General features: G+C 44.4%; 1 protein-coding gene across 3 annotated transcripts; it reads right to left on the bottom strand.

Moving 5' to 3' along the window:
• Positions 1-34590: 34590 nt before the first annotated feature.
• LOC137141684 (lethal(3)malignant brain tumor-like protein 3) lies at positions 34591-109235 on the bottom strand. 3 transcript variants are annotated; one of them, XM_067530731.1, is made up of 21 exons: positions 109206-109235; positions 104978-105053; positions 84952-85069; positions 83624-83795; positions 81658-81715; positions 80383-80471; positions 79381-79485; positions 77822-77957; positions 77250-77341; positions 75990-76141; positions 74263-74339; positions 72878-72963; positions 66309-66419; positions 57394-57508; positions 57198-57297; positions 55496-55657; positions 53112-53246; positions 52627-52688; positions 48056-48222; positions 43011-43073; positions 34591-39122 (listed from the first exon to the last, which is right to left on the bottom strand). In XM_067530731.1, exons 3-21 carry the CDS (start codon positions 85011-85013, stop codon positions 38994-38996), a joined length of 2073 nt encoding a protein of 690 aa, XP_067386832.1. In that variant the 5' UTR covers positions 85014-85069; positions 104978-105053; positions 109206-109235; the 3' UTR covers positions 34591-38993. The 3 variants fall into 3 exon arrangements, with proteins under 3 accessions (XP_067386832.1, XP_067386831.1, XP_067386833.1); XM_067530730.1 differs by lacking the exon at positions 109206-109235 and adding an exon at positions 89053-89221 and having other exon boundaries at positions 104978-105258; XM_067530732.1 differs by lacking the exons at positions 104978-105053; positions 109206-109235 and adding an exon at positions 93566-93704.
• Positions 109236-109755: the final 520 nt, after the last annotated feature.

The raw sequence follows: 109755 nt of genomic DNA, 5'->3' as shown, positions 1-109755 counted from the left end.
GCACGCCATCCTGTTGTATGCTAGAGGGGACATCTGCCAATTTGTTTATGGCAGTCCAGTAGATAGGGCAGGGGTGAGATGTCAGGACCCCTGGGTTCTTTTCCCAGTTCTGGGATGGAAGTGAAAGAGTCAGGACTCCTGGCTTCTCTTCCTAGCCCTTCCATCAACTTGCTGCATGGCCTAGTGCAAATCACTTCATTTCTCTCACATTACCTCCCTCCTGGGGATGTTGCAAGGCTTAATTAAAGTGATGTCTGGAAAGCACTTTGGAGGTCCTTGAACGAGAAACCCTAGGGAAGGGCAACGGGTTATTATTGCACATTTCAAATTGCTAGCTACACCCTTGAATCAGAGAGCTGCATCCCGAGCCCTCTGCAAGGAGGAAAGTTAGCAAAGAAATACTTCCCATGGATTCCTTGTTCCAGATCTGGCCTTTAGCACCACATTAAAGCCCCCTTCACTAGCACCTGAGCCTGGCTCCCTGCTGCATGCACCAGGGAAAAAATTCTTTAAAGAAAGCTATTTGATTTATATTCAGGGTCTATACACAGGCCAGTCCTCCTTCCCTTGTGGCTAGCAATAGATCAGAAGCTGGATTTTTCAGCGGTGCTGAGCTCCTGCTGCTTCTATTGTCTGGTTTGGGAGTTGGTCATCCTCTGATTTACCTCAGTGTGAGCGAGCAGACGCCAGCAGTGTGAACGTTTCTGGTCCACAACAGCCCAGTTCAGGACTGTCATTCTACTGAACCAACAGCAGAGGAGATTATTTATTAGATGCACATTTGATGCTATAAAAAGTTCCCCACTAGGATGTTAGCCCAGGTTCCATCCTTCCTGCTTTGCAAATAAACATCACCTTGATACTTGCTGTACACAATACTCAGCATGGTCCAGATGTAAGAGCAGAGGGATGAGAAGCAGAAGATCTCCACTCCAGTTGCAGCTGTGCCACTGCCTTGCTGTGTGATCTTGTGCCGCCTCTCCATGCCTCAGTTTCCCCATCCGCTGAATAGGTTTTCCTACATCCCAGATGCTACGGAGGGGCAAAGCATTAGCATTATTATACTCCCTGCTCCTCAGCACCTTGTTCTGGGACTCAGGCATCCAGACAGACTAGAAGGAGGTGCGTGGGGAGGGAAGAGCTACATGGTGATTGAACACAGCCAAGCCCTTATTTCACAGAGAAGGAATGTTGTTATGGGGACGTGGGGATGACTCACGCTGGAGAACACACAGCTGTCGGAGCCTGCTTTTGCGCAGGCTCTCCAAGGCAGCAGACCCTTCCTCCATAGGAGGAGATGGGAGCGAAGCCTCTGGAAATCAGCACGCTTGGGTGCCAGCATCAGGCCAGGCAGAGGCCTCTGGCAGTCTGCATTGGACAGCAGTGGCATATGCTGCTTCCTTGCACCAGATCTCCGTGCGGGGGTGGTGTCCCCGCAGAAGGGACCTGAACCGGCACCCTTGCGCATCTCACTAAGCCACACTGCCCTTCCTTCTGGGCTTGTCAGGCAATTAAAGGGCACGTTCTGGGGTGGATTACGAGCCACTTCCCTGCTCCATAGGGTCGGAGGGATCCCCTGCAAAGAAGGAGGCCTGGGGTCTCAGCCAGATACCCATCACTTGCAAAGCGCACTGAAGAATGGGTGGGGAACTGATGTGGTTAGGGGTACCTGTGGGAGGCAGGTCCGGGGAGAGGGTGGTCAGAAGGGGATGAGGGATGTTTTGGATGCAAGGGCGGGTTGGTCCATTGCAGTTCAGTTTTGGGGGGAGAGGGATGCGGCTGCCCATGGGAGGAAATGGGAGGTGAGGAGTATGACGAGCGCATGCAACCTGACCAGGGCCTGTGCTGATGCCTATGGCCACAGCTGTGCCTGACAGTAGCATCAGGCTCCTGCTAGGAAAGGAACCCACCGGTACGTCTATTCTGCACACTGAACCCAGGCTCTGACTCAGGTGTGAGCCCCCGCCCCCTTTCTGCTCACACACCCATCAGACTGGCTTGGGGCAGCAAGCACACAGGACCCAGATCCTGCGAGGGGGGATGGATCAGAGCCTAAGTCCCATTGTGACTTGGGCCCGAGTCCTGCCACTTTGCAGTGAAGACGCAGCGCACGCCACAGACCCTAGTGGGAAGGTCTGTGCTGCACAGCGTGGATGGGTTAGTATGGACCTGAGAGTTCTCAGGGGAGGAAGTTAGCTATTATCATCCCTACAAACAGGGAAACTGAGGTACAGAGAGGTGACACCACTTGGTTACGGTCACACTGTGAGTCCATGGCAGAGGAAGAAATAGTCCTGAGAGTCATTTGTGAATTGCAATGTCCTAGAGTAACCCAGGCCTGTGTCCGCAGGTTTCTCAGATTTGGGAGGGGACCTGAACAACTCATGGCTGGGGAGGGAATCAACTTGGGCTTTTACTGCTGTGTAAACTGCAAGACACACACGAACACTACTAGCCTAGTAGGAGTTAAAGTTTATACAGCAGGAACACTTACGAAAATCTAGCTTTATTTAAGTACCTATATAGGAACTGAGCCCTTGAGAACAAAGCCCCCACCTAAACTGTCCAAATTCCAACTGGGTCATTGCGGTTTTATTTGGAAACTGGACTCAAGTTGTTACGTAGTGCTGCTCTAGATTGTTGGGCAGCTGCCACGTTCCGCCCCAGAGGCGGCACCATTTCAGTGGTTAAGAGACACAACCTTTTTATAACTAGTTAGAATTTTGACTGAGTGATTGCACTGAGATCTCTTCGGATGACAGTTATGTAAATGAAAGATCACTATCTTTATATGTCACTGGAAAAGTAATTATAGCTAGTTTTTCAATAAGGTCTTGGAAACGGCCTGAGAACTTGAAGTCCCAAAATATTAACAGTCTCCATTTACAGGCAAACATACATTTTTGGTAGGTTGGTTAGACTTTTATTAATTTACAAGGATAAACTCCAATCAGCAGAACTCATTCATTTCTAAAATGCTGAGCTAAATGACACTGAACTTTGGAAACGGAGCTCTTCCATAGAAAGAGAGCCTTATTTTGCAAATCCTTACTTACATTGTGTATGAGTCTCTCCTGCCTTATGACTTGGGGCATAATTTAAACCTTTGGAAAGAGGGTGTAAAATGAAACCAATTTGATTTGCAAGGCAGTGGAAAATCAGATCCATAAAGTGATACTTACTCATGGGGGTAAGCCCGTTGATTTCAAAGTATTGTTCAAGATAAGGGTTGAAAAATTAAGACCTCAATACAATCAGTTTAAAGGAACCTTAGAGCCAGAACTGAGCTCCATAAAACAAGGTTTTATACATGCAAAGGTTAACAGAAATATATCTGCAGGAGTTCAATAAAATGCTCAGTAGAGACTATTACCAAAAATTTACCCTGCTGCATTTGCAATAAAAACACTGCAGCATCCTGCTAACCTAAGAGAACAGGAAGTTGAAACAGACTGTAAATCAAAGTGCAGTTGACAAGCTAAGTGAAACGCCAGTAAGCATAGTGAAAAGTGCTTCAGTATTTAAAATACTCAGACCTGATCTACACTACAGTTAGGTCACCATGCATCTTACGTCGACCTAACTCTGTAAGTGTCTAGACTTTAAAAGGTAGCTCCCATCAATGTAACTCGCCCACTACATCGACTTGATAACCCCACTTCTGTGAGATGCATCGCGCAGAGGTCGATGGAGTTTGGTCAACGCTCTGTCAGTGTAGGCACCATGTGACTCACATCGACTGTTGCTGCCTTTCAGACACTGTCCCACGATGCCCTGCACTGGCAGTTAAATCAATGCAAGCGCTCCTGGTGAGGATGCACATCGCCGACACCAAGAGCGGCGTGCGGACGTGCAAAAGCGATTTAATTACTGCGGTGGCTATCCGTCAACATCATTTAGATCGACTTGATTCGGTAGTGTAGACTTGCCCCCAGATGATTAGCAGGAGGAGGAGGAAGTCTGTTTTCAAGCAGGTTTTTGTTTCACACAGTGTCTCTTTAAAGCAGAGGACATACAGTACGTTCCTAATTGAATATACAGCTGGCGGGTAGAGGGAAGAGCCAGAGTTCAACCCCACTGAGCACCTTCAGCTCCTTCACCCCTGACAGCCTGTGATAGGGATTAATAGCCCACTTGCAAGGAACCGGGAATGTCAAACAAGGCGGGTTTGCATTGGCTGGACACATCTGGCTCTGTGGGCTCTGCCTGGCAGGGCCAGCAGTGACTGAGAGCTCCCTTTGCTTGGTCATGCAGGGGATCACAGCTCTTCAGGCCAGCAGAGGCAGCATTCTCAACCCTTCACGCTATCCAGTTAAACCTCCCCACTCTATGCCAACCTTCCGGGGGGGGGACGACACGACACGTGTGATGGGGCTGTAGCACCCAGTTGCATCTGTCTTACCTTGGCCAGGATTCTGGGTCAGCCTACTGTGGTGTCTTTGGGCACGTCGACACTGCACTAAAACACCCGGGCCTGGCCCGTGTCAGCTGGTATGGGCTCTTGGGGCTATAAAATCGCTGTGCAGACATTCGAGCTCAGGAGGGAGCCTGAACTTCTACCCTGCAATTTTATAGCCCCACAGCCCAAGCCTGGCATGGACCAGCTGCAGGTATTTTATTGCATGTAGACGAACTCTTTGAGAAGGGATTAACAAGGGGGAAAATGTGAGGGGAAATGCCAAAGTAGCTGCCCTAAAAAACACCCAAAAAAAAAGCCAGCATAATTAGGGTCCTGGTAGATGTTCTCCAGGCTTTTATATTAAAATAGTGCCTAGAGATCCAAATGGGATCAGACCCCATTGTACTGGGTACTCCACCCACAGAATGAAAGCCAGTCGCTGCCTTGGAGCGGGTCTAAAGTTCTCCAGCAGAACGGCTTTTCCAGTGAAAATCCAAACATTTTGCAGGAATGGATCGAGTTAGTGGAAGTTTCATGAGAAATAAACAAAACGTTTTGCTTTGACTTTTAATTATACAAAAATGTAAAAGTTGGTTTTTATATGATATCGTAGACACTGAAACAAGAAAGTCAAAACACAATATTTCATTTTGGGAACAATTCCCAGATTGACTTTTCTTTCTGCTTCAGAACGAAACTAAATTTAGAAATTTTGGAATTTCTGGTGGGAGACAAATTTCATTTTTTGACCAGCTCCAACCTTCCCCAAAGAGCTGAGCAGACAGAGCAGCCAAAGAGCGGAAGGGGGGAACAAAAGCACGGTGATGAGGGGAAACAATGTGCCCAAGGTCATACATCAGATTGTGGCTGCTCTAAGAACAGAGCCCAGATCTCCTGAGACCCAGTCCAGTGCCTTCGCCCCTAGGCCAGGCCACACTTCCTAGTGTTCACGCACAGGTGATGCGGCAATTTGTCTTTCTTCATACATTTTTCACAAAATAAGCACTCCATATCTGACCTATCGGGCCTCATCCTCAAAGGAAACCTGCACAACACCTTCAAAAACTGAGCCTGGGAGTTTAAATTCTTAACTTTGCTAGACCCTAAAAATCAGGGGCTGAATCGAGACGTTAGATTTATGGCTTATTATAATGACCAGTAACGCACTTACAACACCCCCCAGATGTCCCCCCTTTCCTTTCCTCCCTATGACTGGAGGGGTGTTAATGGGCCACTTCACCTTGAATGGTCCCTTGAAATGTGTTAACTACATGCTAAACAATCTGTTCCATCTTGTATTTAGCAGTGACAGGCTGAGTGGGTTTCCCAGACCCGAAGAAGAGCTCTGTGCAGCTCGAAAGCTTCTCTCTCTCACCAACAGATGTTGGTCCAATAAAAGATATTACCTCACCTACCTTGACCCTTGTTAGTGTCAGATGATGGGAATCCTGTCCTTCTCTGCTAGCCCACAGCTCAGTCTGATGATTTATGCTGGTTATATAAGGGTAACTTTATTAGTGCCTTACTGTGCTGAAGTCACAAACCCATTAAGATGAGGAGGTTTCCTGGGGTTGTGTAATATAAATTAGAAATTCCCACAAGGAAAACAGCAGTAAGCAGAGAGAAAGCCAGCGTGGAGATCCTTGACTGACAGCTGCTTGGCTGATGGCAGATGGCAGAGTAATCACTGCGGCGGAGTCACGGAAGGGGGAAAGATAGAATATAACGGAGGAGGAGAAGAAGGGACAGTAACAACTCAGCCAGAGCCTTAATCAATAGAACATACTCCCATCCCACTCCTGGCCTGATGGAGCCGGAGAACCCCATCCTGAGAGGAGCTGGCACAGGCCGGCAGTTCATAGAAAGTCCAGCACTGAACTGTTTGAGCACACTGATCAGCTGGCGTCTGCTCAAACTTCAGGAAACATCGAGTTCACCCTGAGTATGCAGAGAGCCTTAAGGTGTATTAGGCTCGCCATCCTCATACCAACCTGCATGCTCCCATTTGCAGAGCCCTGCCACCTCCCGTAACACGAGACCTAGAGTTCCACTGCAAAGCCAGGAGTCGAGGGCATCTTGTAGGGCTGGGCACATCTGTTGGTGGATGCTTTTGCAGGATGGGATGAAGGGCGGAGGAGGGTGGAGACTTTGTTGGGTTTTGCAGGGAGCCCCCTGAGTGACACTGGGGCCAAGGCGTTCTCTGTTGTTTCCAAGGCTGATAAGTCTGTTTTATAAGCCTAGAATAAAGTGCATTAAATGTACTTTTTGTGCACAGGTTTTTAATTTAAATCTTGAAAAGCAGCTGAAAGTTGCCATGAAGTCTCTTGCTACATGAGCCAGAGCCAGATGCTGCATACGCAGCCGCAGCAGCTTTGCAACATTCACGTGTACAGCTGTGCTAACATACCTCAGCCTCCTTGCTATTCCACCCATGGCCTCTTCCTAAGCAGACCCATAACTCTATCCGGAGAGAGAAGCTGGGTGAGGTGATATCCTTTACTGGCCCAACTTCTCTTGGTGAAAGAGACCAGCTTTTGAGCTACCCAGAGCTCTGGCTAGCTGCTAGAGACAGGCACGGTGCACACCAGCATTCTGCAAGTTCCCCCACGCATGTCCTTCCGCATACCCAACAACTCAGCATATCACAGCACCTCTCTCAAGGAGACAGTCCACTAAAAATCAGGGCCAGAGGCCAGACTGCCCAGCAGAAAGGGACCTACAATTCTGGGATCTGAATTCATACTGAACAAAGCGGTGATTGAAAGAGAAGCAGAAAGATGTTTGTGACAGTAAATCTAGGGCTGGTCAAAGAAAAAGGGGGAAAAAAAGGTATTTTTGGTACAAAAATTTGTTGACCAAAATTAACATTTTTTGCTTGTTGAAAAATACTTTGTTGTTTTTTTTTGGTTTTTTTTTTTTTTTGGGGGGGGGGGGGGAGGTTGTTTTTGGTTTTTTTAGGAAAAGGTTCGTGTCTGTTTGAACTGAAATGTTTGGTTTCATTGTGGTTCTCCCCCTTTTCCTCTGGCACTCCCAGAAAAGGGGAACCACAAACGTGTGATTTGAAATGATACATTTTCATTTTGATGTGTTGGGGATGGCAGAGAAGGATCAATGAATTTTTCTTTTAATGAAAATCAGGCCCAGTCTATTAAGCATGTTTATTTCAGTAGGGCTTAAGAGCAACATTGTGCTAGGTGCTGTACAGAGGAGTAGGTGGTCTTGGCCCCACAGAACTTACAGTATAAAGCTGCAGCAAAGAAACACCCCAGTCACTGGGGCAGGGGAAGAAGAAATCAGGGCTCCTGGGATCCATATCCAGCTCTGCTACTGACTCATGGTGTGCCCTGGGCAAGTCACTTTACTTCAGTGAGCTAGATTCTGATTTAACTTATGCTGGTGTAAACCCACTATGGCTCTATTAGCCAAAGTCAAGGGGAGTGTAGAATGCTCAGCATCTTGCAGATTTTTCCATTAACATTATGCACCCGCATCATGGACCCGGATGTCATTGCGCTAGGCGCTGTACAAACACTGAGCAAAAAGGCAGTCCCTGCCCCAGAGAGCTTGCAGTCCAAGTAACGTTTGCATTTGAGGAAGCTTAGAGTGCTTTACAGAGTGCTACTGAAGTAAAAAATATTTATATCATTGGGGTAAATTCTGATCTCAGCTACCTGGGAGGAAACCCATAGACCTGTGTGTGTGTGTGAAATTTAATTTGACACTGAGTATAGGAATCTAAGTGCCACCAACACACTTAGGCCTGCTCTACACCTAAAACTTAGATCCAGCTAGCTACGTCACTCAGGGCTGTGAAAAAATTGACCTAACCTCCAGCTTAGGATTTTTCTGTTGACCTAGCTTCCCGTCTCTCGGTGAGATGGATGTACTACATTGATGCACAAACTACTTCCTTCAGCGTAGGAAGCATCTACACGACAGTGGCACAGCTGAAGCATCATGGCTGTGCCGCTGTAGGATACATCTACCAAGAGTCCCTAACCTGCCGCGGGCCTATTTGCCATTATACAGTGCAGATAAAGTCCCCCCTTTGGTTGACAGAGGATAGAGCAGAAAGCATACAAAAGATGCATTATTAATGAGCCAGATAACTGAGTCGCGCATTTTCCAGACACTAAAATATTTAATTCTTTTTTTGCTACCAGTCTATTATTTATCTGTAGATAAATTTTTCTGCTGGGTAAATAAAACAGCAAAATGTCACCAGGCTCTCACGTTGGAATGAAAATCAGCACAGTAAGGTTTACCCTTAACAATCTTTGAACGTCTATTTGTTTTGCTATTTTCTATGTGCAAGATTTTCCAGGGAGCCACATGAAAGTGGAGGAGGATGTAGCTATGCTGCTTTAGTCCCTAAAGGGTTAAATAATGAAATCCCCTAATGGAACATTTTACTGGTATAAGAAAGATGTATGGGGTAGCGGTCTGAGCACAGACCTAGGAGGTCAGGAGTTCTAATCTTGGCTCTGATGCCACCACCTCTATGACCCCATCTCTATAGCATCTCAGTACCTCACAAACATTAATCATAGTATTTCCCTACCTGAGATATTATTATCCCCACTATACAGACTGGGAACTGCGGCACGGAGAGGCTAGGTGATCTGCCTGAGGTCACACAGGAAAGAAGATGAGAATAAATTCAAACCCAAGAATCTTTTTAATTCGGGGACGTGGGGGCGGATCCCTGGATTCAAACTCATCCCTGTGGATTCACTTGTTGGTGAGAGTCAATGGCCCCATTCCCATCAATAATCAAATTCCCACTGACTTCATTGGGAGCAGGTTTGTCATAACCAGACCCAGAACTGAGCCCTGCGGGACCCCACTCGATGGCCTCTCCAGCTGGCCTATGAACCACTGAGAACTACTCTCTGGGAACAGTTTTCCAACCAGTTTTGCACCCACCTTAGAGTAGCTCCATCTAGGTTGTATTTCCCTAGTTTGTTTATGAGACGGTCATGCGAGACAGCATCAAAAGCCTTACGCTGTGTCTACACTAGCACGTCTGTCAGTTAAACTTATGTCAGTCGGGGTTGTGAAAAACACACCCCCCCCCGACTGACATAAGTTTAACTGACAGAAACGCTGGTGTGGACAGCGCTATCTCGGTGGGAGACACTCTCCCATCAACATAGCTGGGGTGGAGCGGCAAGTAGGATTTGGCTGGAATAGCTCATGCCCCCTCCAAGGTCTCCCATTCACCCCTCTCTCTTATTGCAGTTCATAGCAGTACTCAACGTATTGACACCACCATTCAGAGAAAAGGATAGAACTCAGGAGTCCCAACTCCCAGCCCCCCTGTCTAACCGCTAGCCCCCCTGTCCCCTCCCAGAGCCAGGGATAGAACCCAGGAGTCCCACCCAAGTCCCAGCTGCCTGCTCTGACCACAAGATGGATTATCATATTTTATACCCTCCTAATCTCACCCTATTTCATGGAACAGGCCACAGGCCATTTTCTGCTTTCACATCAGCATAAATCTGGAGCTATTCCCCAACTTTAGTGGCCTCGTTGTGGCTTTGCCCCAGCGTAACCAAGAGCAGAGTTTGGCCTCCCTTGAGTAAGCTGCACATTACCTACAACTAGGCTTGGCCAAATCCAATTGATGTGCAGAAGCTCGTATAATAGCAATGTTTATTTTTAAGCCTTTTTTTAGATTTGTCTATTTACATTTTCACAGTTGCACAAAATGATGATGGGTCAGACAATAAATATCTAGGGCCAGCGTTGCCACGTGTTTTATACACACTAAAGTGGGACTCTAAGAAATTTTCAAGCAACATTTCTTACTTTGCTATGTACAGACAGGCAATTCCCATGGATGGAAATATTTTTTTGTTAGTTTGTGCGTACGGTGAAATCAGCGTTTACTGATGTTTACCCGTAAAAATCTACAAGCAAACAAAGGGACCCTCCTTCCATGGTGACTGAGGCCTTTTTTCTAGCCACATTGGCCCAGAGCAGATGCCACTGGGAGGCAGGAATAAATCCTTGTTAGTGCACTTCAGTTAAGTGGAGACAGCTGGTTCAGAAGAGTTACACAGCAGGCTGCTTCCCTATCAGTACATGCTGCTGTTTTCTCAGATTAAGTCTCTGTGTCCAGCAGAGCTATAGCCACGGACCGTCCCTGCTAGCACCAAGCTTTTGTGACAAGCCAGAGGGGAGCCAGCCCCGCTGGTGCACCTGCCGTGCAATGGGATCAGCATCATTCTGTGCTGAACAGGATGCTACTCACAGTGGAATTGCTCTTCCTTCTAGCCCACACAGACTTGCTGCTCCCTTCTGATTAGTCGAAGTGCATTTAGTATTATTGCAGTGTGACAGCTCTGGCAACTGGAGCCCTCTCCCCACATCACAGGCAGCAGCAGAACAAATGTTGCCAATACACTACCCTGCTGGCATGCCAAAGTCCTGACCCGCGGGGGCGAAAAGGGAGTTCAGATTCCATAACCAGGTTAGTCCTTACAGGCAGCGTGGTCTAGAGTCCACAGAGTACTGGCCTGAGGCTCAGGAGACCTGGGTTTGAGTCCCAGCTCTGACGCTAGCCTGCTGAGTGAACTCGCTGCCTCAGTTTCCCCCTCTATAAACTGGGGATAACAATACGGACCTGATTTGTGACGTGCTGTGATTGGCCTCTCTGCTGAGACAGCCAACAAAGGACAAGTTAGAGCTAACAGTCATAGGGATTTTGTGCCAGGGACACCTGTCCTGCTAGGAACAGAGCTTGAAGCAACGGGCGCACACACATCAACTGGTAATGACTTCTACTCACTGCTGCTCTGGGCTAGACTGGCAGAGGGATTCTCGAGGTGAAGGGCTCTGCATCTTATAACCTGTCACCCCATCCCCCTTCTTACGGTCAGTTCTTGACAGAGGGACCAACGCAGGGAACTGCTTTCTGTACAAATCAGTTTTCTAGAATGCATCTACTGTCGTGTGATTTACAGGGGTAGACAGCGCTCATCCCCATATTACACACAGAGGAATAGAGGCACAGGTAGAGTTAAATAACTTGTCTGTGGTCTATTGAAACCAGTGATAAAATTTAGTGTTGCTTTAAATTTCAGGGGGTTTTCCTGCTCCTCCCTGCAGACTCACGGGCTCTGCAGGGAAACGGGTGAGCTGGGCAAGGAGCAATCAGGCGCAGCCAGCTGGCTGTGTGTAAGGTGGGGTGAGCTGTGCCTCGATTTTAGCTCTGCCTGCTTTACCTCTCTCTGTTTTTGGGGTTCTTGGGCATTGTTGTTCTGAATTCTAAGAAACAGCAGTGTTAGGCTGCAACCTTCCAGCAAGAGTATTTATCTACTTCTTTGTGCCTATTCCATGAACATATCATCCAAAGACGGGAACCTGTCATGGGGTCCACTCACCCCTGAGGCACCTCCTCCTGGCAGCTCTGGAGATTAGCTCCATCCCCATCTGACACACCTGCTCTGCCACTTGTTCATGCCCTGCCCCCTCTCCCTCCCTGCAACCCAGGGTACTCTTTCTTGGGGGCTTGGCCCTCCAGGCAGGTCACTGTGCATTTTCCCCTTCCAGGGATAATAAAAGTCTCTCCTTCTAAAATGGCAGTCTTCTCCCTCATTGCCTTGATTGCACCACTTCCCCAGTGGCAGGTAGAAGAACCTGGGCCTGCCCTCTGCTCCAGGTTCCAGCACAGGGACCCTCTACGCAGAGCCAGTCATCTGCTTTCTCCCGCTCCCTGTTGCTCTTTCCCTAGACTCCTTGCTACAGCTCTTAGCTTCCCAAGCTACCAGCTCAAACAAGCTCCTCCCAGAGAATAACTGTAGATTAAACACCGCAGCCCCAAACACATCTTCTCCTCTCCCAGGGAAGATTGTCACTACAGCCCCTTTCTGCTGCCAGCTTCCTGGCTTTATACCAGCCCCACCTGTTCCTTCTCAGCTGGGTTCCACCATCAGTCAGCCTTTCAATCCCTGGCTTTCCCACACCTGCAGTCTTTCAGGTTAATTAATCTAGTTTAACCTGTTCTACCTTATGTGGGGCAACCACCTCACCACAGAACTGAATCCAGATATCCTGCATGGCCAGTCAGTGGGGCCATGTCACTACCCCTAGTTTCTTGGTGAAGTTCTTCAACGTACAGGATTTTAAAGTCTCGCTCCTGATGGTGTTGTATGTATAAAAGGAAGTTAAAACTCAGGAGGTCCTGTTTGGCAGTGTAGTACAGTGGCTGGAGTTCAAACATGCTAGTCAGGAGAACTGGGTTTTATGCACTTCCTAGGTGACCTGAAGCAGGTCTGAGACTGTGAAATAGAGATGTTTCCCTATCTTTGTGAAGTGCTTTGAGATCCAAGGGTTAAAAAACTCCAGATAAGAGCTAGGTATGGTTAATTAGGTCTTTTACTTACTATGTAACTATAACATGCAAGATTCTGCACTGGACATAATAGATCAGCCAATAGTGTTACAGCAGTGATGGACCTTCAGGTAAAATCCGCCCAACACAGTTAGATCCCATATCACACCAACTGGCAGTATTAGATCCACGATCCCAGTTATTAGACATTTAACTTCCTAGGTTATTTGGCCCCATTTCACCCATTTAATGGGCGTAAATTCAAAGGTAACGAAGGAAAATAATGTGTATGTGTCCTTTTATTGCTTATTTATAATGAAGGGATGCTTTCTCTCTACTGTCCCCCCAGAAAGATTTCCCTTGCTGTGTTTCTTTTAGCTTTAGAAATGCCATGCCTATCATGATATTTTCCCTGGGTTTGCTGGGAGGCCTCCAAGCTGTAGAGTGTGAGCTCTCTCAAAGCCTTAATTGAAAGGACCAGTGAATCTTCAAAGAGCTTTTCTCCCAAGATCTCTACACAGGTGTCACCTAGATCCACCAGACCACAAGTACAACATTTGGAATAGAAAATTGCTTCCCCTCTCAGTTAGGAGAGTGTCTCTTGTATCTCCAGTCATCCAGAGAGATTTCCAGCAAGAACGGGGAAGACAAGATCTGAATATGTAAAAAAATGAAAAAATATCTAGACTTTTTTGGAAAGGGAGAGGGAGAAACCTTTCAGGGTTTTGTTTATACTTCAGAAAGTCAGCTGGGGGGCGGAGGGAGAAAGCACCAGCCTGTTGTTCCAGATAACGATTTTTCTGAACCTTGTAGCTACCTAACTCACAGCACCCCTCGCCGTGCAGAACTTCCTTCACACCTAGCATACCCTCCACTCCAGCTGGGCTCTGGTTTCCGATACCGAGCACTCCAGAGAGCATGCTGACGATACTACGTGAACGGGCAGGTCGGCTCCATGCACAGTCTGCTCTGGCGCTATGGAGCATTCCCAGCGTAGCTATAATTATTTCAAAGACAGAGGAAAGAAGGGGGAAAAAACGCCAGCTGCCTAACGGGGCGGCGGGGGGGACGGGGTGTGGCTTTTGCAGAAGAGATCAGCAGAGCTGTAGGAGGGGGAAGTGGTGCACAGGGAACGTTCTGTTCATTTCTCAGCCGGGCTCTGGCACAAGCGATGGTGGAGCCGCGGTTTGATGGAAAGTTGCCAGTGGCCTGTGCTGGAAGCCTGTTAACATTTTCCATGATGCAGGTGGGGCGGGAGGTGGGGGGGATAGCTGGAGGGGGGGTGGGGAGAGGGGTTGATCTGGTACCAAGCTGAATCAAGGGTTGTTTTTTGTCTTCAGAGCCCCTTTAAGCAGCTGAGGAAGGAGAGCTGTGAATGCCGCAAGCAGCAGGTGGGAAAGTTGAAACCCAGGCCCTTAAAGAAGCAGCCCTGCTGGCTGGGTGCAGCTGCCCATCATCACGGCTTCCCCCTGTCCTCCCATTAAGCAGGATAGAGCAGAGCATCTGGAGTCACTCACTGACCGGCCCATAGCAGGGGGCAGCCGGGCCGCTAGACCCTCGTTCCAAATCTCCCTCAGGTCCCGGAGACTAGCCCAGGTCAGCAATGGAAGCCCAAAGCCTGGGTCTTGGAGGGGACAGCAAGAAGGAACAGGGAATAGCCATGGGGAGGAGAAACCCCCCAAGGCAGAGAGGCCAAGCTGTGTTCATGAAATCTGCCCAGGGCTCAGCCCCATCTTCTTAAAGGGCCACAACCCCACTCCGTCTCCTCCTCCTCCTCCTCCTCCCCTCTCTCCCTCTGACACATCCCTCACCCACCTTTCTCTGGGTGCCTCTTCCTTCTCCCAGGCACTGTCTGCCCCAGCCTTCGTCCACTACGCCCTTTGGCCCACACCCTTTTAACCAGCCCCTTGAGATGCCCCCAAGTTGTCAGGGTCCCACTAAGAACATGGCCTGTGGTTCCTAGCCCCACTAGTGCTGACCAGTGTTGTGGCCTGAGGGAGCACAGCATGGCCTGATACCTAGCACCTGCCGTGCCATCCTAATACAACCAACCCTACAAACCCAGTTCATTGAACATCAGCAAGAGCTGCTGCCTCTCCTTCCATGTAGGTATCTATGGGGGGGAGGTGAGGGAGCGAGCAAAGGAGGGTTTGTGTGAAATCAAGGAGGGACATTCAGCACCCACTGCAGACTGGAAAGGTGCAAGCTCCTCCCAGCCAGCTCATCTCCAGCCCCCTCATCTCCAGCCCATCATCGCCACCTCTCGCTATCTGGAGACCGATGAAATTGCAAGTGTGAAAAATCAGGACAGGGGGGTAATAGGTGCCTATATAAGACAAAGCCCCAAATATTGGGACTGTCCCTATAAAATCAGGACATCTGGTCATCCTAGTCTCACAGGATTTGGTGTTTTTCTTAAACTCCCAGCTCCTGGATTCAAGTGATTAAATGAGAATCTCAGCTTCCATTTAAAAAAAAAAAAAAGTGAATGTCTAGCTCTTGTGGTTGCAGAGAGAAGCTTGAGGATGAGATCCAAGTGGCCCCTAATGGCACAAAAACTGGAAAGAAAATAAAGAGACATGCTCACCTGCCATTTTTTAAGTCAGTCGCATGATTTTTAAATGCTTGGGGCTGGCAGTGCTGCAGTCCTAGCCTGCAGCCCCCCCCACTATTCCAATCCTAGGCCTCACACACTTGGGTGGAGGAGAAGAGCTATCCACTGGGCCACTTGAACATTAAAGTCCTCTGCTTCTATGCCTGTAGCTTCCCCTTAGCATGGCCTGCAGGCAGCCACTTGTTTCCCCCATTGCAATGACCAGCTTTCCCCTATTAACCTCTAACGTATGTGGCTTTAATTCTTCACTTCCAATCCAAGAAAGGAGCTCCATGACACACCAACCCAGCTACATCCAGGGATTCTGGATTTCTCTAACTCTCCTATGGACTCAGAAATTGCTTTAGTCTCAGACAAAGTAGAGATGCCCTGGCTAATGCACCAGTTTATTTTCTACCAGTGGAGGCAATGGCTTTTCATAGGGTTACCAACCCACCCCACTCCTCTGAGACAATGTACTTTGGTCTCAGCTGAAACACCTTTAGTAGATAGTATGTAGCATTTTTATTGTATCCTCTTAAAAAAATAGTTAAGATGCTCAGATTCACAGATGGCATGGTGCAGGAAAAAAAATTCCCACAATCTGTCTTAAGCAGGTGGTGTGTTTTGAATAAAGTACCTTTAAAACAGGTTTCCACACAGCTTGAGTTCCAGCTTTTTCTCCTTTGTTTACCAGACAGAACACCTTGCCGGGAACTCTGTACAGCAACATCTGAATAATATACTGCAAATAAACATTTTACAGCAGCCTACAGCAAGATTCTTGTTCCATATTGCATTCTCTGCAAGTTCCACCAAGCCAGCAGGTAGACACACAGACCTGGATGGACTGGGGAACCTTGCTTTGTTCCAGAGACACACCTTGTCACACTGTCTGGGTTGGCACACAACTGAGTGCTTATCTCAGGGCAGGCTGTCAAAAACAGGGCAGACATCCCAACTGGTGGTGTGTTCTATAATTAGGTTTCACCGAGCCAGTAAGAAATGTGAACTTCTGGATCACTATAACAGTCTAACCATGGGATCACAGACAGTCCCTTTAGACTCTCCAGTCTATCTTGCCACCCAGAAACTGGATTTACTGATAAATGGTCACTTATAAAAGCAAAAAAAAAAAAAAAAAAAGAAAGGAAGAAAGAAAGAAAAACCCCACCACACCATATTGAGGTTGCTTCTAGTCACTTATGCCAGATCAATTGGTACTGTAGATCTTACACCAACAATGCTTGTAGCCAATCCTGTAATAAAACTACCTAAAGATTTATGAACTAGGAAAAAGAAATGAGTTATTTACTGGTTAAAGCAAGCAAACATACACACACCACCGAGTTACTATCTAAATCCTAAGCATGACAGAGACCCTGTCTACACTTACCTCCGAGATTCGGCGGCCGTCAACGGGAGTTATGCAAAGTACGCAAAAAACTTGCGTAACTCCCGTCGACTTCTCTGCTTCTCTTCTGTGTGCCATCTTCACTGCACTGTGCCAACAGGAACCGTGTTCCCATCGACGCAGTGCTACGCCACTTGTGAAGGTGGTCTTAGTACGTCGATTTCTGGATCGACTGAGCGGGTCTTCACTGACCACTCAGTCAATCCAGAGAAATTGATCTGACGGCGGCGACTTTGCTGCCGTCAGTGTAGCCATAGCCAGAGTTGTAGTGATCTGTCTATGCAAAGTGTCTTTCAGAGCAGACCCAGGAGGCAGCCCCTAGGGATCTCTGGTTTCAGTTTAGAGTCTCTGGCCCTTCAGAGTTCAAACAGCCAAGAAGTAGCAGTTTCTTCTAGTCAGGGATTTTTGTTCCCTTCCCCCAGAGTTCAAGATGATGGGACGTCTCCTCTTCATGGGTGGGGGAGAGCGATTAACAAAGTCTTTGGTCTTCTGATGTTCCACGGTGACTTGTCTGGTGCCTATGGGCCTTCTTTGGTTGGCCAGGAGATGACAACTCCTGTGGCAAACTAATATTTCCACACTGGGTAATGCTTCTCTGACTGTGGGGTTTTCCAGTTTCAGCAAACACATGTTGCCTTACAACATGGGATATAGATATTACAAGTGAGATTAATGCAGGCAGCAACATACAAGCATCTCTACAATCGAAACAAGAAATACATTTTTATAAGACTAATACCTATTTTGAGCAAAACTAGCATACAGGTGACCTGGTCTGGTTGCCAGCTACATGGTTGTCAGTTCTCAGCTAATTCCTGCAGCCTGGGCAAGGGCTGGCACCTGGCCTGCCGGCATCACACACCTGGTGGTCAACAAGAAACCACAGCAACTAAGCTTAAAAGGAACTTAGGGGAGCCCTGGGCAACTGGAGTTGTCGACTCAAAGAGGAACAATCAGACGCTTCTGTCTGCGGAGGAGGAGGCAGCAGCGGATCTATAAGTCCTGGATGGGGTGAACTCCAAAGAGGGAGAGGAATTGCTCAGAGTGGCTCAGTCAGATGGGTGTAATTAAAAGGAACGGGAAGAAACTGAACTAAGGACTAGGTCAGACTGGCATCAGGAAAAGCCATCCTGACAAGTGAGAGCTATTGGACTGAACTGTCCATTGACCTTCAATGGAAAATGGTGGAAACGTCAGCCTTGGAGGCATTAAAACCAGCTGGACAAAGCACTGCAGTGCACTCCTCTGTACGGGCTGAGGCAGGGATGCTCTTTTCCTCCTAACTTCTCTGAGGATGACAACAGGGAAATGAGCAGGGAGAGGCAAAACCAGAGAACCTTTCCACTCAAGCATTTCGGCCCACAAGGAATGATTCATCCCACTTCCACACACTTACGTTACCATCCTGCTTTCTCTTCTCTAGCGATATCATGTTCCGTTGTCTGCACAGAGACTGCTCCCACCCTGCTGCAGATGTCCCCAGGCAGAGAGGATCAGGCTAGTAATGATTATGCGGCCATCGTTCTTCCCTACAGCCTGACTTGATTATCTGGAGCTCCCCCACCAAAATATAAAGGAATTGTTGATTGCCAAGACCACCTCGTCTGTTATTTGTTGCTCTTGTCTGCTTTTCTGGCATTTTCAGGACGTTATGGGCACACTCCATTATGTATCATTAAGAAGATGGAATTTTTGAATAACCACATGGAAATTTAAAAAAAAAATGCAATCCTCTCCTCACTTAGCAAAGGCCTGATAATGAAATTGACAGACTGGAGCCTGCCCAGGTAAAACTGCCAGTGTGATAGGACTCCCGGGACCAGTGATCAGCTTGTGATAGGGCCTGATTCTGCCAGCCTGGTCATAAATAGCCCTTATTCAGGCTTACTCACATGCCTGAGATTTGCTGGGATCCGGCCTTCGATTTCCCTTCATGAGCTTTACTCACAGCAGCAGCAGCCCCAGTTAAGACAACACAACATGAGCGAGGGGAGTGCAATGTGGCCCTCTCGTGTGTGTCACACTGTGTGTTTCAACCTTTATGCTAATCATCGGCAGCCCTCTCAGAGTGCATTAGCGTGACTTACTTCCACCACCGCCTGTGTTTGTTCTCACACTCTAGCCGGTACTGACTCATTCCCCACAGTTGCTGGGAATATGATATCCATGTAATCACAGAGACAGTCGGTGATAAGCAGATGATTAATGACCCAGAGAAGACCAGTAACATGGCACCAAGACTGTAAATCACTCCACTAGCCTCCCCCCCCCCCACACACACGTGCTCTGGGGCCTGTAGAAATTTGTTTTTAGAAAGCTCTAGTTTAAAAGGTGTATTTAAAAATACAAAACAGAATTTTACAAATAGAATCTATTTAAAATTGATGAGTGCAATGGACAAAGTCAGCCCTACGCTAGGCCTTTTGCATACTTCCTCCCTCCCCCCACACAATTCTCCTCCCATTTAGCACTATAGAAAGGACAGAGTGATCCTGATCACTAACATCTGTTCCCCAACCCCCTGGGTCCCATCCATGTTGGGACTGATGCAAAAAGCAGCATGAACACTTATATCTGTTTAGATCAGGCTTATTGCAGTTTAGCTTAATTAGGAACAGAGTTATACTGCACATTTCTGCTCTTACATGAAATAGGAGAGTCCTCCCAGGGGTTTACATCAGCTTTACTACACCAGTGCAAGTTTGGGGGTAGACAAGGCCTCAAAGGCTTCCTTTATTGCCTTAGCGTGAGATAGCTGCATAGCTTAATGCCTCGGCAAACCTCAAGTGTCTATACTAGACTTCTCCCCGCTTAGAATTTTCAACCGGAGCAACTCCACTGATGCTAGCCATGGCTGGTCTACAGTCATGCGCCAACCAATGCTGTGTGAATCACCATCATCTAACTCTGCTCGCAGATCTGGGCGATGCGGCAGTGAGAAGGCGGACAGAACATTGTCTGCATTAGCACTTCGTTGCTACCTCCAATGGAGCATTTTAGAAGGGCGAGAGAAAAGAGTGTCCAGTGCGGATAATGCCAATTGGGGCTGGAAGACGCCAATGGGTGTCCCCTGTACAATGGACATATCTTGTCTATTTCACTCTCCCTACATCGCCAGCTAATCCGTGGAAGTTGCATTTCAGACATACATTTCAAGCAGGTTGCACACACAGGTCAGATGTTGCGGAGTACGGGACAATTTATTCATATATTTCACAGTTAATGGGAATACAGGGGGGGAAGTTAGTCACTTTTCCAGTATATTTCACTTTCCTCATGACAAAGTCCTGCTTGGACAAATTCTGAGTGAACATCACCGAGTGTCTGTGTATTCCCACACGCGCAAACACTTTGTGGCTTAACCCCCTGTTGTTACATTGCCACCCCTTGTTTTCCCTCCTCATGCCAGATCATAATGTTGCAGCCACTCTGCGGTGGGGAAACTGAAGCAGTTTCCAGCGCTGAATAACGGCGACTTTGTCCCAGTTAGCTCAGTTCAACCCTTCTGGGGTTCTGTGTCCACCCACCCTCTGGGTTCAGCTCTCAGTCCCCCCCCTTTCCCTCTGGTGAGGCACCCACTGCCATGGCCTCACCAAACCAGCATTGACAGGCCCCGGGTACCTCTAGCTAATCCCGGGTCAGGCCTACCTTCCTGCCAGGTGGGGAGGGTCCAACAGGCTGCAATCTCACTCCGGTCCTGGCTCTCTCCCAGCAAGAGCCACTGGACTGCCCTCCTTCCTTCCCAGCCAGCCCCCTCCTATTGAGGTCTGGGGTGTGGGCAGGCATAAGCCCACCCACAGCTGAAGGCCCCTCACCCCAGCCTAAGGGGAGGAGCTACTGAGCCCAGAACTCACCTCAAATAATTAGAGGAGGACAGATAAAAAAAACCAAGAACGGGCATGGAGGGTCACAGGGTCATAAGTAGGGAACCGGAGTGGGACACTGAGCAGAAAACCCTGAACGGCCCCCACTGCTCCTCAAAGGTGTCTAGGGAGCCAGCGGACAGCAGCCCAGAGGAACTCTGCTCAGAGCAAGATCAAATGGAGGCCCAGCCAGCCCCCAGCTGTAACCCTTCCTTCAGGCCTGCCCCACTACAGATGTAGGGTGGGGAGCTGATTGAGGTCTCAGCAGTCTGTTAACCCTTACTAGGTCCACGTCGGGTTTGTAAATCCCACCTCGCTCACCCCTGGAGAAGTACCTTGCCTATTCCACGCAAATCAGAGGTTCCACGGACTCGGACATCTCGTCCCATGTGGCAGTAATTACTCTACTGTTTGCAAAGGCTGGACTAATCAGTACCAAATGCCCTAGTTTGTGCATAATGAACCACATATGCTGAACCTAATGAGCTGGCTTGCCAGTCAAACCTGCCTTTTCCTACAGAGAACACCAGCATGGAGACAAACCCAACACAAACGCAGTCTCGGAGTTTGCCTTGAAGGGACCATAAAACACAGGAACAGATGATACAAGAATTCCAGAGGTGCGGGAATTTTCTGGACTGACATTGATTTATAAATAGCTCCGGCCATTAGGGAATAGGACCAAGGTAGAAGTGCTAACTACATACAAGGCCCGGTTCTGCCATTCTTATCCATGCACAGCTCCTTGCATCCTCAACCAAGGGCAAAAATCTGACCCTCAGTCCACTCCCAGCAGGAGTCAGCATCCCACACCCCTAAAGAGGAGCAATCCAGCACGAAAGGGAGGGGGAAGAGAATGGATTTTCATCGTGCAGTCCGCGGAGATGCTACCACACAGCTCCCATTACTGAACAAGCCATTTAATTCACAGCTGCTTGCCTGGGAGATTTCAGATTTTCAGGATCCGAATGTGCTGGATATTTAGTTCCTTAACAACAACAACAAAAACACTAAAATCCAAACCTCCCTCACCTGTTCCAAAGAATGTTAGCTATAAATCCATAATCCCTCGAAGGGGCTGATGATGCTGTGGTAATGGGGGCACACACGCATGCAAGAGAATTGGACTTTTGGAGTCTTCATAAGCAGTGTAATTGTAAGTAGATCCAGCAGCCCCTGTAGAATGAAAGTTAGCTGGCACTTTCCATCACATGACCCTGTTTTCAGTTCATGGTAATTCATTCCGGAAGGATGGGCAGAGGCAAAGGGTGGGATTTTCAAAAAGACCTAAGCAGGCAAGGTGCCTAACTCCCATAGAAACCAATGGGAGTTAGGAACCTAAATACCTTTGTGGCTCTGGGCCTATGTGCCTAACTTACTTAGAGCTGGGGGTGGTGGCATTGGCTCAACAAGAGTGAAGAGGGGTGATGAGGAGTTAGGATGGGCAGGGTATAAAACAAGTTCATATGAACAACAAGGCCCTGGACGAGCGCTGAGTAACGGAACAAAGCTGGAAACCATCAACATTTGCTGCAGCTCAGCCATGGCCCCTGCCTCGCTTCACAGAAGCAATCTGATCTGTGCGAACGATGGAGACTTTCGCTACTGGGGGATCAAGTGTTTGCCTTGGGGCATGTCTCCACTTCAAACGTTACAGCAGCACAAGTGCAGCCCGTCAATGCAGATGCTACCTCCACCAACGGGAGAGGTTCTTCTGTCGACGTAGGTAATCCATCTCCCTCAGAGACGGTAGCTAGATCCACGGAAGAATTCTCCTGTTGACGTAGTGCTGTCTACAGCAGGGGCGAGGTCGGTATAGCGACGTCTCTCAGGGGTGTGGATTTCACCCCCTGAGAGATGTAGCTATACCGATGTAAAACTGCAGTGTAGGCCGGGCCTGAGTGGATCAGATTGCAGGATAGGAGCCCATAATAGCAATAAAATAATTTTTAAAAAAGGGTTAAAAAGCAGCAGTCAGCAATAATACACCCGGCTGGCTCGGATGCGTTCATTTAAGGAAACTGACACTACTTTCCAGGGCCAGTTTTCAATGATATGGTGGCGTACGGAAAATCCCTGTAATATAATTATGTCCGCATTGTACTGTTATGGAAAAAGCTGTAATGCGATTATGCATGCAGGGCATTCTTACAGAAACGAGTGTAACAAAAGCGCACACTGCCCCGCAGCTAGTTTGGCCTCCTTCCCGTCCGGTCGGTCGTTTGTTGGCAGGTGCTCTGGTATTTTTTGTTTTTTGTTCTGTTCTCTTGTTTTCCTTTTTTTTCTTCATGTTTCGGGGTAAACGCGATGAGAGGGGAGGCAGGAGCGCCAAGGGCTAAGGAACAGCACTGGAAGTCAGGATGTCTGCCTTCTGGTCCCAGCTCTTTCTCTGGGTGAGCTTTGGCAAGTCATGTCTCAGCTCTGGGCCTCAGTTTCCTCCTCTGTAAAATGGGGATAATGATCCTTCTCTTGCAGAGGGCTAGGTAATGAAGCTAGGTTAACCAAGGGTTGCAAAGTGCTCGGAAATTGAGAAAAGGAACGTACTATAGAATGGCAAATGTGTGTGGGAGGGGCAGACCTGTAGCTAGTGCTAAGAAAACCCTGTAGTGCCCCCTCCCAACCAAAAGATGCAAGCAGCTGCAGTCCTATTGGCCACCCAGGGTATATCTACACAGCAACTAGATACCCGTGGCTGGCCCATGCCGTGGGGCTCGGCCTGCAGGGCTGTTTCATTGCTGTGTGGACGTCTGGGATCAGGCTGGAGCCTGGCATTAAGAGATGGGAGAGTCCCAGAGCTGTCCGAACCCAGATATCTACACAGCAATGAAACAGCTCCACGAGCCCGTCGGCTGGCCCAGACCAGCTGCAGGAGTCTAGACATACCCCAGCGTCCAGGCCCTTCAGCGTTCGTCTCCATTGCAGCTGGGAGCGACCCTCCCAGCCTGGATACACAGACTCGCCCTGGCTCGAAAAATAGCAGTGCGGATGTGGCTGCTCCAGTGGAGACTTGGACTAGCCCCCAGCTAAAGCCCACCCAACCCGTTAGGCGTGAGCTCAGATGACTAACCTGAGTCTCTGCCACACCACAAACACCCACAGCGCTAGTTTTAGCGCACGGGCGCGAGCCCCGCTAGCATGAGTCTGTCCAGCTGCCGTGGGAACGTGCCCTTAACCTTCCAACTGTCCTGCAGGATGGATTGGGTAGAACTGAGGCGTGCTGGTTTTTATGAAAGCAGGAGACTTTCTCGTCCAGCAGGACAGGGAGACGGTGCGGCCAGAGCTGGACTCCGCACCCACTGCAGGAGGGGTGCAAGGACCATGCGAGGGCAGGGTTGCCATGCACATAACCACACAACCTGTGCCCTCTGGTGCTCCCCCACAGTTCCTATAGTGGAAGTCGAAGGGCTGGGACATTCTGGGAATTTAGGATGGTGGACTGATGCTGTCTGCCCTGCACTGCAGTCACACAGGAATTGGCAGGTCAGATCAGTCCAATAGTCCAGTTAGTTTAGCCTCCCCAAGTGGGAAGTACTTTCTGCGCAGGGGAACTTTCTTTTCAATCTCTTATCCCTGGAAGCAGGAACATTTATAGCCCCTCCACACTTTCCTTTGCTTGCTTTTTAACCCAGTGGGCATCCTCATTATCCCTCCAAATGTCCAGTCCTTTTTTCGAATCCTGCTGAGCTGTTGGCCTCAGGCTTTCTTGTGGCAGTGAGTTCCAGAGGCTAGCCCTGCATTGTATAAAATAGCATTGCCTTTTCTCAGTTTTAAAGTTTGCAGCCTTTCAATGTCACTGAATAAACAGCAGCCCCCAAACTACCTTTCTATCCCGTTAGAGAGGCAAGGTGGGTGAAGTAACATCTTTTATTGGACCTACTTCTGTTGGTGAGAGAAACAAGCTTTCAAGCTACAGAGGACTCTTCCTCAGGTCTGGGAAATGTATTCAGTGTGTCACAGCTAATACAAGGTGGAACACATTGTTTAACATAGATGGTTAACACATTTCAAGGGACCATTCAAGGTGAAGTGGCCTGTTAACATCTCTCCAGTCATTGGGGGGAAGGCGGGAGCTGGGGAGAAGTTTTAAGTGGATTATAGATTATTGTAAGAAATCATATCCCATTCACTATTTCACATACCTTTATCATATTGCCTCTTATCCGTCTCCTCTCTAAACAATTCCAATCTTTTCCATCTCTGCCCTGGAAATCTCTTTAGGCCTTTGATCATTTTCAGATTCATAATCTCCCTCAATAATTTTTCTTAAGATATTTATGCTTTGTTCCTTGTTGATTTCCATGTCCTCTGAATATTGCATGTGCTATTATTCCCTAAGGAGCGATGCTCAACCGAAAGCTGAGTCTTTGCAAGCCTTTCTGGAACTGCTAAAAAGTACCGCTTCTCTTCACTGGCATTATTATATCTATGCAATTACCATGGATAAGATTTTTGGGCACACTTAAGTATTATCAACACGGTTATTAGCTGAAAATAGCCACGGACTAAATGTTGGCTGTAAATGCATCTCCAAGGGTGGCAATTAGAAAACAAAAGTGGAATATTTCCTTTTGAATGTGGCACATTGTCAGAGAGTCGACAGATTTCCAAGGCCATAGCTCTGAAGTGGTCTGATGACATGGGCTGAGATGCGTGCGATTCATTCCCATCGCCCCTTGGTCTATTGGGCAGAGGCATAATTTAGCAAGTGGGGTAGCCCTTGAGCAAAAAACTGCTTCCAGTCCCTGGTTTGCTACAGAGACCCTGGAAGAGATTATTATTGTTCATGCATACAGGGCCACAAACACGTATGAAATGCAAGGCCAGATTCTGATCCCAGTTACACCACTGTAAATCCAGAGCGATACATAGGCTATAAGATCAGAAGGGACCATTATGATCATCTAGTCTGACCTCCTGGACAACGCAGGCCACAGAACGTCACCACACACTCCTGTAATAGACCCCGAACCGAAGACTGAGTTATTGAAGTCCTCAAGTAATGACTTAAAGACTTCAAGATACAGAGAAGGCACCAACAAGTGACCCACGCCCCATGCTGCAGAGGAAGGCGAAAACGCCCCCAGGGCCTATGCCAATTTGTCCTGGGGGAAAACTCCTTCCCAACCCCAAATATGTGATCAGCTAAACCCAGAGCATGTGGGCAAGACTCACCAGCCAGACACCCAGAAAGAAATCTCTGCAGTAACTCAGAACCCGCCCCAGCTAGCATCCCAACACAGGCCATTGGGCATATTTACCGCTAGTAGTCAAAGATCAGTCAATTGCCAAATTAGACTGTCACATCATACCATCCCCTCCACAGACTTATCAAGCCGAGTCTTGAAGCCAGCTAGGTTTCTTGCCCCCACTGCTCGCCTTGAAAGAAACCTTCGTCTAATTTCAAGTCTAAACTTCCTGGTGCCAGACTGACAGTTCACCTTTCAGTGTGACTTCAGTGGAGGGACATTAGTGAAAACGAGATCGGAATCTGATTCCAGTCGAAGAAGGTGACCAGACAAGTTGTTCTTACAGACCCAAAGGGGAGATGATCCAAGAAGCCCCTCCTAGTCCTATCAGAGAAGTAGCTCTCACGTGTGCACATGCAGCATGGGGAACAATAGAAGCTCTGACAAGAAAGAAATCCAGACAAAAATCCCCCCCTTCCACTGTATTCTGGGTGTGTGTTTTATCCAGGACGGCCATGGCTAGAGCTGGGACAGGACACGGAGGGCAGGGATCTGAGGCAGCACCGAGCAGTCTCTCTCTCAGGTGGGTGGCTGGTTCCCGCTCACACGCTCAGGGTCTGACTGATCGCCGTGCGTGGGGTGGGGAAGGAATTTCCCCCCAGCTCAGAGTGGCAGGGACCTCCGGGGCTTTTCGCCTTCCTCAGCAGCACGGGGGTGTGGTCACTTGTCACGGGTCAGCTGGGTATTTTTCCCCGTAATCCTTTCCCTGCCACTGCGGGGGCCTCAGGAACTGAGGAACCTCCATCCCCCCTGTGCTCTGCCTGGGGCATCTAATAGTCGAGTCTCCTGTGGGCTGCAATACTTCGGTCTCATTTCGGTTGCTGGGTTTAGTGTGTGGGGGCTGGGTGGTGTTGGTGGCCTGTGATATACAGGAGATCAAACTGGATGATCTGGTGGGCCCTTCTAGCCTTAAACTCTTATCACCCTTGGACTGTAAAATGGGCATCACAGCCAGGGCTGGATTAAGGAAATCCAGGCCCCTCGTCACGCCATGACACAGGGCCCCGGTGGCCCCCATTCTGTGGTGTCAGGGAGCTCGGGAAGGGCAGGGAGAAGCAGGAGCAGCAGCATAGAGCCCGATCACATCCCACTTTAGGAGCGTGGCTGGCAGCAGGGTTCCCCCAGTACTTACCCTAGCCACTGGGGTGGATCTGGGATGAGTGGCCTGCATCCACTGCAGCCTCCTCTGGCCACACACAGAGCCCTCTGCTGGAGTGGTGTTGGCCGGGCGTGTGGGAGTGTGGGAGTTATTGCCGTAACGCAATGCAGGGGGCATTCACACACCTCACAGCTCTTCTTATAGGCTCTCTGCAGACTCCGGCAGCTATCACTGCTTTGGTCTCACTTGGGCCACGGGTTAAGCTTTTCTTTGCAACTATCAGGGCTAGAAACTGACTTTTGTTAAGAAAAACCGAAATCCTACAGTCAGATGTAATCACGACGACGTCAGGAGCTGGCGTCCTAGGCCTGGGACTATGATAGCTGTACTTTATCCACCCTTAAGCCTGACATCTTGTTTGTTGTTGAGTTTAATGTAACTTGAATTTAAACAAACATACCCAAGAATGGTCTTTAGGGCTCTAGAATAGCTTCAGTAAGATCTTGGTTGGAAACGATCACTTTTTGCAATATTGACGGATCAACTCTGCTTTCCGCTCCCAGCCCTGGTTACATAACGTTCATGTAACTTTTATAAGAGAAAATATAAAATTGACTATGCATAAAAAATGACTCACTGGGAAACTGATCACACTGAACTGAAATATATTTTGACCCACAGCCAAACGCCTTCGTTTATTTGAAGTGTAAATTATTCCTTTCTCTAATGCCCGGTTCACTGGGCCTTCAAAGCCATTTACTTTTAATGGGTCTCCACTCAGAAAGTTTTACAAAGTATTGGGGGGGGGGAGGGAGGGTGGAAACACAAAGCATTTGGGAGGAACATGAAATCCTCTTTTAGTCCATTTATAGATGCAAGGTTTCTAATCCCCACACCCCCACCTCCTGTGCGTTGCCGGGGGGCATTTCTCAGAGCTGTTTTCTCTGGTGAGTCCTTTTTAGAATGTCGTAACAGCTTCAGACAAAGAACGTGTGCTATTAACGTGTGCTTTCCCCTTCACCCTAACCTCACATCCAGGCAGCGTTTGTCCTTATGTTCCAGCCTGAAATCTTTAATTAGATGGGCAGGTTTATACAGCAATAGCACAACCCTTGGCCTCAGTGTGATGGTTCTTGGCGTATTCAGGACTGGGAATGACCTGGTTACCCCTTCCTCTAGTGAGAGGCAGTCTTGTGTGTGGTAACTGGATGTCAGCTCTCAACCACCACCAGTCACTTACTTTGCCTTGTAGGTGGATGAGAGGCGCTCCCTACTCCCCCAGTGCCTTGTGATATCCAGCCCCTGACACTGGCTACTTGGTTTCTTTTAAGGATAATAAAACCTAGACCCAGACTTCACAGGTGTTTGAAATCTAAATCCTGCTCTCAAGCAGGGTCTGAGCCCAAGTCCTAGGCCAGTCAATTCTTACTCTCTTATGGGAGAGAGATCAAACACAGAAAAGCACAAACATTCTTACCTTGGCTTATGGAAGCATGGGAATATTTTGAAGGTTATGAAGATCCTGATAACTTTCATATCAGAGCACAATTATAAGTTCTGTCCCCAAATACTTCAGGGAAAATAAACAGTTAAACAAGGTTTTAGAGAACACACAACCGGTACGCCGAAAGCAACGCTTGAACTTAGTTTCAGGACAGGTCACGTGAAAGATACAAATGAGACACTTTTACGTAGAAGATAGTCAAATACTCATAAATAACTCGGGCGATTTATGGTCTAGATAATACTTCATCGTGCCAGAAGTGCAGGGGACTGCACTAGAAAATCTCTCCAGCTGCCCTCCAGTCCTATGATTCGATGATTTCTAAGGCGTTGATCGCTGTGATTTCTCAGTGCTCTGCAATTTACACATTGACTCCCTGAAGTGTCTCTCTCTCTTGGAAACAGCTAGAGATATTCCAAAAATAAATGTGCCTATTTCCGAAAGGGAGGGGGGAAAAAATCTCGTTTACATTAACAGTGCCTGGGTGGGGATCGAGTGAATAAAGCAGAGAAGAGAATGTATCATACAAAAAGTTCAAGTCAGACTTAGACTGAACCCTTAGGCTATCCCCAGTGGTAATTATATAGGAATAAAACTATTAGAGGATGTTACACATGAGGATCTAAGGTTGTAGAAATTGCATATGCTATTTCCCAAATAGCACAGTGAAGTCATGCTATGACACTCTTCACTCACACGCCTTCTAGGGTATTAAAAAGTCCAAAGATAAAAGAAAACCAAGAACTCAAAGCAGAGCCACCCAATCAGTCTGGATTTCCAAGGGTCCAGTCCAGCAAGATCCCATCCAGCAAGAGGCTCATCCGACCAGCAAGCTGCCTGAGTCTCTTTGCTGCAACCAGGCCTCTCTCATGGCAGGAGAAGCAGAGTTCTGCACTGCTTCCTGGCCAGCCCCTAACTCATCAGGGCCTTCGTCTTTTAACTCCCCTCTCCAGACCTGGTATCTGCTGCAGGTGTAGGAAGGCAGGTGGGGAGCTAATTGGGTCCACAGGCCCTCATTCACCACCTCCTGTCAGTCCCAGAAGACACATCCAGGACTAACTGAACCAGAGAGTCCAAACTCCTCTTTGAAGAATGAGTCCCTCCACGTCAGGCTTGACTCACCTTGGCAAAGCAGCGTGGGGAAGCTTGCACCGCACCTGCCTGTCTCTGGAGGGGCAGAAGAACTCATGCTCTGTAGCTGCACAGCACTTGGCTCCAGCAATGAATTCCTTATCGAAAGAAAAAGAGAGGGGCAGATTCTTGGCTGGTGTAAACCGACTTTACTAGAGTGATGCAGGCTTGGAGTCTTACAACTTAGACCCCCCTCCCGAACTGAAATAAGAACTTTTGTTTACACTGAGTGCATTGTTTCCCTGTTCTAACCACTGGACGCTGCCCTTTTAGCGGTTGCAATACGTAAGTACCAAATCTGTGGATTTTTTATAACGTTATTTAAGAAGGTTTAACAGGTTTACAAATCATTGTTTTAAATACCCAGGTCAGCACATCACAGGAACCAGGCAGAACAAAACAGAGAAGGGAAAAGAGAAGATTGATTGTTTCCACCAAGAATGGCCTGAAACTAGCCAAGAACATCGAGACGTCTAATACCGAAGTGAAGGCAGAAAAAGGAGGACGCAACCAGCAAAGCGGGCAAGGATCCATCCTGTACCAATTCAAAGGCTGGAGCAAAGGAGACACACTGTAACAGCTGTGCGCTACTGCTACCGAAATGCGAGGCTCAGCCGCCATCATGTGTCTTGGAGACTGACGTATTACTCACCAGTTCGGCAGAGTCCATCCAAGTCCGGCCAGGTTCCACAAAAATCTCACACTCCAAGAGCATGTTTCCAGGTAAGAGCAGCACCCCGACTCTTTCTGCACACGACTCGTTTACTCCGAATTCCGGCTGGGAGTATTCAGCTCATGTCCCCACTCCCTGCTGTTCCAGTGAGTAGAGCGGGTTTCATTCTGTCTATAGGTAGATTCCTGTAAAGAAGGAAAAGACGGTTACTTACCTTGTAACTGTTGTTCTTCGAGATGTGTTGCTCATGTCCATTGCACTGTAGGTGTGCGCGCGCCTCGTCCACGGTTACCGGAAAATCTTTCCCCTTAGCAGATCCCGTAGGCCCGGCTCCGGCACCCCCTGGAGCCCCACGCACATGCTGCGGTATATGAGGCGCTGCCGGCTCGACGCCCCCTCATTTAGTTCTTGCTGTCAACTCCAACAGTGGGGGCGGGGTGCAGGTCATGGAATGGACATGAGCAACACATCTGGAAGAACAACAGTTACAAGGTGAGTAACCGTCTTTTCTGCTTCGAGTGCTTGCTCACATCCATTCCATTGCAGGTGACTTGCAAGCAGTACCTTGGAGGCGGGTTCGGAGTTCATGGGTTGGTTGACTGTAACATGAATCTGGCCTACCCTCCTCTAAGACCATGGAGAAGTCCTGGGCCTGATCCGGAAGTATGGCCTCCCCAAAATGCTTGAGAGAGTCCCACAAGTGATAATTATACCAATGCGGCATTGGAGGCTGGCAGTAGAATAAATTTTTCTCCCAAACAAGTCTAGTTTCTTGCTATCCTTGTTTTTGGGAATTGAGCCAGGCTGACCCTGCCTGTCTCTCTCATTTGCCGCCTCCACCACTAGGGAGCTCGGCACAGGGCAGGTGAACACGTATTCGAACCCTTTCATGGGAATGTAATACTTTCTCTTCGCCCTCTCCGTCAGGGGCAAGGAGGATGGAGTTTGCCAGACACCCTTGGCCAGCTTTAGGACTCCTGTGTGCACTGGCAGGGCGACCCGGGACAGTGCTGCTGCTGCCACTACATTAAACAGGTCGTCCATCTGCTCCTGCAGCTCTTCTGCCTCCAGCCCAGGTTGGAGACCACCCTTTTTAGAAGCTCCTGGTGCGCTTGGAAGTCGACCAGAGGAGTCAATGGGCCTGCCACCAATGCCTAATCTGGGAAGGAAGAAGACGACTGACCCGGTGCTGGAGGGGCCGGCGCTTCTGCTGAGTGTAGGGGAGGCTCTGCAGATGTACCCTCCATAGGGTCCGACTCCTCCTGTGACTCGGAGTCACGGGCCTCTGCCGGCGGTGCTGGGGGCCAACTGCTTCCCTGACGAGACCAGGGAGTAGGGTCCTGAGACCACCTGTAACCCCCAGGGGCTCCAGCATTGCCATTGGGGTGGCCCTTGGCCCTGATGCCACCCTGGAGGGGGCGGGTAGGGACCTTGCCTTTATCCTTCAGGTCGGAGCCACTGGGTCCTTCCCTTCCTGGAATGGCTGGACCCTCCTGCCAGAGACCAGCATCACCCAGAGCTCAACCGTCTCCCCGTACTATGATACTGAGGGGCGGGGGAGCAGTATCTGTGCCCCTTATCCCAGCGCTTACCTGACCAACGTCTCGCTGCCAGGGAGTACAAGTTCGGTGATGGGCGTCATCGTCGCCTGGACTGACTCTGTGAGGAGGACAGCCCGCGGTACAAGGAGGAGCAGGAGCGGCATCTAGGCAACTGGGAGCCTCTCAGTACTGAAGCCCGTTGTTGACGGGGGTCTTCTCTAGGTGAGCACCGCAATGCCGGCGACCGGGTTCTGCGCTGCCCATGCACGGGTGAACTCATTGGTGCTGGTGACCTAAAACGGTGCCTGGCCCCAGACAGGGAGCGTCTGCTTGATATCGAGTGGGACCTGCGTTGACTCATCAATGCTGCTGCCCTCGGTGCCGGCGATCCTGAGTGATGCTTCAGGCTGTCTGGACTCCTGCGGTACCGGTGATCCGCCCCCGGAAACTGCCTCAGTGCCAGGGAACGTGCTCCAGGGGATTGGCCTCTGGGCGGGATCGATCTCCTTCACGGCGACCCATTTGGCAGAGAAGTACCTTGGGGGTCCGGTGAGGTGTGCGGCCACTGGGGGGTCCCACTGGGGGTTTTCCCCCTGATGCGGGCACTTTACCCCTTGCCCTTTCCATCCAGGCCGAGAAGGTGTGTGGGACGGGCAGGGTCAACAAGTCGGCCACCTCCTGAAGCGCCTCTGGCATTGACGGCACCGGAAGGCGTAGTGGTCTCCTTCTGCACTCCGGAGATGGGGGACACGCTGCAGAAGGGTTCACAGTCCCGGGAGAAACCTGCTGCTGTGGGGGTTGCACTGGCTCTGAGCTGCCCGGCAGCTTGACCCCAAGTCCTTAGATATCTTCCATGTGGGGGAGTGGTCATCTGCCGACCACTGTGTTCTGGGCCTCTTCCTTGGTGAAAAGGAAGCCTGGTGTCGCGATGAAGCCGATGAGCCTCCCCACGGCACTTGAAGCAGTATTCGTGGGGGTCGCTAATCGGGAAGGCCTTCACGCAGGATTTACAAGGCTTAAAGCCCGGAGACAGTGGCATGTCCCGATGCCGGTGGAGGTCCCTAACGGGACGACCTTATCAACTGCAACAACAGTAACTAAGATCTAAACAACTACACAACAAGAACTTATCAAACAAAAGGCTGCAGCTAGGAGGCACTCAGCGAAGCAAGCAAGAACGCAATTCCAATAACTGTCAGTGACGGAAAGAGGGGACTGAGGGGGCATAGGGCCGGCAGAGCCTCATATATCACGGCGTGTGCGCGAGGCTCCCGAGGGCGCCAGAGCCGGCCCTATGGGATCTGCTAAGGGGAAAGGTTTTTCGGTAACCATGCATGGGGCGTGCACATACAATGGAATGGACATGAGCAAGCACTTGAAGAAGTTAACTCCAGGCCCCTAGAAATGCAGGCTAGCGGGAAGTAATCTGCGTACTATTTTCTCTCATAACCTGGCAGTGTCACTCTTTTCATGCAACCTACTATTTGACAGCAGGGTCAGCTAAGGGCAGCCAAAGCTAAGCATAAATACTGCACCGCTTGACAGAAGACAGGGGATAGGCAAAGTGTCCAAAACGTTTTTTTAGTCAGACACAGGAGGATTGGCTACCACTGAATTAGCTGTGATCTGAAAAGTAGTGAGGAAGTATGGTGCTGGACATGAAGTTCAAAAGAGCAGTAATCTTATAGATGAAAAGATAACTAGATGATATTGCATATGGGCCATATCACCCACACTGCTGTTTCATCTTCAGCTTAAAACAAGGGGACTCCTCACGCACTGGGACTGTGATTCAAACACTGCCAGAGTGGTATACAGCATCCTTACTGTAAGTGAAAATCAGGCCTAGATTGATTAGTGATCAACCTACGTTAAAATCCAACACCAAGCTTCTTTCATTTAGCAGGCACAAAATAAGCTACATGGACACATCTTCAACTCCCCTTTTGATAGGTGTAACTTTAAGTGACTTTCCTTTGGGATCATCTTGGCACCTGGGCTACATCAAAGCATCAGGTACAAGAATCGATCTGGATGGGTGGAACTAATTGTTGGTCTGCTAATTTGGGATGAAAGTGACCACCACCACGCTGCATAATGTTTGCAACATATCAAAAGAAGAGAACTTTAAACTGAACAGGAACAAATGCCAAGCTGGGGGCTGCCTGAAATTAGTTGTGTGAGACACATAAGAAGTGACAGGAGTCCAACCAAACCTGCAAAAAGCAGACACACTTGTACAAACAGAAAGATCCTCAGAAGAAGAGGCCTTACACAGATTCATGCTCATGTTAACGTCATCCCTAATTTGTTACAAGTTTTACGTACTTCAATCACAATGCTTCTTGAGTATATTGCAGAATAGCAGTGTGATGACTGGCAAGAAAACAAACTTTAGGGGTTAAAAATGTATTCACAAGAGCAAAAATACTGAAATGTTCTGAGATAAAGAGCCTAAAATCTCAGATGACACAAATTCCCATTTGTGTGCAAGCTGTCCTGTGTGAAGATCACCTGGAGTACTAATACATAACAGAACTACACTCAGTTCGGAAGCAAAAATGCTGGAAATTGTCTTTGGCTGTATGCAGTGTTATGGATATGTTTATGAGCTCAAAAAAGGGAGAAAGCAACAGTAATTTCTCCAATCAGCAGATACTGACCTTTATCACCCGCCCCCAGTTCATATGGCTGGAGCTAAGAAATAAAGCCCACTTTCTTACCAACCAACACCCATGTGTGTCAGACCCTTATTACAGTAAACTCAGCAAGAATCAGTCACACTGAAAAAAGTATTATATTAATTTTATTCACATTTCCAGAAGAAAGAATCAGTGGTAGTTCAATGTCCAGCATGGGGAAGCTAGAATAAAAGGTACAAGTATTAAATAGAAAACAACTTTCAAACATTAAAATGAAAACCTTACTGTGAATTTCCCCATTTTGCATGTATTTCCAGTCCAAGTAATAGAAGTCTGAAAATAAACTTGCTCATCATACGATGTCAAAAAAATGTAAAGCTTTCGGTGGTATCATTCCCTTAGCAGAGCATGAAAGTAGCATGCAGGAAATCTTTTACAGCTGAACTAGCTTATCCCCGGGGCTGAAATCTTTTTCTTTGGTTGTACAATTTTGCTATCAGTGGTGCCGAATGCCTCTGTTCAGCTCTAATGCGATTCATTACCCAGAGCAGAAATTTGCTACCATGACACAAGAATGTTCACTTGTGATGGCAGAGAAATTTGAAAACAAGACTCCCTGCTTAGAGAGATAAAAAGAAAAGACCTGAACATTTTGGATTGCTAAAAAGGTGACGGGAATGCAACATATTGTACAAATATAAGATAAATAATTTAGAACTTTTACTTTCCAATTGCTTTGTTGATCCATCTGTAAAAGTTGTCATGTTTTTTATTGCTGTGTTGATGAGAAGTAACAGATTTATCCTTTGATTTTTTTTAAATGGATGTTTTAAGACTGAAATTCAGTCATGCTGACAGATGGAGGTTTTTTTGCTGATGTTTAGTGGTCCGATCATGAAATCCTCCAAACCAAATGACAAGAGCTAAAATATTTTCCTGTCCACTTAAAAAAAACCCCTTAAAGCGCAGGTTTCAAACTCACAAACAAATGTAATTCAAACACGTGCTTTCGGGCCTCCTGCTTTCAGACACAAACATTGATGAGCATTTACAAAAGTGGCAGCCGTTATTCCTAAAACACGTCTACATTGCAGCTGGAAGTGTGTTTCCCAGCTTGGGTAGATAGACACGCACTAACTCTGCTTGAGCCAGCATGCCAAAAACAACAGTGGAGCTGCGGGTTCAACAGGCGACGATGAAGGCTGACCACCCAAGTTCGTGGCTGGGGGTCGGGGTGGGTTTGCGCTCAGGTGCCTACCCCAAGCTGCCATTGCTATTTTTAGCATGCTAACTTGAGCAGAGCTAGTGCATGTCCATCTACCTGAGCTGGGAAGAACGCTCCCAATTGTAGTGTAGACGCATCCTCCATGTTTTACTGTTTTAGCTTTCCAGTGAAATTTTTGGAAATGTGATGGCAAAAAGATTTCAAATCTTGCAGAGTTATTGTACAGCTGTTTGCTTTTGTTAAAAATAGAGAAGTAGAAGGAATAGAACTAATAATAGATGCACATGTTCTTGTTTACTTTCTGAAGAAAATTACCAGATTAGAAAAAAAAGCACAAGAAGCACATTCCTCCTCCTTCCATCCCTAAATGGTTCTCTTCCTTCTTGCTGGCTGGAAGCTACCGTTATTGTTTTGCTTGAATAAACTCCAGGCAAGTACAAATTCTCTTCTTTGATGCAGCTGGCTAGGAAGCCCCTAAATTAAAGATCTCACTTCGGTCTGAATAATTTCAATGACTGCAATCCTCATTACTTGTTTCACCAATGTTCGTTCGTTCTTTTTTAAAGTTGTTTTTTTTTTTTAAACCAGAGGCAAGCAGCTGTCCCCACTGAGGGTCTCAAGGGAAGGAAGGAAAACAGGAAACTCAGTAGGACCTGCTTATTGGGAACAGGGACATAGTGAAACACTTCACTCACATAGCACAATTCATCAGACAATTTCAAAGCACTTTACATAGATGGGTAAGCTGTATCCTGGTTTTACAGATTCTGGTGAGGCACAGTGATAAAGTGACTTGCTTAAGATCACACAAAGAAGTCAGTGGAAGAGCCAGGACCTGAACCCAGGAGTCCTGCCTAACATTCCTTCACTCTAATCACTAAATAATTCTGCCTCAACTAGAATGTGCATGAGATGTGCTACTTGTGATTCCAATTATAGGGACCCTTTGCTTACAGTGAAGTTCATCATAAAATTAAAAGCTTCATCATAAAAAGGAATCCACTGTATTTTAAGTCACCTCCAGCACCTCTTTCTATAGTACTAGTATACTCAGAATAGGATACTAAAATTGGTCTCTTTGGTGATTATCCCGTTATCACACTGGAAATGTACTTCTTTTATAAAGTGCATATCTGACCCAGCACCATAAAGCTGCATTAAATTACTAAACTCTACTGCAGTGGTCTATGCAGTGCATCATCTGTTATTTAATATTTCAGATTAATCATATAGACTCCCAACCACCACGCACTTACAGTAACTCTTCGGTGTGGAAGGCTTAAACTCCTTAACTCCTTATACAAAAATAGAAAGCTGGGAGACATATTGCTCCATAAATTAATCCTATACTGAACAGATTCAGCAGCCTGGATTCTGCTCTATTTACAATTTTAAAGGACTTTTTACTTTATGAAGGTTACAGAGACCTTTCTATAAGAAGCTGAAAGGTAAAGTTGGAACATGATGTGGAGGGGGTGTAGCTGGAAGACCAACAGTTGCCCTTACATTTGTGTCACACAGTTGCATACAAAGCGTTTAAACAGAGGTTGGGTAATTCATACCTTAGCTGCTGCGGTGGGTATGGGATAGGACTAAGGCAGTGACACTGGTGATATAGACTCTAAGTACAATAGCTGAGGGGTCTTGGCAGTGTCTGAGGCGGTTCATATCTTCCCACCATGTAACACCCTGGGAAATTCATCCAGCATTGATCTTGACTAGTGGTGCCCCCCCACTGAGGTCACCCAACCCCAGCACTGCTACAACATTCAGAAGCGCTCACTGCCTCACATACACCAAGGCTTGAGTCGTGCCAAAGCCCTAATGGCCTTATATGAAGTGGGATAGTACGAAGACAGATACTACCCACGCTCACGAGGAGCCCTCTGAAACCCCCCTTCTCCCACATGAACACAAAATCCCCAAGCAACTACCACCTAAGTGACTAGGTTGGCCAGGGATGAAGCCATGATCTGCAATGGTCCAAGGCATGTGAGGATACAGAACAGAGCCCCAGGGGTTTGAAGAAGTGATCACTTCCCCCAGGTTCTGCTATATTGAAAGGAGTTCTCAGTCTATTAATAATTGTGTGTAATGGTCACATATTGGACATCACACTAGGGTCCTTTAAAAACTAAAGCAAATGTTTTTAGGGGGTCCTGTTCACACCGGGAGAACCATGCTAGCTACAATTGGGTTTAAACGTGACTGTAACTAGTATGGTGCTGCTCTTAAGGTGGAGAGGGTCTCAGTGAGACCACCAAATTCATGAATACTTTTTAGCATGTCATTTCTCAGTAAGATCTCCATGGTATAGAGATGATAATGGCCCTAACTATCCCTCATGGGAAGGGAGAAGCTAGAATCATTTTTCTAAATATCTTTAGCATGGTCACTTCTTCAGTAGAGCTCTCAGCCCAAACACTGGCCTGTCTTAAAATAGAGCTTCTTCCAGTCACTGGCCTATCTTAGAACAGAGCTTCTTCCAGTCACTGGCCTATCTTAGAACAGAGCTCTCCCCACTTGCCTTTATCAAATCTGTTGGAATGAAGTCTTCTAAACTCCACATTTAGAAAATCTGGAGCATGTCCTATTAACCTTGTGGTCTGAATGGGAAACCTTTGCTACTTTGTTGCCAAAAATAATGTAAACCATCACTGTGATAGAGCTGTTTTGACCCCTCAATACTGCAGTTCTGTTGGTTTGCAGGCATGTCATGAGCTGAGAGTATTTAACAGTCAAGAAGATGATGATGAACTGGGGGATTTTAAAACCAGCCTGGAAAAGATCAGCAGTTGATTCCTAGTGATGAGGAATTCAAGTGCATGGCTTTGAAGTGCAACCTTTGTAATCCCACGCCCCCCCTCAAGTTTTATACATACAGAATATATCAAACACGCTGGTGATCATTCAGACCCTCTTTCAGGCACTGTCATTAGAACAGTCATTTTGCTTATAGGACTTTGCTTGAGATAGTAGCTCCTCTAATAATATCACCCTGGATTCCCCTTATAATGGGAGGTTTCTTCTAGATCTTAAAAAGAGATCAATATACCAAAATCAAATTAAAATGAGAAAATATAAGCATCTCCTCTTCCTGGAAGTGACATCACCCCAATCCCAGGCTGTGGCAGGATTTTTACATCTTCGATATCCTTTCAACAGGTTTCACTTTAAGTCAGTCTGAAACATGATCAGGCCCCTGCCTTACAAGTGTTGCAGTCAGCCTATTCAGCACTTTGTAAAGCAGGCAAGCAGGCACTGAGCTCTCAGTTGCTGATGTGTTCCTCTTTGTCCCCTCTCGGCCTGTATCAGAGGGATCCTCTCAGTCTTCTTCTGCGGATTTGAACATGAGGATGGCATTGTAGATTTTTAGTGCAGGACCCAGCTTAATGCTCAGTATTTTAACTATGTCCGCCTGGTTCAGGAGTAGGAAGGCTTCACCATCTATCTGCTGTAGGATGGAGAAACAGTACGAAATGAGGATTACTGCCAGGAAACTTGCATGATTCCCTCCCAACCTCCTGGCTTTCAATTAACATAAAAAATAATGTATTAAGTGCTGATGAAAGAAAGTAGAATGACAGGCCTGAACTCCTGTACTTACACACTGATAATATCCTGTTATGACAGTGGGTTATAACCATTGAGAACTACATTGTGGCCTAAGGATTCCTTCTATTTTAAAATTCAGATGCAATCAAGGATCCTACAAACTAGTCAGAAAGTGAAATCATACACCCAGGATGCTGAAAAATCCTTAAAAATCATAGAAAGCAAATCTCCAGTAGGATGTTATTCAAAAACCATGCCAGTCATGGGCTGGAGTAATAAAATATTCTGCTATTTAATACAGAGCTTCTTGGAGTCCTGTTAAAACTGTTCAGGGCAAAATTTAAAGGTGAAGGATCTTTGACCTGCAGATCTGCATGAATGCTTTGGTCACAGATGCAGAAATCTTATAGCTGAGAAAGTTATCTGTGCTTTAAAAGTGTGATTTTTTTTCAGAACTACAATTCTGCCCATAAATATGGAGTCTCCATTTAACCAGAAAACAAAATAGATTAATGAAAATCAGTTTCAATGGCACGAAATGAGATTGTTTAGTTTAGGAAGGAGGGATGAGAGAGGTGTATAAAATAATGAATGGTCTGGAGAAAATAAAGCCTCTGCTCTTATTTACCCGCCTTCATAATACAAGTGCAAGGGAACATCCAATTAAACTGAAAGGAGACAAATTTAAAACTGATTAAGGTTTTGTTTTTACAAAATACATATTTAAGCTGTGGAACTCACTGCCACCAGGTATCACTGAACTTCAGAACCTTAGCCATTAAAAAAAAATGGGGGGAATAGCCATTTACATGAATTAACAAGAACATCCACCGTTACCCTAAAGAGGATAAAGTTATAACTCACATAAACCCCTAGAGCTTCAGGGCATAAGCCAAACGTTAACTGGCAGAGGCAAGAAATACATTGCCGTTATAGGCAGGTGTAACAAGGGGTGTCGAGTCAGTATCATTCAACATCCTGTCACTCTAATACCCCTCGACTGGGTATTTGGAAGACAGGTGTAACAAGGGGTGTCGAGTCAGTATCATTCAACATCCTGTCACTCTAATACCCCTCGACTGGGTATTTGGAAGACAGGTGTAACAAGGGGTGTCGAGTCAGTATCATTCAACATCCTGTCACTCTAATACCCCTCGACTGGGTATTTGGAAGACAGGTAGTTGACAGAGGCTGTCAATTAACTGAGTAGAGCTACAGCTGAAGAGCTAATTGAATGGGAAGCAACCCCAGGAGGTGGGACTATATAAACTGGCAGGAAGGAAGTGCTAGAGGGGAGGGAGTCTGAAGGAAGGCACGACTGGTTGTTGCTAGTACTGTTCCCTTCCCTAGGAGCAAGTAGGGAAGCTGGCTATGGAATGTAAATAGATGTAAATAACACTACAGGCTATAGCCTGCTGAAAGAATATAATAAAGCACGGTGGTAGTGAAGGAAACCTGGAGTGGTTGTGGTGTGTGCGTAAGGCCTGAAAGGACTCTCCAGGAGACCACTCCATGCCAGCAAGTTACTCCATAAATGTCCATTATAGGGACCTGCAGCATCTGGCACTGGCCAATGTCAAAAATAGGGCAGTGGACTAGAAATGGCACATTTCTGATCCAGGATAACAATTCTTACATTCCTATGCTCTTTTCTAACTGGAAATCTATTGGATTTTAACAGTGGGCTGAAGAGAGTGGCTCTGTCTAATTACACTGGACACTCATGTGGACAAGGCAAAGAACTGGGAGCCAGATCTTATTTCTATTCCCTTCTGTATTCATCAAAACACTGTGCGATCTTGTACAAGTCACTTAACCTTTCTGTGCCTCAGTATCTGCAACTGTAACATGGGGGGATCACAGAACTTAATTCATAAATGTTTATAAATTGCTCCGATACAGTAATCCTGTGATGAATACATAAGAAATGCCTAGAAATAAAAAGAGAGATGCTTAAATAAAATGGATTTAAAAGAAAAAATGTACTGCAAAGCAGTCTTATATTTCAGTATGATTTTTTGAGTCTGATACAATTATTACTGCTTCACATGGATCCCTCTATTTTCTAAGTCATTTTATTTTAGAGGGACCTTTCCTGAACTAGTCCCAGAAACAAATATTATGTCAATGCCTGTGGTATACTAAGTGTCTCTTTGTTCCATCCTGTTTGGCTTCTTTCTAAAATTTTGTGCACAATTTGTTCTCTTTAGTGCTAAGGTAACACAATAAGAAAATAAAACATCAACTCCTTCTCTTCCCCAAAATCTGCACTGGATTTATTTACCCTAAAACACAGTGCAGTTACAGGCCTGATTACAGCTATTCTACTGGAGTTCAGCAGTTCTGTCACTCACACCTTAATTCTCGCCAAATACCGGCTAAAGATCAGCACATTATTTTAAAAGGGTTTTAATTCCAACATGCCAATGTAGTTTGAATTCAAGCCTGAAAATACAGGCACCCCTTCATGCCAGGGATAGGGAATGGTGCTTAGCAGAGTTAGCTCTGGACTGCGGGAGGCAAGAAGTTCAATAGGAATTGGCTACACTGCAGATGAAGTGAACTCTAACTGCAAGATATACAAAGTTTGAATGGTGGATTTATTAGTAGATTTACCAGTAGAATTTCAGGTATCCAAATCTCTCTTTTCTGAATACGTTATCATCAGAAATCGGGATATTTCCCTTATGCTCAGTTACACTGAAAAGTCCCCTATTTATCTAGGTAAATTCTACATCCTCCACTCTATTCAGTTAAACAGTGTTCCACTGTATTATTACTAATGTACAATACATTTTGCAAGCCTCAAATTGTTTTACAGAATGAAAGCTATATACAAATATAAAAAATTATGAGCATGACTTCCATTTGCCTGCCACTGAAATGCAGCCATCTCTGGGCTGTAATCATTTATGTGTTTCTGGATTTATTAAAAGCATGTCCATTACAATGAGCACTATGTACTATTACTTATTCAGAACCCAAGAACGTGCTAAGTGCCTCACAGAACATACAGTCCCTACCCTCAAGAACTTACAATTGAAATAGACAACACTCTGATGGTGCAAAGGGGGGGGGCATGAATAAGCAAGCTGATCAAAGGGATGCTAAATATACCTTGAGTTGTACCTGGAAATGTAACTGGAAGCCAGTAGAGTAGAGAGAGCAAAGGTGTAATATGATTCAGTGGAGAAAGTTTGCTAAGTAAGCAGACAGCCATGTTCTGCACTTTTGAGTGGTCTTAAAAGGCCAGGTAGAGTGCGGTGCAGTAATCCAATTTGGGAGGTGACAAAAGCAGGGAAAACTGTGGCAAGGTTTGCATCCAAGAGGAAAAGCTACAACCTCCTAAACAACTGTAGATTCAAAAAAAGTATCCGCAGTTGCTGCTGCCTAGGGATCCAGGAGCAGCCAACGATCCCTAAGAAAATTCCAGGTTGCCAACCTCACTGCCAAAAGCAGGCATATCCCATCGCTGGAAGGAGCAGATGAGATCTTCAATGCAGCATTCCAACATGGTTGCTTACACTACATGATAGTCCAAGACAGGGTCTGAAGAATAACCTATGCAAGTTTAAATTCACCCTCCAGTTTTAAAGCTTTCCTCCTGTTGGAATTTGGCTAGGATGCTGCAGCTCCCCAGAAGTGCCAGAGACTCTTTAATGACCAGAAATCATAGCTTAGCGAGGCACTAGGCATCATGACTCCAAATCAATAGAAATGCAAGAGCACGTAACTGGCATTAGAACCTCCAGTGCTACAGGACAACACTTAATCAGACTTTACTTACCTCTTCCCTGAACACCGAAGCTTGTTCCTTACAGCCAGGTAAACGCTGGACAAAGTTAGCCACCTAAAATAAATAGTGGAAATGCTACAGTTAACACAGAGAAATTAATGAAACACCATCAACTTAAAAATCATATTTCCATCTGAAAACTCTCTCCCTATTATAGTTACAAGTGATGTCTAAAGTGCCTATAACTGAAAGAGGATTGCAAAAGTGTCTGTTTTTTTCTTCAGTTTGTCTCCTCTTTCCATCTGACAGCACTATGTGCATGGTCAATTCCCCCGTCTCCCATATATAGTCAGCCAGTTTCTCCCTTGCTGAAAAAGCCTTTACAAAACATATACATTATTTGTAAGGATTTTCAAAATCAATCAATAAATCAGGAGGTATAATTTAGAGGGTGCTCTGTCAGAAAACAGAACTTTTGGAAATTGAGATAATTTAAATGAGCTGACATTGTCCCTTTAAGAGGCAAGATTTAGACCACCAAATATGTAAAGCATGCCTGATGAAGGGGAACAACAGTGTACAAATATGTTAAAAGTGGAATTACTGAGGAGAGAAAGGAATTGCCATTTAATTATGGTGAAGCAAGGGAGTATAACTAGGACCAATGGAATTAAATGAGGGAAAGTTAATTTTACTTTGAATAGCAGGAAAAACTTTCTAATGATGTGATGTGTTCCACTGTGGAATAATCTCCCCCGGGATGTGGTGAAAGCCCCAAGAGTTAGGTTATTTAAAACTGGACTATATAGTGCACTGGATGAAGGGGTAGAGAGAAGAAGAAATAGACTAGATGACTTAATGTGTGTCTTTTCAGTCTCTAACTTCCATGGTTCATGAAAGATTTGTATATCGAGGCATAATCTGTTCAAACATCTCTTACTAATTGGATGCTTCCTAGAGGGAATGGCTCTATTTCATAAGGCATGTTCACTTGAGTCAGTATAGATGTGACATTTCTCCAACCAATACGAATGGATGAACAGTTTAAAGGGACACTGTCAGATACTATTTCCTCTCTTTTCTTTTTAACTCCTGATTGCCTAACTCCATTCTATCCTAAAAAGCATGGATACAAAATGCCTTCTCCTACTGATCCTACCATTTCTGAATTAGCAAATATGAATTCTTTCTTCTCGCTCCCATGAAACTATACAAAAACAGAGCAAACAGGATTCCTTCTGTTTACCGTCTTATCCATATGTTAGTACTGCAGAAGTCAGAACAACCCTGGCACGGGTCTGATCCTGGGAGGTGCTGAACACAGAAGACTTCTATTGATTTCATTGTAAGTGCAGGTGCCCAGCACCATTCAAGATCAGGCCCAGAGTTTAACTACTATTGTCAGCCCAGTAGGGAGAGCTCTGTTTAGAGGATCCACAAAAAATGGTAACTTTATACAGGGAGGAAATTTGGGTTTTCTGAATGGTGAGATGTGAATCCAGCAGCCTAGGCTGTTTGCAGAGGTAATCTCTCCTAGGTTTCCCCTATGGAAAAGTCCTGTAGAATTTAAACAAAAATGAAGACCTGTCTACAGGTTTCTGAATTGTCTTATAGAATTTAATAGAGAATTTTCTCCTACATCTTATGTAACAGAGTGATCTGTCTCTTTTAAAGGGCAGTGCAGCCCAGAGCCAGCCAGCCCTGTTCCAGGATATGGGCCCTTTAAGGAAACAGGGGTTTAAGGGACTAGCAGACAAACTGGAAACAGGAGCTAGGGTTAATCAAGTGGCTATCCTTGAACATAATAAAAGTCAACTGTTAGGTGATTTTCAGAAGGCAGAGAACAACGGAGCAGCTCCCTGGGATGGGAACCAGATCCTGGATACTGGTGGGCTAGGGAAGCCTGCCTGAATCACAGCACAGGCCAAGAAAGAGGGCTGTAGAGTCCTTGAATGAAGGGGAAGGACTTGTGAGTCCAGGGACTAGAGAAGTAGGAGATCTGTGTTAACGATTCTGCAGAGAGGCTGGGGGCTGCAGTCGGATGTAATTGGGAGGGGAAGGAGCTGGAACAAGTTGAACGGGAAGGCAAATGGAGGAAGACTGGTCCAAAGAGGAACATATACTACAAAATTTGACAATTTAGTCTCTAAAAGAGGGAAGGTTACTTTAAATGCTCTGGGCTGTGAAGGGTTATTTGGGAGAACCAGGAGGGAACAGGATGTCTGCAGTGCCACATCATGCCATGAGGGAGTGTGCTCTGAGACCCCCCTAGAATACACTAATAGTAATAGGAGGTCCAAAGGTTCTTATTGTCTAAGATCTACGCCTGATCATGCATTCCCACACCATCCACATATGGAGAGGGAACCTCCTCATAGGATCTCTCCACCTCCATGAGGAAGAAGGGCTCAGGTGCTTCATGGCAACATCCTCCCGCCCCTCTCTCCCCCGGTTCAGCAGAGAGTTCTCTGTGCTGTCTGGGGGCTGCATGGGAGTAGGGAGTGGAATCAGAGAAGGTCAGAAGGAGCAATGGTGCAAGGCCAAGAATGAGGCTGAGGGGAAGTTACAGTGCCCGGGACCCAGTGGGGGCTGCCAGGGACCAGAGTTGGTTCGAAGATACAGGACTTGTACATGGATACCTCTGTCCTCCTGCAGATCTCCAGGGATCTTCAAATTTGTGGATAGGCTCTATGGCTTTTCCAGTGGGAATATAAACCCCAACCTGCCCTTCCAAGTGCATGCTGTGTGGCAATCTCTGTGAGGACATGATCAGAGAGATGCCCATAGGAAAAGTCTCCCTCCCCAGTGTGCAGAGCCACAGATGGAAACAGGAGATCTGATCCATAGGTTTTAGAGTCATTTCTAGAGAACGTCCTCAATATCATGAAATTCTACAGGGCTTCTTCCATAAGGGTTGCAATGAGGTCTTAGATTTGAGCTAGGATATTGAAGTCTGCATAAACCTGGCATCTTTAACTACCCCTTTCCTCTGATGGATACTCCCTCTAGCATAGATCTCTCTATTATTATACCTAGTAACAATTTTGAAGGTAGCGGGAGGCTGGAGTCTAAGCTAGTATGCAGCATCCCTGTAATAACATACCAAAGTAGGATTGACAAGGCCATGTGAAAATATGCAAATAGGAACTGGTATTAACAAGAGCTTTATAATCCCCATGCAATTTGCACAAGGGCAATCTCCCCCAGCCTCCTGTATTAACATCTCATGCGGGATTAACTAATGAGCAATTCAGACTCTGTCACATTATTTATATACCCCGGAGACTCAACCCGCCCCCCCCCCAAAACCTAACTACTCTTTGAAAACATGACAGGAAGCTTTCAATAAAAAACAAAGTACAGCGCTTTCTGAGTGGACAGTATTATTGACAGCAAAGCCTTTACTTGGGGGGTCTCAGATTGCTACTGGTCTTTCATTTCAGCTGCTCTCAGACATTAGCGATTCAAATAAATGAGTTTTTCTTTAATGTAGGTTTTGTAAATTAAACAGATCGTTAGTTTCAGATTAAAGGAGAATTTTAGGATGCAGTAGCACCCATATTAGATCAGTTTAATGGACCCCTTGGGTCAGAGTTCACAGGTACCAACCACTGACCAACAATCACCTGGCAGGAAGGTGTTACAAGTCAGGGTTCCAAGAGACCACTTGTTAGTGCCCACTAACGCCTAGGAAATCCTGCTGTTTTTACCTTCTTCGCAGGCCTACATTATATTGTACATCCTGTTTCTCCAAGTGCTCCTTCCATGGACCTCTCATTGACTCCATGGGGAATTCTGGATGAGGGGGGCTTGGAAGATTGGATACTTTTACTGATATTTAGGACAAAATCTGATATGCCCTGTTGTAACAATTAAGACCTAATAGGCCCACTTTAATTGTTAGCCTAACTGGTGAAAAGTGGGTTAATGATCATGACTTATCACAATGATCTGTCATATAAAAAACTGGAAAACTGACCTGGAAGTTTTCTCAGCTCTGAAAAGCAGGGAGCAGGGATGGTGAATATAGAGATTTTTCTCCTGAAAGTTGGTTGTGAATTGAATTCAAACAAGTTTTCACAAAATCAAAAGAGAGCCCCTGAGTTTTAAAGAGTCAGACTAAATAATCCCTCACTATTGCTCAGGTTACAGTCTCTTGTGATGTCATAATTTCTCTAGTCTCTGGTCTGATGATGAATCATCCAGCATAAATAGAGAAGTTGAAATCTGATTTTCGTAGTGTAAAAGGCAGGAAGGAAAAATAATTTTTCTGAAAAATCTGTGAAGCCTCTCTATGGACCATAAAAAAGCAAAAAAGGTCACAGACTTTTCTTTGCAAGACCTTTTCACCTCAGAACCCTCTACATTACCACAGGTTTTCTCCTGCACAAGTGTGCCAACAATCATGCTCCAGAAGTCAAACCACTGCCACTTCTGAGCTGGTGCTGCAGTTCTAATCAATGCCCAAGGCTTACAGGCAAAGAGAGCTACTCAGCAAACAGCAGACACGCTTTATCAGAGTCCACCTAATTGCAGGGGACACATCTTATTTACAAGCACTGCATCTCGTGAGCAGGACTGCAAAAATGCATCTCTGATAGCATGACTACTGCCTCTCGGAAATCATGTCATATTGAGGCCAGTTGGTTCTGCATGTGAGACAGGCAGGGAAAGGAAGGAAGAAAGAATCCAAGCGCACACAGCACAATTTTACTATTCTCTGCAATGTAAAGTGAGTCAGCAGCAGAGTCGGGGAGGAAAAGACCACAGGAAGCCAGTGTCTACTGTCAGCATTTTGTTTCAGGCCCAAGGACAAAAATGGTCAGGAATAGGTGGCTGGAAAAAGATCCATAATCAGGCAAATACCATATGGTTTGACACTAGGGGTTAATGCAGAATTTTTTCAGGGACTCAGGATAAAAACTTTTGACTGAGTCAGTTATTTCCCTGCATGAGCCATCACTGCAAAGCAAACAGAGAAACCATTGCCTACAGAAGGGAGGGAAAAAAGATGTCTTCCAATCAGCACTACAGAAAAAGGGAGCAACCAGAGATTCCGTCAAGCAGAACAAGCAGATGCACAGCAAGTGACTCACCTCTTCCACAGTCCATTTGGCCACGCTCCTGGCAGTGAGGCCTGAGACCTCCGGCAGCAACCTGCAGTGCTGCTCCCAGCAGAGATGGAGGCGGTGGGTCGGGCTGGAGGACAGGGAGGGCATGAAGACAGACTGATGGAGGGCCTGCTGCAGATTGAATTCTGTGTCTGGAAGCAGAAACAAGAGGAGTCAGAGTCAGCAGTCAGTCCGCAACTCGAAGCAATGCCCCCCCAAAAAACCAACCAAAAAAGGTGTTTGTGTGGTCACACTCTGAAAGGGGGGGAAAGGTGGGACAGGAGCGCAGAGTGCTATTCCATCGCACACTGCACTCTGAGCATACCCCCAAAGAAGGGAAGGAAAAAACCCAAAACAAGGTTGCCAGGCTGGCGACGTGATCGTTAGCTGTTTCTAGGGAAAATGACGTCCTGCTGCTAACACAGACTATGTTTGCAGCTTTTATTGACAAGGTGGAGGAGTTCTGGTAACAGCATCTTTGGCTGGAAATAAATGGCACCATTCCAGTTCACAGCCCGTAACCGGCTTGCTAACAGTGCTACGCATGCCAGCTGATGGCCTGGACCGACTCCCTCCCCCGCAAGACATTTCAAAGCCAGTAATGCTCTAGGTTACCTCCAGACACCAATATTGCTCTTCATTTGTCAAATGAGTGAGGCTTTAATAAAAAAAAAAAATCAAAACACTCTCCCACCCCCACCAAATGAGCTCACTTGATAAGTGCAGAGTCATGGTCCTAAAGGGATTTGTCTGGTTATACAGGGAACTGAAGCAAAGGATGAAAATAACATAACACAAATTCCTCTGGGTTATAATGGTTAATGTTTATTGTCCCCTCTCCTCCCCCGCAAATTCAAAGGGGAGGCATTTCTAAACATTGGAATACTTCATGTAAGATTATGCTCAAGGTTAATGGTGCCACCATGTGGCAACAACGAGGAATTATGATTTGCTTCTTTATTGGAAAAAATAAAAGCATATAGCAAAGATATAGTATTCTTCCTTGCCATCCCGCCAGTGCCACTGAAATGTGCTGGGACTTGCAGACTTTATCCACAGAAGAGATGCTGGTTCCCCTGCATTGCCCCAGCAATATGCCTCACCCCTATTCTGAAGGGCCACCCATAGGGGTGAGAAGGAATTGCATGCTCCATGGGCCATTTAGTTACAATACTGGAATTTCTATTGAGACTACCAATTGGTGCTCACTCTGGTGCTAGCTGGTGATGTTCCTCTAGAAAATGGGCTGAGGACATGCCTACACTGCAGTCAGAAGGAGGCATACCCAAGCTAGTTTTGATCTAGCTAACTCCAATAACCATAATAGTGAAACTGGGCAGCACCAGCAGCAGCACAGCTAGCCATGCGCATCCTAGCACAGAGCTATACAGCTGCAGGTTACCCAGGGAATTTGTCCTTGGGGGGTTATAAGAATAGGTTAGACAAACACCTGTCAGGGTTGATCTAGGTATATTTAATCTGGCCTCATTGTGCAGGATGGACTAGATGATCTCTTGAGGGCCTTTCCAGCCCTACATTTCCATGATTCTATGAAATCCGCTGGGGGGAGGGAGACTGGGGAAAGAAAATAAAATCACTAATGCTGGAACACCGGAAAAAAAGCTCCAGTGGAAAAAAAAAAAGTTGCAAAAAAGAAAAGGCAAGTTTCCGAGACCTGCAGTCTCCTCATCAGACCATGGGAAAACAGCACAAGAGGTAAAACTTAGTTCAGCAGAGTGTCAATGCACTCTTCCTTATTAGGTACAGAAATCAAAAGGGGAAAGACAAAAATAAAGTCAGGTCGGGCAGTGATTAGAATCTCTCTCCACATATGAGTAAATACTGAAAGTCAAAAAACATCCCACAAGACAGAATATTCTACAGGAAGCAACCATCCCAAAACGTGAAACAGAAGCTGGTTTGTGTCCTTTTTGGGGTGTGAAGAGGGAAAACTATAAATAGTCACAACTATCTCTCCCCTCCAGGGACTGTGTGATAACTTCCAAAAAGAATCATAATGAAAGCACTATATCTTGGATTATGTTACAACGGTATAGGGCAAAGTAGAGGATAGATTTAGGTGGAGATCCAGCTTCTGGCCACAACAGGTTTATCCCTCCTGCCCCACCTTCATCTTTAACTGCCATGCCTGTAAGATACATGTTCTATGTCAGGCTATATACATTTTAAAAAGCTGACAAAGGAAAATTACCTATGCTGAGAAATTTACGAACGCCTCCTCACTCAACTGCTCGTAAAAGATTTACGAGTGGAGTATGGAAGTTCCTCAAATTTATTCACAATACTTTATTTTACTGACATCATTTTCCTGTTTGGTCACCATTTCTTTTGCTGTTGTTCCATCATTGTTATTTCATACAGCCTGTTCGGGCACCTTCTTGTCTCTTCTTTTCTTCAGTCCCCTCCATTCCTCTAGGCTGGGTGGTTTTACCTCAGTATGTGCCAGTGTTAATCCTTTATACAGTACCTTTTCATTTACCTTTGGGGCAGGGGAGGGTTAAGTGTGTGTGTGTGTATGTGTGTGTCTGAGAAGTCTACGCGTGTATGTGAAGTGTTATAAATACCACTGAGGGAAAACTAGGAGTAATCAAAATTAAGGATTCTGTATTTTAAGTGAACACGGTGGGAAAAATTCCCAACTTTGGTGATGGAAGTTATTTCACATTTAAAAATGAAGTAGTGGAAGCCTCTCTGATGGATGAGAAGCCGTTAATCTATGAATACTGATACGCAGTAATGGGATGAATATTGTAAGTGACTTGATCAATGAGGTAATGTTCCTGTATCACGGATGGGTTATTCGACTGTCCTGTATGAATGTGTTGATCTAATTTAATAGGGGGCTGTGGGGAGAGCAAACAGAAAAGCCATCATAGATCTTGATAAGCAACCTCAAGCACACACTTGGAAGACACTGGGGCAAACTATTAGTGTCAGGGACCTTGTATTCTGTCTTTAACACATTGCAAGCCTTATTTTGGCCAAAGCTAGGAGTGTGGAGATCAAAAGAACACTAAACAGTTACAACAAAAACAAAACAAAAAAAAACCTTTTCAGGAGAATGGGAGGGGTTACTTGTCAGCAGCTCAAAAACAGGGAGAGAAGCTGACAGAGACAGCTGCTCTGAGAAAGGGCCTACAGGGAGCTGATCCTACCTAGGTCATCATGAGGAAGATGGGTAGATAGGGTATCAGACGTGTACAGTCTGTTGTATTGTTTTTAAGATAGGCTGTCTCTGAGAGGCTTTTGTTCTAAATAAACAGTACTTTGCTTAAAGGAGGCTGTCTGGTCACCATATTAACCAGTGTTATTGCTCTTTGTGGGAAGAAAACACCAGAGTCCGAGCCGAAGTCAGATATGGTTAATACACAGGGCACTGCAACCCAAGGCCTGGTGTGACAGTGAGAGAGTCGTGTGATTCCACTTGAGCCAGTCCGAGAAAGGATGCACTAGACAAGACCAAGACAGGTACCAGGTGCAGTTTGCCTAGTGACTGTGACAGCCCCATTACTTCTAAGTCAGATAGGACAAAGCCCTGGCTAATACATGATCAGGCATAGCAAGTCAATGCATGACAGTAAATAACTTAAGAGCACTTTCCATCTCTGATTTCTATGATTCTGTCTAACCTGAGCATAACTGGAACAGATGGATCTTCTCTAGAAGGCCAAAGCTGCTGCAATGAGCACCAGGTAAAATAAGAAAAAGCAAGGCATCTGCCCCAGCTTGGGCCAGTTTAGCTATTTTTGATTGCAGACTTACTACAGTGTTAAATCCTGCTAAAAGCTAGGTCTGCTTGGCTATCTGAACTGGCTTTTTATAGTAAATCTGAAAGTTAAACATGCAGTTTGCGGAAGTACAACCAATAAGAACCTTTTTCTTTAAAAACTGACCCACTACGTGCCCCAGGAAAAACTCCACATTCCTCCCCTCCCCACGCCCCCTGCCCTGTTGTGGCCTCTCTCTTTCATTTTCTGAATACCAGAAGAATTTTAAAAGCCTAAAAAAAATCATCAGGAGTGATTCAAAACTGCTCCCATGTGATGGCTGCTTGATGGGCTCCACCGTCTAGTGGACTGTTGTTTACCTTAAAGGCACCATGACAGTCATGAGTGCTAACTGGTCTGTCTCAGCAAAAAGGGCAAGGAGTGAATGTGGAATGAAACCCCCTCACCCTTAGAAGCAGGTTTCTCCATAAAAGGGGTGAGGGTCCATCAGTAGGTATCAGAGGTCAGGCCAGCTTGCCTTCCTGCTTCCTAGGGGGTAGTTCTTTTGTGAAGAAGAGACTTACTCTCTAGAGCATTAAATCTGATACCTATAAGAGCCCTTAATATTCGCTTTAATTAATTGGGGTGAGGTGAGGGGGGAGTTTTGGGCTATAGCACACATAGGGTAATTGATTTCAGTCTGCAGCAAAAATGCAGCATTCACCAGAGTGAGGTACTAAAGACTCAAAAGCTGTGAGGAACCAAATGGTCTGATGGCTCCTTTACCTAAAACACACACACACACACACACACACACACACAACCAACCTTTTCCATCGTATTCCTGCTTCACTAGCTGGAGATTTCTATAGGTATGCGAGCACCCAACGCTGAAAGCATAAATCAGTTATGTAAAGATAATGAAACATAAACAATAGAGACAATTGCTTTTCTGCAAAGAGTGTTAATGAGATTTTTAAAAGAACCAAGAACTTCACTCCTTATAACTGGCAATAACATCCCCTATTTCTCCCTCCACCCATCACCAGACATCTCTCATGAGTAAATGTCATGTGCTAACTTCATGGCAGGAAAGGCCAACTTGGATCCATAGCAGACAAAGGAAAGAAATCCTCCCCCAAAGGAGGGGAAATTTAAATTGGACCTCACTATCCCATTATACAAACTGCAAACCTCCAGACAAACTGACTGCTTCATAAAGCAACTGCTTCCCTTTTCCATTTCAGATACAGCTGCTGTTGTGGGAAACGTACCCGCTGGTGCACGGAAACATGCTGTGAAGTCTCACTTACTTTTTTGGCTTGGGGTTGGTATCTGCAGATGACTCCTCTTCCATCCAATCCTTTTCTTGACTGTTTTCAGACTGCTCTGACAGACTGTGGACACTGCTTCGACCTGATCTTTCGCTATCCTGGATGGAAGATTTTCTAGAGACAATAAGTGAAGCTAATTAACTCACACATTCCACTCCTCTTCCCAAAGACAAGGAGCACTAACCTATGCTAGATATTGTTTGACTTGTAAGTGAAAATAACTCCTAAGCACCATCTAGTGGTTCAAACTTTACACTCCCACCCAATGGTTAATGATGCACAGCTCTTTACATTTTAGTGCTGATGCAGAGAGATGATGTGAAAGAAATCAGTCCACACTAGCCCAGGCTCGGATCTCAGCAACAGTAAGGGATCACGGAAGCATTAGTTTTGGTGCATCAAGAGCGTTAAGATTTTTAAACCTTGATACGTTTGGATAATATTTAAATGAATTTTTATGACTAAGTTTGGTGCATAAACTGAGCTGCAGCAGATGTTCAAGGTAAGGGAGAAGCAGTGGGGTACTGTAAGATTTGCACTAAGAAACTCAAACCTCAATCTAGAAGGAAATTTAGTGTTCACAACAACAATATATTACATTTCTATACCGCCTATCGTCCCACAAGGATCCCCCAGCTTTGTACCGTCTTTTTATGTACAGCACCATTGAAACGTAGCCGCCTCTAGCAATGAGGCTGGCAACTGGGGCAGTGTTTCCAATTTAGTCAGTTGGAAATTTGAATTGAAATTGAAACATCAATACACACTTTAAAAGCATACACAGTATATGATAAAATACTTGTACCTGAAAAAGCATAATAGATTTGAAAAGTATGAACAAAGACTAGCTTCCTCACATCGCTGTTGTTTTTTATGACAACGTTGGCGCATTCATTTTGCTGACGTTGGCCAACCTAATAACTTCAAATTATGATTTGTAAGCAAGGTCTGAATGAGCTCTCCCCTGACAGCTAGTGATAAGCTGGGTAGGTGGAGGGGAAAGGCTCCAGAACCAGACTGTATTTACATGAACACTCCTACTCTGCTGAGGTATTCAGCAGACAGAGCCGTGTTGCCTAAGTGATCAGTTTTGGCTAGTTTTGAGTTACAAATCACTGGTGCTTCAGAGGGAATGAACAGAACAGGCAATCATCAAGTGATCCATCGCCTGTTGTCCACTCCCAACTTCTGGCGAACAGAGGTTAGGAGCACTCAGAGTAGGATTTTGCATCCCTGCCCATCCTGGCTAATAGCCATTGATGGACCTATCCTCTATGAACTTATCTAGTTCTTTTTTGAACCCTGTTATAGTTTTGGCCTTCACAACATCCCCTGGCAAAAAATTCCACAGGTTGACTGTGCGTTGTGTGAAGAAGTACTTCCTTTTCTGTGTTTTAAACCTGCTGCCTATTAATTTCATTAATTCCATTGCGGAATGCTGCAGGGGTTTAACAGCACACAGCAACCTTGCTTGAGAGTTTCAGGACAGGAAGTAAAGAAAAAGCTTCTATCCAGTTGAACGAGCAAGGAAAATATTTATGGAAATAAAATAAAATGTAATTTCCTTGCTGGCATTTGACCAGGGCAAGAGAATAAAGGAGGAAAGAAACCTATTTAGAGCATGTAAGGACAGTGTAAATGCATTGTTCTATATTGGGATTGTGCAGGGGGTTAATGGTACTATGAAGGCACCTCCTTCACCTCACTGGGCTCAGCATTTCCCCCTTTGATGGTGGAGGCCTGGAGTAAATCAGTCTCACCGCAGAAAGCTTTTATTGCTCACTCTGGTTTTTATTCTTTAATATTTACAAGGTGGGCCTCAGGGTAGGCCCAGTGAGTATTTTTCAACCAAACTAAAAGATACAAGTTCATAACACAAAAAGGGAATCTCTTTCCCTGCCTCCTCTCTGGGGTGTTCTTGTTATGTTGGCCGCCGGGTGCCAGCCCCTTCTCAAACAATCCATTAGCGGGCTTGCTTCCCCTACGGGGAGGAGAGCAGCCTTCCATCCAGAAGCCTTTTCTCAATGCTGCAGTTTGTCTCCTCTCTCTCTCCTCACTCTCTCTTTCACCAGAAAAAGGGTTTTTTTTAAAGGTCACATGCAGCCCTTAATTGGACTCAGGTGTCTCTAGTTGACCTGAGGTAACTTCTTCTCAGCTCATGGGCAAAAGGGCCTTTACCACTCTAGGAATGATATATCTGCTTTTCACCACTGGATGGTGGCTTCCGCTCTGAATTCATCACAGGTATAAAGAGCAGAGATGAATACAGTGCTGTAACTGCTATCCTTTCAGTCTTGTGGGATAATGCAGACACAGTGTATCAGCACAGGTCTGGTCCATAACAACAATAAAGCCAGCCTCACCTGGACTGTGGAGAATCCTGTGGTTCTATGAACGGAGCAGGAGTCTCCTGTCTCTTGGATTTCTGGACACTACTGCTAGGTGAAGGCCTCTCCCCGCTCAGGCGATCCTGCAATGAGCTTTCTCTGTTGAGGTTAACTTCGGAATATGGGCAGCCAACTAACCTGTGTTGAAAACAAAGACATTCTATTACAACCCTTATTAGATCCTCTAGCCCTACCATGCCCACCCTCCCCAAATCAGGGATGCATGCACCAACAAGTGCAAGAGAGTGCAGCAATTTGGGGGAATAGAGTGAAGGGAGGCATGTGGGCAGGAGATCCCTGAGAAGTTCACAATCTGCTTATCAGCTGCATGCCAGACATGTTCAATGAGCAGTATGGATGTGGTAGGGGGCATGGAAGAGAGAAGGCAGACAAGAGGAGGACCTGCCAAGAAGGCTCTGCTCTGAGTTGCACAGATGACTTCAGTGGGTTGACACCAGTGTAAATGAGAGCAGAATCTGGACCAGAGTAAAGGTCAGTGATGGACAATTGAACAACAAGGAGCGTATTGAGGAAGGATTTGAAAGAGGACAGTGAGGCTGCATGGTGCACAAGGTCAAGATAGGGTGTTCCAGGCACAGAGTAGCACAAAACCAGGCATCAAATATCTTATGGGTGGAGGAGACAAAGGGAGCATCAAGGTGTCTAAGAAGGTATCGAGGTAAGCTGATCTGGCAAGCAAAGTGAAACTGCAATGTCCAAAGTTCAAAAGAGTGAATTTCCTAACAAGAAAAATGATGAGTGAAAATGCAGAGTAAGCCCTCCATTGACAGTCCCTCTCCATTATGGGGTAAGCCTACTCTACTGCTCTATTGGGAACAGCTTTATGAGTACTAATGAATTAAGGCTCAAAACTTTCCTGGGACCTAGATATTATTAACACAGCCTTAGAGACAGAGAAACTAAGCTACAAAATGCCAGTTGCAGAGCCAAGATTAGAAACCAAGATCACATGATTCCCAGTGCTGGGCTCTACCTACTAGACAACACCGACTCGTTAACAATAGCTTTTCTACATTAGCTCCTTGCCTGTTCAGAAATTCATATGAAACTAAAACAGTATTTGGACCTCTATTGCACATTCCATCTGAGAATTTCAGAGCACTTTACACTAAATAAAAGCTAAGTATTATCATTATAAACAATAAGTATCTAATCCTTGCAACCCTTATGTGAGGTAGGCAAGTATGACCCCATTTTACAGAGGGAGAAAACTAAGACAACAGAGAGTTTGACTTCTCCAAGCTCCCACAGGAAGTCAGTAGCAGAGCAAGGAATAGGAGGCCTAGTTCTCCTGACAGTTATACTTTAACAGCTACACCATGCTCCCTTTCCCTTAAAACTAAGAGGAATAACATTAATGATAGTGGATGGTAGAAATCAAAGAGAATTAATAATGAGGCAGAAATCTGGATACTTGTAACACTGAAATACGATCTAGTTTCTGATACCAATAGTACAAGCTGAACTAATAGCCAAGCAGCCTATTTAGACACAAGAGGGAGCTGCAACTAAAGAAATGACAGTATCTACAGAATAACAAGACCCATGCAGTGAAAGTGGATACAGTTGTACTGTTACCATGGACAACAAAAGTCAGGCAGCTAAAACCCTTGTGCGGAGCTTTGAAAATGATCCCTTACAGTCCAGGTGCACGTACGTATAATGTGTTCCATATCGGGGTCCCCTAACATGGCCAATACCCTGGCAGCCGGGGGTAGGGCACCCCTGCCCTGCTACTCCCATCATATCAGCAGCACCTAGTAATGAAAATAGTTAAACAATATATTTTTTGCACTTGAAGATTAAACAAGAGAAGAAAAATGTAATGTAATGGCATGACGTCATCCCCTCACCTAGCGGGAGCTGCAGGGTGTGCCCGGTTTTTGCACACCAGCCCACAGGGTGAATGTCAGGACTGTCTGTGTCGACCCAGAAATCATAGCTGTGATCCCAACCATCAAAATGTATCTAAAAGGGAAGCCAAACAAGTACAGACCACACCAGCAGAGAGGGAGAGAGTTGGGGTTAGGACTCAGCTTTCATTTTAGCCTCTCCCCCTGCTCTGTTTTAACTTGCTCAATTTTTCATAAAAATTTCCTTTGGAGTGGAAACTTTCCATGCTGTATGTCACACGCAATCCTTCCTCTGACCTGCTCAATGTAACTACTGTTTTCCTGACCCCTGCATCTGCAGTTACAAAGTACAAGATTCTGGTGACACAGTCAAATCTCAAGGCCCACAACAAAGAACAGGCTACATGACTATTTAGTTAGACTCTTATCTTTGGGCTTAATATTTGAAAGCTGAATTGCTTATTTAATTAGCTTGCATTCTAGGAATCCAAAAATGTTGTTATGGAAAATGAGTTAGTACAGTTTTTGTACTGAATAACTAGAACTTTTTGTTTGCAACACTGGTGTAGCTATGTTGGTCCCAGGATGTTAGAGAGACAAGGTGGGTGAGGTAATATCCTTTATTGGGCCAACTTCCGTTGGTGAAAGAGACAAGCTTTCCAGCTACACAGAGCTCTTCTTCAGGTGTGGGAAAGGTACTCAGAGGGCTTGTCCATGCTTACAGCGCTGCAGCCGTGCAGCTGCCCCAATGAAGACACTACCTATACCAAAGTGAGAGCTTCTCCCAGCAACGTAGGTACTCCAGCTCAGTCAGAGGCTGTAGCTATGTCAATAGGAGAAGCCCTTGTAGAGCGCTATCTACAAGAGGGGTAGGAGGGTTAGGCCAGTGTAACTATGGCCTGGTCTATACTAGAGAGTTTTGTTGACAAAACAGGGCTGGTGTACACACTACAATCACCTCTACGCCGACAAAACTGCCGTTTTTTTCAACAAAATAAAACCACCTCAACAAGAGGTGTAGCGCTTTTGTCGGCAGAGCCAGGGCAATGCAGTGTCAGTGTAGACACTGCGTCCCTTAGAGTGGTGGAGGGGCTGTCATACTTTCATGCTGGAGTGGTGAAATTGAAAAGAAAGTGGCTGGGAGCGGGGCCCTGACTGCTGCAAGCCCAGGAGGACTGGTTCTCGGCTCCAGGCTATGAGCTGGGACTGGGCAAGCCACGGCGGCTGCCTCCCGGCTCTCAACTGCAAGGCAAGGCACAGGTGGTTGCCCCCCAGCTCCCAGCTGAAAGACAGGACCTGGCGGAATGAGGGCGGCCAGGTGGCTCCCAGATGAGACCGGGGAGGGGAGAAGTCTCCGCAAACTGCCACAGCTCCCAGCTGGGTGCGGAGAGCAGGGGGGTAACCCACAGGGAGCCAGGAAGCCTGTGGGCTCCTGGCAGGGAGCTGAGAGACGGGGCTCCCCACACTGCCCCTTAGGTGGGTGGAAGTGCTCCTGCTGAGGATATACTCCAACAATCAGAGCCCAGTGTGGACATCAGCCACTGCTGTGATTATAGCGGTGGCTGAACGTCAACATAACATACGTCAACAAATTTTTCTTGAGCAGACAAGGCCTCTGTCGCTCAGGGGTGTGGGCTTTCCACACCCCTGAGTGCCGTAGTTATACTGACATATGCTGGTAGTATTGACCAACCCAGAGTGTCACAGCTAAATACAAGGTGGAACAGATTGTTTAGGATAAGTAGCTATCACATATTCTAAGAGACCATTGACGGTGAAATAGCCAATTAAGACCACTTCAGTCATAGGACAAAAAAAGGGGGTTAGTGGGTTACAGATTGTTGTAATAAGGCATAAATCCACTGTTTTTACTAAGGGCTTGTCTATACTACAAGGTTAAGTCGACAAAAGGCGGCTTACATCAACTTAACTACGGAGTTGTACATACTGCAATGCTCCTCCCGACGGTTTAACTCTCCTGCTACACCAACATAATAAAACCACTTCGACGAAAGGCGTAAAGCTTAGGGAACATAGTTAGAGCGATGCCGTGTCAGTGTACACACTGTGTTGCTTGTGTTGCCCTAAGTGAGCTCCAGGAGGTGTCCCACAATGTCCATCGTGACCGTTCTGGTCACCAGTTTGAACTCCACTGCCCTTCAGTCAGGTACACAGGCACGCGCCACTCCGCTTTTAAGGGCATGGGAAATTGCTCTTCCTGTTTGTTCGGTGTGGAGAGCTCACCTAGCATCTGCCCAGCTGACCATGTCAGCTTCCCACAGCAAATGCGCTCCTGTCTGGAGTACACTGGAGGTGGTGGATCTGCTTGGTCTGTGGGGAGAGGAGGCTGTGCGGTCACAGCTCTGCTCAAGCCACAGGTGCTTTGATACCTACAGGCGGATTGCTCGTAGCATGGAAGAGAAGGGGTATGATAGGGACACTCAGCAGTGCTGTGCAAAGATCAAGGAGCTGAGGCAGACATACCAGAAGGCAAGGGAGGCCAACAGTCGCTCTGGTGCATCTCAAAACACATGCCACTTCTTCAAGGAGCTGTATGCCATCCTTGGTAGCAATCCCACCTCCACCGCCAAGAGCTCCATGGATACTTTAGGGGGGCTGAAGACAGTGGCCAGCAGAGTGAACCCTGAGGACGAAGTGGTGGACGAGGAAGTGGAGTGGAGGAGGATGGGGGACAGGCAACGGGGCTATCTGGTGGCGTGGAGACCCAGGACCTCTTTCTAACTCCAGAGGGGTCTAGCCAGTCCCAGCACTCCAGCTCGGGTGTGCCTGATGCAGGAGGGGCAAGCTCCAGTAAGTACTCATTGTGCTTCAATGCTGCAGGGAGACATGAGGTAGCGCTCTGCTTTTTTTAAAATCAGAGTAGAAGAGGGATTGAAAGAACCAACACAAGTACAGTTTATATCTGCTTCTCATTGCGCAGGCAGAGGGGGCCCTGCGGAAAAGTTTTTTCATGCACAGTGGGATGTCCTGAGAATCCTCCATAGAGATCTCTAGGAAACTTTCCTGGAGGTACCCTGTATTCCTCTGCCGAAGGTTTCTTGGGAGGGCTGCCTTGATTCTTCCCCCACAGTAGGAAGCTTCGGCGTGCCAATTGGCAATTAGTTCTGCAGGCACCATAGCAGCACATAAGCGAATAGCATACAGGTCCAGTCTGCAGCCGCACACATGCAGGAACTGCACCCCTTGCATCCTCGTTTACCCTGAGGAGCAAGGTATCTGCTGCTATTATCCCTGCCTATGGAAAACAGTGCCACTATTCAGAATAGTAGCCCATGGCGCTTGTAGTAATACACCTCTGAACTCTCCCCCACCTTTTGTTCCATATTGCCCCCCGCCCCACACTCCGGGCCGAACTCACCAAGGCTGGGGCTCCTGCCATACTGTGTGCCTACCAAGGGAAAGTGAGAAAGTTGTTTCTAACTTGTTTGGATCAAGGCTGTGAGTGCACTCACAATAGTGCCTCTGTCTATTGTTTCTTTAGCTTCTGCAGGTGTGCCCTTGTGCTTCTCCTCCTGCACAATGGCTGAGGAAGACATGTTCCGGGAGATTACTGCAATCCTTGGGTGCTTCAAATTGCAAGCCGAGAGCATGGAGAAAAGCTATCAATGAAAAACAGCGAATGGATAGTCAGGGTAGAAAACAGGGGCAGGAGCCGATGTTACAGCTGCTCAAGGACCACAGAGACATGCTGAGGTCCCTGACTGAACTTCAGACGTAACACATCCCTGCTCGCTTCCCACTGCAGCCTATATAGAAAGGCCTTTCATGCCCTCCCCACACTCCCCGCACACATTCCTTGCATGTTCCCATGCACTCCACCCAGAGGAAGATGTTTCACAATGACAGCTGGACAAACACCCCGCTGTGAAAGCCTCACTGGAAAATGTGCTTTTGATTTCCCTGTTCTTTGCAAAAGATAGAAATGTTTGCATCAGTGTTTAATAAAAATGTGCTTATTGAAAGAGAACGCATTTTTATTTGTCTCCTACATACTGTGATTGCTGCTAAAATTCAGAGACAGTGCCAATAGGTGCATTTGCATTGTAAAATTACCACACACACAACAATCATTACAAGATTCATAATATGGTGCAAGAAAACAATGCCTGGCTCAATGCATGACACAAATCCACATTACTGGAGCTCATTGTCAAAATGCTCCTTCAAAACCTCTCTGATTGAAACAGCTTCCCGCTGAGCCCCTCTAACAGCTCAAAAGCAGAAGCCAGACGATCTACCTCAACACTCCACCCCTGTGGAAACTTTCCCCCCTTACCTTCACAAATGTTATGCGGAGCACAGCAGGCTGCTAAGACCATGGGAATATTTTCCTCACTGAGGTCTCACCTGCCATCAAAGGTACATTCAACAATCATTCTGCATCTGCTAAGCCTGTTGAAGTGCTTCTTGATGCAGTCAAATTTGCCAGTATAAGACTTCATGAGCCACAGGAGCAAGGGGGGTAGGATGGGTCTCCACGAATCACTACTGGCATTTCCACATACCCAATGGGAATCTTCTGGTCTGGAAAGAAAGTCCTGTTTGCAGCTTCCTGTACAGGCCGGTGTTCCTGAAGACGTGTGCATCATGCACCTTCCTTGACCACCCTGTGTCGATGTCGGTGAAATGATCCTGGTGATCCACCAGCGCCTACAATACCAGAGTAAAGTAGCCCTTTCTGTTGATGTACTCTTTCGAAAGGTGGTCTGGGGCCAAAATGGGGATATGCGTGCCATCTGTCGCCCCGTCGCAGTTAGAGATCCCATTGCCACAAAACCATCCACTATTTCACGCACATTGCCAGAGTCACAGTTCTTAAATAGCAGGAGGCAATGAATGGCCGTGCACACTTGCATCACTGCAACCCCCACAGTGGACTTCCCCACTCCAAACTGCTTTGCAACTGATTGGTAGCCGTCCGGCATTGCCAGCTTCCACACAGCGATCACCACTCACTTCTCCACCATTAGGGCAGCTCTCGTTTTGGTGTCCTTGCGCCGGAGGGCAGGGTTCCAGGAAAGTGGCTTTGCGCATCTGAAAGTTCTGCAGCCGCTGCTAGTCATCCCATACCTGCAGAATGATGTGATCCCACCACTCAGTGCTTGTTTCTCACACCCAGTACCAACTGTCCACCATGTGCAGCTGCTCTGTGAATGCCAACAGCGATCTTGAATTGTTTCTATCCCTGGCACACAGCAGGGCGGACACTATGGTGTCATCATCAGATTAGCAGCTCATGAAATCATAGAATATTAGGGTTGGAAGGGACTCAGGAGGTCACCGATCCCCTGCTCAAAGCAGGACCAACCCCAACTAAATCTCAGCCAGAACTTTATCAAGTTGGGCCTTAAAAACCTCTAAGGATTGAGATTCCACTACCTCTGTAGCTGCAGCAGTCCGGGAGCCAGCAAACAGAGCTGTAAACAGGGGAGTTTCGGTGGGAGTTCTGTTGGAGAAGGGAGGAGTCAAGCCCCTGGCCCTTAGGGGCAGTGAGTGAGTTTTGTGGGAGTTGTGCGTTCTTGTCTTGTTTTGCTTGTTTATTTCCACCCAGTTTGCAAGAGCTGGTACTGAGGCTTGGTCTACACTTACCTTGGCGATTCGGCAGCAGTCGACAGGAGTTACGCAAAGTACGCAAATAACCTGCGTAACTCCCGTCGACTTCTGAGCTTCTCTTCTGCGCGCCGTCTTCACTGCACTGTGCCGACAGGAACCATGTTCCCGTCGACGCAGCGCTACGCCACTTGCGGGGGTGGATTAATAACATCGATTTCTGGATCGACTGAGCAAGTCTTCATTGACCGCTCAGTCGATCCAGATAAGTAGATCTGACGGTGCCGACTTTGCTGCCGTCAGTGTAGACATAGCCTGAGTGATGTACTGAGAGCAGCTGAGCCTAATTACAGGGTGGGGCTTCCCTAAATATGGGGCCTATAAAGGTAGCCATTCAAGCAGACAGCGGCACAGCTGCCAGCCAACAGACTATAAACAGAGGAGTCTGAGTGGGAGTTTGCAAAGGGAGTTTGGGGAGGGAGTGTGTGGTGTGGTGTGGTGTGGTGTGGTTTGCTCGTTGGGGGTTTATTTTGGAGGCATGTTTTTTTCTCTGACTGACAGGACATAGCTGAGGAAGCTATGCCAGATACAGAGACAGCAGTGGTAGTGACCCAAGCAGTGAAAGAGACAATGAAGATGACTGGATGTGGGAGCTGTGGGATGTACATGATCCTGGAGGGGGTACCACAAAAGAACTTTGTTTGTATGGAGTGCCTCCTGACAGAGCTGAGGGAAGAGAAGATCTGGGGCTTGGAGATGCAGGTGGAAACTCTGGTTGAGTTTAGAAGAGGATTTGAGAAGATGATGGAGCAAAGACACGAGGAGGCTGAAGGGAACAGCGCAGACTTGCAGATGGAAGGAGGACCAAAGAACTTTGAGGGGAGACTGCTGGGTGAGGAAAGTGGCCAGTGGAAGCATGTGACTATGAGAACCAGGGAGAGGAAAATACAGGCTAGTGAAGGAGAAATAGAGCTCAAGAACAGGTTTGTGGAGTTGGAAAATGAAGAAGGGGCACAGCAAGTGGTAACTGAAGGTGGGAGGGCAAGGAAGAAGAGAAGAGCAGCTAGTTCTGTACAAAGAGTGTAACCCCCAGGTCCTTTTCTGCAGAACTGCTGCCTAGCCAGTTGGTCCCCAGTCTGTAGCAGTGCATGGAATTCTTCTTCCCTAAGTGCAGGACTCTGCACTTGTCCTTGTTGATACTGGACTGCAGGATCAGTCACGCTGTATTCATAACACTCATCACAATACTGGAGATCAGTGCAGGATCCATGCTTTCAGACAGAGATGGTGGGCACGCTGTTCACAGGGACTGTTGAAAAGCAGCATGAAACATAATAGGAAGCCCATGGAATGATGGGACGGAGAAAACTGCATCATGGGACAGTGAGCCTGCCCACATGAGGCACTGAGAACCCTTCCCAGAACACCCAATGTCAGATGGTGGCGAGTTGCACAGGGGGTAGCAACCCATGATGCACTGCTCTCCCTGTCAATGCAAGAGCACCTACTGTGGACGTGCTCTGCTATCACAAGGAGCGTTGTGTAGACATGCAATAGTGGTTTCATTACAGCGGCGGATGAATGTCGACATAACTTAACTCGACAACTTTGTAGTGTAGCCATGATTTTTAGTGTCTAGCAAAATTATGACTTTAAGCTCCCAGGCTCATCTTTTGAAGGAGTTGTGCAGGTTTCCTTTGAGGATGAGGATGGAGAGGTCAGTTATGAAGGTATCGTTCTGTGAAAAGTGTTCACCACCAGGTTCGTTTTTCTGTGTGAGGTTATATGCTTGTCTGGTTTCACACCCACACTTGTGATTGGGGCATTTAGTGCACGGAGTGAGATACTCCACATGCTGTGATAGGCATGTGTAGGATCCATAAGATCTTGAAAGGTGCATTCTGAAGGGTACTGATCACCACAGCAGTGGAGCTACGTCTGCAGGTTTGTATCTGCTCTTATGACAGGGACTGGTGCCGCTCCGAGTTGGTGCGTGCTTGTCTATGGGGAGCTTGCTTCTGATGATGAGCTTGGTGAGGTTGGGGGGTTGTCACCCTATCACCTGCGGGTGAACACTTTTCACAAAGTGATCATTCTATGTCTGACATACCAGTCCTCCGCACAACGCTTTCAAAGGGTAACACTAAGGGCTTGTCGACATTCGCACTTATGCCGGCAAAACTTTTGTCACTCAAGGATGTGGAAAGAACACTTCGCTGAGCGACATAAGTTTTGCCGGCATAAGCATGAGTGTAGACAAGCCCTAAAAAATCGTAGACTGAATAGAGACACTAGATTTATGGCTTATTACAACGTCGCTGACAAACCGACTAATAACCACCCACACAGCTGCCTTTTCTTCCCATGGCCCCTGATGACTAGAAAGGTGTTAACAGGCCACTTCACCTCGTGTAGTCCCTTGAAATATGTGTTAACTACTTATGCTAAGCAATCTGTTCCACCTTGTATTTAGCTGTGACATTCAGATTACCTTTCCCAGACCTGAAGAAGAGCCCTGTGTAAGCTTGAAAGCTTGTCTCTTTCACCAACAGAAGTTGGTCCAATAAACGATTTTGCCATCTAACAGTAGTTTGGTGGTCTAGATGATGTACGCTGATGTTCTTAATAGTTTCCAGTGGACATGTGGCCACAACGCTAATTACAGCATTATAACTGGTAAGACTTGATTTTCGTTAGTGATCTCAGAGGAGAGCCCAAGAGTTGAATGGGTCATAGATAGAACTCCACTCTCATTCTAGTGGTGGTCCCACCATGTCAGTATGGAGGCACATTACTAGGGAGCTCCCATTGCTGCTGCCTCTGTTTTGTAGATCAACATTCAGTGTCTATGACTGTCAGACCAGCACCTTTCACCAGCAATAGTTACATGAAAATCAAAAGACAAATTAAAATGCATTTATGTGCTGATTACATATTAGTGAGTGGAGCCACTCATCACATAAACCTTGTCTTATCTTGACTGTGGGTTTCCCTTTGCAGTTCACCCTTAAGGTGAGCTCACCAGTTGCGGATGAACTTCTCGTTAGTAGTCTATCAGTGCTCCATTCATTCACATACATCATGAAGAAATTGCTCAAGGAAAGGCAAAACCATTTCAGCAAATGTCATGACAACAGTGAGTGGTAACAACACAACTCACACGGGACAAGAGTGAAACACCATTTCAAGACTGGACCAGTTTGCTTTCCAGATCCATTATTTGTAAGGTGTTCCTGCTTGTTGTCATTTTCATATCAAGGAGGAGCCAATCTCAGCACATTCTGTACCTCAAATCATCTGTATTCCTTGACAGAGGGGCACTGTGTTTTGCTTGAAAGGCATACCTTGATACGGTGGTCCTCTTTCTCAGCTATTGTTGCCACTCTTATTAACATGGGATTTCTCCTGTCCACAGCCTCTAGCTTCGTGTTAACTTGGAACCCATGGTCTGGACGCTGTAAGAGAAGATTGCAAGTGGAATTGCGAAAAGTCCATCATTTCGAGTCATATACTACTAGCTATCTTTTCTGGATAAATAGGTACGTTCCTCCACATACCACCCTTTCTAACTTTGGGGCCCACTCCTGTAAAAGCACTGACTACTTTTGAGACCAAATTCAGGATTTCCTGATGGACTATGTTGGCAATTTGCTAGCAGCCAAAGATACAAATGGGGGTAATCTGAGCAACACAGAGGAGGCTTTCACACTCCATGCTGGGGGCAGATTTTATCTCCCTCTTAAAAGAAAAAAAAAATTAGAATTCACGGGAAAACCTTGACACCATAGATTTAAAGATGCATGACTATTAACCACCCTATGTCTGCATGCAGAACTCCACTTGAGATCCAAGGCATGATCCAACTGCCTCTTCGGGTATTTTAAGAGGGACACTGGACAGCTAACCAAAATATCACTGAGTTAAACACAGCTTAGGAGGGTAGTGACTGAAAGACACCATCATTTGACAGCTCTTTTCCATAATTTATATGATGTGATTTGGCAGATCTCATTTCAGTCACTTGTGGACATGTGTTCACATCACGTAAACCCCCATCACAATTGGCAACAAATGGTCCTAGTGCTGGTACTCTCAGCACAGGCCATGAATGTAATGGGCATGGCAACCCTGCTACCACTTCATCCTAGATATAGTCCCTCCATCTCAGGGCTGAAGTACACTGTGTGAAGCATGGAGGAAGATGGCCCTGCTGCTACCAGTACTGTGCCTTTTCTGTCGATAAACAGAGAAAGTATCCCAGGCTGTCAATCTGGCACCTTTTACCAGCAAGAAAAATCACTTCACATCTTGAAGATTTCTGGGTAATGTATCCTCCTTGGCTTTAGGACACAGCAATCTCTAGTTAACCCTTTGAATACCACACAAAGTCACATCCTCTCACCACAGCAATTGGAGGCAGACCAGATCTTTGCTCTGACACTGGGCTTAGAATTGCACCTCAGGAAGAACGTTCCAGAATGATAGTTTCCAAAGCAGAAAAATATTACCTGTAAGAAACATTTAGAAGTGCTATACAATTCAAACCATTTGCAGCAGAGACCTGATATGACATTTAGGGATTTCCTGGAGGAATACCCTATTCCCTTTCAAACTATTTAACAAGCAAACTACAGCCAGAAAAAAAAACCTGGACATAATGCAATCCTTCAAGGGAGGGAGAAACTGCTTGACATGGAGAGTCCTTGAATGAAAATTCACAGGTAAGACAAAATTTTCCCTTTCTCTGCCCCCTTCATGTCAGACAGTCTTCACAGTAGGATGTGGAAAACAGTAAATCATCTCTATGGTGGGAGGAAGGAGTCAACTTATCCATGTAGAATTGAAAAGGAACTTAAGGGCTACTGGGGCATCCTGTCCTGAAACACCCTTCTACAGTACTGAACCAGCAGCGGTGAGGAAGCTGACTCTACAGTATTTGAGAAAGTGTTTGAGAATGACAGGCCTCCTCAGTAGACGTGTGTGATCTCTTCACCCACAAAAATCACTGCTCTTTTCACAGACAGCTCTTTTCACAGTAACAAGGGGCGTTGTGTCTGAGGCTTTGAATGCCTCTGCTACATTTATTCCTCTGTAGCTCCTGTTCGCACCTAACTTATGCATTTCAACTTCCTTAGGATGTCCTTCAAGCAGAAGGGCAACATGCATTTCCTATTGTATGAGGTAGACTTTGGTAACTTTGCAGATGCAGAGCTGGTTAGTTCACAGAGCTGCCATGTTTGATAGAGTGTGTAACTGGGCTTTCATTGACAGCAAGCTCCAAAACCCCCTTGGACCAAGAGGTAGCAAATAGACAAGATACCTTCAGTGAGAAAAGTAAGAGGCCTACCAGCTCTGAAGCTGAGAGGTAGCTTTATTAGGACTTGTAGCCCACAGATCAAGATCACGGTAGGGTCTGCACATTGCAAGAGAACTGATATGAGTAGTGGTCCTCAGATGTGAGTTATGTGACTGCGATGAGATTATCATGGGTTTCTTACAGTGTAATATGCCTGCAGTCACTGACTTGTCTTTCCAAAAAATGTTAGTCTTGAGCCCCATGGTATGGTCACCTTGTAAAACCAAGAGTGTCCTTTGCTTTAGCTGACTATGCCCTGACGAGTCCCTTGTAACCCCAACATCTAACCCTCAAATGACACAGACATGATTCATGAATTTCCTCCAAGGTAGGAGGATGTTTATCATCTTCTTAGAATGACTGAGTATAGGTCCTTCTTCTCATCTTCCCAGTTGATGATGGGTTAGGCAGCATTGGATCTTAATTGATTCAGGATAAACCCCTGTTGAAGAGTGTGTGTGTGTGTTTATATATATAGTTTGAGAGGAGGTTCCATTTACATCTAACTCAGGTCTGAGACCTGAAAGTGGGTATAATCACAATCTTTTTTACAATCTTTACTTTCAGTGGCTGAAGGGGTAAGGCATAAGGGAGGTCTTTCAGCACACTTTTGGTATAAGACGATCACAGCCTTTGCTTCTGAGTGTGTCTTCCTCATGTAGCACCTTTTTTGGTTTTCCCAGTGGACTTGGATGCAAACAGGTTCATCAACAGGCTTCCCACCTGGCTGTGATGCACCACGAGACTGCATTCTCTCAGTTCTGAGTATGTCTTGCTGTGCTGACTTACCTTGACTTTCCTTCTTGGCACAGAACCCTGAGGAAAAGAGAGAGCGCTTCTGCCCAGGACATGAACTAAGTTACTTCTCTAAGCAATGCTGAAGGTTTTCTGCATTCTTAGCAGTTATATACACACCAGGTTTCTGTAGAATCATCTGCTGGAAATGAACGAGTATCTGATGGCCCAAAGCATGAGACAGGTTATACTCCAGGACTCCTCCTTGGGCCACATCACTCCCTCATGTCATATAGGAGTCCAGATGTGTTCCCACTGCATGAGATCTTGTCTCTGTACTGAGGATCAGCTTCTCCGGACCCAACAGGAGGTAGCTGCTAAATATAAAGAATAAATTCACCTAGAAAGCAATTACATGAATTTGAAGAAATTTGGACCATGTTTTTAGATAATTTTTCTAGAGCATTTGGATAAAAAATGTGGAGATGGCTCAAAGAATGCCAGTCCTCCATTCCTTCTACCCCCTCCTCTTTTTCCTTTCCCCTTCTCCCTATTCATGTATGTTTTCTCCTGTTTTATTACTGTTATTTCCTCCTAACAGGTTATCTCTATGTAGTAGCCTGGTTTTGTATTGTCTGGTCTTGCAGCCTTGACAAGTTGTAACATTGCATAATTCCACTGGAGATCCCGTAAAGCATGTGGTATTTGAAACATATATGAGCTGCAGGTCATTTACAGTTTATACATTTCATTGTCTGGTTCTTTATGGAAATCAATACAAAATTAATCATATGAAGTCATCAAGAGATGCTAGTACTGGATCTGGACTAAGATCTTTATATACTCATTTGCTGCAATTGCTGGCTGGAAGCAAAGCAAGAATTGTGCCAGATATTCACTCATGAATCTTACTAGCCCAGGAGCTGAGTCAGAGATTTTATCTTAAGAGATGTTTGCTAATGTTGGACAAATCAGACACTATCTTCTTCCACCTCTCTTCTGAAATAAAGAAGGTCTTGGACAATACCTTATATGCTAGAGTTTTATAAGGGTTGTAAATGGCTCTTACACTTGTTTGCTCGAAGCCATGCTTCTGAAGGCTTTTGGCAATGGCTGCTGGGTCCTGCATATCATGACGAGAAGGTCATTAGACATATACTCCTTTCATTTGAAGGGTGGGATGATATTGGCATTCGTGAATACCTGTGTAGAAGTTACAAGTCCAAAATGAAGTACTCTGCATTGAGATGCTACTTCAGCTTCTGCTGCAACAGTATCTCTGGGTGACGCTCCCCAATTATATCTTCAGTAGATCTGCAGGAGTATTATTTTCATATTCTGAAACTTTCGGAAGACAATGACATAATGATGGATTTCAGTATTTCCACCTGGAACATGGATCTCCTGATAGATTTGTTGAGAGAATTGAGATCTAAAGTGGACTGTAGGCCATTGTTTCTCTTTGAATCACAAAGAATCTTGCACCCTTTCCCAAATATCTGTCTCTCCATGGAACTGGTTCTCTTGTTCCAATGCGTAGGTGATGGACTATTGCACCATTCGTCTTCTGATGCTGGGAGTCTTTTTATAGTGTTGTTTTATTTTAATTTACTTTGTGGAAAGGAGGAACTTGTCCCTGGGACAACGAGTGACTTCTATTGAATATTCTTCTCTGATTGCCTCAAGCATCCATTTCCTGAGGTGACTCACTGCCTGATGAGGGTCCGCCTTGAAGCACCCCTCATAGAAGGGGTGGGGGATGGCGGCTCAGACTTGAGAAATCCAAAAACAGGTGAAGCTTTTGGGACTGGATGGTTTGGAATCCTAGCCTTGGTCTTCCAACAGCAATGGCCTCCTCCTCAAGTGTAATAGGATAAGATAGTTTGAAGGTTCTCTCACTGGAAAGAGGGAGGGATTTATTCCCTTGTCTAAAGCCACAGTGACTGCTTTGCTTCTATGCTCCCCAAAGAGTTCACCAAGAAAATATTCCAAGTGAAGCCACAGTTACCTGTGGGAAACGTCTTTGGAAGTTTGGCATGGACAGCAAACTTTAGCTAGTTGAAGCATCAATGCTGAAAAAGCTGACAGGGAAATCTAGTTTTAAGTAGATTTTATTTAATGGTTTTTCTGGGATTTTTTTTTGCCCACTCACAATGACTCCCCAGATGAGTACAGACCTCCACAATAGGACTTCAGCCAGTAACCTCAGGGCTGAGACAGCTTTATCCAAGTTTAGTCTGAGTGATGATCTTATTCTCGTCTGTGTGTTTGGGAGAAATATTCCCTTGGCTGGTATGATTATGCCCATTACTAAGGAGGCTGCAGCAAGCTTAATTTTAGGTAGAGTAATGAAGACCTTTTAATCATTAGTTACAAGTAAATCTTGACAATGAATTCCCACTTCACTGTCATCATACCCTCATAAACCAGGCAAAGAAGAATTACATAGCTCCTGTTCAACCCTGCTAGGTTTTCTAAGGATTTTTTTTTGGTGTTTCGTTTTCTAACAACATAAGCACCTGTGAAGTTAGTCCCCCACTCATGCTTAATCCTGAAAAGCTTAGCTGAAAGTCCGGGGTATCTCACTTATAGCCCTAACTTTACAGCTTTCTCCTCTTAGGAGGCTCTAAGTGAGAGATTCTCTTGTTGGAGGTTCCAAGATCTTGTGCTGTTCCATTATGAACTGCCCCAAACCCTGAGGGGGGGAGAGGGGCAGAGTGAAAGCGAGGGTGCATCGCTAGGGAGAGTCAAAGGACAGTCTGGTGGCATGCCTCCTGAGGGAAAATTACTAGTCGCCACTCCCTCCTTTGGGACCCCTGGAGACTGGAAGGGGAGAGGAAGTAGGTCCATTTCTCATGGAAGAGGATCACTTCACCCCATGCTCCCTGCTGCTGGGTACAGGCTGAGTGAGCACTGACCACACAGTACAAGGCGTGAGCTGGAGACTGGCTCATTGATATCAGAAAGGTCACAGCAGCTGAACTCTTTCATGGCAGCTCAGCTCCTGCAGGCAGAACAGCTTGTGCGGAGGGTGGAACCTTTGTGGTCTTCTCAACCATCTGAGCATGGAGCTTGCTTACAGGCCGGCTGGGAATAGAGGTTTCCTCCTCTGCGTTGTTGCTGTGCGATTTCACCTTCCCCCCGAGTTTCAGGAGACTCCAGGGAATGTTTCCTCCTCTGTAAGCAGTGGGATGGGGTCCCATGCCTACGTAACAGGTGTGAGGGAAGGGGGACTTTGGGGGGGAAAAACCCAAAGCTTACTTCTGATTCCATGCCAATGATTCTGGCCTGCTGTCAATGAAAGGAGCTTTCATGTGGCCTGCTTGACAGCCTCAGCATGGACCTTTCCCACTCACTGGTTGGGAGCTTCACCTTGGTCCCAGGAACTGCCTGAGGAGAGTGCTGGGAGATTGCTGTCTGTATCTGCTATTTCTGTGGTTGAAGGGAGGTGCTGCTCTTCACACCCTCCTCACAAAGACAAAAGATTTTTTAAGTTTAGCAGTTTTGAGGAGAAAAACCTCAAAGCCAGTGTAGAAACTGAGAGCCATTCAGTTAAAGATCTTTTAAAAATTGTGTAAAAGCTCCTGTGGAAAGGGAGCCTTGGAGTCTGCCATGTCTGTCGCTTGGAGGCAGAGACTTCTGGAGAATGCCTCCTGTGGGGCCATCCTAAATCCAGGTTCAGAGCAAAGATCTGGTCTGCCTCAGTTGCATGGAAGTGTGGGGGAACTTCCCGCCCTGTGAAGATGTCGGACATGGATGGGACTGAGAATGGTACAATCCATAGTAATATTCTGACCCAGTGAGACACAAAACTTCACCAACCAGTTTAAATGCTCTTGCTGGGGCTGCCTGGGAACTGGTTTCTTCCAAATATTTCTCCCAAGAGAACCTTTTGGAATCCTTGTTCCCTGGAAAAGATGAAGGACTATCTTAAGAGTGAAATTAAAAAAAAACAAAACCCAATCAATTATAAACCACCACCACAGAAGAGCAACTATGTAATACAAAGCTATTTTGTGAATTTAGCACTCACAAAAGATGGCAGATTGACATCCTTGCAGAATTAGGCCATCTGTTTATTCACACAAAAGATTTACAATACAGGCAGTAGCAGCGCAAGTTTCCAGCACACAATGAGTTTCAACCCAGAGCAGGAGAAATGAGGGTAGTTCATTTCTTTATTGCTCAATCAATTCTTGGTCTCTTGAGTAAGTTGCCAAATAGAGCCAGTCATGGGTTTTTGTGATGTGAACTGAGATCACCCAATTAATTTCCTATATTGAAGGCTTCTGAACAGCTATCAGATGGTAGAGACTTTCCATCACTTCCTACCTATCCACAGGCTGAATACAAATTAGTAGCCTGAAGGTGAAAGGCTACATATCTCCCATTACCATCATCTCAGGAAGTTAAACTTACTTCCCGTATTTCAACAACAGTGCGATGTGCTCTTCTTAGCAGCACACTGCAAACTACATTTTAAAAAACTGTTCTATATTTTTTTTTCTATCGCTGCTATTTATCACCATCTTGGTCTGAATTTGTGGGTCTCAGTGTTGTTCCCTTTGGACAGTTGTGCACATCACAAAAATCACACAACGATTTCAGCAGAGAAATCAAGAATTGAATAGAGACTAGCCTTCCACTGTGGAGGAAGCTCATACTGCCACTGACGCTGCTAAACCTGCTAAGCAAATAAAGAACAAACTTTGTGTTCCAGGGCTGTCAATCCAGCACCAGGTGGACCTGATTTTAAAAGTTGCCAAAGCCTGAAAACAACACTGATTTCCCTGCAGATTTTGTCCTTTCCCTTTGCTAATATCTCAGTTCCAATATAGAAGAAAGAGACAGGGCTCCAGCCCCTCTTTCCTTCTCCTTCCCAGGAATTCCGCACCCCCATCTTCGAGGACATGAGACTGATCCTCTTTTCTCTAGCTCATTTTAAAATAAATACTTCATCTGCCTCAAAAGGCTCACCCAAAAATATTAAATTCAATTCCAAAATTACCAAATCCTGATTCACTGGTTTGAGAGAGCTATAGAAATCAAAGATAGCTGCACTTCAGTGTGTGTGTTAACAATAACCCTGTTCAGCCAATAAAAGAAAAGGTACCGAACAGAATTCGTAACTTGCAGATTTATAATTATGCAGGAGATAGAGCTTGCTTCTGACTGAAACAAGAAATACAATCTTGCGTTTGACATACCAGGTGGTGTTGTCAGCGGGGTTCCAGTTTCTTGGCAGTAACCCACAGGACGAATATATGGGCTGCTAGCATCACACCTGGATCAAAAGAAAAGAATTAGCTCCGATCAACTTCAATGTTAGAAGAAACACAGCAGATCAAATCCCATCTGATGTTTCTTTGCTGGGGCAGCACAGGCTTTTAGCGTGTGTGATCATGATGTACAGCACAAGTGTTTCCTGGTTGGAATTCATAAAAGCTACATTTTCAGGAACTGACATTCAAGTTGCCCTAGCAAGACAGGGGAATACTAAAGAGGCAAAGTATGTGTGTGTAGCTAATGCATATTTTCTAAGCACTATTCTTTGAAAACTGAGCCCACTGTATTAGTCTGGGCATAGATTTTCAAAACTAAAACACAAAGCAAACAATGTAAAAACACATACCATAAAAGCCTACTAAAAAAATAAAAGCTATTGGGGGTTGTGGGAAGATGATTCAAAGACTTCAGCTTAGAACTGTATACAGCTTTCACTGATTGAACTTGAAGCCAAGTGGAACTTGCCTGGCTTCTGATTTCGTTACAAAGCTAAAACTTGGCCCAAGCCCTTGAATCTCTTGAGAGAACATGGGCCAGGTTTTGAGAAAGCCCTTTCCTTCCTTTGGGTTCTGGAGAAGGGACTGATGGTTTCACTCCAAACCAGGCAAAACAATGCTGTTTCAGCTACGTTTTGCTTTGAAAGCTTTTTATTTGTATTCTAAGTTTCTTTAAATCTGAAACTCAAAATGAAATGTGGAGCAAATGTAAAACCTTGCAGACTAAGACAGCAATGGAACCAGTTCTAAAGACCTGCAAACTGAAACACCCAAGCTGGACACAGCTATCTGTGGGAAGGAAAACTAACGACCAATTAGCACCGTACAAACAAGCAAGTGCCTCTTTGCCTTTCTGGAATGAGAAACAACTGGGAAAAGAGTGTAATAATACTGGAACAACCACCACACACAGAGCTGATGGGTGTGAATCTAAATGCCTTGTATTGCTTTCACAGACCAACAGCTAAGTTTTTAAAAATTAAACTAAAGACTGGACGCTCTTCTATAGTGTGGGTTGGGATATGTGAAATGGAGAGGAAAGGTGTTTCCTTTACAACTATTCAACATGGTCTCATGGTTAGCTGGGACCAGGGCTCAGGAGACCGTCACATGAAATGCAGCATGAAATATTCAGCGTCTGAAAAGCACCCTGAGACTCTCAGATGAAAAGCGCAATAAAAGAGCAGACCATAATTTTCAAAAAATGAGTTCACAAAGTTAGGCTCCTACGTAAGAGCCTGATCCAAATCCACAGAATTGAAGGAAAGACTTTCACTGACTTCAATATGTTTTGGATCAGGCACTAAGTACATAGTTTCTTAAATAAGTGGCCTGACTATCAAAAGCGCTGAGCATCACAGAAGCCAGTGAGACATGGGTCTCCATCCAAGAGAGGTGATAGCTGAAAGCCAGAAACCTTTAAGATGGTGCCCCTAAGGAACCACAAAGAGGGCAATACAGGTGCAGTTATCCCAAAACTGTGACAAGGCCATTTATTTAGGAGCCTGAAAATGGATTTAGGAGCCCCAAAGCACACGCATTTAAAAATCTTAGCAGCTAAGTATTAGAGATCATGTACTTTATAGCAAGATGATACAAGGGGGGAAAAATCACAGTATATGCAGATACAGTTTGGAAATAGTTTTCTTTACCAATAGTCATAACTCTCGTCCCAGTTGTCAAAATGAATTAGCAGCCGGTTATCCAACATATCAGTGATGGTTGCCACACACATCAAAGATGGATTCTTTTTGTCCACTGCTTCTAGTTTCATTCCCACCCGAAAACCAGATGGTGTGACAGGCTAGGGATAGGATAGAGGGAAAAGGTATGTCACGCTCTATGCCAGGTCATTTAAATAACTGTTCTGAACCTATTTGATTCAGGTTATTTAAACAAAATACTATAGTAGAAGAAAACAATATCATACTGTAACTACTTGCTTGTCAGAACATCTGTCAGGAGGGTTAAAGCTCAGATTTCCACGTGATCTGGCAACAATGCCTATGATTTCTAACAAAGGCTTGGTGAAACCTGAATATTGCTTATGTTACACCAAAACCAGCAGTTCAGAGACAGAGGACCCTTCTCGTGATGAACTGAGGATGGATACTAGCGTTGCAAGCCTTGCCATATGAATGGAGGAGAAATCAAAGTGGCATGTTACAGTCTCTAGGGTATACAGGTGGATCAATCCAAAAAGCAAAGCTAGAATTACACGCTAAGGCCCCGATCCCACAAATTCTCCACCTTTTTGCAATATCAGGGTAAGAATACTTTGACTGGGCTGAAAGAACCCAGGCAGACCACCTGACTAACTCAGAATGGGAGAAAAAACAACGGTGGGTGAAGACAGAAAAATGCCAAAGATATATGTAAGCTTGAAAGCTTGTTTCTTTCACCAACAGAAGTTGGTGCAATAAAAGTTATTACCTCACCCACCTTGTTTCTCTAATATCCTGGGACCAACATATATGCATATGGATGAACACCTGCGTGCACATGGTACGGTGCTGGATAAACAGGAACTTAACTATGAGATTCTTAGAGTAGGGGGAAGTATCACAAACATTTTGAAGCTGAGCCCAAGCAAAATAGAGTATTACAATTTATTTAACTAATTCTGCTATAAATCAGCAGAAAAATGATCAAGGAGGAGAGGAAATATACAGCCTCTGCCTGGTTAGTGAATGAGTTTGGGGAAGAAGAAGTAAGAAAGTTACTCTGGGTTTCACATCCTACAAATTGCTGTGGGAAAAGGCTCTCATCTAACTTCACAAATTCCTTAGTGTTACAGCATCTGTCCTGAGCATATAAAAAGAACATGTTTATATTCTGGCCAAAGTTTCAGGCGGTGCGTTCTTAACATCAGTCGTATTTTAAAAGACATGGTGCCCCATGCCACCACTTACTGTGCTGAGTGTCTTGAAAAGATTTTTTGGGGCTGCTTGAGTTTTGCAATTCTTCAAATACAAAGCCCAATTAAATTCCCCTTCCTTGTAACCTAGAAAAAGAGATAAGAGATTGTTTTACATTGTTCCTGCTATATTCAGATTGGGTTTTTCAGAAAAGAAATATCCTGGGGAGGATTTGAACTTTGCATGATACCTGCCCTTGTACAATCTTCAAGAGTTATGCATTTCAGTTAACACATTACTCCCGCTTACTGCTCTGTCTAATCATTAATCTGAAACTTCAAATGTTTTTAGGAAATGAAATGTAAGAAAGAAAGAGTGAGTTGTGAACAAAGAGATTAATTGATTTGCATGCTCACTTAATAAAGTGTTTCTAATTACTTTGACTAACAATCTCAAGCACTGGGAATATTAGAAAGAAATGGCTTTGCTCTTCTGGCAATTATGTCTACCAACTTCAAATCATTCAAAGTGGGTTTGACGTGAAACAAACCATGGGCACTAAGGGCAGCCAGTTCATAGCAAAATTTATTGCTTATCGTACATGTTTCTTTTATTTCTCCACATACCTTTAGGAGGCAGCAGCTTGTGACCTGTCTTTTCACACCAGCCAACTGGGTGGATATCTGGGGAGTCAGCATTAACCCAGAAGTCATAGTACTCAGAATAACCATCAAAATGTAACCGCATCCTGTACCCCTGCACCTACAAGCACAAAAGGTTTCATTATCTTAAAGGGACACTGACAAGTTATATAAAAATACTTTTTTAAAAAGCTATGAACTTTCTTTTCTTTGGGACTGTAAAACTGAAAGGAACTTTAAAAAACTAATTTACTTTTCAAAATTCAGTTTTACTGTTCCATTTATTCTGTTTGCTTATTTTTCCATTACCCTCAATTTGGACAATGGAAAATCAGACTTGTCAGTTTCATTTTCTTGTTCTCATGCTGTAGTCCTACATTCCAATATTTTGGGTTGCAAATATTGCAGAGGAACTGCAAAGGGTACAACTGAACCCAACCCAGTTTTTCAATGATTTAAAAAGACACTATGAAAACATTTCTCTTCACATTGGTTTTACCAACTCTTCAGGCCCAGTTTTGAAATCCTTGCCCATTTCAATCCACTGGGATTGACTGGGGTACTATGGTGGGGAAGCCTGCTTGGGTCCCCAGCAGACCACAATCTGGGGCTACATCTCTTCTGGCTCTCACCAAATTCTTCCCCTGCTTGTGATATGCAAGAGTTTCTTCAAACAAACAAGAAAAAGGTTCTTTCCCTCTCCCTCCCTGGGGCCCAGGAGAATCAAAGGGGGGAACAAAAAGGTGTTCAGTCTCTTAGTCACCCCTTTGGGGCTCTGCTTACCTGCTGGCTTTAGTTTCCTTGGTCAGGGCTAAGGTCCACCTTAAGACCCTCTCTTTTTGGTAACCCCACGCAGCACTTGGTCCATACAGTCTCACAGGTAGCAGGGTCCCCTACTATCTTCCTCTTCACTGATCTATCCCTGTAGTCAGCTGTCTCTGAGGCACAGCAGTCTTCCCCCGAATTGCCAGCCCTTCATGTGGCAGGCTTTTCCCTTTTCAGCTTCCTCCCTCACCAGGCAGAGCAAGCCTTGCCGGTGTGTCTGTGTTGGCTTAGTTTATCCATTGTTATCTTGTCCATTGTAAGTGGTTCTCTGGCTGTTCCCCTTTATTTTAGCTAGTACAGACATTCTGTTTCCAGTCTGCTGATCCATTTACCTCCCTAATCCTGTGTCCCAAGAAATGAGGCCTCACCCATGTCTAATTACTCATGTGAGGCCAGGCCTACAGTCCAGTTAGTACTGGCTGAGTCCAGAGAAGCTCATTAGCTTCCTATCTACTAAGGTGAGGGTGTGCACACCTACAGGTACTCACTTGAGTGAGAATTACTTACGTAATAGCTGAAGGATATGATCCTTAATTTAGATACTTGATTATGTTCCTTTAGCTTTCAGCTCAGACTTCTTCCAACCCTTACATTATTTTAACTTTGGTTTATCTTATTTTTTTAAACCAATCTAAATTATTATTTCATTAACAACACCTCTTCGACTTCAGATCTTGTTATCTAATGAAAAGGAAATCAAATCCAGGAAGAACAATTACCTCAGCAATGGTGAGGACACAAAATAAAGATGGGTGTTCAGGATCCAGGCCCTCTAACTTCATTCCAACTTTAAATCCATTCTTGCTTTGTGGGAAGGATTGATACTGTGGGGAAATCAATGTTGGAGAAAAAAATTGTTCTTCACTTTTAGAGACACAACCTATTGCAGAATAGTCATCAGAAGCACTAAAGATTTCTGGTTTTCAGTTTAGGAAAAGCTATCATCACTAGAAATCACTTCAGTGTTACCCTTGCAGTAGTTTTGAATTGTTTCCCATGTGTGGATGCAGATGCCCTTAGTTGTTCCCTGTTCTGTATCTTTTTTAAAATGAGAGGTCAGATCGAATAATCAAGCACAGTTACATGCATGATCACGTGTCAGTAATGTATCTGCAGATGACATTTTAAACACTCACTGTCAAAGTATCTGATTTTTTTAAGAAACTATGGACCTTTCAAACAGAGGACAGTGGACCTCTGATTTTATGAACACTGATCTTGAGAGGTTGCACGACTTGTTCAGTCTGCAGCTGTGGGGTTCTATTTTTGACTTGCTGCTTGATCTTGGGAAAGCCACTTAACACCTCTCTGTATCTCAGTTTTCCCATCTATAAAGTGAAAGTGGGGAGAACAGTGCTTGCTCCCTTTGCAAAGGCCTGTGAGATCTATAAATGAAGAGTGCTTTAAGTACAAAATATGATTATTGCTATGCAGCAAGTCAGCACTACAGCTGGAAGTAGAACATAGGAGGTCTTGACAAGCCCCCACTCCCTCTAACCACTAGAACACACTGCCTTCATAGAAGATGCACATATATAGTTTTACAACAATTATGGTTCTGGAAGTCAACGTTTTTTATGCTATCTGCTTATAGCAACCCAAGCACTACTTGCAACTAGTGATGTCCGGGCAGTCTCCAATTCTGGCACCAAGAGGTTAATAATTCGGTGATGCTGCATCAGAATTATCAAAGCAGAGAAAGCATCCAAGGGGCTGCCAACCTCTTTGAACAGTTTAAGGGGAGCAGCTGGCATCTGTTCCTCTTCCAAGTAAGATACCCAGTTCCACACAGTCTTCTTTCCAGGAACAACTGAATAATCAAAAACAGAACAAGATAAAGTTTATCTCATGGAGGACAGAGTGCTGAATGGAGAGAAGCCATCTCTTCCCTTTTCTTCCACTCACTGAAAGGCCACTACCATCACTGGGAGCAGATCCAGATGGTACCTCAGCCCTCTGTGAATGCTTAAATAATAGTAGATGACAAGAGCCTCGGAGAAGCTCAAAGCTCCATCAGAGAGCCAAACACATCCAGTGCCTGGTATCCCCATTGCTTTTAATTGCTGGTGAACTAAACTAAGAAGCAGTGCTACCTATTTCTGGAGGAAAATACAAATCCTAGGCAATATTTTGACTATCTATTTTTCATTAGAAAAATTATGTTAAATTATATTCATTGTGGCACACAGACTGTTGGCAAGATGCCAGCAGAGTGCTGGTGCTGCAAACACTGGACAGCCATAGAACAGGAACTTAAAAATGAGCAAAACAATTTCTCCACCCAATATCTCAGAGCATGGATAAGGGGTGGGGCTCAAACTAAAAACAGCGCAGGAAAAGCACACAACAGCAGCTGAAAATAAACTCAAGGCAAATGAAAAATCAAACAAACAAACTTTTGTTTAACAATATATATAAGTATTTACTGGAGACGGGACTATTAGTGCATGCATAGCAAATATGATCACAGTGCAGGTGTCTGGATTCAATCTAGCAGAACCACACTAACAAAAAAGAAAAAGTTACATTTTAAATGGATATTAAAAATTACCCCAAATCATCTATAACTATCTCCCACCCAAGTATATAATAAATCTCAAACCCATCACCTCCAAAGTTTGTAAACAATTCCCTATCTATTTACATTACATCTTCTCTTTAAAATTTCCTGTGTACTAGTGTGATCCAAAGCTCACTGAAATAAATGGGAAAAGACTCCTATTGACTTCAATGGGCTTTGATCAGGACCACTCTTTCTAGGTTCTTATATTATGCCCAACATGGAGGTGATAGCCTGTAATATTCCATCTGATACATTGCAGAAGGTTGATATACAAAAAGTGGAATATGTGCCTAAGAAATGGTAACTATTACACTGAATGTGTAATGGGTTCCATTGACCTTGTTTTTTCTGTTTACTATTATCCATTTTGTAACAGCTGGTAAAGTTTGTAGACAATAAAAAAAAAAAAAAAGAGGTCATGAGCTCAGCTCACCTGGTTTTAGTGGTTTAGTATTTCTGCGGCTTCTCATATTATTTGATTTAGTCTTCTCCTAGACACAGATATGATTTAAAAAAAAAAAAGTTTAGCCATATTGTTGTCTCCCCCCTGACTGGTCATTTCACAATGCAGATAAAGATGTAACATGTAACTAACAGAAATATTGACTGCCATCATTTCTCCTTTAACCAAACTTGTGAAGGCATTACAGCAACAGTACGATCTCTTTTATATATATATATATATATATATATATATATATACACATATACATATATACACACACACATATATATACACATATATACATATATATATATATATATACACATATATACACACAGCCTAAAGGATCCCAGAGTGCTTTACAAATTGTTTCCATCAAAGATCATTTAAATAAATCACCATGGTATAGCAGAGGATTGAAATCTCCATTGTAGTGCATTGTATTCATTGTCTGACTGCAGGATTTGCAGCAATAAGCAACATTTTTGCTATGGTACATGTTATATTCAAACACATTTGTGTCCTTGTATGCTAGTGTGTGGATACACAGAAAGGATATTTCCACTGAAGGAAATGGAAGTTTCAAGTAACTGCTGTCCTAAAAGACACCTCTAGAAACTATATTTTGTCTTTAAACATCACAGATCTGTCTGACAGTTTTTAAAATACAAAGAAGAAATGCTAAAACATCATGTTAGTTCACCCAGAGTTGTCACTTCTAGAAGTAAACCAAGAAAGGAAAAACCTGAAAAGCAGAACCAAAACATGCCCCATGACCCTTTAAAAGTTTGTTTTGGTTTTTTTGAATGGGGGTAGGGGAAGACAAAGAAAGAAAGACAGAAAGAAAGTTTTGACATCTTGCATACAACACCACAGAAAAAAGCTGAACAATGGGATGAATTAAACTGTATGCAACATTAGAAATTTCAGCCTGTCTCACCAGTAACTGCTCCAGCTGAGCTCAGTGTTATAAAACAAGCAAAGCACATGAATACAAATTAAAATACTCTAACTTGGGAGCCTGCATATCAAGTAGCAGAGTATGGACCTTTCAAACAAAGGACAATAGACCTCTGCTTTTATTACACTGATCTTGTGAACCGCTTCTATCCCTTGATCAGAAGGTACATGACTATGTACCTGAACAGCAAGCAGAGGTCATGGACACTCAGAGCACGGGTGTATCAACTGCATGCTCTGGTTAAAGTGCCTTCGTATCAGACAAGTCATGCCTCGGAAATTGCTTTGCATTGGTTTGAAGGACAAAAAGAAAACAATGCAATGCAACTTCTAGGTTGAAAAGGCAGAGAGATTTGGTGGTAAAGAGGAGATGCAATTTTCTCAAGCAAAGAAAAATCAGCAATTTATTTCACCAGTGACTACCTTTATTTATTTTTATACAGCAATTTATTTCACCAGTGACATTACAGTTTTTTCTACACTGTTGGGATATTTCTGTTCTCCCACTATTAGTCTCTAGATATTTTAATGTACAGAAAGGTCTGCAGACACACATGCATTGGATTTGCTAACACTGAACTGAAGTTCCATTGTCTGTTTCAAATGTTGATAGTATAGTTTTCTGTACTGTGACTTTAGATCGTACTCTTAGGTACAGGGACCTTGTCTTGTATGTATTTATACTAAAAGACTCTGTACCTCTCTGGGACTAGATATATAAATTATAGGTATGGACCAATTATAGCATAAAAGCTCAACTGCGACCTCATGTCAATTTTTCACCAACATAACTCCATTGATTTCAGTGAAGAGATTCTTGATTTACATCGGGGTAATGAGGTCAGACACAGTCCTAAAGATTCATGGAGCCCATCTGTGTACATAGAATACATCCCTTTGATTTGATTTTCTTTGTATATTGACATTTGATCTAAAGAAGTAATGTTGTTTTTTATAATTCCATTCAAATAAAGTGCACACCGATCTCATTTACCTCATCATCATCTACATTCTCATCCTCATTCTCAGATTCCAAAAGAAGTTTCCTCTTTCTTCGGAGTCGCTTGAGGGGTCTGTCAGCTTCATTAACCTGGCAGCCAATACTGACATTAAGGTTTCTGCTGCTTATTCTGTTTCTGCAATCAGCTGAGATGTCTTTAGAGTCACTGTGAACAAACACAATTTAAAATAAAAAACCCTTTTGATAACCAGTGTAGGGATTGTGTGTTTCTCTGGCAAGGGGAAAGGGCTTGGGCTGAACACATAAGAAGTGAATTTAATATTTGTGGGAAGAGCCAGATTTTCTATCTATCTTAGGTACACTTATATGTAGGCTTAGAAGGATTAGATTTGTATCAGTAAATGTCTGCAAATACTGATTTCACTGTACACATACAAATCAACTAAGATTTTTCCTTTGATAATAATCTAAGTTGACAGACAGGCGAAGTAAAAAAAATGCTGCTTGAAACCTTATTAGAGTTTTCTTTAAGGATGTTTACTACATTTATTTTGATATGTGATGCTGACTATTTGTGTTTTCATGGTTATAAAGCTTTAACTTTTTAAATCTCAGCATCTACTGTCATAAAATTATTATCTGACATCCTTCCATAATTTTGTACAATTGTGAAAATTTAAATAGCTAAAAATATAACAAAATGCCTAAAAATAAACATTGATATCACCTGTTAAAATTATTTTTTTTTAAATCAAATTCTGCCAAGCCTATTTATATGGTCCTGTCACACCAATATCTGATCACCCACAATCCTTAATGTATTTACCCTCACAACACCACTGTAAGGTAGGAAAGTGCTGTTATATCTGTCTTACAGCTGGGGCACTGAGGCATAAGGGTTAAGTGACTTGCCCAAGGTCACACAGGAAGTCTGTGGCAGAGGAGGGAGATGACCTGGGTCTCCCAAATCTCAGCCTAATACCCTAATCAACGGAACATTCTTCATGGAAATTCCAGATTGACAGGTCTGTAAGCTTAAATCCTGCATTTATCTCCTGAACAGATACAGCACATACAGTAGCAATGCAGCCTGACTTGAACAGTTGGCGCTAATTGGCCCCCTTGCTGGTAATCTTGGCAGAGAGGCCAAAGTCTAAGGTCCAGGAAAGCAAACTCTCTTCTCTTCTTTATAGTTGATACCCCCAGGACAGGACTAGGGTGATCAGTGGGGCTTTGCACAGCTGCTGCCAATGCTGTGCTGATACCTGCTCTGTTGATTTCATTGCTGTCATTGCAACACCTTTCACAGATGCTAAATTCTCTTTAAACATTAAACAGAAAAACGATGTGAGGTTTCTTACCTGTCTTTATGCTGCTGAGAGCAAGTTCTAGTACAGAACTTCCCATTCTCCAAGCAGTCCATTTGCCTGCAATTTTCACAGGCTGGGATGTCAGAATTAGGCACGTTGTCTTTGGGCTCTGCAGAAGGGGGAGAAGGACAATGATTAAAGAAAAATGTAAAAACTTTGTCACCTCTCATCCAAAGAGCTCTCCCAAAGCCCTTTACAAACTTTCATTAACTAAGCCTTACGCCCCCTGTGAGGGAGGCAATTATCATCTCTTGTCTGGTATTTGAAGAGTGTGCCCTGTCATTAAAACCCAAACCACTCATATCTAAAGAAGTTGTGATATTTTAATTGTAGGGAAACTCATGCTCCTCTGTAAAGGTGTCAAAGAAGAATTTAATCTCAAGGCTCTAACCAGGGTCCAGTTAGAAGACATATTTTTTTTGTGCCTCTATATCTTCAGAGACAAGTGAAAAGGTACCTTTGTTTGAAAACAAAGTCAAACGTGTCTTTTTTGGGGGTGCCTGTAACACGAGAATGTAAAGTCAGTCTTTACGTATATTTCATACTGCCTAAAAACTGCTATTAGGAGGCCTCTGGGAAAGCCTTGTCAAAGGCACCCCATTAAAAGTATCTGAAAATCTCTCTATATAAATGGTTGTGCGCTAGTAAGGAAAATGCATGAGTTAAATACAAAAAAACGGACCTAAATATATGATGAAAGTGATGATCCCAATATAACAATTTTACAGCCTGCCCTCGTTTAGGTTGTTCCTAATGTAAGTTAAATGCTGGTCTAATATCACATTAAAAAACACAAGTCCAAATTTTCAAAACTTAGCACCAAAGTAATGCACAATTTGTTCATATGTAACTAAGTAATTTAGAGTACAAATTATGCACTTGGGCATACATGTGGGCCGGGTGCAATGTACTATACCTAATATAAGTGTAGCTGCATGTTTTGTGTACACAACTGACTGTTTCGACACAATTTTGCTGAAAACGTAGCCACCAACACTAAAAAAGCCAATTGTCAAGTAATCTGTCCAGTTTCATTTCTTCCCTGGCCCCCATTCACCAATGCTTGTAATATCCTTGTGAAAGAGCAAAAAATATGGTTTACATCTGACGCCTCAGATAGGCCAATACAGATGTCAGATGGATTTGGTTGGAGTTAGGCAAAGAGACAGCTCATTTGTACTACATTCTAAGCCTTTTCCATCTGCCCTTGAGGACTTGCTGATTCCAGACATGGGAAAGGCAAGTAAGGAAGAACACTTACATAAAAGGTTATGCCTGCAGAGCTCTGCTCTGTTGGAAATCACGCTGTTGGGGGAGTGTTGTTTGGTTAAAGAGGAGCAAAGGCTGTCTTAGTGCTAAGTTATCATCCAAGGCCAGATTCTTAGCTTGATGGAAAAACACATCCTAGACTCTCTGTGACAGGGAGAAGATGCACCCCCCAATAAGGCCAGGATGGGTATAACTGAATGTATGGTCTTCCATTTCTCTTGATCTTATTAGGTATCTTGCTACCAGAAGAACTGGTAAAAGAACATGTCAGAGTTTCCACACAGTGCTGGAGAGGGTGTGTCTTGCAAACATGGATTTCTCTGAGTCCTGAGCAAAACGACTGGCAGCTGCTTGTTCAGGCAAGTAACAAGAACACATCCATTGCTCTGAGATTGTCTGGGAGGGTTCACGTGGTCTGACTAATCTTATTTCCTCTAAACTAGGCAAGGAGAAAGTAAAATGGTTAAAACTTGCTTCCCTGATTCTCTGTGCAAATCTGAACCAGGCTGTAATCTGCCAGAGTCCCACGGTTCTTTGGAACAGTAAAGGAATGCCTGCGTTGTTGAAGAGCACTGGGGTATTGAAGCTCAGATACCCTGAGTTTTTACTCAAAAGTACAGACCCAGTCCCAAGCTCAGGAAGTTGCACGTGTGACCTGTGAGTCCCTTACTGCTTTGAGCGTCCTCTGGACTACAGACAAGAGAAATCCTATACACACACGTCCACCAGAGCCGACAAGGGAACTCTGTGGCTCCTGTCTCCACCGAGAACTCTAAGACTACTGTGGAATCCTCATGTGAAGCATGCCATGATAACTCCCAATATCACAGCAAAAGAGAGCATATCCTGGAAGGCTGGTCCAAGCAAGCATCTGTCTTCTTGTGACAGAATATTTTAGCAACGTGAGATAAGGAGGTGGCTGATAAATAACTTCCCAGTAGGCCCTTGCTCTAGGCCAGCTGTCCAATTGTCCTCATGAACCCGAGAGGCAACACCAGAGTTGCTAAGGACTGCTCCCAAGCCTTGAGAGAGACATAGATTAGACAAAGAGCCAAAATGGTGAAGAGATGTACTGCAAGTTTGCATAGGCTGCCTTTTGAGAGAATAGGCACCAAGTCACCAAATCACTGAAGAAACCCATAGCAACGAGCTGACGCAAGGTACCCCCAGATATGGAGATCTCTGCAGATGCTGCCACTGTAGCCTGGTGCCACAGGAGTTGCCACATATTTTGGGTATTTCATGACCCAATAAGCAAGTCCTTCTTTCCTAGGAAAAAAACTAACTGGGCAGACCCCAATGCTCTTGGGAGGTTTCAGGAATTGACATGGCTGCAGCAGCAACTGACACAGCCATAGCAGGGCCAAAGTACTGAGGTACCAGACTGCAGCAGCATCCAAGCTCCCCTCCAGGTACCTGCATTCTAAGCTATCCAAGGTGTTTATGCTCAGGGCTGAGCAGAGCCTGCTTGCTAAAGCAGTAAAAGCTGGAGTGCAATGAGATGTGTGCATGCTGAGGCTCTGGTGCACCAGGGCCGGAGAAGGTGGCTAACACTGTGGAAGTTCCTGTGTCATGGGGTGCCAATGTTCTCTGAGGCACACCAAGGTGCTGAGTCACCCCACAGCACTGCAGCGCTCTGTGACTCTGAGGTGTGCTTGTGTACCATGCTGTTCCTCGGTGACATGCCTTGAGCTGCTCAAAGGTGCTAATGCAAAAGCTGCTCCCTAGCACCAAGGAAGGCAGGGCCTGCCACAGGACTTTGTGCCAGAAGCCCTAATCCCCAGTCTTCAGCTAACAAGGGTCTCTCATCATCACTTTTTCAGGATCCCAAGGCATGTCCAGGAAGCGACTGGATGTGGTGATCGAGTCTCAAACTGCCTCTAAACAACGAGAGCAGAAGGAAGCCACACTACTGGATTTAGCAAGCCCAATGCACACCACCGGGGCCTGGGAACAAGACACAAGCCTAGACCCAAAAGGGCAGCTGCATTGGTTAGAACTGCTGAGCAGCAGCTCCTAGGGAAGGGACAGGTCTGAAAGGAACTGCCTAGAATGTTCCTGGTGCCTGAGGTACCTTTTGCTCAGTAGAGCCTCAGGGATCCAAAATTCTTGAGCTAAGGGTTGTTTCCACATGATTCATGCTAGAGACGCAAGTTCCAAGAGTGAGTATCCTGCACAGATAATGGGCCAGATCTTGGCCATGCTGTACAAGAGAGAATTGGCACAAGGCAAACACAAAGCCAGCTCAGCTGGCAACTCTGAGGATTTCCCCTGCACAGGGAATCCTTGGCTGGCACAGTGCTATGACATCAACTCCTGCTCCTCCCCGATATAAGGGAAAGGAGTCACAGCAGAAGGGCCAAGACACTCCAGTGATCCCCATCTGCAAGAACGGTCTCCCGAGGCTGTTGCAACTGAGCACAAATTAGAGCACCGTGCCCTGCTATGAGTGGGTGCTTGTCAAAGATCTAGTCCACTGTCTTTAGAAAATAATACTTACCCTCCTTTATAAAGTGCTTTGATATCTTCAGATGAAGGATGCTAGATAAGAGCTAAGTATTATTATGATTATATGGGAACTAAATTCATTCAAAATACTTCTTTAAAATATGTATATGTGTGTATATATATATACATATATATATATATATATATATATATATATATATATATTGGAAAACATACAGTGATTCACTATAAAGATCACCACTCAACAGCTCATGGCCATCAAGCACTGTATTGCTACAGGAAGCACTTTTTAAAACATGTCCAATTCCAGTGTCCTGTTAAGCTGTGTATTTGGTCCCTTGGCACAAAGCTCACCTTCAGAATTAGTGCCGGAGGCAGCAGTGGTGTTGGTAGCAGCTGGAGTGGAAGCACCAGGGTTAAGGCCAGCTATGCTGGTATTTATTGCTGGAGCCGAGAGAGATTTTATGGCATCTGCTTCTACTTCAGTAATGATTTCTAGTGTTCCAAACTCACTTAAACGGAACTGCAGGTAACAAAAGAGAGCAGCTAAAGAAGACAAGCAAACTAAACAGCAGCAGACAGGCTTGAAAGGGGGAATGGTAGTGCATGAGATTCAATACACAAGCAGAGACGGGACAAAAAGCACGACTGGCAAGAGAAATTGCTTTCCGTGCAACATAGTGTCACAAAAAAAATCTTATTTTACCAGGAAATGCCTGTTCAGTGGTGGTCTCATAAAAAAGCTATTGATCTGCTTCAGTGTTAATACAGAAAAGCTATGTTTATTCTTGTATGCCTCAGATTTTTTCTCTTTATGTAATTTAAACCTACGGCATTTCTAGCACACAGACTGCAGTGATTTACAATCTGTGCCCTTTGAAAGGGGGCAGCAACTTGACCAAAATCCCTGTTCTGAGTTTTCAGGGTTAGCCTATGATGAATAAGTGGACAATAATGTAGTTACCAAACAGTAGCAACCCACCTAAAAATCTTCTAGCAAGCAGGAATCCATCCAACTGTTAAGAAAAGGTTACTTACCAGTAACTGCAGTTCTTTGGAGAGTGCTACGCACACCTGTAGGATGCGCCGCCTCTGCCTTCCATTAACACATCCCCACACCCTACCATGCCTCTGAGTTTTGGGAACCTTCCATAAATGCAGTATTAGCTGAGATTGCACACGTGGTCCTTCAAAGCATTAAAGATTTGGAGTTAGAATTGTAAGGGGCCATGCAGTTCTCAACCCCATCAGTCCCTTCTATTAAACTCAGAGTCCTATGGGAAATGACCTTCACAGGAAGAGGAGAAGATGGAAGAAATGTGGGAATATGCAGAGGCAACATTACTGAATAACTACAGTTACTGGGAGATAACGTCTCTTTCTTCTTTCTTCAGGATGGCCTCTGCAAAATCCCACTTGTAGAAGTCTAACAAACAGCACAAATCCTTCACTGGAATGTGGTACGGACCCAAGGGTGGACCAGAGAGTCTGGCTCTGACAGCGCTGCCTCTTCTGGACAGACTGGAGATGAATGTGACTGTCCTTTCAAGCTTAAGGTGTAAAGGTCCAGCATGCACAACAACAATTCAGGGATCAGCTCTCCCTGAGGAACAGATAACAGTAGGTATATGCTTATGACTCTCAGAAGCTGGAGGAAAACAATGGATACTACTTAAAACACAGTCTCTCTGGGCCTTTAAATCCTGGATTGGATACAAACCCAGAACCAAAATTGAGTCAGTCTGGAAATCTAAACTGTATAACAGCTCACGAATGACCTAAAATCTGTCTGAACTATCCAGGACTATAACAAGCTAACAGGAGATCTGGGTAAAAAGTGAACAAACAAGAAAATCCCTCCAGACTCAGAGCGAAGGTGTCTATACTCACAGCTAGTCATGGAAAAGGAAGGAGCTGAGGCAGCTGGGAACCACATGCATTCTTACAAACTTGGCTTCAAATGGTGCCCTGGCGGGGTGCTTGCTTGGCCCAAGCTGACACTGCTTCTCTAGCAAGCTCCTGCACAGCGCCAGTAAGTGCAGCCTACAAGGGGCTGCATGCAAAGGTCCCCACAAGGAAGAATGATTTTCTTTTGATCTGGGAATTAAATATAAAATGAAAACTAGCTGTCATTTCCTCCATCTCAGTATCCTCCTCAATGTGAAGGTGGCTACCTCGAAACAAGAGAAATAAGCTACCACGGGTCACTCATGCTAGCAGAGTCTGCAGCAGAGTTTTTATTCACACTAGCTTATTGGCTTTATATCCCTCCTCAACTCAACTCCCACCCCACCAAACCCAGTTCACAAAAGCACTAGGTCTGATCTCTAAGGCCCACTGACAGAAGCATCGTCTTCCTCCTCTCCTTCACCCTCACTGTCCACATTATCGCAAACTCAGTTCCACCCAGAGCTTATAAAAGTTCCCTAAAACCTTCTCCCCACTCATTCGGGTTGCAGTCTGTATTCCTCACAGCTTCAAAGATGCTGCATCAGAAGAAACATATTTTGGTCTCTGAATCCCAAAATAACTGACAGTATTACTTTTATTTCAATTAGAGCAAAGATAACCCACCCCAAACAAATGGTAATTATATACATGGGATTCTGACTGGCTTTTCTATAGGAGTCTTTACATCAGTTTAATGAAGGAACTGCCTCCTTCCTGAAATGGTGGAAGAACAGCTATAGAATGGATGGCAGATACTACACGTATTACAAGTTGAGGGTTCCTCAGAAATGCATATAATAGTAACAGATCCGTACTGAGAACAAAAGGTCACAACGTGGAGCCTCACCAGAGACTGATATGCCACTAAGCAACAGAGCTAACTACTGAAGGGAGGATGGATATTAAAGGACCAGATTTTTGAAGATGATAAGATATAAGAACCTTTTACATATAAAATCATCAACTCGAATCCAGCCCAAATCAGTACTGACAGAAGGTTGTTACCATCTGATGGCTTACCTGACAGCACATGAGTTTCCAGCGGACAAGCACTCATATCAGAAAAACCACAACAACAACTGGCATCTTTGCTGGAAGTCTCTGAAGACTGAATGAGCCCATGGAGTTGAGCTCCACTCTCACTCCTAAAGGTGGTTCCTTTGGATCCCGGACAAGGTACATTAGTGTATAGAAAGGCTCATTCTGCTACTGTGTGCACTGTACCTGTTCTCTAGTGAAAGTGACGATTTCAATCTGCAGGGCTGCCAATACAGCATATTTACTAACACTAAATTCACATGACAATTTTATACAAATTGTCCTTGATAAGAGACAAAAAGTAGAAATTACAAAAAACTTAATTGTGCTGTTTTCCCCTTCAAATGCAAAAATTCTGACATATACAAGGGAGGGGGGAAAAAGAGGCAAAAAATAAAAGGGAATTGGACAGTGAAAACAAAAAAAAAAAAACCCAGTTATTTTGCATCATAATACTGAGATGCACACCTGCAAGGTTAATTAATAACAAACAACTTGGATATTTGTACCACACTCAGTCACTGTGGTACTCGAGGCCTAATCTTTATATTTCATAATCTTGCATTTATATGGTTCTGAATAAGTCTCATCACGCTTTGTAGACACTACACTGTTATTCCAGATTCAGTTAAATACAGCCATCACTGGGGAGAAATATAACTCTTAAATAGAGAACCCAGCAATGTTTCACAAGAGTTTTTCTTTTAGGAAGTGAAGAATAAGGACTTCAAATGAAAGTACAGGGAAGAAGTTAGGCATTAGAAAGTAATTATCCAAACTGCAATTTGGACAAATCCCCAGGACTCCTAGGAACTCCATGAACTTGATTCTGTGCTCTTCAGGTTTTATGTCAGCATATAGCTCCCATTGATTTCAGGTCTATATATTGGTCAAAATACTTCAGACATATAGGATCATCCATGCATTTACTTTTCTGACTTCTGTGGAGGTATAGCACAGAAGAATTTGCTTCATAGACTGAAGTGAGCTTTGAATGACTGAGCTGCAGATTTTTCAAATAAAAAGGGAGGGGGGGAAAGTGAAACATAAAGACCAATGTCTTTCAGTGTGGTCACTGATTTTGGATGCCTAATTTGAGATGTGTCAAGCCTGATTTTCAGAGGTTCTGAGTACCCACAGCTCCAATTTACTTCAGTTGGAGTTATAAATGTTCAACATCTTTTTTAAAAAAAATCAGGGTCACGGTGTCAAGTTAGGCATCAAAAAAAAAAAAAAAAAAAAAAAAATCAGTGAAAATGTGGCCTGAATATTTTAAAACTGCAACTGAAATAAGTCTGCAAGGCAACTTAGAAAACACAATCAACTGATGGGGTCATTTTCTGTCTACCATATTTATGAGCAACCGCCTCTAAAATCTCAACTGTGATTTACGTAAGTTACATTAGAACCGCTATCAATAAGAAAGGTTTAGAAAATAGTCAACAGCTAAGAAAATAATCACTGACACACAAGAACAACAAATTTTCAGTCCTGAGAATAGTCTTTGCTCATTATGGGCTGACTTTAACAGGATTTCTTGCCTGAATAAGGTGAGAATTGTCTAGCTCAGGCCTTAAATTTCTGAGCAGCAATGAAAGAAGGCTCTTAAATACCTCCTTGTAGGTATATTTAGAAACTCTAAATTAACTGAACAAGAGTTAAGAGGGAAAAAAAAATCAACAAGCTTCCAGAAATCTCATTAGGAATTCACTACTTGTTTGGTGACTCCAAATCTGTTTGTTTTGTCACAGCAGCAGCTGACAGGGGATAATCATTTTAAAGCAAGTCTTTTTTTCTAACCAAACAAAAGAACATGTGCTAACTTGAGGGCATTACTAAAGGCACAGTCATTTGTTTACCCTGTTCTTTGGTTTCTTACTTGTATGTTGCTACCTGGCAAGGTAGCAATGCCATCTTTCCAGTCTAAGGCACCCATTACATCGAAGTCTGCAGTCGGGGTGATGGCGGGTTTTCTCTCCGTGACATTCTGTTCCATCTTTCAGCTTACTCTTTGGGTTTGTTTGGGTTTTTTTTTTTTTTTTAATTTTTAAGAAAGAAAACTAGGGGTTGAAAACAAACAAAAGAGAAGCACAGAATCAACAGGCCTGTTGCTTGCATTTCATGAAGGATTTAAAAAATGACACTTCTTATGCTTCATATAGTTAATGGCTTTCAAAAGATGGAAAAAATGTCAATTTGCAAATTGCCTAAGCACTTCTTTTTTAAAAAAAATAGTTAGAGGCTGTGAAACAAATATGCAGTTTCAGGACAAGCTGACAAAAAAGAAAGCTGTGACACTCAGTTGGGTTTGCACAATTATTGTCCATTTTACACTTTATAGACAAAATCCTGATCTATTTTAAGTCCATGAGAGCCTTGCCATTGATTTTAAATGGAACTAGGATTTGGGCCTATGTCAATACACACACTCACGTGCACATCCCCCCACATTGCTGTGGCACTGGGGTGCGTTAAACAATTTTAAGAGCAATATTACCTCAGCAGTGCTGGCAGATTGCACTGTTATTGGTACTCACCTCCTACAGTACTTACACTTAGGAGCTGCTTTGCTGCCACATAAAAGTTAAGCAAAAGTCTCTACCAGGAGAATGAACTAAAAGCTGTGTTGCTTTGTGGACGAAGTATCTGATGACAGCAATAATAAATAGTAATAATAATAATATAGCATTTTACATACAACAATCATCAATAAATTGTACTTCATTGCCTTGAATATATATCATCAATAATATGAATACTGAAAAAACTGGTTGCTAAAAAAAGGAGATTCACTTTTCTTTCTTGAACTGGAAGTTTTATTATTTTTTCTATCTGACCACGTAACCTATGTTACTTAATAAAAACAGAGCATACCATAGACAAATTCAATTTAATCCTTGTCCTACAGAAACAGGCCTGATCTGCTGTAGGGAAATCATACCACCATTTGATCTCGAAGTCTCTTACACATCAGATCATCAACATGTTCCAAGGCAGAACTTCATTTCACCGGAGGGCAAAAGCTCACCTCTGAGATAGGACAAGTCTCCCTGTCCAAGCAATCATGAATCTCCAATTCAAGCAGCTTAGGGAGTGTTGTATGTTTAACTTGATTAACTCATTTGTTGGATATATTTGCAAACAGTACTTCCAACCACCTCTGAATAAAACTAAGTCCACTGCTGATGTCAACTAGTAGGCACCGCAACCTGATTATTTCACATGGGGAGGGTTTATTTTCTCTAGGTTTTTTAATTTAAAAATCAAACTAAGACAATTGCTATTGCACCCCGAGAGACTGGCAGAGATACTAGCACCGTATACTTTGATCATGATGAGTCACGCTGATGAAAATGGGAATCAGTTAGCTATATTTATGGCCCAATTCTTGAAGGTGCTCAACAATTTCAACTCCCACTGCAATTCTGGTCTCCCATGTTTAAGGAAGATGAATTCAAACTCGAACATGTGCAGAGAATGGCTATGAGGATGATCCGAGGAATGGAAAACATACCTTAAGAGAGAAGACTCAAAGAGCTTGGCTTGTTTGGCTAACCAAAAGAAGGCTGAGGGAGATATGATTGCTCTCTATAAATACATCAGAGGGATAAATACCAGGGAGGGAGAGAAGTTATTTAAGTTAAGCACTAATGTGGACACAAGAACATATGGATATAAACTGGCCATCAACATGTTTAGGCTTGAAATTAGGCAAAGGTTTCTAACCATCAGGGGAGTGAAGTTCTGGAGCAGCCTTCCATGGGGAGCAATGGGGGCAAAAAACCTAACTGGCTTCAAGACTGAGCTTGGTAAGTTTATGAAGAGGTTGGTATGATGGGACTGCCTACAGTGGCATGCTGCCCATTGGCGACTACCAGTAGCAAAAATCCCCAATGGCCAGAAATGGTATACTAGATAAAGAGGGCTCTGAGTTACTACAGAGATTTCTTCCCCAGGTTTCTGGTTGGTGGGCCTTGTCCACATCTCAGGGTCTAACTGATCACCGTATTTGGGATCAGGAAGAGAATGATGGAGACCCTGGGGATTTTTTGCCTTCCTCTGCAGCATGGGGCCCAGGTCTTTTGCAGGTTTAAACTAGTGTAAAATGAGGGTTAATAATACTGACCTACCTCATTGGAGGATTAACTAACATTTGTACAGAACTTTGGATATAAGAAGCAATAGGTAATGCCCAGCACTATTCCCCAGCACACACCCAAAAGGCCTAATGCTGCAAGGTGTGGAGCGCTCTCAACTCCCACTGCACTCAATGGGATGTGGGGGAGTTGGCAGAAAGCACTGGGAACTGAGCAGGATTGGGTCCCAGATCAGTAAGAACATTTGCAGGATTCTCACTAGAGCGGGGGGCATTGAGGTCACTCAGACAGCTTGGAAGAAGTTAGTTTAAGCTACATGAGCTATTTAAAACCAGACCAAGCAAAGCATTAGAAAACACAATGTCTGGAATAATCCCGTACTGGCCAGAGCAGGACTAACTAAAATAGGCCTTTTCATCTCTATATTTTATAAACCTAATTCAAAAAATTAGAAAAATATTATAATAAAGAAATTATTTTTCTTATAATGCTCCTTTTATAATTCACTATCAGTATAATCTGCATTACAATAAAACAAGATAGCCCCCCCAAAAGGAAACAAAATGTGTAATTAAGAGACAGAAACCAGCTTGAAAAATTAGAAAAAGCTTTAGTCATGCAAGAACTTTCCCCTTTTGCACTAGTATGTGATAGTTTTGTTTTTAACTTTCAAAAAGACCCAGAAAATATTACTGTGCCAGAAGACTGAATGTCCGTAACTGCAATTTAATATATGGCAAAACTAGAATGGAAAGTTCAGCTTTAAACAGCAAATTCTGTTTCATAAATGATGCAAGCATCCTGGGAAAGATAATAATCTACAATGAATACATCACAGTCCCAGTCTTTGCACTTTGCCTTTCAAAGGCAGTGAGTAGGTGCACAGAAAGTGGGAACCAGGAATGTCACAGTTCTAATCTTATCTCTGCCACCAAATCACCTTGTGGCCTTGGGCAAATCACTTAGGACAGACAGCTTGGATCTTCAGAGGCACTGAGCATCCACAGTTCCATTGTCTTCAGTAATAGCAGTTGTGAGTGCTTATCACCCATGAAAATCAGTCATCTTTTATTTAGGTGTCTAAATCTGGAGTTAGGTGACTAACTTTACGCACCCACATTGGAAAATTTGACCATTAACATCTGACTCACCTTATTTGTAAAGTGAGGACAACAAATACAGACATCTCTGGCAAAGGTGTTAGAGTTAGTTATGTTTGAAAATATAAACCATTATGAAAGATCTAAATATTATTAGACTTCCAGGGAAAGGATCTGCTTTCAACAAGATTTCTACTTCACATGCAATCAGCCTGAATCCCTACTACATAGGGAGTTCAATGTAGCTACAGCAGTGTAAAACTGGAGCAACACACCAAGGAATTAAGCCCAAAGACATTTAAAAATCAAGTAACAACAATTTCTAGTTCTCAGCCCTTCTGGCTATGCCAGGGGTGGCCAAACTTACTAACTGCCTGAGCCGCATATGACAATCTTCAGAAGTTTGAGACCTAGGGCACGTTTTCCAGAGCTTGGGGCTTCTGCCCTGCGGTGGGGTGGTAGGGCTTGGGACTTCAGCCCCACAGGGAGGGAGGTATTGAGGTTTCTGCCCTGTGAGAGATGCCTGCTGGCTCAGCTCGTCTGCCCTGCTCCTGCTGAAGTCCCAGCAGATGCACCCCATGGGGCAGAAGCCCCTAACCCCACCACTCCGCCCCAAGCTTCCCACCCCCCAGTCTGGTAGGTGGAGAATTGGGGGGGAGGGGGACTGAATGACCCGCATTTTAACTGTAAAAGAGCCATATGCGGCTTGTGAGCCACCGTTTGGCCACCCCTGGGCTATGCCTTTACACAAGGGGAGACAGAATCCCAACTGAAAAATACTTGGAGTCAAGAAAACCACCTCAAAACAGCAGGAAATCAGAATGACTGGAATTATACATCTCCTTTTTGCCTAAAAACTAGTCTTCTCACCACAAAAGCCAGCTCACCAGTAGGAAAGAGGGAAGAGTTCAGCTGTGACTACAAAAGCAACCAAAATGCTATTAGTCAAAGACTAGAGAAGGATGGTATAGGAAAGAGAGGATGCCCTTTTGGTTCACATACTGTGCTGGGACTCAGGAGATCCAGGCCTTTTCCCAGCTCTGCTAGTCTCCCGATGGGTAAGCCACTTTACTTCTCTGTGTTTCAGTTGTTCATTTGTAAAATGCTTACCTCCTAAAAGTGCTGAGAGGATAAATTCATTCATTTGCGTGGTACTCTGATATCATGATATTGGGAGATAGATACAATAGTACTAGAGGCTATCCAGCCCTTATCAATGTATAAAGTCAGGCAGCAGTACTATATGGGTCAGGGTGGATAAAAATCAATGATTAAAAAAAATCAGATTTTTTTTTTATTTCATCAATAAAATACTAAATTTCTCTCTCGTTTAAAAAATAACAGTTACAATTAAATCTCATCAAAACATGCTAAACCTATACTTAGTCTCATACAAATGAATTAATGGCTTCTGTCTGTCCAGACTAACTACCAGCTCTTTCTTCTTGAAAGTTCTGGGCTTTCAGTTTCTGTTTCAGTTTCTGTTTCTCAGCAGACTAAAGTCACTTGTGCAAAGAAAGACACAGGCTGGATAGGATTGTTGTTGTTCTGTGCTTATGTGGTGGTGGAGCTGGGCCAAGCAAGGCAGAGGAGTTAGTTAAAACCCTGTCTTAAAGACAGAGAGACAAAGGACGGAGGCAGGGTAGAAAGGAACAGTGGAGTGGACTGGAAAGAAAAAGAGAAGACATTATTCAGTACACACACAGCTTCCTGTATTCGGGAATATTTTGAAGAAATTCCTTCCTTGGGTAAAAAGGAAAACGTGTCAAATATAAGCAATGCAAGGAGATGCAGGGCTTAGTTGCAAGAATGAAACATCATAATGAAAACTGCTTATTGGGAGAAAATGATGTGGATGACGATGTGGATATATCTGAAGAACAATGTGGATCAACTGGTTAGTAACTTAAATAATTCACTTTGCAATGCATCATTCTTCAAGACTCTCTCTATGCCTTTTAGTATAGGTGTGAATTAACAAGTAAATTCCCAAGCTGTTTGCTATGTTGGATGTTACTAGAAAAAAGAGTTTAGCTTAGCTAATCCTTATGGCTTGTTTAATTAGTTAACTAGGTTTAGAATCTATCACCCAAGTATACAGTACAGAAAGCTGCAGGAAGAGAAATCTAGAGTTGCCAGTTGCCACTGGGTGTCATTTTTTTATTTTATATTACATAACACATGCCCCTTATTTTGGAACATCATGGCCACAGACCATAACAGTGATGTCATAAATCTATTCCCTATTTTACTTCAGCATAACTCAGCTCTCCCAGGTGAACCCCATTCTATACTTGTTTTCACAAAAAACAGAAGTGCCAGTGGGGCTTACTCCAAAATTAAGTGCACTCTGAGTGCAGTCAGTCTTAGCTTTTTGGTCATTTGGAATCGGATATGCATGCATACTGAAAAAAATGTAAATGACTAACTGAATAATAGAATGAGAAGAACTGAGAAGAACTATTCAAAATCATTTTTGAATTTTGTTTTAGGATTCCATTTAAGCATAAGAGGCTTTGACTGTGACTATCTGCAACAACTTCAGAGTCATCCGTTGGTACTTTTAGCAGCAGTGCTGCAACTAAACATATTTCAGACAAAGTATCAGTAGCAAGCAAAAGATTTCAATCATCCAGTAAAACCACCACCATGGATGGGTTGTAGTAAGGACAAGCAAATACCAACAAGACACCATAGATTAAAAGACTGCTCGGTTCATTTATGCCACAAATTCTTCTTTTTGCATTGTTAACAATCAACACTTCATTGACATAGTTGAATCCTTATGATCAGGCTGTGTACACTCCACCTGGTAGAGCAGACATTGGTGGAAGGTTGCTAGATACAGTGTATGAGAAGATACTTGAACAGTGTGCAAGAAATACTGAGGGGAAATTTGCCAATTTAAGCCTTGATGGATGGAGCAATGCACACAACGATCCAGTAATATGTGCCTGTATGACCACAGAAGATGGAGTTGCATATCTTTCAGAAACAATAGATACATTGGGAAATGCCCACACAACAGAACATTTAAAAGAAGTGGCAGTGAAAGCTGCAATAAACCGTGAACAAAAATTCAGCTGTCACGTGCGCAGTTTTGTCACAGACAATGCTGCTAACATGGCAAAGATGAGAAGATGCTTAGAAGAAGAAATGGAAGGATGCTTCTTAATAACAGATGGCTGCAGTGCCCATTTAATGCATCTTTTAGCCAAAGACTTAAGTTCGTCTTCTCCAGGAATAAAAGAAAATGTTGTTGAAGTCACAAAATACTTCCGTGACAACCATTTTGCTTCAGCTTCACTGAAGAGAGCAGGAAGATCCAAACTAATTCTCCCTCTAGATGTTCAATGGAATTCTGTGGTTGATGGTTTTAAACTATTTATTAAGAACTGGCCTACTCTCATAAAACTTTGTGAAGAAAACCTTGATAAAATAGATGGAAGTATCTCATCCAACGTATCTAACATTGGATTAAAGAGGAACGTAGAGGATATGCTCAGTATACTGAAGCCTATATCCATAGCCATAAACAAACTTCAGAGAAATTGTTCCTGCATTGCTGATGCTGTCAAAATTTGGAAGGCACTTGAAGAGACATTGAAGAAAGAAATCTCACCAGAAAGTTAAACTGCAGGCAATAAAGAAGCAAATGGATCAAGCACTAACTCCACCTCATTTTCTTGCAAACATTCTCAACCCCAGATATAAAGGTAGATGCCTAAATTCTCAAGAAAATGATGCTGCCAGGGAATGGGCATCTCAAAATCACTCTTCAGTTATGCCAGTCATAATAAATTTCAGGGCTGGAGCAGAACCATTTAAACAGCACAGATTTACTGATGATGTTTTGAACAAAGTCACTTCCCTGAATTGGTGGAAATCCATAGGTAGGCAACTTGAAACAGAGTTCCTTCAGTTGCTAAGCCAACTTTTCACAGAAATAGGTTCCTCTGCAGGCACAGGGAGAATATTCTCATCGTTTGGTATTATTCACTCAAAGCTAAAAAAAATCAACTGGGTGTTGAAAGAGCAGGAAAACTTGTATTTCTGTTTCAGTCTATGAATAAAAATGTCAGTGGGAGTGGGGAAGATGAGAGCTAGCTGTAGAAGTTTTAAGGACAGTGTATGTTTCGTGTTGTGATGACTTGTCTGTTAAAGGACAGCTGCCAGCCGACAACTCAGGAGACGGCTGCAATTGCAAATGTGAAACATTTATGTAACATTTAAGATTAAGTTTAATAAAATATAAGTGCTATTGTGTTTGTGTGTGAGATTTAGTTCTTACCATTCCTAATGTACTGCTGCTGCATCTGCAGCTTGACACAGGTAATGAGTATTATGCACTATTTCCTAATCAATCAAGTTATCTAAAAAATTACACAAAGTATACCCCCCTAGATGTTGTAAAATGCTGTATTGAGTTGTAAATTAACATGTTTTAGTGATCAGATTTGCGCCATTGTTTAAGAAATATGTGAAGTATCAGTGGGAAACTTGATTTAAATCAATGATTTTCTCTTGGTGATTTAAATCATGATTTTGCCTTGATTTAAATCAATCCACCCTGGTATGGGTACACTTCTAAACCCAATCTTTACTATCACAGTAAATCCAGACTAGCACTGTAATCATCAGTACTTCTATCTCATAAAAGCCACTGGTCAAATATGCACATATGCCAGCTGACAGAACCAAAGCTCCGATATAACACTATTACTAGACCATCATTTATGTAGCTTAAGAATCTCTCTCCCTCTCTCAAACACACCCCCATCCTCCAACGACCAGCCATTGTACATTGCAGCAAAGTTTAAGTAGAAAACGTAGTGAAAAAAACATTCATCAAGTCAGGTGCAGCAAATGCAATTCCAAAGGTCAGTGTTTTAATGCTCCATTTCACATGTTTTCCACCCAATTCACAGGTTTTCCATTCTGTTTTTTCACTCAGTTCTTCAAGTCTCCTCCAGTTAAGTTTCCTTCCGTGCGCGATCATACCTGCTTTACTACCCTTCTCTTCACATTTGTGTAATGTGTTGAAGTTAACTAGAAAGCAGTCTTTTTCCTGCCTTTTTTCGTGACAGAAACTCAATGAGGCATACAGTGCTATGCTGGAAAAAATATTTCAGTCTATTCCCAGAAGAGTAGGAGGGAAGCAGAAGAAAGTACAAAACATTCTTGTGTGTCCACAAAGTTAACAGTTTGTGTTCAATTACTGTAAGTGACCAGCAGCAACACACAATGCATTAACTTGTTTTTGTGGCTTTCATTAAAATGTTACCCTGCTGAGGCTCTTTCCTCCTCCTTAATCCCCTATTTTGATGTTTTTTATGCTCACTGACAGTCCCCCTCTATCCATCCAAGGAACAAGTACAGTACAAGCAGTGGCACTACAAGCTTGCCCGACCAATATGCCTGAAAAGGTCACATATAGGGGAAGTAGGGAATTCAGGGTCTTTGACTCATCCAGTCCCAGCCCTTCCACTGCAAAAGCCACAAAAGGGGCCACTTGTACACAAAAGAAGTACACACTTTTATGAGTTTCAGCCAATGCAACGTGGAACTGACAAGACAGACACCTCAAAACATTCAATGTTATTGCTTACCTTCAGGTCATTAGGTCTTGAAAGAAATCCACCCATCAAGGTTTAAACTGGCAAATTTCATTCAAGACCTAATGACTTGAAGGTAAGCAATAAAATTTTGGGTTCTGAATTACGTCAATCTGGTGAAGTCATTAAAAGAGTCACAATTCTGAAAAAACATCATAATGGTTCTTCCAAAGGAAAACTAAAATGTAAAGCAATGTGTTCAAGCTCAACTGAGACACAAACCAGGAATGTCACAATTAAATACTTCCATTACATGTACAGAAGTGAATAGTGGAAAATAATTCCTTCCTATTACAGGCAAATGCCATTCTCTATAGTATTTTGTTGTCCTTAAAAATTTCTGCTGAAGTTTAAGACAATCTCTGGATATGGGTTCCCAAATAGAAAGGTTAAGGGAATTGTAAAGCTTTGCATTGTTTTTTCCTGTATTAAGCCACTTTGTTAAATTATGTTTTCTCTGAACATTTCACCTCAAATATCCTTTTGGTAATGTGAGCAAAAAGAGGTCAGAATGCACATATTTGATTGATCACCTACAGGGTCAGTTTAAGGAAAATAATACAGCTACTCACTCTTCAGTTTTGGAAGAATTGTTTTTTAATGTACACCAAGCGGACATTAATAATTGCTCTTTTCAAGGCTAGAATAATTCACCTTCATGTCAAATATGTACAAAAACCTTAAAAATATACAAGTGTTTACAGAACTGGCCAAAATAAGCATAAACCGATACAAACATTTTAATATGTACACATATGTAGGCTGGTGATTAAAATTCACCTGACTTTGAAGTCAATAAACAAAATTATTCTGAGCATCCATATTCTATCTACTAGTAGCTCAATAAAAATTGCAAAATTCAATTAAAAAAAACCCTGATAGCTATTTTCTAAACTGGTTGATGATAGAATATAGTAAAACTGTCTTGATTTTGCTCAACAATACTAAAATCTGAAGAAATTAAAGTAAAATCCAGTACAGGTGGTGGCATAACAAAGTTCCAAACTCTAGGGGACTAGCCCTACATAGCAAAAACAATATAACATCAAAATATCTTCTCCGTATTCAATGTACTAGAAAGCTGCAAAAGCTCAAGTGTTACTATATCAGGAAAAAGTTGCAACAAAAATGGCATCTTCCTACAGAATGCATCTGCTCCTTGGCTGATCACTTCACTTTACTGATTAAAATAAGTAAAAAGCTGGGAAAGCATTTTTTCAGAGAATATGAAAATTATTATATATTACACACACAGTACTTGCCACCCCCCTTCATCCATTAGACGTTTAAAAAATAAAGACATAATATTAGTTTTGCAATTTGAGAGCTGCACATTTAATCGATAATATATTATTATTCAAGGCCCGGATCCAGCAAATCATTTAAACACATAAACCGCTTTAGGAATGTGAATAGTCCTATTGACTTCTAAAGGACTTCTCACATACCTAAAAGTTTTGCTAGATCAGGACATTGTATAACAACAGAATACTATTGATTAAATGTGTAAATGCATCCCCTATACCCAGTTTCCAACCCTGCAAAACTAATGTTACTAATGTTATTTTAAGTTTGTAAGCTTAAAATATTCAGATCTGAATGATTGTATTATACAATACAACTTACTTTTCTGCCTAAAGAGATAAAGCCCAACTTAATACACCAAGTACCAATGCTTTCTGGATCTCTTACCAAGCACAATTTATAAAACAAAAATCAAACATGAATTGTAACTGGGAACTTGAAAAACTCCTGTGGTTGTGTCCAATAGTTTTAGTATTTTAAGAGCTTCAGACTTCAAAAGGTATTAATCCGTGATATCCCAAACAGTCCAAGGACTTTTGTATTAAAGATTTGAATAACATTCTGTCCCTGAATCTGCCATCTCTACTCAATGGGAGTTTTGACTAAGTAAGGTCAGTGGCATCACACCCTTTCCAGGAACTGTAGAAGCTGTTCTTATTGACAGCCTCTCTCATAGCCAAAGGCAACATACTGAAAAAATGGAAGTCTTCACCTCATTTAAATATAACTGAGTGATACAATGAAATGAATATGCTGGCAAATTCAGAGAAGGCCTCCTGCTGTTTGAAAGATAAGGAAATGCAGTTTGATGGGATTTGGTCTGTGTTTCTGGTTTGACAGGATTAGTTTTTAATCTGTGAAGTGTACCTGTTCTCCTTTATTATTCTCAGATTAAAAACAAAAAAGTTATGTTGGAGTTAAGGCTAAAAGTACATATCAGAAGCCCCCACATCTTCTTTCCTCCCACTCCCTCGTCAGCTCCCACCAACACCAGAAAGGAGTAAAAGCAACTGTCTATGGAGGCATGGAGGTGCAAATGGAAATGTGAGGCGGCAGGGACAGAGAACAGGGCTATGGAGGTGGTTGTCATACCATCTTTGAAAGCCAGACACAGTATAAGTTTAGAAAGACACAATACATCCCTCTTTTTTCCATTGAAAAGAGGGTCACCCACCTTCCAAAACTCTTGTTCTCCAACTGTTCTCCACAAATCCTACTGCAGGAATCAAGCTCAGGCACACGACACACACCTTTTAAAAAGAGGTGACAGTTAGGGTCAACTGTATGTGTAAGGCTGATCAAGTAATCTACCAATGAGAACTCTTAATACATGGGTACAGTCCTCCCCCTCCACTCCCTCACTTCAACCAAGAGAACTGCAACATGCCAATTAACTGGAAAAGAAGGGTGACTGGTTGAATTACCTCTGATGTCAGCAGACATCACTTAAGACATCACCTCAGCTATTGACAAAGTCCTCACTTCTTGCTTAAAAAACCTTTTAAAAAACCCCTTAATTATTTGAAAATAATTATTCTAGGAAAGAAAGTATTTTATTTGTAAATGAGCTGAAAAGTTCAACTGTCCCCAGAGAAATAATTGTGTTCAATTTAGAAACTAACTACATTAAACTGTGAAACACAGGGATTTTAACTTTAAGCGAAAATCCTCAACCTCCCTTCATAACAACACACCTTACTCTGATTTGTAAATACTTCATGCATGTATATATTACAGTTGCTATTTCCCATCCCCTTACTTTTTAATAGAAGAAATAGCAAAATATTTTAAATAGGTTAAAAAATTATCCAATATGTGGGTCTTGGGATATTCCAATCTCTCCATCAAAAATCACCCTAACATCCTTCAACAACACAAGAGAAAAGAAAAGCTTGTTTGCACAGATACGTCAGATACAGAGCACAGTTAGTAAAATAACATTAAATTCTATCAATCTACCTTCAAAAATATTTAAATAACTATATCGGAATGCTGAAAACCATATGCAAGTCTATTATCCCCAAAAGTTTCTTTCCAACATAATCAGATCTTTCAGTCCTGGCTCATCTCTCATTATTCAACAGCAGAATTATGAAGATTTAAAATAATTAAGGTTTTTTTTTCTTTGACCTGACTTCAAAATCTCCCGTGTTATTTTGGGCACACCTTGTACCCCATTTTTAGGTTTACAAATCCCCAAAAGCAGAGAGAACCCTGCATATCCACAACGTGCTGGTGGAGGTTGCGGGTGGGGCAGTCAAAGACAAAATCACACAGGATGATTCCACAGATTCTGCATGCCTCAGAACAATTTGCACTGGAACTTGGTGGTGAAGGTGGAGATTTAGGTGTGTTGAGTGAATCTGCATTTATTGCAGATCCCCGGTCTAAACACAATCCTTACAAGGGGATGTGCAGAAGGTTGCAGGACCTCCTCCTCCCAAATCTGTGTCTGCATACACACACACACACACACCAGGGACAAGCAGATTCCATCCCTCAATCCTGCACTCTGTTTATATGGGCTCTGCTTTACTGCTCAGAATTTGGCCCTAAATCATTCCACAAAAATCAACACCTCATCAAGCCTCAGGATGTTCAGATGAAAAGCTCTGTTGTGGGACACAAGGGAGACAATGGGGGGCCTAACCTTTTGCTGTGGGTTTAACAACAAAAAAATGTAGCAAGGATTAGATATTTAAATTGAAAATCTAGACTCTTGATACAAAATGTCTATTGCAATAATCTGCCTACAGACTAACAGTACCTACTATCTCCTCAAGAAGTAAACCAAAAAATGTGTTTCAGTTTACGTATTAGTATAGCCTGTTAAATAGCATGCTTGAGGCCAGTAAGATACAGCCTTAGGTCATGATAAGTTTGGTAGAGACAGTAATTGATTGAAAAGCACACCTCTGTTTGTTACACTCACTACATTAAAATGAACGTTGCCACTTACTTATTATGGCAATAAAAAATAATGTAAGAAAGCACGATAAATTCATTCTGACCAAGACAAATGGGAAACAATTTGCACAGTCTGTCAGATATTTAAATTGGAGATCTATTAAGGAACTCTAAACATAGAGCTCAGTTCTGACACCGATACTCATGCTGAATTATATCTTATTCCAAAAGTATTCAATTTTAACGAATACTTGGGCAGAGAAAGATACAGACCATGTTATGTCAAAATTGGGCTCACAGTTATCATTGTTACAGTGGACACAAATGCCTATTAATGAGACAATTCACAGTGGTAAATATTAGGCATTGTAGTAAGCGTTTGCAGTAACAGGCACCAGTTTTGTCCCCCTTTATACTTCTGTCTTACTACATATTAAGACACTCAAGAAGCTGGTAGCGGAAGAGATTCAGCTCAAAAGCTCAGAGTTCTTTATCCCTTAAGCCTAACTACACACCAACATTCAAGATTTTTGGCTGGTGGTTGAATAAATTACACTAAACATTTTCAGATTAAAAATCTGTTCCCATTCCTCCCAGTATCAAACATCACTACAATTGGCCTGTATTAATACTTATCCCTATATCATAATGATCCTCATCAAGACCTATAATCAATATTTCTGAAGTATTAAAGATATCCCTCCACTCAACTGGCACTAGCATCGTTTCCTTTCATAAAATTTTAATATTGCTGGTTCAACAAAATTTTCCTCTGCAGCTTCTGCTTCTAGAAAAGCCTTATGACATTTCTCCTACATATCAAATCTCCATCTCAAGTGAAAATTCTTTTCTGTTTTACCTAAATCTCTAAAATCTCTGTCTGTTATTATCTGACTCTGTAAAGTTTGTTTTAGATTGTTTTACATGCTGGCTTCTGTACAGACTAAATAATCTTAAAAAAATATAATGTTTGTGACAACAATAGCAATAACAACTAAAGCCTCAAAATAAATAATATTAATAATGAGCCTTGCTAGCAACAATGCAGCCAGTAGAATAACTAGGTTCCACTTTTCTGTATGCCTTGTTCCTGTCTAGGGATTTAAGGAGTATTAAAAAATCCAGATTATATAGTAAATGTTTCACTATATCTTAAAACATAATTTCAACTATCCAATTGGCAGTGTTAAAATAACATCAAAGTGAATTTTCAAGCTCACACACACCACTTCTAGCTCAGTCAGAGAGATGAATCAGTGTTTCTCAACCTTTATGATGCCAGGGACCAGCTTGCTGCCTTCCTAAATTGTGTCAAATTGTCTATTTGTGTTCCGGGAAGTGGGCGGGCACACGCTAAAGGCCCCTTCCCCAGCCTAAGGGGAGGAGTCACTGGACCTGAGATGCAACCGATTTCAGGGGGACAACTAATGAAACAACAGGAATGGACGTGGGGGTCACAGGGTCAAATGAAGGGTGTCAGGGAGGTCTCAGGGACTGCTGCGATCCTTGAGAAACACTGGATTAGAAGACTTTCCCCTGGTGTACAAGGGGGACTCCAATCAGAAGATCCCTGACACTGTGGTATATCAGTCCCTCTCTCTACATCAGTCAGCAACAGGATATTCTCCATGAAAAAATGTGTGGGTCAGAAATGGGATCTGCTCACTGGATCCCACAGTATCTGGTGCACAGGGTCCTCTGTAAGTCAGACATCAAGTGAGGGTACGGACAGAGTGAATGGAGAGGGCGGGGAACCGAGGCACAGCGTTGGGGCTGGAGTGGCAGGACTGTTACAGCATGCTGGGGAGGCATGGGCAGAGCGGGCACCCCTCCTGATCCCACCTCAGCACCCAGCCTGGCAGGGGGTGGGATAAGGAAACAGACATGTTACATACAGGAGGGAGACGTCCCTCATCACCCAGCCCGAGGATATTCCCCATGCACCCCCTGGCTACTCCCTGTACCCCTCCCCACAGAGCGGGCTGCAAACGTCAGTCTCTGCCCAGCGAGCCCCACACCCCCAGCCAGTCCTCTGCGCTGCGAACCCCCAAACCCTGCACCCCACAACCTGTGGAGAGGTACACAGGGCCCCCCCTACAGTCCTCTATGGGGAGGTTCCCCCCATACCCAGGCAGGGCAAGGGAACAAGGCAGTGGGCAGCCCCCCAGCCTCCCTGGGACCCCCCCCCCCACACCCTCATGGGGGGAGGGGAAAGACCAGGAACTTTCTGAGTTCGGGGGGGGGGGGGATATAGGGAAGCCCCATGTCCCCAACTTGGGGGGAGAGGGGCAGCCCCCCCCCACACTGCCCCAGAGAAGGGGACGTAGGGCGGCCCCCCCGGGGGGAGAGGGGCAGCCCCCTCACACACACACGGGGAGCAGGGCGGTATGGGGCAGGGACTCCCCCCCCCCCCCGGGCCGGAGGGGAATGGGGCAGGCTAAGGCTCAGAGCTGCCCCGGGGGGACCCCTCCCCCCCGCACGGCGCCCCCACTCACCGCCCCCCTCCTCGCTAACTCCAGCCAGGACAAGTTTGTTATTGGAGTGGCCCGGCCGGGGAGGGGGGAGCAGCCAAGGCGCATGCGCGGCCGCTGCTCCGAGTCGGGCTGGGGCGGGGAGAGCGGGGAGGAGATGGGGGCACAGCGAGGGGGGGGGTCAGTGAGGGGGCAGGATGTGGGGGGACCAAGGGGGCAGGATGGGGGTCAGAGTGAGGGGGCAGGATGTGGGGGACCCAAGGGGGCAGGATGGGGGGGTGTTACAGAGGGGGCAGGATGTGGGGCAGTCAGAGTGCAGGGTAGGGTGGGCGTCCCAAGGGGCAGGGTAGGGGGCAGTGTAAGGGGGCTGGGTGAGGGAGATCCAGGGACCAGGATAGCAGGTCCCCAGGGGAAGACTGGGGGTCAGAGTGAGGGGGCAGGATGTGGGGGGGTTTCAGAGGGACAGGGCGTGGGGGGGTTGGAGTAGGGGCAGGATATGTGGACGGGATGGGGGGATAGAAAGGGGAAGGATATGAGGGATTGGGGGGGAGAGGCAGCGAGATGCTGGGCTGTA

This window comes from Emydura macquarii, unplaced genomic scaffold, assembly GCF_026122565.2.
Source record: "Emydura macquarii macquarii isolate MOO-44397 ecotype Brisbane River unplaced genomic scaffold, CSIRO-AGI_Emac_v2 contig_3113, whole genome shotgun sequence".
Classification (NCBI taxonomy): Eukaryota; Metazoa; Chordata; order Testudines; family Chelidae; genus Emydura; species Emydura macquarii.
This window is presented reverse-complemented; position numbering and strand designations above follow the sequence as displayed.

What these genes read in the sequence shown, in the direction of transcription:
- LOC137141684 (XM_067530731.1), bottom strand. Translation starts at nt 85,013, where the DNA reads ATGGACTGCTTGGAGAATGGGAAGTTCTGTACTAGAACTTGCTCTCAG. An exon ending in GTGTCCTCACCATTGCTGAG is followed by an intron (nt 77,958 to 79,380) that starts GTAATTGTTCTT and finishes TTGTGCTTGTAG; the next exon opens with GTGCAGGGGTACAGGATGCG. An exon ending in GACGAGAGTTATGACTATTG is followed by an intron (nt 74,340 to 75,989) that starts GTAAAGAAAACT and finishes CTTTTGATCCAG; the next exon opens with GTGTGATGCTAGCAGCCCAT.